Source organism: Ochlerotatus camptorhynchus, unplaced genomic scaffold (genome assembly GCF_037179485.1).
Source record: "Ochlerotatus camptorhynchus isolate MF236.1 unplaced genomic scaffold, CSIRO-AGI_Acam_v1.1 ptg000624l, whole genome shotgun sequence".
In the NCBI taxonomy this organism is placed as follows: Eukaryota; Metazoa; Arthropoda; class Insecta; order Diptera; family Culicidae; genus Ochlerotatus; species Ochlerotatus camptorhynchus.
Genome location: NW_027041103.1, coordinates 237687 through 354700, shown reverse-complemented (window position 1 = coordinate 354700; position 117014 = coordinate 237687). Strand labels below are relative to the sequence as shown.

General features: G+C 37.6%; 2 protein-coding genes across 2 annotated transcripts in view; both read left to right on the top strand.

Annotated features, from left to right (window-relative positions):
- The first annotated feature begins 20137 nt into the window (after positions 1 to 20137).
- Positions 20138 to 90189, top strand: LOC135714160 (uncharacterized). Its single transcript, XM_065237453.1, has 3 exons — positions 20138 to 20512; positions 20591 to 21333; positions 90072 to 90189. The coding sequence occupies exons 1-3, from the start codon at positions 20138 to 20140 to the stop codon at positions 90187 to 90189; spliced, it is 1236 nt and encodes a 411-aa protein (XP_065093525.1).
- A 12053-nt stretch (positions 90190 to 102242) lies between these two features.
- The window catches only part of br (broad-complex core protein), a 155229-nt gene continuing 140457 nt past the window's right edge, over positions 102243 to 117014 (top strand). The window contains exon 1 of the mRNA XM_065237473.1: positions 102243 to 102756. The gene's annotated coding sequence lies outside the window, so the exon portion shown is untranslated. The remainder of the gene's footprint in view (positions 102757 to 117014) is intronic.

Below are 117014 nucleotides of genomic sequence, written 5' to 3'. Positions count from 1 at the left end.
GTGCATCCATTTCCCAAATGCAAAAATGAGGTCCATATGGGGTGTGTTACTTCCTACGATTTACTGAATGTAAATGCTACTGTGCTGGAGGCAATTTAATGGATTTGATAATAATGCACTTCCCTAATAATTTTTTTATGAATCTTTTGTTTAACGTCGTGTTCCAAACCATTTGTGGAATAGTTCTATCATTTGGGATATCGTTCGTTTTTTCATATGTAATGGCAGTTCTTGCAATGAACTGCAGCGTAGAAGCAAGTTTTTCCAGAATGCATATTTTTGTATGAAACCTTCACGTGATGATTTTCTAGGCGAAATGCATTTATGGAAACAAACTTTTATCGAAAAATAAGCTAACGAACTATTTTAAAAACCTTCAGGCGAACAGAGTCTGATCATGTCGTGCAACTTTGCAAATTCTGCATACTTTTCATGCAAATCTGTAATAGAATCTATCATTTCCCGATTGGATTAATGCTTGCATATCATAAAAAGAAACTTTAATTTACATGCATTCTGGCTGTCCGCGTGGTGACGTATCGTATTGCACAGATTTTTGCTTACCTCATCGACAACAGCGGCCGAGCTTTCATTTCAGGATGAACAAAGCGCATCAAAACAATAACATGTATCGAGGATACACATTATTTAAAGCATCGTTTCTCCGTGCGTCCCACATGTTCTATAATAGTTTATATAACCTTTTAGGGGAATATGTTGGGGACGCAATACCATCGCGACCATTACTTTGATATATTGTGGTGTATCCTCTTTCTATTTATGCCTTAACGTAGTGGTAAGTCACTATTGTTTGAGCAACTACCACTACTGTTGTAAGCAATTATCACAACCAGGTAATACATTCCTTATGAAATTTATCACCTGATTGGGGGCAGCAGCCCAGATTTTCCAAGGTCTCATCAGACCCTTATCAAGATATCTACATCGTTTATGAAATAGTGCAAATAGTGTCACACAGCAAATATTCAGAGCTTTTACTCTTTAAGTTACAAAAGCGACATTTATCTTCAGCGGTTGGTGTAGGGGTAAGCGTGGCCTGGGTTCAATCCCAGTTGGCGCCGCCGGGATGTTCTGAGGCATAACATCTCTGATCACGCCTTCGGAAGGGAAGTAAAGCCGTTGGTCCTCGGTTCATGAGTTGATGGGTCGATAGGTAGGGTTCTAGGTGTGGGAGCACAGAAAACAAGATCGACGGAAAAACAAATAAGGATAAAAAAAGAAAGGTTAAGTAATTTTTGTGTATGAAAAGCGTTCGGTTTTATAAAACGTTTAAATTGCCGAGAATTTATGGTACTGGTTCAGTTGTACTGTACCTTTGTTTGTTTTCCCAGTTTTTTAGCTTCATTTTAAAAGCACAAAAAGAAAGTAAAAAAAAAATGGTTCAGGACCAATGAATTTCATGGATGACCCTATTTTTGCCAATTGATGTGCTTTTTTGTTTCCTTCGATTCCACAATGACCAGGAACCCAATAAAGGTTAACCGTATTTCGACAGGACAGTAGCTGTAATAGTTTAGTACATTCACACACCAATTTTGACGTGTATGTTTTTGATTTCAAAGCATTCAGAGCCGCTTGACTATCTGAACTATCCTTTTATGCAAATCATTGCATATATTTCAGCTTGAAATACTGCCGACAATTTTCCCATGAACACCGAAAAGTTAACCCCGGGGCCGGTAATACCAGCATTCATCATATTATCTTGTTTCGAGCCGTCTGTATAAAAAATTAATGATCCAGAACGAATATTCAGTCTTCCTGCATCCCAATGAGCGTGAGTCACACCAGGAACTTGGAAGGATCAGGATCAGGATTATGGTTGAAATAATTTCGCTTTAGCATACAATCTTCGTTCATCAATATTAATGGACTTATCTGAAACTCTTTTAGAATGCTAAAATGTCCAATACGATCTCCATCGAAGATCTTCATGGACCATTTGAGGCTCAGAGCACTTTTCACTGCATCCAATTGAATACATTGTTTTAAAGGAAGGAGATTGAATAAAGCATCTAAATAAGGTTGTAGAGGGAGTACACATTGATCCAGTTATGGAAATAGTAGCAAGCTTAGTAGCTTGCTTAGTTTTCGGCCACCAAGTGACGCGTAGGTATTGCCAATACAGAGAAAAATTAGTATTTGGCGTCAGATGTGACAACCGAAATCGACAATCGTCACTGACAGCCAATTCCAATAAAACTTTGAAGCACTGAACCACGCGAAAAGCATTAGAAATCAACAATAAAGCAAATGAAAGTTCTGATTGAAAATCGAAGGAAAAGGAAGTTTGTGTGTGGATTTATAGCGTTCTTCTTCTTTTCCTTTATTTAACGTCGGTCTCTGTTCCGCAATCTAGTGCCAATCACCGACGGACATCGATTGCCATCCATTGACGGCAACAGAATGTGCAGGAAGGCAGCTTCCACACCTGCGTAGGATATCGCACCCATTCACAACACACATGGGCTGGGACCAACGGCTTTACTTCCCTTCCGAAGGAAGACGTGACCAGAGATTTTTATGCCTCAGAAAAATCCCACCGACCTCGGCTGGGATTGAACCCAGACCCATTGGGGTGTTATAGAAAGCAGTCACGCTTACCACTACACCACCGGCGCCGGCCCGTAGCGTTACAGCTGTGCCATCCCCAATTTGCATCTAAGAAGACAATAAAGAGTTAAAATATTTTAAGTATAGTGATGCAGTCGATAATCGAGCTAACAACCCAGCCGCCGTTCAACCCATCAATCATACCTAAAAATATGCTGGAAGTTCATCCTGCTTTCTAGCCTGCAATTTAGTTAAATTATCAAACCGTATAAGTTTATATAGTGATCCTTGAGCGATCCAGCTATTCTAAATACGTTTGAAGCCGTCATCCAAGCCATCTAGCGGGTTATCGGAAAACAGTTCATTTTGTCCTTAAACGGGCAATAAACGATATTTGTTACTCTCAAACTTCCAAAATATATTTCATGGTAAAATGCTTGACATTCGTGACGAACAGAGTTCTATGATATCCGCAGAACCTCACATAAAAGGTCAGAAAATTAGGTTTTAGAATCAGATATAATTGATCCGGTATTAGTGTCAAATATGCCCGCCAGTGCCAGAACTGGCTTCAGAAAAAAATTGTTTAAAGTAGATCTTTTTTTTTTTTTTCCTTTGGTTTTTTTTTCCGTCGATCTTGTTTTCCGTGCTGAGCACCAATGCTACCGACGTGCCAGGAAGGCAGCTCCCACACCTGGACCCTACCTATCGACCCATCAACTCATGAACCGGGGACCAACGGCTTTACTTCCCATCCGAAGGAAGGCGTGATCAGAGATGTTATGCCTCAGAACATCCCGGCGGCGCCGACTGGGATTGAACCCAGGTCTGCTGGGGTGAGAGGTAATCACGCTTACCACTACACCACCGGCGCCGTTATAAAGTAGATCTGAATTTTATAAAAGTTTTAAGCAGGCTTGCAATAGCCCATTACAGCTAAAATGCTATTTTTCGTAATTATGAAACAATGAGATACTATAATGATAATTTTTATTTGTAAGATGCAAGAAGAGGTGGTAAAGTTTGTGTATGACATATAAAATTTGACAATTTTGCTTTCAGAAGGTCACAATTAGCGATTAGCTGTAACGATGAGCAACGCGATGAGCGAGCAATCAGCGATCATAAAATCGCTAGTTGTAGCCTTCTGAAAGCAAAATTAACAAATTTTATAAGTCATACACAAACTTTACCACCTCTTCTTGCATCTTACAAATAAAAATAATCATCATAGTATCTCATTGTTTCATAATAACGAAAAATAGCATTTTAGCTGTAATGAGCAATTGCAAGCCTGGTTTGAAGTCTACAATTAATTGGAAAATATGTTTTTGTGTCAGTGTTTGGAATGTATGACATGCGGTTGTGTCTTCTTCTTGTTTCTGAAAAATCAATGAATGCTAAGATTTCTGTGAACTGGCAATAATTCTGGGTTTAACTATAGTCGAGTATATCCAGTGTATCATATATGGCTCCAGATCCCATTTTTCCAAATGTTCTTTTGCAGGTCCAAAAAGCATTTGTTGTTTTCCCTATTAGTTTACCAATATGTTTATTCCAACAGAGTTTACTATCTTAAATTACTCCTAAAAACTTTACTTCTAAAGACAGCTTTACGTCACTTTGTTTAAGGGGAAGCTCACCGGCCCAAAAATAAAAAATATTTTCAGTACGTTTTTATTTTTCTAAAAATATTGGGAAAAATTATCAAAAATCCAAGAAAATCAGTTTCTTCCTTAGATTTTTGTCAAAAATTACATGCAAAAAAAAATGTTTCTAGCCCATCAAAAAAAATTGGACTCTCAGAAAAACCGAAAAGTTGATGTTTTGTGGTTTTTTGAGTCCAACTTTATGCCATAATGACTTATAAAACATGTTTTTGCACGTGAATTTTCTTTAAAAAATTAGAAAAAATGTGATTTTTTTAGATTTTTGATACTTTTTTTCAATATTTTTAGAAAAATCAAAACGTAATTATTTTTTTCGAAGCGGTGAACTTCCCCTTAAGGGGAAGTTTACCGGCCCGAAAATAAAAAAAAGTGGAAAAGTCTGTGGCTAGGGGCACAAACGGAAGCTTGACGTAGGACCGCTAGTGGACGGAATAAATGTGAAGAGCATTTAGTTCTTTTAATTGATCAATTATCTATTATCTCAACTCTTTCCGTTTTTGAATTGTAGGCGTACCAAATTTGTAGTAATTTTTTTCAAAGAGAAAGTTGATTAAGAGAATCAATCAAAATCACTTGTACCCCTGCTTCCAAGTTTGGTTACAAGGTTACAACTCTGGAGAGCATTTTGTGTTGTCGTTGGGGGCTTGTGGTTCTGAATATGGACAAACAAGCACAGATAAAATTACTGATGTAAGCTTGATGGCCCTGAAAAGGGCCGTTTAATTTAAGAGGACATCCATGGCCACTAACGCTTGGCGTGTTTAGTGTAGGTGACAGCATCACGGACCTCATTTTCCAGGAACACCTTCAGCACACCTCGTAGATCAGACCGGAGATACGTTTGACACCACCACGGCGAGCCAGACGACCGATGGCGGTTATCTCGAAGAACTTTGCGATGACGCTTGGCGCCTCCTTTACCAGACCTTTTCCTCCTTTGCCACGATCAAATGTTGCTTGTTAGGTGTGAAGGAGTGGACTAGCCACCACCTTCCTACTGCTTCTATTGCTGTTCACCACGAAAGCGAAGCGAAAATGAGCTAATGCCATACAGCAGCGCTCTTTTATCTCTTTTCAGGCTAAAGCAGAATGATGTGCAACCAAGTGGTATAAAAACTACAAAGACTCCTCCCATAGTTTGCTATCAAGTAGCGACACTGGCTCTTTTCCTTTTGCGTACACGGCGAATGGGAACGACCCAAATTTGAGTTTAGTTCACTCATAATTACCAAAAGTGCAGGAACTCAGCGATGAGTAAATTGGTCTCATTGTTTCCTGTGGAAAACCTAAAAAATCTGCCAGAAAATGAGAAAATTGACGAAAATTTTATTCAGTCTCGGAGTAGTACCAATAGACTAAGTGAATCCAATCTTTACTTTTCTCAAATTTGGGAATTTATCCCTGGAAAATCCTGGAAAATCCTGGAAAATCCTGGGAAAACATGAGGCAAATTTACTCATCGCTGAGCTCCTGCACTGTATTTCTTATTTCTGAGATAACTAAACTCAAATCTGGGTCGTTCTCATTCGCCGTGATATCACCTTGAAAGATATCGGCGCAGGTGGTTAGCGTGATTACCTCTCACCCCAGCAGGCCTGGGTTCAATCTCAGTCGGCGCCACCGGCATGTTCTAAGGCATAACATCTCTGATCACGCCTTCCTTCGGGAAGTAAAGCCGTTGGTCCCCGGTTGAGTTGATGAGTCGATTGGTAGGGTCCAGGTGTGGGAGCTGCCTCCCTGGCGTCAGTAGCATTGGAGCTTAGTACGGAAAAAAAATCTCGCGTCACTTTTCAATAGGTCCTATCTACATTGATCGATTCTCTTCATCGACACTCTCTTTTGTAAATAACTTGACTCCACAAATGTTTCCTGCCGTCTTCGTCGAATTAGATACTAGATTGTTGCTTCTTCCATCGAAAATATCCGGCCGTGGCGATTCAAAGTTGATCAAGGTTGATCAAAATAATTTGTACCCCTGCTTCCAGTTTGATTACATGAGCATTTTGTGTGATCGTTGATTCTGAATATGGATAAACAGGCAGATGAATTCTATTCCTACTCTATACTGTAATAGAGTAGGAAGCGCCCTGAAAAAAACGGTTTTGTTGCCAAAGTTGGTGATGATTTAACCTCTGAAACCAAACAAAGTGCGTCTCTGTCACTTCAAAACGTAGATGACATCCATGGCCGCTTACGCTTGGCGTGTTTAGTGTAGGCGACAACATCACGGATCTCATTTTTCAGGAACACCTTCAGCACACCTCGTAAATCAGACCGAAGATACGTCAGACACCACCACGGTGAGCCAGACGACGGATGGTGGTTATCTTGAAGAATTTTCGTTTGGTTCTGAATGAGTGTGCAAAATATTACGCAATTCCATCCTTCCTATTCGCACGCGCCCGAGGATCGGAGGCGAATGCCAATTTGACTTGTTTCGTCTACTTACTACTCTCTGACGCCTGTGTTGGGGAAGCAGCATATGCATGTAGGTAATTGGTGGATTTGTTAGTTAATTCGACGCTTTTGGACAATGCTGGACATTTACCAGTTTTTCAATAGTTTCTAGTTAAAAATCAACATTCGGAAGCATTGTTATCGATGCGTAGCCATATTTCTGATCGATTGGTGATAAAATTATTGAAATTGGACCAGGGACAGCTGAGTTATTAACGTTCAAATTCTTTCTTAATTTGTTACATGTTCCATTTTTGGTTTTCACAAAGTGTACCCCCATATAGAAATCAAAGACGTAGTCCTACGTCAAAAATTGTTTTGGCACGTTTTTATTTTTCTAAAAATAATGGGAAAAATTACCAAAAACCCAAAAAATCAGTTTCTTCCTTAGATTTTTGACAAAAATTACATGTAAACATATTTTTTTCTATATCATCATGAAAAAATTGGACTCTCACCAAAACCAAAAAGTCGATATTTTGTGGTTTTTTGAGTCCAACTTTATGCCATGATGACTTAAAAAGAGTGTTTTTTGCCTGAATTTTCTTTGAAAAATTAGAAAAAATGTGATTTTTTTAGATTTTTGATATCTTTTTCCAAAAATTTTATAAAAATCGAAACGTAATTATTTTTTTCGGAGCGGTAAACTTCCCCTTAAGATCGGTGATAGAGACTTTACGTCGTTTAATAAAAGGTACAATAGTTGTATTCGAAGGATTGACATTCAATCCCTCATGTTTGCAACACGATATTGTGAATTTTAATGATCTTTGCATTTTGTCGAAAACAACATAGAACATTGAATTTCCCACGGGCTATAATGACAATGTCATCCGCAAACCCAATTATTTAAAATCCTTGATGCTTTAATTTTAAAAGAAGGTCATCTACAACTAGAGACCACAGAAGGGAGAAGAACACATCTTTGAAGACAGCCTTTTACAGCTGTTACTTTCACTACTGAATCTACTAGATTAGCTGATATTTCTCTTTTGAATAGCATTTCTACAACCCAGTTGATTATGTTTTTTTTTTATTAAAAACACGATTTCTCATGGCGCTTACCATCGATGTGAAAGATGCATTAATGCACCTTCAATATCAAGAAACGTTGCTAGTAGAATTTCCTTATCCGCAAAGGATTTTTAGTAATAAAAGTATGAAGAGCTGCTATTGTTGACTTGCCTGACTGGTAAGCAAATTGTGTCTGATAAAATGGTTTATTAAGAAGTATTTCTGATTTAACAGTCATCAATGAATTTTTCCATTAATTTAAACAATATTGATGTCTAATTAATTTTGTTATATATGTTGAATTTGTTCGCCTTTGATATATAACCTTTGTTTGACTGGTTATGGTTGTATAGCAGTGTAATAAACATAATTCTATGAATTTGTGTTACTTGGTTCGTAACATTTTTGTGATTAATACTCTTTTCAATCGCTGTATATTAGCCTTCAGTTATCTGGTATCCATTTCATATTACCGGAAATGATCGTACCGAGGCCATTCAGGCTGAACCCGTTACTGACCGTGGAGTGAATCTGCTACTCTACGGGGGTATATGCCAAATGCTGGTATTAGAAACGCTGGAATAATGGAGGTACTAAATGTTGGTTTTGACAATATTTTTACCCTGTTATTGTCAGGGTGTATGGTGTGTCCTTGAGCGTTAAAATGTGGATAATCGATGCTTTAAAACATGATGTATCTTCATGCAAAAAATAAATGTTCCAATACTTCATTTACCCTTTGACGATAATTAACTTTACCTACACACGTGAAAGCTGCCTTTGTAGCAATGCAAGTGAAGCTTGGTGCACCGAATCTTCTAGTTAAAAATGACATCAGTTTTCCTAGTTATGCACTCATGACGGCTGAATTTCTACGCTTTCAAATCGGGTGAGAGGACTACAATCCTTACAAGCTTCAACGGTATATTTAACGTGTAAAACTTCTGTTCAATTAAGATCAAGGCTTCGAAGAGTGAACGATAGAAAGATTACCACGGGGATTTTAGCACTAAAAAAACAAAATTTTTACCAAATGACGATCTGACAAGCTGCAGAAAACAATCGTTAAAAGATAATGTTTAGCTTCTGCATAGAAGATTCACTCTACTGATGAAGACAAACTTGAACCTACAATAAGAAACAGAAAGGTGTTCACTTATGCCGAAGAATAATGTGACTCTCATCTTCAAAACCATAATATGGATCAGATAAACCACATGGATGTAATTAATCAATTCATAATATTAGCAATAATGCAGTCGCGAGATTAATTTTGCTTTCTAGAGGCAAACGTGTGCAAATTTGACATTATTTTGCATCACTGTCGCTGTTTTTCATTGACGCATTTGCACAGCAGCATCCTTTGCTTTCTTTTTGTGCATGGAGAGGGGAGCATGCAAGTGTCGAACACTTGCTATTTTAATGAAATTTTATCATCAACATTATGTAACAATTAATTGGCATGAAAAAAATAATTCATGTTATAATCACAAAGTAAAAAATCGGGCGTGGCGGTTTTATAATTTTTTTTTCATATTTGTTTTATGGAAGATAAAAAAAACTGTACATATGAATAAATTTTCATCATATATAAAATCTCATCCTCTCGCGTGAGTTTTTTTTTTATAAACATGAAATCCTCTAAAATTAATGTTACCCATAACCACCCAACTTTCAAAATCCCAAAAAAAACTCATCCCAAAATTCTATACTTTAGAAAAGCGCATGAAATACATAAAGTATAATATAATGTACGTATGTGTATATAGTCAAAAGTAGCAAAGAATAAAAAATCTATCCAAAACGAGAGCTGGGATGAGGCATCGGTTGTTTTTATACACGGGCGCAGTTTCCCAACTTTTTTCATGACGGAAGTTATGCTGAGAGGAGTGTGATGAAGTGTTGCGCGCCGAGAGTGGAGTGGGTTTAGTTAGTTAAAAACAACACAACTCACATCTTTTGGGCGTAGAAATTATTTGAAAAGCGTTTACAATCCCGGCTCCTACCCCCTTTTTTGGACGGGGATGTGAACCCCATTTTCGCCTGACACACGTACGTATCCGACGATATAGCGCTACCACCATAATTACCAGCGTTGACATGCAGGCAGATGAGCATTTATGCGTTTATTTTTCAATACCGTCAAATTAATGTTAAATCAAATAGAAATACAAATAAAAAAAATTATTTGAATGAAAAGAATTGTAGTTTAAAAAATAGTGATAAAATACACACTAGCATAGTAAAAACAAAAATACGATGACATTACTTTTATAACCCTTTCACGACGGCGAAAAATTTCAGGATTTTCAAACTAGCAATATTTTAGATGTAAGTTAACTATGTCAAGTATCAAAATAGTAGAGTAAGGTGGCGCACAAGTTCGAGTGTGGAGATTTTCGAAGCCTGTTCAAAATAAAACTCATTATTTTGGCACTTGTTTGGATGATCTTTTAGAGTCAGACTTTCCCCCAAAAAATCACCAAAAATTGGTGGTGTTTTTGAAGAATTATAGGCAAAAGTGTGTTTAAAGATGTTAAATTATAACATTTGAACCTACTCTGGGGAATAGGGAAGAGAACAATGAAATAGTGAAGGGGAAATTTTATTTCAGGGCATGATTGAATTTTTCTTGAAGTTGATTTGAGGTGTATCAGACTTTTGATATGACATCAGGAAGCTGAAATTGCCTATTGTGGGGCAAAAGTTTGAGTCAGCGGACCAAAAGTTTGAGTTATCATTACCAAATGTCTAAAACGCATTTATTTACTGTAAACAATCTCCATTTATGATGTAGAATGTGACAAAAACCTCGAAAAAAATATAAACTTATTGCATTTATATCACACACTTAGAAATAACTAATTTTACACGTTACGGAATCCACCTCTGACATAAAGGATGAGACGTAAACAATTATTTCATGTAACATCAAGTGCTCCGAGACTGAAAATTTCGTTACTCGACGAAAAGTACGTTTGATTGAGTTGAATTTCGGGTATATGTCAGTCTCAGAGCACCTAAATTTACATGACTTTTTCTAAGTGTGTGGAAAAACACGATTTTTGATTTTTTTTTTCTTCATTTAGAAGAGAGATTTTTAGCCTAAGGTTAGTTCATCTCTTAAACACGTAAAATACGTTGTTTGCCAAGTTCTGCCAATATCTGGACGCAAACATGTGGGGCCTTATTACGGGTGTCACTACACGGTGATAAGGAAGTGATACTCATAATAAGAGCCGTGATTGCCGTACAAATCAAATGGGAATCACTTCACCGCGACGACAAGTGACAAGTTTTCACCGTGAAGTGACATCCGTAATAAGCCCCGTGGTTTTTTTTTATGACTTTTACACCGTGATAGGGTATTTAAAGATTTGCAGAGGCAAACATTCTCAAAAACTGCCCTTAAATTTACGAACATTTGACCAATTGCTGAACATTCTTCCGAAATAATCTATCCAAATTAATCGTAAATAACGAATGGACTGAAAACTCAGCAAAATTTTGAAAGAGAAAGTTGTAAAAATTTAATGAGGGATCCTGTGTATGAAATTAGTTTGATTCCAAACGCTTGGAATTATGCTGCTTACCTTCTACTTGTTAATTTAAGTTTGAAAAATTTAAACCACGGAAGCTGTTTTGAAGAAGAAAAAAAAACACCAACTAAATTATTAGGCATCAGCACGAAAGGGAATGCTCATAAAACACGAAGACAGTTTTGAAGAGATTGTATTTCCCAATTTCTATCTGTAGATAATATAAATTTTGCATCATACAATTTTTGCTGTCATGCCGCATGAATAAACGTTTTTTTTTATTTACGAAACCATCAATTCGATAATTGTTTTAACGATTTTTCGATACAGGTTACTGTATAAGTTTTATCAAGGAATATTTAGTTAAATAGTTTTACAAATATTTTCAATTTTTCAATGAAGCAGGATTTAGAGGTTTGAATGATAATGCAATGAAGATAAATTACGTTATTTTTAATCCACACTTGATTCATGAACCCAGATAAATATGTTGGAAGCGATTATACTTGTATTTGTATTTGTATTTATTAAATAATTCCAATTTCACGGCCCAGGAACGCTTATTATGTAAGCATGAATATTAGCAAAACAATAAGTAAAATAACATCGAACAAAATTATTATTACATTTTTTTCAGTTAAGTATATCAGGCTTCCGAGTTTGGTTTGGCCAACTGATAAATTCATGGAATTTAACCGCAGTAGACCAAGTTGTTGCACTCATATCTACCCAAGCAGCACAAACGATCTATAACAGTTTGTATAACCTTTGTATGACTGGTTTTTGGTTGTAAAGCAGTATACTCAATATAATTTTATGAGTTTGTGTTAATTGGGTAGTAATTGCCATCTCCATTTCCATACTGCCAATTTAGAGAAACTAGCATATAGTGTCAGATTATCAGCTTTATCAGCTGTGGCTGTCAATTGTCTCGAATTATTTTCCCTGAAACGGCAATACTTCCAGTACTTTGAATGAAATATAGTCGAGTGAAGTACAGTCCATCCGACGGGGAACCAATTTTATCACGCAGTTGGGCACCGAGGTATCCGCAAATCATCACCTTTATATCACTTTCATAGACAGCGTTGTCGATGCTTGTGAGTAACAGAGAAATACTTCGATTCACTTTCTCTCACTCCAAAGGGCCTGGGTTCAATCCCAGTTGACACCGTCGGGATTTTGTGAGGCATAAAATCTCTGATTACGCCTTCCTTCGGGAAGTAAAGCCGTTGGTCCACGGTTCATGAGTTGATGGGTCGAAAGGTAGGGTCCAAGTGTGGGAGCTGCCTCCCTGGCGTTGGCATCATTGGTACTCAGTACGGAAAACAAGATCGAGGGGAAACAGTCCGCATCGGGTTCTCTTACCATGTCCATGACACCTTAGGTCCCAAACACCCTTGACTCCATTTATGTTGCCAGTTGGCGAGTGACTCTTGACGATAAATGAAGAAAAATTCATCGTAGACGATTTGTCGATCGTAAATATCGCCTTCCATAGCGCCCACCTTTGCAAGCGAGTCCGCCTTCTCATTGCCCGGAATCCAGCAATGAGATGGGACCCATGCAAAGGTGATGACAAAATATCTTAAAGATAAAGCACTTAGAAGCTCTCGTATTTTCATGAGAAAATACGAGGCGTGCTTTACCGGCCTCATAGAGCGAATAGCCTCGACAGAACTGAGACTATCCGTAAAAATAAAATAGTGATCTGGGGCAAGTGAGGCGATAGTTTCTAGCGTATAATGTATTGCTGCCAGTTCAGCAACATATACGGAACAAGGAGCATGAAGCATTCGAGAGGCGCTATGAAATTTGTTACGAATACCAAAACCAGCGGACGCCTCTATTAGTGATCTATCTGTGAGGAACGATCTTGCGGAAACAACTTAGCCAAACTTTACAGCAAAAATTGACGGAGCAATCATGGAACGATGATGCTCTGGGATTCCGCGAATCTCTTGCGTCATAGATAAATCAGAATTAACAGAATTGTTGAAGTCGGAGAAGCATACACGATGATGATTATGTTGTGAAGGGCTGACATCCTGTGTTATGTACACGTAGTACAATGACATAAAACGAGATTGAGGGTTTAGCTCAAGAAGCTTCTCAAAGTTTTCGATTACCAGTTGGTTCATAACTTCACAACGGGTGATGGGGACAATTCCGAAAACTGATCAGAGACTGGCAACATACCCGCCAACACTTCAAGACTCATCGTATGAGTCGAGTGCATACATCCTAACCGGATACGAAGACAACGATACTGGATACGTTCCAGTTTGATGATATGTGTTTTAGCCACCGACTGGAAGCAAAAACTACCGTACTCCAAAACCGATAAAATCGTTGTCCGGTACAACGTTAGAAGATCTTGCGGATGAGCACCCGTACACGTTCCGGTAATTCTACGGAGAAAATTGATCCTTTGTTCGGAGTTCCGCTTCATATACTCAATGTGGGATCTCCAGGTCCATTTAGAATCGAAACAGACCCCAAGATATTTGAAGGACATATAATGAGTGATCGGTTTACCCAAAAGTTGAAGCTTTGTTGAAGCGTTGAAGCGAAGTTGAAAAAACGACCAACTCAGTTTTCTCCGTGGAGAATTCAATACCTAGCTGAATAGCCCAAGTAGACAAACTGCCTAAGGAATCCTGTAAGGGTCTAATGATTAATTTATGCACGGGGCAAATTGATCACCGAGGTCACTTCGATAAAAATTCTGTGCGTAATCACGCTTACCACTACACCACCGGCGCCGCTTGTATATGAGCATTTTGAAAATGAAAATTTCAACTGATTCTCATACCAGCAAAAAATAAATTTTAATATTACGTACAAGAGGATGCACTTCAATCATGTTGAAAATCTCATGTAATTTTTATGGCCACAAAATAAAAAAAATATAGTAAAAGCAGCGGAATGTCAGTTCATGCACTGTATTAACGACAATTTTGTCCTATTTGGCAAGTAATATTACACCATATTTTTCGTGTTTGGCCATGCATACAGCGATATTGTGAATTCAGATCGGTAGCTCAAATTAATCTTGCTATTAAGTGGAGCTGCATACAAGACAAGATCTTTGAAGGGATGGTGGCTACCTTACATACTTACATACAGTAATATTACACCATATTTTCGATACGATTGAAGTGCATCCACTTTGATGTGATATTAAAATTAATTTTTTGCTGTGTATATAAACATTCAACCAAAGTACCAATCTGTGTTACGTCAAAAATAGCTGGAACATTCAGAGAGTGGTTATCTCACCTACTGACACCAGTCTGGATGTTGGCCTGTGAAAATATAAATCTTTAATTTTTTTGTGGTAATCTAGTTGATACATTGCATAAGCTGCCTGTATATTATTGCAATATATGACCATAGTGTACATATAAATTCAAGAATGAAGATCACCATAATACTAACTAAATCATGATGCTGTCTTCAGCAAAGTTGTTCCTTATAGCTTAACCTACGTGTGCTGAAATTCTAAGCTTAATCGAGTTTAGTGAACCAGTTTTATGCACGAAAGAGTGAAAGGATGTTATTTCTCCATACATTTCATCCAAAATTCACATATAAACATTAAGCCAAAAGCACCAGCTCGTGTTACATCCGAATGAGCTAAAATTTTCAGAGAGTGATTTTCTCAAAATCTCCCATATAAATGTGGGTCAGTCCACTGTTCTATAGACTCAATGTGGTTTCATACGCAGATTCTCGAAATATGCAACACATCATCCGAGCTTAATAAAGTTTTATGATAACATGTGTATCAAATAATGATAACAATAAGATTTTTAATACTCTCCAAACTACTTGAAGTCCTACAGACAAAATGAAAGTCTTGTACAATGTATTGAAAATCTGTTTGAGTCTATGAAGGTCAAGAGAGCCTCATGGAATGGTATCAACAAGATATTTCACTCTCTAAACTATTTTGAAGTTGAGATCTTAAAGCTCTACAGACTCAATGAAGTCTTTAACAATTTCTTGCAAATCTTTATGAATCCATGAAGTTCAAGAGAGCCTTTTTTTTCAACATGCACACCATTGATTGGTATAAATAAGATTTTTTTATCAGTAACTTTAACACTCTTGTGCAATTCGTGACCTGTGAGGGGTGAACTCACGACTAAGGTGAGAGAGATATGGATGTTAATCATTAAGCCGGTGCCGGGGCCGTCCTCCATAAGATATTTAATGCACTTCGTTCTACATGCTCAATAAAGTCATCAACTATGTCTTGAGAATCATTATTAGTCCTTTGTAGCCTTTTGGCAACAGATACATCATAGCGTAGTATCAATAAATTATAAATTATTGTGCTGTGGTTGTGGGTAGTCGCAGGTAGTCGACGACTACTTAGCTCCAAACCGATAAAAAGTTTTCAAAATAGGTAAAATACAGCAATCCAAACTACACACAAAACACAAAAATTGTATCTTTAAAAATTTTAACATTTCAAATTAAAAGCTTCTCGAATTTGGTAGTTTTAACTACGAATATTTTCAAAATGAATTGTTCTTCTTTGGTTTGAAAGTTTTTCTTTCACTATCGACATGGTATTTTAAAAGTTCATACTTTTAAAACAAAAATTATACAACTGTCAAAATCGCCTCTTGAAAAGCTCATTGTCATGGTCCAAAAATCCAATAGGGCATATAGTACACGCAGAAAAATGGATTTTTGTTTCAGGGCCTAATGTATTTTGTTCTTGATTCAAACATATTGTATCACTATTTCAACAATACATATTTTTGAATCAACAAAATAGTTTGTAGAATCAACAAACAGATTATTAACTCTACAACCGGTTTGTTGATTCAAAAATATTTTTCTTTGAATTAACCGAATAATATATTTGAATCTATGCCAAAAATATATTAGGCCCTGAGCCAAAAATATATCCATTTGAATTTAAGAATCATTTCTCTGCGTGATATGAGAATCAAACCGCAGAAAATTAATCGTGCATCGTGCAGTTCCGGGAACCGATTCCGGTACCGGAGGTAATGAGAAAGAGTAAAGTTTTCGCAGAAGGTAAGATTGCAACAGATATTTCGAGAGTGGTTTTGAAAAACTAAATGATTATTTTCCAGATCGCCAGCATATTGGGACGTTAGAGCACACTGCAGAGATTTTCGGTGGCTATCAATAGAGTTTGCAATGTATCGCTGGAGGGATTACAGATTCCGTTCGTTTCTATAAGATACTGGTAAGATTTAGTCGCACCAGGTTTCGCTGCTTATCGTCGGCCAGCAGTGTAAACAAGATGCACTTTCGTTCGACAAAAGTTCACTGCATGTTGGAGCCCCGCGTCTGGGAGAAAACCTTCACGAAAGCCATCCGCCAAAGAAAACATCCCTGAAATTAACATCCTGATGTGAATGAAAAATAAAATATGTGTATATTAACAAAATATTTAAATAAATATAAATATTGGTTACGTTTCCTTTCATAAAAGCAAATAAATTAAAAATAATTCGTATTTGAGATGAAAACTTATACTAATTACGGTGAAATAGCCTTCTTTTGAAGCAAAACTTTTCCAACGTCAATCTTAAAGTATTCGGTTTTTATTTTGACAGTTCTACAATTCGATTTGAAAGTTTAAACTTTTAAAATTAATAATATGCTAAACTTTTGTTTTGAAAGTTGGCTGACTTCCATTTTGAAAGTTAAATACTTTCTACCAAAAAGAACCAATGCAAACTTTTAATTCTATCAACGGTTTTTTTTTTTAATTTTATCAATGATTATTTTTTGTGTGTAGGGAAAGAAAAATTATGCATACACGTTTAAATAAGAGCAAAATCTCACCAGAAATGTTAGTTGGATACCTTCGAACACTTGCACCCTCAATTGACAAGTTCGACGAAAAGTTGCATTTTTCGCAAAATATTTTACTTTTGGTTTGGTAAACAACGAAAATGAAATGGCATGTACCCCTGGTAAAAATGGACCGATAAAAATTGATCAAAATCGTTAAATTTGAAATTTTCAGGGAAACATTCTGAACGGAAGAAAAATGACAATGTCAGTATAAAAGAAAAAAACTGGTTGCTTTGATGGCGCACATAATGTGTATTTCAGCGCGGCGCAGGACACTATAGACAAGAGCTTTTTTATGGTTTAGTAAAAGCACAAAGCGCAAGCGTGAATGAACCTGTTACGTTTGGGCAGACAGCTGAGATTAGGAAGAAATAGGGAGAGTACAGTCCATTCAAAGGAGTGAATGAGCTCAGTTCGCTCTGTAAAAAAGGTGTCAATAAAACTAAGAATTGTTCAAGGCAAAATCGTGTGTTGTGATTTAGTGATTAATTTCCCTGCACCAAGCTATCGAACTAAACATTTGGTTCAATCGAACCGGATGAGCGGACATTTTGTCCGCCAAACGTAGTGCTTACGGAAATTTAGTTGCTGTCGTGTACCGTGTGCAAAAGTTCGGTCCGGGGCCGAAGGTCAGAAAACGTTATGTCCGTGGCATAGTACGGGTTCTGGCAGTCTTTGCACCGTGTGCAAAAGTGGAATTAGTGAGGCCCATGACCGAAGATTGCGCTTTGAAACAGAACGCAACAGAACGTTCGTGGCGTAATCAATGCAAACTAGAACACCCCGTGTGCGTAGTGTGGTCCGTGGCCAGAATATCGAAAATGATTATGTCCGTGGCATAATCATTGGCAAATCAAGCATATCGTGTGCGTAGTACAGTTCGTGAATGAAAATCGAACGCAAGTTTGGTAGTGATTATGCTTGTAGATGTGGATGTTGGATAATTAAACGCACCGTATGCGTAGTGCCGATAAAACGAACGTTACAATTTGTGATGCACCGTGTGCATATATTGTAACTCAAGGTCAAAGTGAACTAGTAGACGTGCCCGTGGCACATCACTAGTTGAACGATTCCTGAGAAGTGTAGACATGAGTGACTGTGAAACACCACGAGGAGTGTTGCAACAATTAACAAGAAGAAACATTTTGGAAGCGCTAACAGGTTCACGTATTGAACAAGAGAATACCATTCCGTCAATCGCGGAACAGAAGCTTTTAAAGGAAGTGCTCGAGAAACAATGGTATCCAACTTGGAGGTGCTGAAGGATCAGCGTGAACTGATCATAGATAAATTCATCAGGATGAAGGAATCGTTGCAAGGAGAAGTCAAAATTCATTTGCTCAATCTTCACCTTGATACACTGCGGCGGTGTGCGAACGAATTTGACAAAATACATGCCGAAATTTCTGTGCTGCTGCCGAGAAATCAACGAGCTGCTGAACACAAAGAGTATGCGGTCTTCGAAAAAAATCACAACGAACTTTACGTTGACTTGCAGACTATGATCGCCGCAGCGCAAGAAGCAAGTAATGTAAGACCAGGTACGTCAAGTAGTGTCTCTAGTTTTCAACAGCCGATTATTGTGCAAGCGCCAGCACCGCAACTGCATGATCCATTTCCAACGTTTGACCGGACACCGTACAACCTTAAGAGCCGCGGTTCTGCGAGGAGTAAGATCGATCAGGCCGTCGTGAACAACAACGACTACGAAATGGCTTGAAAGATTCTGGAGGACGCATACGAGGATAAACGGCTGATACTGGATACTCACGTTGACGCTATCCTGGATTGCGCAAAGGTCAACAAGGAAAACCGTGGGCAATCGATTTCTCAGCTGGTTGAAACGTGTACGAAGCACGTCGGTTCTTTGAAAGGTCATGGCTATCCTGTTGAAGGCTTGGGGGAATTGATTGTGTCTAACGTTCTCTATAAGAAGCACAAAGATACGCAGGAGTAGTGAGAGCTGAAGCTGACTAAGGGAGAAATTCCTAAATACGATAGATTTTTTGAATTTGTTCGTTAACGAGAACGCGTTCTACAGCGTACGAATCGCTCACAGCAACAAGAGGCAATGGTACAGACCAAACAACGTGCAATGAGTAACCAGAAGGTTCAAGTACAGACATCAAAGTTGTTCATACAGACGGTAAGATAAACGTGTCCGTGCTGTGATGCAGAGCACGTTATTTATAAGTGCGCGAAGTTGCAGAGTATGGAGTTCCCGGAACGCAAATCATTTGCTGCGAAAGCGGGTTTGTGCTACAATTACCTGAAGCAAAAACATCGTGTAATCGACTGTCCATCCGACCAATGGTGCAAGGTCCAAGATTACGGTCGGAAGCATCATAGTCTGTTGCATCCTAGAGATACAGCAGAGAACACGAGCGAAGAAGATAAGTCCCCATCCCCAGGCATGAAGACGCAAGACGCAAGAAAACGCAGGAGAAGCAAGCCGTAGAATGCTCAAGTGCAACGACATTGTGTGCACATATTGGCACAACAAAGCGACAGGTACTGTTGTCAACGGCAGAGATTTTCGTGGTAGGAACAGGAGATTCCACCGTTAAGTGTCGTGCGCTGTTAGATTCAGGATCCGACAGTCACATACTCACAGAGAGGTTGGCAAGTAAGTTGATGTTGAAGATGGATCGCTGATCTCAACGACATTCAGACTCGAGTAAAGTACTTAGTTTCGACGAAAATTCTGTCACGAATCAGTTCGTTCACGACGAGTGAATTAGATTTCTTTGTCGTACCAAGGGTACCATCGAACGTACCCGTCGTGGAGATCGATACTAAATGCTCGAAACTACCTTATGGTGTGCAGTTAGCGGATCCGTTGTTCTACGCTCCAGGAGAAATTGATATGATTATTGGCAACGAAATATTTTTCGACTTGGTGAAGAAGGGACGCTTGAAGACAGAGAACAGTGCTGTAGCCTTAGCTGAAACTGAATTCGGCTGGGTTGTCGGAGGTTTAGTGCACACTAGCGTCAGTTCAGTAAACAAGAAGAGATCCTGAATGAAACTATGGTGAAGTTTTGGGAAATCGAGGACGTTCGTCTGGGTTCAACTTTGTCGGTGGCAGAAGCTGCTGTTGAGCAGCTTCCCGACGAATTGTTGCATCAAAGGCAGCATTTTTTAGAAGAGCTACCGGCAATCAATCAAAAACAAAAGCAACGTTTTGTAGTTCTCAGTAATACGACATGGATTGAATTACATGGATTTTCTGATGCCTCCATGCGGGCATATGGATCTGTGGTGTACATCCGAAGCATAACTGCAGAAGGCACAATCGAAGTTAATCTGGTCGCTAGTAAATCAAGGGTAGCCCCATTGAAACCGGTGACCATTCCCCGTTTAGAGTTTTGCGGTGCTAAATTGTTAGCTGAGTTGGTTCAAATGGTAATTTCATCGATGACAATCAATTTTGATGAGGTCATCTTATGATGTGATTCAAAAATTGTTTTGTGTTGGCTGAAGAAGTCACCTCTGGCGTTGAATCAGTTCGTCGCCAACCGGGTGACAGCGGTGCTGGAACTAAGTCCTGGTTACACTTGGAATTATATCAGGTCGGAAGAAAATCCTGCAGATGCCATCTCGAGAGGTAAAATGCAAATCGACCTGGTGAACAAAAAATTGAGGTGGAATTGCCTATCTATGCTGTGGAAGCAGGCGTTTAAAACAGATGAGCCAGAAGAATTGGAGGAATCAGTCCTGTCTGACATCAGGCAAGCAAGGGTGTTGGCGGCTGTGAGAAGTGAACCGCCAATGCAATTCAACAGAGTGAGTGATTACAGGAAGCTTCAAAGGGCTTGGGCCTACGTGATGAGGTTTATTGACATGAAGAAAGAAAAAGATGTGATTAGTGTTATCAAGAGTGTTACGGCAGAAGAAATGATGAAGGCCGAAAAGGTTATTGTCAGGCTGATTCAGCAAGAAACGTTTAGTGATCATCTGAAGTTGCTACGGTCAAGGTCAGGCAAGCGACACAATCTGTTGAGTTTGGCTCCATTCGTAGGAGAAGATCACCTTATTGGTGTTGGAGGTCGTCTGAAGTATTCTGCAATTCCATACGATGGAAAGCATCAGATGCTACTCCCAGAGAAACATTACGTCGCGGAAATTTTGATTCGGAAATTGCATGAGGAGCATCATCCCGTCGGTCAAGGTGGGCTGCTGGCTTTTGTGCTAGAGCGGTACTGGCCAGTGAAAGCATCAAAAAAGTAATTTCGAAATGCCAAATCTGTGCAAGGTGCTATCCGATAGCACAGAGTCAGTTCATGGGTGACATTCCAGAGTCCCGTGTAAATCAAGCGCCAGTATTTTCAAAGGTTGGAATTGATTATGCTGGCCCGTTTCTACTGAAGCTAGGAGGAGGAGGATACAAAGCATATGTGGTTGTTTTTGTATGCAGGGTACTAAAGGCTCACTTTGAAGTGGCTCCAATCTCACGACGGACAACTTCATTGCTGCACTGCACCGATTTGTGAGCAAGCGTGGTTTGCCAAGTGATATCCATGCAGACAACGGAACTGCATTTGTGGATACCAATCATGAGCTTGCTGCACTCAGGGATTTGTTCAATGGCCAACAACATCAGCGGAAACTGGAAGAGTGAAGGGTATTTGCTGGCATTTTATGCCTCGAAGAAGTCCTCATTACGGTGGCATTTGGGAAGCTGGAGTAAAATCCGTGAATCATCATTTGTCGAGTCGTCGGCGAAACCAAGCTCACTTTTGAGGAATTGATCACATTCTTGGCGCAAACTGAAGCGGTCTTAAATTCCCGACCATTATTTTCAATGTCAGATGATCCAAACGATTTGTCGGTTCTGACTCCTTTCCATTTCTTGATTGGGCGATTGGGTTTGGCAGTACCAGAACCTTCCTACAATGAAGAAAAGATTGGACGATTGAGCAGGTGGCAACACATTCAATTCATGCAACAACATTTCTGGTCACGATGGTCCAGAGAATATTTGCATCACTTGCAAAGTCGGCAAAAGTGGAATAGCAGCGTGAAGAAAATCGATGCTGGAGCGTTGGTTCTGCTTCTTGATGAAATTCTGCCTCCTCAGCAATGGAGACGTGGGCGGATAATCGCATTACATCCTGGCAACGACGACGTGGTCCGTGTAGTGACGGTCAAGACTACGGCTGGCGAGTACAAGAGAGCAATAACCAAGATTGCCTTTCTTCCATGTGTTGAGCTAGAGATCTCAACGCGGGGAGAATGAACGGAAGAAAAATGACAATGTCAGAATAAAAGAGAAAAAAAAAACTGGTTGCTTTGATGGCGCACATAATGTGTATTTCAGCGTGGCGCAGGGCACTATAGACAAGAGCTTTTTTTATGGTTTAGTAAAAGCACAAAGCGCAAACGTGAATGAGATTAGGAAAAAATAGGGAGAGTACAGTCCATTCAAAGGAGTGAATGAGTTCAGTTCGCTCTGTAAAAAAGGTGTTAATAAAACTAAGAATTGTTCAAGGCAAAATCGTGTGTTGTGATTTAGTGACTAATTTCCCTGCACCAAGCTATCGAACTAAACACATTCAAAAGAATGTTAAATTTTATATAAATAGAAGAATGCTACGTTTATTTTTCATTTTTTGAAAACACACTTTCCAGAACATGACAGTTACGTTCATGAATGGAAAGTGTGTTTTCAAAAAATGAAAAATAAACGTTACTTTAATAAAAATAGCATTCTTGCTCGTGAGATTGTATCTAAAAAAAATAATGTATTACTCAAATAAGGGTATTATTCAAGTAGCAGCGGTCATCGACAACTGAATTTTTTATATGTACCTGTCAATCTATCTGATTTCATCGTATTTCTAAGTGCACAACGTTTTGGCTGTATCTCATAGGCAGGCATGGACAATCATTTGCATTCATTTCGTGCATTCATTTACATTCATTTGTCCCTAACTTTTTTCGTCAACAAAATTCCACAAAATGATGTATTGAGTTTTTGTAGGCTTTGTTATTAGCTACAACTTTTGTTAACAACTCAAATCCGTATCTCTTATGCATGACGAACCAGAGCGAACAGAAGCCACTACTGTTTTTTAGTGAATGTATTTTACATTCACTGAAGAACAGTAACAAGTTCTGCCCGTTCTAGTTCTAGTTCTAGTTTCTAGTTCTAGTTCTAGTTCTAGTTCTAGTTCGTGATGCATAAGAGATACAGATGTGAGTTTTGACCAAAACTTGTAGCTAATAACAAAACCTACAAAAGCTCTTTACATCATTTCGCAGAATGCTGTTGATGAAAAAAGTTAGAGGCAAATGAATGTAAATGAATGCATGAAATGAATGTAAATGATTTTCCATGCCTGCTCATAGGAACGTATTTGTCACTTTTAGGACCACAATTAAATTATGCACAGAAGTAAATAAATGAGCTATTTATGATTCAATATAGTGAAAATCCTGCCCAGAACATGAGAAAAATAATTTAAAATTATTATTGTGCTAACTAGGGGAATTTACGTATTCTCGTCAATCTAAGTAGCGTCCGCACTTCTATTAGCATTTTCACAGCGTCACGCACATATATGACGTGTCTGTTTGTTTCAATTCATCTGCTGCTTGCTTTTCTATCCATTCCAATCGACAGAATTCTTCAAAACTGTTTGAAAGCGTTTTTACAACGCTCTAAACTTCTCAGGTGAGTGTGACTATAGTCGGCAGCCTCTTTTTCTTCGGCAACCTTCCCATTAGAACTGCGTGTTAACCAGCTGTTCTATTATCGGCAACTCGAAATCAGCCCCATTTTGTATTACGTATGCTTCATTTGAAGAAAAATCTGGCATAACAGGATTGCTCGGTCCTACAAATATAATCAGATTGAAGCTGAAAGACTAAAGAATCATTTGGATACATTCAGGGAAGTGTGTTGATGGTAAAACATAGTGAAATTAACGTTTAAATTTTGATTGCCGAAAACAGTCAATGGGTGCCGAAGCCGACATTTACCCTATTTGTCCAAATCATTTTCCCTTGGAAACACATCTAGTAGACGAGTTTTCCAAAGTGTGGTGAAAATTTAAGCCCAAAATATTAAGAAATAAAAAATCCCGCCCATGGTGAAAATAGGCAATTTGTTTACAATTTGGATACCTGCCGGTAATTGTTAAAATTTTAGTTTTTCTTCATTTTATTGATTTGAACGGTTCAAGCGAGTTAATTTCACGGATCCGTAAATTATAGTTTTATCATAATTTTAATATTAGCATAAAATAAAATAGTTATTTTAAATTCGCTTTTGTAATGCTAAGGTAAATAGTTTGCTTTGAGTGTAAAGTTAATTTATAAGAAAGTTCTAACAGTTTTTTTGCACTTCGAAACTTGACGGGTCATACCTCTAACATAGTAGCAGTGACAGTGTCGCATGTCCTAACAACAACTGCCTGCGACTAGTGTTCGAGGGGCCGACAGGGCTGAATAAGGGTCAATACTAACAAAACTATTACACTAACATGACCCCGAAACTAACGTTCATCCATATAATAGTTATAATGTAGTTGTACTTTCCTAATAACCCCTCTATAACAGACAAACAGACATAACACTCGCAGGTTGTTCATCGAACACGCATTTGACGGTCAATTTTAGTGTTTTGATTGGTGGTGCCGCCACCTGTGGCGCGCACGGTCGGTTCCCTTGCGTTTGACGTCTGCACACTAGCGCCATCTATTCAGTGTACTATCCATCACATGATACTCAACAGATGACGTTAGTGTTTTAGTGACTATGTTTTGTGGAGAGAAATATTAAATGTGTTATTTCTGTTTGTCTGTGCATCTATGCTTCTTTTTCGTTGTGTGTGTGTGTGTTGGGGGGGGGGGGGGGGGGTTAATGTAACCAATACTAATACCTTTCTCTCTGTTCTTTTATTCGTTTTCTATATCCCTTCACCATCACCCCATATCCCATCATCGACGAGAGATGAGTTACTTGCATGGTGCACGCCCAAGTCGTACTTCAGGATAATATGCCGAGCGTGGTTATATCACAAAAACCACGCAGGAACGGAAATCAATGGAGCTCAAGAGTAATGAGGTAAATTCTACACAGTATTTTAAAGGAGCCAACTCTAAGCAGGTAATAATAGCAATTAATAATCAAACAACTAATAAAAATGTAAGAATGAATTTATTTATTTTAAATACAGTAAGGGTGTCCACGATGAAACCCGATTTTGTCAGACCCTTCGCGCTTCAGACTTTTTTCTTTCAATAATTTCACATACCCATAAATAAATTTTTCTCATTCATCATTAAGAGGGATATTTAAAGTATACTTTGGTGCAATAGGTTCAAGAAGATTACTAAAAAAAAGGCATGGGTTTTGTAGATCATTGGAAAACATTTTCAAAAAAGGGGGCTGACAAAATCGGGACATTATTGTATTCCATTTACATTTACATGATTTATCACATATTTCCGGAGAGCTTCGAGGTTGGAGTATAGTTGCTTTTGTAGATAGGGACGTCATTTGTCGGTTTCTCGCGAATTTGGGCACAGTCTGGAAAAACTAATAACACAAACAGGTAGAGGAATAGTTTCTCTATGATTTGGTATAGTTTGTTTGCAGGATTGTTCTTTTGTTCGCGGGAGACCGGCGATTGGCGTGTTTGTTTGCAGAAGCGATTGCGCCCAGATCTCGGGGTTCTCCGGATTTATGGTCGTAATCTAATACACACAGTTGATCACAATACGAGCCTAAAAGCTGCAGTGACCTAGTGAGCACCATAGCTCGAGTCGTCTGTTAGTATTGTGTATCGCATGGAGAGCCCAAACGAGATGCTAGCCTATTAAGACTGCAGTTGGTCAACTCTCGAAAAAAAAATTGGATACCTGCCGGTAATTAGCCTGTTTACTGTAGTTACTATAACAAAAACATAATGTGAGTACCCTGTTAGTTGTACTGTCTGCAGTAAAAAACCTTTAAATTGACTTTCTAAGATCTCGAATAGCTTGTTGGTTGTGGAGTAATCTCTTCTGAAAGTTGGAATTTTTTAAAATATTGAAAATTCAGGGCTGTAGCCCAGAAGGATGTAGGCATTTTAGAGTAAAATAAAAAAGGCGTTTGTTCAGAATGCCAAAATAACCGTTTGGCCAAGTTTAGCTCAAATCGGTGACATCGGGAATCGGTAAATCTGCAGTAAAAAGCCTTTAAATTGACTTTCTAAGATCACGAATAGCTTGTTGGTTGTGGAGTAATCTCTTCTGAAAGTTGGAATTTTTTAAAATATTGAAATTTCAGGGCTGTAGCCCAGAAGGATGTAGGTATTTTAGAGTAAAATAAAAAAGGCGTTTGTTCTGAATGCCAAAATAACCGTTTGGCCAAGTTTAGCTCAAATCGGTGACATCGACCACAACTTTTTAAAATTCTGTACCCACTTGAGCTGGCGTAACCCATATGTGAAATAAAAATAATGTTAACCTCAGTACATTTAACTGATTTCAACTTTTGATATTTTATTGGAATTGAAACACACAGCAAAAAATAAATTTTAGTATTTCATCCAAGAGGATGCACTTCAGTCATGTCGAAAATCTCATGTAATTTTTAAGGCCACAAAAATAAACAAATGCAGTGAAAACAGCGTAATGCCAGTTAATGCACTGTATTAATGATATTTTTGTCTTTTTAGGCAAGTAATATTACACCATATTTTTGACTCGATTGAAGTTCATCCACTTTGATGTGATATCAAAACTAATTTTTTGCTGTGCAAACACTTTATTATGCTCCATGGAATGGTTTAACGCAATATGGCATGCTTTTAAAAATATTTGTGAACTTTAATAATGAATCAATAGACAGAAAAATCGAGGTTATTTGGACAGTTAACAGTTTTCATGCACTTGTTATCATGCATTACAATGTTTTTGTATTTTCCTGAACGAAGGCTGAAAAAAGTGAACCATTATAATATTATTCTAAAAAATTTCCACCATCGAAGAGCTGAAAATAAACTTAAAGATTTAAGTAAATCCAGTCTAAACGAAGGACTCGCGAACACAATAAGCTCCCTCATCACTCATCTTCCGAATCTGATTAAATAAGTATTTACAAGCAGGCTTGCAATTGCTCATTACAGCTAAAATGCTATTTTTCGGTATTATGAAACAATGGGATACTATAATGATAATTTTTTTCTGTAAGATGCAAGAAGAGGTGGTAAAGTTTGTATATGACGTATAAAATTTGTCAAATTTGCTTTCAGAAGGTCACAACTAGCGATTTTATGATCGCTGATTGCAACGCGATGTTGCTCACCGTTACAGCTAATCGCCGAGTGCCTAGGACTACCCACAACCACAGCAAAGGGTGTGCTTGCTTGAGATATGCTGCGTTTTCTGAAGGGCCGTATACACTTAAAAAAATCAATCGGCGAGGAAAATCATACATCGGCGGCGTTATCCAAAAAAATCCCAGCGGTAGCGCACACCTCTACACGGCCTATAATCGAATATCAGTCCCATATAGATTTACACCAATTTTGAGATAACAACGTTATCCACTATCAATTTGCATCTACTTTCATATTATGTAATAAATCTACGGACTTGGATCTTGATAAATGTGAAAACAACATCAAGTCAGTTTGTCCCATCAAGCAAAGTAATCGCATATCAGTCACATCCTGAAATTCAAGCGTCCAGGGGTCAAGTTACGGTTCTGCTTTTTGAGTTGCCATAACTTGTTATAGTTGATATAACTAAATACTGCTTTTTTAACTTGAAAGTAATGTTAATACATTTACAATGATTTTTCAAATTTTTACATTTCATTGTTATGGTGACTTTAACTCTCTTGGAGCATTCGTGACTTGATCGGGGATGAGATTCAAGCTCGAGACTTTGGCGTGAGACGTATGTATGTTAACCACTACGCCAGGACCATCCCCATAGTGGGACATTTTATGAAGACTATCGTTGTTTTTTTTAAGGCCGTGCATGTCGTAGTTGTTACTATGTTACTGATCAGAACTAGATGCACAGAGCTTGGTACAAGATTTCCCTATTCAATGTACAAGTTCACTGATTCGTTCTATTTACATATTAGTACTGAGGACGTGGCCTTCTGGTTTTCGGGGAAGGGAAGGATGACAATCGTTGACTATCGTTGTTTATGGAGAAATCATGCATTACATTCGAAAAAAGGAATATTTTTATGGAGCTTGCCCATGTTTTACAAAAAGGCTTCATTTTGAATTTTGATCACTATGAGTATTATAGTTATAAAAGATATCTAAATAGATCCATTAAATCTTAAAACATATTTTTTTCCCGCTTGACTTGCGGAAAATACTTGATCTCTCATACCGATGACATGTGAAAAGTTTCAACCATATCGGAGGGCCATGTCTGGAATTGCTCAATCTGATTTTCAATTAAAAGATGGAAATACCTGTAAAGTAATTAATCAACATAAACTATAATTAATGTTGAGTACTTCATCCTGTAGGAATGCTCTAATGTGCCTGTGGCTGGGGGCTCCGTCAGCTTGAGGCCCTCACGGTAAGAAAAAAGTACCCAACGGCCAGTTCACTTTTACCTACTTTTGACTAGTTTGTCTCCTTTTCTCCTTCTAATGTTGTCAAAAACGGAAGAGCAAAACCACCCAACAGGGGTAGTAAAGTGTGGGAACCCAACGTTGAGTATAATCATATTTACCTACTTTTGGGTACAACTAACTTACTTTTTGGTAGACAGCGCGTGGAAAATTCCATACGAATTGCACACAAGTAACTGAAAACTACTTTGACCCGCTTTACCTAATTTTGGGTTCCTGCACTATACTGCCGAGATGAGTGAAAAGAACTTACTTTTGGGTATTTTTTTTCTTACCGTGTAGCTTAAAAGCACTATGACAGTAATGATTGGTAACTACATTTTTAATAATTCAATGTTTTCTAATTATTTCCACTAGGCACAACCTTACACCATTGCGTTTTTACCCTTTTTGATTAAATCAACATCACAGATTAAATATTGTGATGGATTAGTTTCAGATAAACTCAAAATAATTGGGATGCTAATAAAATGATTGCATTTTTTTTTCAATATCTTAGAATCATTATGTTTAAAACAAAATAATGCAGTGTGAATGATTCAGATGTAAGCTTGGCCTTTGTGTTATTAGTTTGATTCATGGGATTGTACTCGTTTCTTGTTGGTTGCCTACACGCTCGCTCTGGCTTGGTTTGCTTTGCCTGTTTGACTGCTTGTTTTATCTATTCCCGGGGATGCTGCAAACGACTTCAAAATACTTTCGCGACGCATTATAGCCAAAAGAAAGAGCGCAAGTAATCTTTTAATATTACATATAATATACATAAAAAGTAAAAGTACGAACATTTTATAGTGAGTATTAAAAAGTTTTATATGTTTTTTCGCCATACTCCTTAGCCCAGGCTCCATGGCAGTAAAGCGATCGATATAAAATGTTTAGATTTCTTTCATTCGCCTCCTCGCGGTATATTATGTGAAAGTGCGTGTTCAGTACATACAGCGCTATTTACCCGCGTAAAATTTCAACTATAAAAGAGAAAACATAAAACACGCATAGATATTCACGTTTTTATAACATTTAATTCTAAAAAGGCAACGCGCGAGGAGAAGTATAATTTTTAATTGACAATAAAACATTTTATACTTTCTGCACGCCGCATATGTTTAGGGTGCGTATCATATAAAATTTATCATTTTAAGCCAAACATAAAATGAAAATTCTGTAACAACTTTCGGCAGAAACATGAAATTTGCAATATCTTTTTTGGTCATACGGTGCGTTTTCACTACACATCTCATCGTTCCGTTTATAGCAGAGCTACTTTTGCCTTTAGTGGTGCCGCGTCCAAAAGCTATCAAAACGGGAGGGAAATGTGCTGCGCGATTTTATTTCAAGATTCCGCGGAAACTGTAACTGCTGGGGAGAAATTGTTTCCATTTTGCACGAACAAGGAAGCCCACGGGTGCGGATACTTAATGAAGAGGAGGAATGTGTTTTTCTAACGTAATAATTTGAATCAGAAGCATGGACAGGTAAAATGAGATGAGTAGATTTTATTTTCTCGTTGAAAAAATAAGTGGTAATAGTGGGGATAAATTTTGCCATGCTTATTCTCAGGATACAATCTAGGCTGTTCTAGACTTGGTGGTATTATTTATGTACCACGTCGTAAGAATTCGCGGTTTGTAAACATATCTTAATATTCGATCAAATTATTTTACGAATTTTTCGGATCTTACAAAGGACCATATAGCGGCTACTTTGAGTTTAGATTACTCTAAATTTCAATTTTTTTTTTCATATTTTCTCACTTGGTACGCTAAAATATTTTAAATTATACACCCCCATAATATGCCTTTTTAATAAAAAAATATTACATCGGTGTGTTTGCTAGAATAACATTAAAACAAAACAATCGGAAGTCCAAAATCTTCACTATTCGAAGAGGGAAACTTTCCCTTCATTTTAAGGTTATTAATGAAATGTTTCATCGGAGGCACTTTTTCATACAAAATATGGGTCGATCTGATTGTTCGTTGCTACCCAAGCAGGAGAAAATAACTAACGAATACCTAATTCTGGCGTGAAACCAAAATTTGGTATTGACTACCAAAAAATAATTCAAACAAATTACATGCAAAATACTTTGTAAATAACAAACATAGATATTTGGATGCCAAAAGAATACCTGTGCAATACCACACAGTATAGCATTACCATAATTTGGTATTGGAATGGTATTGTGGGAACATTTTTTTCGTACTATTTTTTGGTATTTTACCAAAATACTTTGTAAATAACAAAAATTGATATTTGGATACCAAAACAATACCTGTGTGGTGAAAAAAAAAAAAAACAAAACAAACTTTTTCCCCACTGACCGATGGGGCAAAAGTTCGCAAACTGCCATTAAATTTTTGAGAAGTTTTTCTACTATGCTCTGTTAATAATAATGGTGCGAAGGACATAAATAAACCACATGCTTGTGCAATAAGTTCGCAATTTTTTCGAGTAAATAAATGTGATTTAGACATTTGCGAACGATTACATGGGTTTGGGACATGACTCAAACTTTTGCTCCACTATAGGCAATTCCAGCATGACATGTCAAAAGTCTGATACTCTTAAAATCATCTTTAAGGAAAATTAAATCATGCCCTGAAATAAAATATACCCCTCCCCTAATTGAACTTTTGCCTTCCTTATTTACGCCCCAAAGTTGGTACAAATGTTATAATTTATCCAAAACACATTTTTGTCTATAAAGGGTGATACGGTCAAAATTTGGTCAAGGGAAAACGCGTGTAAATCGGTGAAATCGTTTATTTAAAAAATCAAATTAAATTTCTTTTTCAAGTTCAATTAGTATAAAATTCAGGAAAAATATTCAGTTAGGCTTCCGCTTTTCCAAATCCGAATTGCCGGGCCTTACGCTTGATCCCTGCCATCAGATTTTGTACAGCCACCTTGTCCACCTTCTTCGCCGCAGAAAGCCAGTTTGCCTTGAACTGCTGCTCGCCCTTAGCAGTTTTTTTGGTCTTCTTTAGGTTCCGCTTGACAATAGCCCAGTATTTCTCAATTGGGCGGAGCTCTGGCGTGTTGGGAGGGTTCTTGTCCTTGGGAACCACCTGCACGTTGTTGGCGGCGTACCACTCCATGGCCTTTTTACCGTAATGGCAAGATGCCAAATCCGGCCAAAACAGTACGGAACAACCGTGTTTCTTCAGGAAAGGCAGCAGACGTTTATTCAAACACTCTTTCGCGTAAATTTCTTGGTTGGCAGTCCCGGAAGCCATGAAAATGCTGCTTTTCAAGCCACAGGTACAGATGGCTTGCCAAACCAGATATTTCTTTGCGAACTTTGACAGTTTCATGTGCTTGAAAACATCTGCTACCTTTCCCCTTCCTTTTGCCGTATAAAACTCCTGTCCCGGAAGCTGCTTGTAGTCGGCTTTGACGTAGGTTTCGTCGTCCATTACCACGCAGTCAAACTTCGTCAGCATCGTCGTGTACAGCCTCCGGGATCGCGCTTTGGCCGTCGTATTTTGTTTATCATCGTGATTTGGAGTCACTGCCTTCTTGTAAGTCGATAGTCCGGCTCGTTTTTTGGCTCGATGCACGGTTGTAGACGATACACCCAGCTTATTTGCGGCATCTCGGAGAGAGAGGTTAGGGTTTCGCTTGAAACTACCGGCAACTCTCTTTGTCGTCTCAGCGGCTTCCGGTTTTCGATTTCCCCCCGATCCAGACTTCCTGGCTGTCGACAAACGTTCCCCAAACACTTTAATTACATTTGTAACGGTTGATTTGGCAACTTTTAGCGATTTTGCCAACTTTGCGTGCGAGTAGCTCGGATTTTCGCGATGCGCGAGCAAAATTTTGATACGCTGCTCTTCTTGCTTGGACGGCATTTTGACAACTGAAGAGTGAATTCCAAAATCAAAATAGGAGCAACATTCTACACACACACACCTTCAAAATGAGGGGTGTTCAGGTTTTTTAAATGCAAAATTGAAAGAAATACGTCAAGTTGATATTGACCAAATTTTGACCGTATCACCCTTTAATCCTTCGAAAACACCACCAATTTTATATTTTTTAGGGCGAAGGCTGGGTCTTAAAGACCTTCTAGACAAGTGCCAAAACAATGAGTTTTATTTTGCACAAGCGTCGAAATCCTCAAAACGAACTTTTGCCCACTCGTACTTTTCCCCTACCTTATGCCGCGGATAGACTTGTTTGACACACGCCATTTCAAAACTACCCAAATTTGGGTAGAATCAACCCAGATCGGTCAAAACTGAACCTACCCAATAATTGGTAAACTGTGTTGGGAGTTACAAGTTGACAAATGAACAACATCGACATGAATCCGATCGACGTTGTTAATTTGTCAACTTGTCACTTCCAACATAGTTTACCCATTTTTGGGTAGGTTTAGTTTTGACTGATCTGAGTGGATTCTACCCAAATTTGGATAGTTTTGAAATAACGTGCAAACTATGAACATGAGCATTATTTGTATAATAAATTATGAGCACATCCATGGTGGTTGTATAGTGCTCATAATTATTTTTACAAATAATGCTTATGCTCATAGTTTGTCATTCGCGGCATTAAATACTCTACCATCAAACATGTCATACTCATGTACGAATGTCTCTCTCCACGACAGTGTCACGGAAGAACGTTACGTTTTTATTTTTTTCTCATCATTAGAGCTGCTTAAGAGGATACATATATGTAAAATCGAACAAAAAATCGATTTTTCAAAAATGGTCGAATTAGATTCGCATTAGTAAACGCGTGTTAGTATTAGTAAACACGTATTTGTAACTGATGTTCGTAGACTGAATTTTGTTCCACGCGCAAAGTGAACTGTAAAACTTGCAAAGCGTTTTTCTCGAAACACAGAGCTGATTTACGGGTCCCACGATATCACAGGACTGGATGGACCAAATTGTCTGAAATTTGGGGTGAAGACTCACAAGATGTTTCATATTACCGTGTACAACGTCATTTATTATTGATATGCGTCGATTAAGTTGATTTCTTTTGTTTGGAATTGTTTTGCTCAAATTTGCATCATCAAATTTTATAAATGCTCTATGAAAGAGGATTTCAAATTTTTTCCCGTTACTGAAAATGATATGTGTTTAAGGTGATACACAGCAAAAAATTCTGAATTTTAATTTTGATGTAAATATTCATTCACGTAAACTTGTGTTTCATTTCACTTAAACGAGCAACTTGTAAGCAATGTTGTTTACAAAGATGGGCTTTTGTAAACAATATTTGCAACATTTCGTGAAAAGTCTCAGAATTTTACACGGTTTATAATGTAAACTTATATGATATGTGATGCTCCTTTTATGTGCATTATATTGAACAGAAATTAAAACTACTATTTCGAACTGTGTACTCTATGGAAGCTTTAGCGTGAAACTTTAAAGGCACAAATGTCAGCTTCCACAAAACATACAAATTTGAAATTGCTACTCCTTGTTTGCTGTGCTACTACAAACAGAGAGTAGCAATTTCAAATTTGTATGTTTTGTGGAAGCTGACATTTGTGCCTTTGAAGTTTCACGCTAAGGCTTCCTTAGAGTATCACCTTAAAGAAAATATTATCTTGATTATTTTTGCCTAAGAAAAAAATTGGCTAGTTGCTCACTGGGCCGAGATAGTTTCATAATAGTAAAGATAGAATTTTGAGAATTTTAAATTTATTTGAATATTTTCTTGGGCCTCATCAGAACTTACAAACACTGGTGTAGCCGTTGTTCAGCTGTATATAGCCAGAAAGGCGAAATATCGTGCCTATGGTTACTTAGGTTGTTAATGAATGAGTGCACCGATGCACTGATGAAAATTGGATAGGCGAACGGGGCAATGTTAACTAAAAATTAACACTTAATGTTCATGAATAATTAATAATGAACATTCAGTGCTCATGATTAGTTAAGTCTGTCAAATTTTCGTCAGTGCAATTCATCTGTGTTCTCTGTTGTACACGGTAAGAAAAAAAAATCCCATCGGTCAGTTCTCTTTTACCTACTTTTAACCTAACTAGTTTGTTTCCTCTTCAAATGTTGTCCAAAACGGTGGAACAAATCCACCCAACAGGGGTAGTAAAGTGTGGGAACCCAACGTTGCGTATAATCATGTTTACCTACATTTGGGTACAACTAACTTACTTTTGGGTAGAAGTAGCACACAAGTAAATGCAAACTACTTTGAGCCGCTTTACCTACTTTTGGGTTCCTGCATTATAGTGCCGAGATTAGTGAAAAGAACTTACTTTTGGGTACTTTTTTCTTATCGTGTATCCTTCATCTGCACTTTCTTCCTCCATTTTGAGTGAGTCCGAGTTTGTGTGAGTAGTCAAGACATGAAGGATAAAAGAGCAGAAGAAGGATATGACACACTCGTTCATATGACAGTCGATTAATCGTTCTGAATGAATCAGTGAACTGAAGTTCGAATATTTGACATTATTGCTGGAAATAAAATAAGTTTCACCCACCACATGGTGCTTTTGGTTTCCGTGGGTTGCCTACGCTTTGCGTGGGAAGGGCTTACAAATGCTGATGAGCCCTTTTCTATTGTTGCTCCAGAAATTATGATCCGATTTTTGCAGATAAAATAAATTGCAGTTTATTCAATAATGTCAAATACTTGAATTTCAGTTCACTGATTCATTCAAAACGGTTTATGAACTCTCATATGGACCAGAACAGTACTCAGTTGGTGGTGAAGGTGACATTTGCCACCCAAACATTCCTGGAGGGGTGGAAAAGTTGTTTGTTACAGAGTGAGTTCATTTCTTCTACCCGGAGCCTTCGCTATAGGAAAGAGGGAACTTTTAACGTCATTTTGATACCAATATCGAAATTTTTATCGGGCTATCTAGACTAATTTTTTTACTCGATATTTTTAATACTAAAATACTGAGAGAAAAGTTACCCATAGAAACAAATGCTCAAATTAACCCATATTATGTATAAATAAGTACCCTCGATGAAACATTTTAGTAGTAATCCTCAAATAATGAAAAAGTACTGAAGGTTGTGGAAATCCCGATTTTTTTGTTTCAATGTTATTCAAACAAATGCATCGTGTGGCCCATTTCTGTTCGAAAATCTTTTGATCGTTTGTTTGTAATAGGGTAGAGCGCTACTTCGTCTTAATCGCCCATTTACTTTTTTTTTCGATCAGAAAAGATCAATAATATCAATGATTTCACTGTGAACGAATCAATAATAGGATTGTTCAGATGCGTTAGTTCATTAGCTACAACAAACATCCTATTAGAGCGCATTGTATGAATATTTACGCTCATTGTAGGACGTAGGACGAAGAAATTCGAATGGCGTTTCAATGCGTTAGGACGGAATTGAAACTCGTAGAACGAATTTAGAATCAAGAAGCAGTATTAGATTTTAAACAATATCTCAACAATTTGTGACTCTTTATCAAATCCATACCGGAAAGGTGAATAAATTTAGCAGTCATCTGTGACAGAAATGCTGTTCAAACCCGTTCATAAAAGAGAGGTAAAGCGCGGGTTGTGCTTAGTAGGACGGAAATTAGATCAAAACCCTACCTCCTGAAGGGAATACTCTCCAACATAATAATAACTTTGTGAATTTTCGTCACATTTCCAGTAATGGTTGTCACTTGTAAGCTGAGTGGTGTGGAGTCGACCACTTTACATTTTCAAGTAAATTTGCTAGTGGCGTCGATGGTGTAGCGGTAAGCGTGATTACCTCTTACCCTAGCAGGCCTGGGTTCAATCCCAGTCGGCACCACCAGGATATTTCTGAGACATAACATCTCTGATCACGCAAGGGGGGTGGTGGGGGTCAAGCCGTTGGTCCAGGTTCATAAATTTGATGGGTTGATAGGTAGGGTCCAGGTGTGGGAGCTGTCTCCCTTACATCGGTAGCAGTGGTGTTTAGCACGAAAAACAAGATCGACGGAAAACAAATCAAGGAAAAAAAGAAGAAAATTTGCAAGAAACGTATTAATTTTCGTGTATGCTTGTTTGCATCCTTTCAACACCGCCTACAAATTGGCGCCTTTTTTCCTGAGCTGAGAACACGTTTGTAACCTTCTCACTATTTGTTTACAATTGGTTGGTTGAGAAAATATTTGGAAAAGTTCGGAATAAGCATTACAATTTTATCAAGTAAAAACTGATCAATATGTTGTCAAACGGTCGAACATGCTGTTGCTGCTTCCCCTCAGACCCGTTTATTTTGATGTTTAAGTTTTATGTATTGAGGATGTTTACAATCATTAGTAATTATTGCAATGACTTAATCGTACTTTTTCATTGGTATGAATAAATTTGGTCAGCCTTGTTTAAGATACACTTGTTTTTATTGCTTTACAATTTAATTTATGGATACAATTTTGAATGTTGATCCTAATACTTTATTGATATTACTTTCGAATGAATCTGTTTGAGGGACGTAAGCCTTGGTGTTGGTAATGATCATTGGATTTGTTTTTGACAATTATTTTCAGTGACTCCACATCAAGCTGTAAGTGTTAAAATTGATTAAAATTATCTGCATTTATCAATGAACAGGAAAGGTTGACAAATATCGTAATCCTTTTTTGGATTCTTAGATGCTAGGTCATCGGATTTAATAGAGCTGGCCGCATATGATATTTTATTTAATCCCAGTAGAATACATACAAACATGTCCATACAATCTAAATACGTCCATTTTCTTTATGCACAAAAACAAATCTAAGTCTTCTAAGTCGTTTAAGAGTTCAGATAAAATCATAATTAAGATCAACCAATATCTGATATCAGATATCGAATAATATCTGCATGTATCCAGATGTGGCCGTTTGTTTTCGTTGTTCTGACTATTCCCTCGGGTACTCGGAATATGTCTGGGTGTGGCCAAATGTGTATTGTCATGTAATTTTAATGTGTTGCAATATATCTCGTTTAACTGAGGCAGTTAGTTCATGATATTCGGTTTGAAAGTCTGTTTTTCAGTCTGGATATATACTTATAATTGAAGGTAAAAAACATTCAGTTGTTAATACATCCATAGATGAACATCATAATATGAGCGAAAATGTGAGTGGAATGAGTCTAATTAAATATTATTCCGCATCAAAAGATAACTAACCTAACACATGACCCGTTGCCCTTTTTTGGATAGTATTATCATCAACCTGAAACGACTTTTAATGGGTTCATGCTTAATTTCCAATACGGTCATAATTGTTTCATTCTCAGTCTTTCCCACATCACTCCTATTCAATACTCATTCCAATAAACAACAAGGATGTGTCGTCTTGGAGACTACCCTTACGCATATTTCGTCTGGTATGCGGAACAACTAATTAAACCGGGTCTGTCTGTCCGGTTTGCCTACGTCCGGTCAACTGTTGCTTCTTATGTAAACATGATGTGATGATATCAATGATAAAGTTTTAAACTACGGTTAACCACTAGACACTACCCTTCGGTGTTCGCTGAGACACCTTCTTCCGAGTGGAGTGATTATTTATGCGTTTCAGTTGACCCATTTCACACATATTACCCAAACAAATACTTAAATTTGTACGTCCTAGCAGTAGTGCCATGAATGTGGCCTCGATTTTTCCTACAGAACAGGCTACATTTCTCACATATGTCTCGTCTTCCACAAAAATTTTCCCGTATAGACGTACATAATTTGAGAAAGTTTTCCTCCCGCATGTATCATCCACTGGGTTGCCTTTTTTATATACAAGTCCTATATTCAAAGAACGGGGGTACTTTTCGTTCTCCGGTTACTCTCTCGTTCGGATTTTTCACCGTGTGAAAGCTATGTGTACCGCACCAAGATATAAAAAAGACTTTCACTTTCCTTCCATTCTTATCTTCGGCCATTTCTTTAGAAAAGCGTGGCAGCGCTGTCCTGATGTCGGTCGGTTGGTTTTCCGTGTGAAGGTAAATACATAGCTCGAGTGGGGCTTTGCTCTCTACGTGTGTATGTGTGTTTGTACGTGCAGTCCTACATGTAAGTACGACATCACAAATGCCACCGGTTGCTGACGACGACGACGACGACTCCGGGTTAGCTGGTCTGGCCTGCAATGCCCGGGCAAATTTTTGTTGTATACATACACACACGATGAACTTCGCCGTATCACGATTCTTTTGAAGCGGGGATGAAGTTTAGTCCTGGCAAAACAAACTCCCTTGTAGGGTGAAATGATTTAACTATGATATGTTAATAGTTGGTAATCGGATATATAAATAGGTAAATTGAGGCAAAATTCAATAGTAGTTTCACACTTTGATTACTTGCCATGAGTATAATTTAGTATTTTATGATTTTTAAAACATGTATCACATTAAAGCGTGTTGGCATACTTGTTCAACATACAGATGATAAAACTAGCTCATTTATCAGGGTCAAAACTACAGTACTTAGGCATTATTCGCGACTCTAAGTTGTCATTTGTTTTTTTTTTTTACTCTTTGGCAATTCAGTATTTCAAACAGGTTTTTTTTTTTTAAACATGCATTCCAGTATCAATTTAGATCTTAAAATAAAAAACTAACACTAAATCTTATCTAAGTATAATCTATGGAATTATTCATTGAATTAATCATTGCAAATGAGATTGCAACGGTTTTTACCTGAAATTTTTAATTATTTTGTTGGACATTTGTTCTAAAGTCTCAACATTCGAAATTCTATGTACCTCGGTAGTTCTGTACCAGGAAGACAACTTCAAAATCATCTTCAGAACTTTGCTCTGAATCTTTTGAAGTGTTTTTTTTCCTGGTGGTGCAACAACTAGACCATATTGGCACAGCCTAAAGCATGACCGGTCTAAAATCTTGTTTAAATATTAGAAGTTTATTCGTCAGGCAAAGTTTGGATTTCTTGTTTATAAGAGGATACAAACATTTTATATATTTGTTGAATTTTGCTTGAATGTCCTCAATGAGATCTTTAACCCTTAACTGCGTGATTTTTTATTTACTATGATTTTTTTTTTGTGATATACATTGCGCTTACTATTCAAATGTTGTTTCACATTGTTTAAAGACAAACATAGGCATGTTGCCAAATGGCAATACTTTGCATTTAAATTACAAGTTAATTTTTGGTCTAGTACTAATCCAAAATATTTCACTTGGTTTGACCATGAAATTGGAACTTCTTTCATAGTGAATATGTGACTACTACTAGGTTAAAACTAGTCTGTTGGAATTTGTAAACTTTTCTATTGGGGCAATTGATAGAGGTAATACCGTTGAAACCTCATACTCTGTAAGGCCTTTGACAAAGTAGGCATTCCCTTACTTCTTTTTAAATTAAAACGTTAGGTATGACAAGTACACATTTAAAATGGATTGGATCATACTTGACAGAAAGAATACAGATAGTCCACTTTAAAGGAAAAATGTCCTCGCCAGTTAATGTTACCTCGGGAGTTCCACAGGATTTCATTTAGGTCCTTTATTATTTATTTTATTTGTGGATGACGTGAAGCTTGTGTTGAATCGCTTAAATGTGCTCATATATGCTGACGATATGAAACTCTACATGAAAATCTTTATCAATTCTGATTTGCTATACTTTAAAAATGAAATTTTTTTTGCTGGATATCAATGTTAAAAAAAACAATATTATTTTTATTCCAGAAAACACACTACTCTAGATTTTACATGTACTCTAGGAAACCAGCTGGTTGTAAGGTGCTATAAAATTAGGGACTTAGGAGTAATTCTTGACTCGAAGTTGACATTTGTAGATTATGTGAATACTACAATTCACAAAGCAAATAATATGTTGGGATTCATAAAAAGATTTAGTTATCATTTTAAAGACCCATATACCATCAAAACACTTTATATAGCTTACGTGAGATCAATTCTCGAATATTGCAGTGTGGTTTGGGCTCCATACCATGACACTTATATAAATTGTATAGAATCAGTTCAAAAACAGTTTTTGTTATTTGCTCTTAGGAAACTAGGCTGAACCTCTTTTTCCCTTCCTTCTTATGAGTCCCGTTGCATGTTGATAAACATTGAAACACTTAAGAAACGAAGAGAAATTTCCATGATTTCCTTTGTTAATGATATTATCTCACAACGCGTAAATTCAGAAACATATTAGCAAGCTTAAATTTTTACGTACCATCACGCATGTTAAGGACTCGAAATGTATTTCAACTGTCACCTCACAGAACGAATTATGGTAAAAATGGACCAATCAATAGAATGATGAGAGTGTATAATAATTATTGTGAGCGTATAGATCTAACGATGTCTAAAGATACAGTAAGGAGAACACTAACTGCTAGGTTTTCATCTCGTTGAGTTTAAAACAATTTTTATTTCTTAGATATTTGTATATGCAGTCTACATTTATTGACAATTTCAAATAAAACGTATGTTTTAAAATAGCATGTAAGGCAACAGCACTATTGTAGCACTATTGTAGCACTATTGAGTTTTGGAAGCGTTGGGAGAAATCTTCCATTTTTGTAAATAAAAAGAGGAGAGATCTAAAGTTTTCTGCAGTCAGCTGCAAATTACACGAAGACTTCTTCCTTTAGCGGAAATAAAATATAGGCCCAAGAATGCTACCCTACTTAAAAACAAACATAAACTAAATACGTGCCAGTATGCTCCGTAACGTGGGTAGATCAAATTTTTGTGGTACATTACGGGATGTAAGATCTACCACCGAATCCTAGTCCTAACTACTTCAAACTAGGGGAACAGGATTTTTCAGTAAATCAAAGGATCGCATCTTAGTCCTTGTTTCTCTTTATGCCTAGTTGATAGTGACAAGACTTGGCTTTGTCCACCAAAGATGATCTTGAAACAAGGAAAAAATGCGTTAGTTGGTCTTCATCTTTGTGATTCCTAATCTTCTATTTGTTGTTCCCTAGTTTGAAGCGGTTAAGACTAGGGTTCTGGTGCATGGTTATTATCGGTGTCATTCCTTAAATTTGTTGCTAAGGAACCCAATTTTGACGGACAAAGTGGCGCGTCTTAGGAGGGTGTTTCAACACTCCAAAGGGTATAAAGAGCGGGACCTTTCAATTAGAGTCGGATCCTTGCGATAAATGCAAGAATGACAACTGTAAAAAAATCGAATACTTCATCATTTCTCAATAGTGATGGAGTAATACGACATGCACTAAACTAAGGGCATGGGATATACTACAATAGATCAAATTATTGGTCGCAGTGGTGTTAGGTCCCGAACAGAGGAAAAAAAAAATGCAAACATTTTGAATCTGGAAGTGTGTGTATAATACTAATATCCAATTGATAGAGGTAATACATACATGTGGGGCTTATTGTAAGTGAAAATAACCTCGGAATGGACTTGACTCTCCAGACATTATGAAATGGGTTGCTGGATCGACAATAGAGCTATCACCTTCAAACTGCTGGACTAAAGCTGTATACAATTACCATAAATGCGACATTGTAGAGAGAGTTCTTCCATAATAACACTGCTGGCCAGTGGGGGTTAGAGGGAATACACACACACACACACACACACACACACACACACACACACACACACACACACACACACACGCGCGTGCACACACGAAAATGCTGCCCTGAGGAACTCCTGCTTTAACAGGTAGTCGTTAAGATTTGGCATTTTGATAATTTACATGCAGAGTTCTGTCAGTTAAATAATTTTGAACTAATTTCATAATATACAGTGAAAAATTAAACTTTTTTCAATTTAGCAATTGAATGAAGGTTTACATGCCAAACACTATCGAATGCTTTTTTATGTCTATAAGAGCAACTCCAGTTGAGCTGCCTTCAGATTTGTTTGAACGAATTAACTTTGTAACTCTTAAGAGTTGATGAGTAGTTGAACGCCCATGACGAAATCCAAACTGCTCATCTGCAAAAATGGAGTTCATATTGATGTGAAACATCATTCTATTCGAATTATCTTTTCAAAAAGTTTATTATTATTACTTGGACTGGCACAACTCCATGTAATTTTGCCAGTTCATCTTTGATCGGATCCAGGGATTCACCACTGGGCAGTCCTTTCATGACAACCTTGAACACACGTTCAGTTTTGGTGTCGTAAGTAAAAAATTATGCAGCTGCTCAGTAAGATACTTGAGAAGACATTTGAATCCGTCCAAGTTTTCAGCCAATACACGGCATTCAACCCGACAGCCAATTTGCAGTGAAAACTTAAATTACACGAAGTTCAAAAGTTCCGTGCGAAGAGCATAGAAATCGGAAGTGGTTATCACAATAGGCGAAATCTTTTCTTTCTAGGCATTAAGCAGGGAAAGTTTACTAGAATTTTTCCTGGATGATGGACCATTTTCATCATCCGTGAACAAATCAAATTGATTGCTCAAATTAATTTCATCAGAAAGGGAATCAAGAGATTGCTCTTTTTTGCGCTTAGGCGCCATGGCGGCAGTATTTTGTTTTATCCAAATCGACTTCCAAGCAGATTACTATAAGAATCTGAACTTGTGAATAATGCCGGATCCTCCTCTAGTAACTACCTTGGAGGAACGTCGTATCATCGAATCCACAGTTACTCTATCTACTGTTAGCTACAATTTCCGGAAAGCTGATCATAATAGCATTGTTGAGCTGATATCGAACATCGATTGCTAAGCTGTTCTTCATCGTACTGACGTGGATCTTCTTCTTCTTCTTCTTCTTCTTCTTCTTCTTCTTTCCTTTATTTAACGTCGGTCTCTGTTCCGCAATCTAGTGCCAATCACCGACGGACATCGATTGCCATCCATTGACGGCAATCGAATGTGCAGGAAGGCAGCTTCCACACCTGCGTAGGATATCGCACCCATTCAACACACATTGGCCGGGACAAAAGGCTTTACTTCCCTTCCGAAGGAAGACGTGACCAGAGATTTTTATGCCTCAGAAAAATCCCACCGACCGCGGCTGGGATTGAACCCAGACCCATTAGAGTGAGAAAGCAGTCACGCTTACCACTACACCAGCAGCGCCGGCGACGTGGATTTTGCAGCACATGTGCCAACACTGTTCATGGTCATGATGGTCAGCCATGGCAAACGAAGAGTCTTCGCAGGATGAAAACCGTGAAGAGCGCTGTGATAAATAGAAGATATACGAGATTCCGTACTACGCCACTCCGGGATTATTAGTTGAGGTTGAACCTACTGTGTTACTAGACTTATAACGAATATAAGTTGTATACGAGTACCCCGAATACATCATATGACTCGTCTAATTTTGCATAGCATTTACAATGTAAAATTAGACGGTACTCGGGGTACTCGTATACAACGTATATTCGTTTTAAGTCAGGTAACACAGTAGTGCACGGGAAAGCTTTTCTTACTAGCAGCGAAATATTCAACGCAACTTGATGTTCAATCCTAAGAGCTGTTGGAAATTCGTAAACGGGCAACGAAAATAATCTGGTCCTTCTACGAGGGTTAAGCTTAGATGAAATCTACAAGATCTTCGGATCTAAATTCTTTAGCGTGTTTGTTAATTAGAGTATCGTGCCCCAACAAGATTCCCAGCTTCTTCCAATGGGCTTGTATACAGTCAAGTATTGATCGAAGTCCTGGCCAACGAAAGAATCATCGGCAACATCCATGGTATTCCGTCCGTTTTCCTGAAGCAACACTTGATGTGTTTACTGAAACCTCTCCGTCATCTCTTTGATTTGTCTTTAACAACTGGAAACTTTCCAACCTGCTGGAAGAATGAACAAATGTACTCAGCTCATAAAAATTGTGACAGGAAATATGTAGACAACTACCGTGGAATCCCTCCACTGTGCGCCGTGTATAAACTCTTTGAACTAGTTGTTATGGAGCCATTGTTGTAGCACTATAAGCAGTATCTCCATAAAAACCAACATCAAATATATCATATTAACAGTATGATCCATTCATGCCTTTTCCAAATATTGCAATGCTACACGCACCATCTAGCATTGAAAACGGTCAGAAACAATCATTCAATACAATCGAGGGGTGCGAATATAGCACTTATTACAAAAGTAAGACTCGCATTATTTTCATTAATTACATTGTGTATATTACTTTAAAATTTGTCACTGTTGTCATCAAATAAAATAATGTCACTGTTGTCATCAAATAAAATAATATGTTGAAATACATTCGTTTGAAATATTAAACAAATTTTCATTTGGTTTACCCCTCGTGACGATAAACAAACACGTTGGTAGCCTTTTTGGCCACAGAGGTGCTTTCATCGCTAAAAATTTGGTTCGCCAGCTAAGCGAAAGAGTGGATCATATTGTTAATATAATATATTTGCCAACATGGTTTCGTTTCCAATCGATCAAAGGTAGACAACCAACCTTCATTGTTTCCCATCGTACGTTACGAGTAGCCTAGTGGAGCGCTACTAGACCAACGCTATGAACACTGATTTATCAGCAGCATTCGTCAAGATCAATCCCGCCATCGCCATAGCTAATCTAGAATGGCTGGGGATCAACGGACCCTTACTAATCTGGATTCAGTCATATCTCATCGTACTCTCTTCTCTACTTTAGAGTATGGTGCTGCCATTTGGAATCCTTTCTATCAGAACGGTGATTCGAGTCTAATCAATGAAGATTCATTTGTTACACGCTTTGACGATTACCCTGGTGAGACCCTTTTAGACTGACCTCCTACAAGGAACGATGTTTGATGTTTATTTGTTGCTGATGTCCTACAAAATAGACTTGATTATCCAACTATACTGAACAAACGAACATCAGTATGCAGGATAAATGAGGATAAAATCAAGAAAAAAAATTGTATAAAAACAGAATTGAGTGTTGTGTTGTATACAATTTTTGCTACTTTACATGAAATGTGTCAGAACTTTACATGATATATAATGTAAACTTATATGATATGAGACGCTCCATTTATGTGCATCATATTGAACAGAAATTTACACTACTTTTTCAAACTGTGTAGTGCTGATTTATTCTTAAAAAAAAAATCAAATTTTTATCATCTAGGTATTTTATATTGCCGGAAATATTTATCAAATCATCCTAGTGCTGGGTACGAATTTTAAATAGTATCATATTACGTGGTTGATTGCAATACTTTTGCGTATTGGCACAAGAATCGTTGTGTGACGTAATCAATCTAGACGGCTAGCGAGGATACTTTTGATAACACAGAAACCCTACAGAGCGAAAAATCACCGTGTTTGTTTCGACTGCCCGCACATTATGTATGCAGACACATGTATAAGACAGTCTGTCAACAGACTTTGACTGCATGTACAGTGTTTGGATCGTACATAAAGGAATGCGTCTGTTCCTATGTAAAGAATTTGTCCCAATTCTTATGCCCGCTAGTAATTTCATACGCACCCTGCGATGGACGATTCCTTGGCGGACACTTCTTGGTAGCCAAATTGGTTACTAAGTAGGATCCCACCAGCTGTTTATGAAGAAAGTAAGCAACAAGAGAAGCCGGGTGGTTGCACATTTTGGTTCGGTTGTATATAACACCTTGACCTACCCTTAAAACACTTTATCTGCGAAGGTCTTCGAGTTCGGTGCTCTTCTACTTTCTGTGTTCTGTGTAGATGTGCATCTTGGTGTTGTATATATACACATACTGGATTTGGAAAAATCTTTTTGGTAATACAGGAATATTTTTCTTGCGGTGGAAAAGACACATTCATTTCTGAAGCCCTATCAGAGCCCCATGCCTTAACAATCAAAACACAAAACTAGGTCGGAAAATAGCATTACAGCTAACAACCGCAACACGTTAATAAAGCTGTGGTTGATAAATAATATGCTGTCCTGAAATGTATGCACTTTTTCCTAAAATATATTCACAGAGGCTAGAAAAAATTTAACAAATTTTGCATTTTATTCAAAATATTAAAAAATAAAATTTCTAAGCTTATATTAAGGAAATGATGATTTTTTTTTGCAAAATAAACCGCTCAAATACCGTAAATTGAGGGCATTGAGAAATGGTTCTAATGTTGGCCTATGGATCTAAGATTGGGCCCATCGCTAAAAATCTGCTATTTATCAATTTTATTTAGATGAACGCGTCATTGTCCCAGTCCCATCGCGGTAATAATGGATATTTTTGGTCGCTATTGAAAATTTAGTCGATTGCTGAACTTATGTATGTGTCCAAATAAGGGGCATTTAGGCCGACATTACATCCATTTCCCCTATATAACAAAAAAATGCCAATACACCTGAATTGACAACTTTTTGAAGCACTGTGATTTCTGAAATCATGGCTGATGCTTGATCAACTATTTATTGATTTATCGATATAGTTTTGGACTTGATTGGCGGAGCCTGATTGAAGTTTGAGCAATACAAACTGAAAAGAAGTTTTTCGTAGTGGACAGGATTTTAGTAAAATTAGCAGTATATTTCAAAAAGTGTGTTAATTGTATTTCGGGAATATCAATTGTTTCTGAGAAAAAGGTGGTTTCCTAAAATAGCTCCCATCAAAGTGTGTAGTCCAATATTGTTCCAATATTCGATAAATATTTGATGAATCAACATCCAAGAAATCAGAAATCTTTTTAAATTGTGCTAAAACAGCGGTTTTTATAAAATATAAGGACAGCTGTACGGACAATTTATCAATACTATGTGTTAAATATTAGATCATAGGCATCAAGAGAAATCTTGATAGCATTTCATCATAAGACTCCAATGATTGTCTCGTTGAGTATCTTAAAACGAAAAAGTTTAGTTTTAATTTTATTTAACTGACTTACAATATCAGCATTCAAAGAAACAATTATAGGGCTGCTACAATTGTTGATATTGGCTTGAAAGTGGTATTTGTATTACATTTATTCATCATCATTTTGCATTAGAGCCACACGAGACGTAATCCTATTCTTAAAAGAGACGAACTTTAATAATGAAACAAAAAAAAACTATTCTTAAAAAACTAGTCTTCTAATATTATAGTTAAAGTCACACACACATCACACACATCATTGAATAGTCTGCAACATCTCTCGACTGGACTGGAGCCATAAGCAGTGCGGTGCTCGGGAGTCCATATCAGATACGGATTGCGGAGACGGCGGGTTGGAGGGTGGAAATTGATGTCTTGAAGCACACTACTGCAATCAATGTGATTACTAATCATGTCAAAAAAAAAAAACAGTCTTGGCAGGAGGCTCGATAGTGTTTGCAGTCCAATAAGCGCAAACATATTTATTTATTTATTGCCGTCAAGTAGGTGTAGAACGTTTTGTATAATTTGTCCTAATTTTTGTCTTAGCATTTTAGGGTGACCAGAAATGTAGAAAAACTCTTCACAATGGGGGCTGATGAAACGTAAACAAACGATACACGACGTAAGAGTAAAAGGAAACATTGACGAGAGCTTTTTGCAATCTGAAGTGATGTCTCAGAGATTTCCATTTTGACATTTTCATTTGCTCACAAGGTCACTTTCAGATCTTGTGCATCTATTATACATTTTTTTGTAGTTTTTAGAAATATGTGTCCCTATCTGCGCATATCTCCGCTACGCAAGAGAATATAAAAATTGTGAAAAAAAAGGTCATCATGGAGACGCACGGTGCGCAGCAACGAAGGTGTTTGGAGTTAACTTTTGATCTTAAAATAATATAAGTAGCTTTTTTAATACCAATTATGTTTACTTCACCTCATGAGAGGCTGCGGTGAACCATCTAGACATTTTAGAGGAAGGGGGAGGCATATATCTACAGTCCATAAAAATTCAATCAAAAAAGTTATGCACGGCTGTCTACGCAGAGGGGGGTCTAATGCCTTTTAAAGAGATCAACGTAGATTAGAATTTCCCCATGATTATAGTACCGTTGCACTTCTTTAATCTAGTACATCTATTGCGGTACTGGATTAAATAATACAACAGTACTACAATCATGTCTGTTGAAGGTATAAGTCACCTTATCTTCTTATTCATAGCCTCCTAGGGTTCTTCGGACAAGTGACCAATGGGAAGCAATGCTTTATTTATAGTTTTATAGCCAAGGATAAGCAGTATGGTGCTTCATTTTGAATAAAAAGGTATTGAATTTCTAATAGGCCACCCTTCAAACAGACATACAAAGTACACCGTTGTAAAGACCTACATCAATTACATCAAAATTTAATATTTCAGGTAAAAAAAAAATATATTTAAGGTACTAGAATAAAGGAGTACAACGGTTTTTTTTTCTATGTTGGGTATATTCATCACTGCGACCATTACTTTGATCTATTGTGATATTCCCCGTTTTTATATTGCTTTATCAGTTATGTCGTATCACTATTTTGTGAAGCGACCGACATAGACTGACCAAAAGCATTTTCCCAGCCAAGCATTACATTTCGAATGAAATGTACTACTTTACTGGGACCTGCATTCCAAATATCAAAGGGTTCTGCCAGCCCCTTATCCAGAAAAATACGCCTTTTATTGAAGATTGCCGCACAAGAGCATAGCAGGTGTTCAGAGTCTTCCTTTTCTATACCACAGAATCGACACATATCCTCTTGAAGTTTTCCTATTAGCTTCAAATGATATTTACATGGACAATGTCCTGTTATCAAACCAGTATTACCAGACACTGAGATCTTTCTTTGATAATTCAAGAATTTTGCTATTCATTGAAATGTGGTGACCTCCATGACCTCCATCATGATTGCTACGATGTCTCTTTGAGTACAACGGTTACCTCTATGGTACTACGTGTACCATAAAGTACTATAGTAGGTACGGTAGTACGCTGTATGTCTGTCATTAGTATAAGCAAAGAAGAATACTAAGATGAAACAGTTGGAAGAACATCTTTTTATTTTAGTGTCCTCTTTCATGGTCCCTTTCATCCAATGAAAGTATGCACGGTAGTTTTGTGATTTCGCTACCCCCTCGGTAGAGATGAAATTTTATGCTCTTTTTTTATCTAAACAATCACACCAAAATCAGAGATGTCCCATTTTTTTAATTACTCGATTAACAACTAATCGGTTATTTTTTGTTCACTGTGCTGTCATTTTTCCAACAATGAGAGTGTTTGAAACGATGGAGAAGTTAATACTTATATCGGCATGATATAACCAATTACAAATATTTTAATTTTCGGTTCGTTAATCGATTATTCGAATGAAAATTTGAAATGGACCGGAGCTAATCACAAAATCCCCACGGTAACTGAAATAAACACGACTCCTGACCGGTTGGTATAAGGGAGGCTCAATTTGTTTTCATTAAAATATCATTTTATTCTTCTAATCTAATCTAATATAATATAATCTAACACCAACACAGCCAGTTCTTGAAAGCATCCTGGAAAATGATATATATACCTACATCATTTTTCTTGTCTATTTGATATAAGTTTCACATCGAAGATGCGTCACACATATCAAAAGGGCCAGGCCTACTGTGCAGCATTTAAGGGGCAAGATGATTCAGAAAACATCGGGCCTGTTTATATCGAAGATTTAAACACGATGCTTCAGAATCCAATAAGTGGATGAAACGTGGACATCTCGTACCGGAACGTACGGTTTACGGGATTTTGGTAATTACATATATGATTGGTTGGTCGCTGGAAACATCAAAGCTAGAAAGGTTAAGTGATCCTCCATTTTCTTCTGACATGGGCATGAGCACTAACTCTTGTTTCAGGCTTTTTATGACTTATGGCTATAGCGCCATTACTCGCTTTCTGAAAAGAAAGAAGAGGGAAATGAAAAGGAGAAGGACAAAGGGAAATGGATTATGTGAAATCTATGAACATAAACAATATTTTTGATTTGAAGTATACAATATAGAATATGCATAAAGGCGCGGTGGTCACAACCCGACTCTTGTCACTATTATCAAGTCATAAAAAAGTAACAAGGACTAAAATATGATCCTTTGAGTAGGGGAAATGTTGGCTTCGGCAATACCTTAACCTATTATCGTCAGGGGGGTAAAAAAAACGTCCTTGAGAACTCAATTTTGGCATGTGGATACATTATGATTCAGAGCATCGATTGGCCAAATTTGAGTGCTCTAGGACTTTGTTGACCCCCCTGACGATAATAGGTTAAGGTATTGCCGAAGCCAACATTTCCCCTACTGGAAAATCTTAATTCCCTAGTTTGAAGTTGTCACGACTAGGGTTCAGCGGTGGATCTTATACCAGTAACGCACCACAAAAAGATGATTTCCAACGTTACTGGTTTGAAAAGATAAAAATTTACAAAATCACCAAGTTTAGCCAATTGCACCTGAAGGCTGCTTGATATGTGTTGATGTAGAAGTCCAAATTGTAGACGAAGCTTGACGAAGATCAGCATGAACTAGTCCAGTTTATGGTAGTTGCGCGGAATGTCTTTCTTCGATTTCAGATAATGTATGTAGTCGATTTTTGATGTGCATTGACAAGCCTTTTCGTGGTCAATAGTCAGGTTCAACGCAGCGACTCAACGAATGATGAAACTACCCAACAAACAATCGTCTATTGAAGAAACGACTTCTTGGCCGTTTTATTCAACTGCATGCTTAATAGTACTTGTACTATTTTTAATAATAACTTCTGTTCAGGCTTTGTTCACACAAATCTGGAGAATTTATTCAACCACAACATTGAACTACTGGTGTTGTATAAGGTATGTCGAGAAGCTTTTATTCGACTTATATGAGTTGTAACAGAGTTCATAGGATAAATTTTTTGATTATGCAGCGTTTATTAGACATCACTATTTCCTTAAAACAGTTATGCTCTGTATACGCTTGATTCTCATGTGAAGTAACGTTTAATTATACATTATTATACATTTATTAAACGATTATTCAACTGTGGGAAAATTAATCCGAAAATAAGAGGGACGGGGACAGAGAAGGGTGTGTTTCTTAAGTGTAATTGTATTCATTATTTCTGACGTGGCTCGCACCACACAGATATTAGTAAATTTATTAAATACTTATACATGTCGTTGTATGGGATTCGAACCATGTACCAGCCGCTTGCCTTGTCATCTGAGCTATCCTAGAAATCATCATATGGGCAACTTAATAATCAATAAAAGCTCGCTTGAAAGTAAATACCTATCAGCACTCCCGATCGCAACCCTAGCTCCATCAAGGCCCTGTGGGAATGATTAATTCATTCATCGTTGTTAAACATGAGACAATGTTACCTCTTCACCACTCCAATCCCAAGGAAGGAATGCTCGGTTATTTTTTAAACTAGATAAATGCATTCATTATCGTGAGTCATGTGATCGATGATTACTATTTAAATTATAATGAGAGAGAGAAGGATTAGTATTTTCCATTTAATTCCACTACTTTATTTGCTTATCCTTGACAGATACGCGTATTTCGTCTACAATGTGCAGACTTCTTCAGTGTCTTGTACTAATACTCTCATTATACAGGTATTCCACTAAGACGCCCACATTCATCAGGATATTTAAATTAATTAGATGTAGAACACAAATAAAAAAAGGGTTGAGCTTGGGATTGAACTCACGACCTTCTAATTGGAAAGCGGAAACGGTAACCACTACTCTACTGATTTCGGGTTGTTGACAGACTGAATCAGTGTTGTCGTATAAAGTATCTAAAACGTCGTTTATAAAGCATTTACAAATCATGTGAATACAACATGGACGCATAGTGGTATAATAACTATTATTACCTCTATGGTACTACCATAGAGAAATAGATAATAGATAATAATCAGAATTCTTCGAAAGTCTTATTATAGTTTAAACATGTATTTCCAAATATTAACTCCAACTCGTCAATTTAAACTCATTATTTACATCGCTTGAAAACTGTTATTGCTATTCCCCCTCAATTCCTATTCACCGTGGTATCAGGTACTTTTTCTCATGTTTCAGGGTCTGTCAGCTCCTGTCGCAAACGCTGAGAAAACCTCAGTATCACGAGACGAGTGTACGGCAACCTATCCACTCTCTCCCTCTGCAAAAGGAAAAGCGATCATTGAAAAGTACAATTAATCTGACCTCAATCTTCTGTCACGTAAGGACAAGGCAGCAATGTAATTTGAATGTAAATATTGAATAACAATAAAAATTCAATAAAAAAAACAAAACATGAACTTCTCTTTGTGAGAAAAAAAATCCTTACCAAACATTATTATGTTAACAAAATGTGTGTTAATACAACTAACCTACCATTGTCAGTTCAACTAAACATTATAATTGATTTAACAAAAATGATTGTGGACCCAACCAAAAAAAAAATGTTGTATCGACAATCATATCTAGTGGTGGTGATAACTATCACGATTTTAGAATCAATAAACATACCGGGTTGAAATCAACAAAATTGTTTGTTAGCCCTCAGATAACAAACATGTTTGTTGATTTTGACCCAATATTTTGTTGAACGTGCAATCCATTTCTCTGCTTGTTAGCTTTCTAATGCATGTTAAACGCCTACCCTGACGTCATGACATTGTACCACGTTCAGACTGCAGTTGATATTAATAACTTAATAACGTAATTTAATATGATATCAAAAGTGCCTAAATTACGTGATATCTGCTATAGTTTGATTGTACTATTAGCTTGAAGGTGAAGAAAAGAAATCAAGAAGACTGGCAACTTTTCCATTTTCTCATACGAACGCTATGAGACAGGTACAAGCGTGTCATCTGCTGCTCAAAGGTAAATGCTTCGAACGAATTTGATAGCAAAGATTACATCCTCTGAATAAAGGTTTGTGTATTTGCTCATTTTTCTATGCGTTGCTTCCACCTTTACTCAAGCGCAGCGCTATTGTATCTGTCACTTGGATTCTGGCAAAGTTGCCAGTCTGGTTGATATGATGTCTTCTTTAAAGGTGAACCAAACAAATAAAAGAAAATGCAGATTATATTTGCCATCCCTCTTTACATATCACATTGTCAACTGACAGGAAGAAAACTTTCAACACGCTAAGAATCGTAAACCCAAATTTGAGTAATAGATTAACAAATATAGTAAGAAAAAAACGCTCAACATTAAGTTTCAAAAAACTCAAAAACTTAAAAAAACAAAAAAGAATTCGATTTTTAGTTAAAAGTACAAAACCGTTGGGAACTTTTAACTTATTTTTGGATGAAAACCATAGCAACCTGCGCTGCCTTTGATGTCGTCATTTTTGTATGCTGCATTGCCTTCGTTTGTGCTCCATTATTACATTCGATTGATCGTTAGGTAATTTTCACTAAATTGATCAGGAATACTCAAAATTTATTTGTTTTTTTTCCCTTGAATTGTTTTCCGTCGATCTTGTTTTCCGTGCTGAGCACCAATGCTACCGACGTGCCAGGAAGGCAGCTCCCACACCTGGACCCTACCTATCGACCCATCAACTCATGAACCGGGGACCAACGGCTTTACTTCCTTTCCAGATCGTGATCAGAGATGTTATGCCTCAGAACATCCCGGCGGCGCCGACTGGGATTGAACCCAGGCCTACTGGGGTGAGAAGTAATCACGCTTACCACTACACCACCGACACCACTTACTCAAAATTTAGTTTACATTATTAATTTAATTTTACCTAGCCCCAAATTAACTCAATTTTTATACTAACTTACCCAATATATACCCCCCTTTGAATAAATAAAAAAAAAACTCGAAAACGAAATTTTTGAGATTTTTACCCTTCTTACAAAGAAGGGTATAGATATCACCTGAAAAACCGACTATCGATCCGAGGCCCGGAGGGCCGAGTGTCATATACCATTCGACTCAGCTCGACGAGATCGGAACATGTCTGTGTATGTGTGTGTGTGTACGTGTGTATGTGTGTATGTGTGTGTGTGTATGTAACGAAATGAATGCGCTCACGTTTCTCAGCAACCGCTCAACCGATTTGGACAAACTCGGCGCCAAATGATAGGTCTTGGGATCCCATTGAACTCTATTGACCGGTTTTGGAATCGGTGAACCGGTTCCGGAGATATGGCCGGAATAAGATCCGGTGAATATGGGCCTTCACGCTGGATTTAACGGAAAACGTATCAAAACCATCATGCGACACATCAAATTACTACAGAATTCAAAAATAAGATCAATGCAAGTCGTGTTAAGTGTTCCAGACCACATTGGACACACTTGGACATGTTCCGGGTACCCCGGGGAAGTTGCTTGAATATGAATTGAATTAAAACCCATTAAATCACATTAAAATACGATGATAAGGTGATTGGTAGCCTCACCAAATACACTACACCCGGATATATTCCGGGTACCCCCAGGCAGTGGCGTAGCGTCACTGGATGACACGGGGGGGGGGGGGGGGCTTGGTCACTGATAATGACAATAAAATAAATAAACTTGAATAAGTAAGAAGGGTCTGATCACACCATAGGTGGATAAATTAGGGTTTTTTACTTATTAATGGGTACTTTCAAGTTAGCGCCTTGGGTACCTCGTTCCCCAGCAACATGTGCAAAGCCAAACGTTAACAATGCATTTAAACGTCGGTTGTTCCCGAATCGCAACATACACAGAAAAAAAAGTCGTTGAATATTACATCCAAACTACTGCAACCAGGTCAATCCATAGGTTGTGTAATATAACGTTGTACGATGTGCATCGATTTTTCGAACAAATTTACATCCATTGATGTAATATTGTATCTGTTTTTTGCTATTACCTCATTATTTCATACATCAGCTTGAATTACATTGATCGATATTACATTTTTTTTTTGCTGTGTGCCCACTCAAACTAATTATATCATCTGATAGAGCAAATTATCTCTCAGATGCTGGTGTCGGCTTCCCAGATTGAGTCTATATTCAAGAGAAATTAACGTTTAAAGTCATTGTTTACATTTGGTGAATAGGCCTTTTTTACATGTTTCTCTAGTTGCTAGCTTTCACATTTGTGAAAAAACGCTTCTTATATGCCTTAAGCTTGATCGATTTCCGAAGTATTGACAGACGAGTGGTGAAGACACAGGCCTAATAATCGCAACGTTCATGGCTCGAGCTCAGTCTGTTCCTATTTTTATTTTTTTTTTGAACATCATTCATTCCTTCTAAAGTTCTATCAAGTAATTTCTACCTATCTAAGCGCTTTGTACAAGTACTTAAAATTCATTATATGATTTGAGTAGTAGCTATACTGAAGATCCGAGAGATGTCACCCCTTCAATGGTAGGAAAATCATTTTTGCAGTATGGAGAATATCAGAAAATCCATGATTTGTGACTAAACATGCTTTCACAGAAGGAAAAAAAATAACTAGTTTTTACCCTATCACCATAGTACACTCAGGTCTTTTTTTACACGGGGGATACGGTCCGTGTAAAAAAAAACCGTGTAAAAAAAAACCTACGAGATTTTGATTTTTCGCATGCTTAAATGTTTTTAAAAAATCGGATTTTGATGCCATTTGTAATTAAAGCATGATATGGTCCATATAGACATATTTTAAAAATTTCTGTATTTACACCAAAAATTGTGATTTTTTTGAAGTATGCCATTCGATTACAAGTAGCTTGAAACGGATAATGTGATTGGAATCAAGTCGATAGGTTGTATCGTTGTCGAGAAATCGTTAAAAACGTACCGTGTAAATCGTTGAAAACCGTGTAAAAAAAACCGTGTAAAAAAAAACCGCGTAAAAAAAAACCGTGTAAAAAAAGACTTCAGTGTAATTAACTCGTGAAATTTTTGTGCATCTAAAACTGCTCATAAAGACGATAATGAATAAAAACTGAAAATTTTCATGCATTTCCAAATGGTTTCCTACCATTCCCATACATTCGAGAATGACTGGCCCTCTGGATGTGGATGAAGTCAAAAACAACAAAACATGATTAATTGCGTACATAGGACTTTACTTACTTTTCGCTTCCCACACTTTAGTACCTAGTTGGGTGAAATAAACTTTTTTTTCCTGATTTGTTTTCCGTACTGGGTACCAATGCTACCGACGCCAGGAAAGCAGTTCCCACACCCACCCTTCGTGATCAAAGATTTTACACCTATGAAAATCCCGGCGGCGCTTGAGATATACACCTAGTAAAATTCTACTCAAGAGTGAGTTGTTTTTGATAGCCTTGTTACGCTCAATTTACAGTGTACTAGTCACCTTTCTCGTCACTAGAGCCACTAATGTCGGGGAAAATCGTGTCTTGGGGATAATAGAAGAGTGAACCATATTGTTAATTTATAATATTTGCTAAAATCGATTTTAAAAATTGTGGGCCCAATATAAGGGACAACATTCATTATTATTTCTTCTTCTTCTTCGTCGCATTTCAAGCTTAATGCTGATCGTATTTAAGCTTATTGCGTGCTCTCAACTTAATGTTCTAGATGCACTTCCACAGTGGTTAATTGAGAGCTTTCGATGTCTGTACCATTTTTGCACAATTATACGTGAGGCAAGTACAATCATACTCTGTGCCCAGGGAAGGCGAGAAATTTTCCAACCCAGCATGGTCTTGCTTCGTAGTTGCGCCATTACCGACTGAGTTAAGGGAGGCCCCATCATTCATACCGTCTTCAAATACGACCTTTTGCTTTTACACCGTCAAAACTTTTTTACATTCAAATTTAATTTAATTTCAATTTATCAAGATTCGCACTGCTGTATATCAACATGGATGTTCTATTGTACTGCATTGTTATCACTATCGATACCATAGTTCCAGTGATATGATAATATTTTTTGTCAGTTTTCGCCAAAATATTTCATAATCCTTTAGAGAAGCTTAACGACTCCCTAGAGAAATATCAAACCCCACAAATGAGAATCCTTGTCCAGCATGAAATTTATTAGCATACCGTGAAATATGTAATTTGACATCCAAAATGGAATATGTTGGCAATTGCGATTTTTGGGAGGAAACCACATGAAATTATGGCTGATCGAATTTAAGCAGCGCCCATAATTTCGACATCAAAGGATACACGCTCGAAAACCAATTCAACAAAACTTCTTACTCACATCATAGACCGGGTAATAATCTTTTTGTCGCTTCACATTTTCATGAAAACGAACCAGCATGATAAAAAATGTATACTTTTAATTAATTATCTTAAATAAAATTTTAATAGCAGGGCTCGGCGGAAAAAAGAGAGGAAAACACACGCATGCAATCATAGATTATCAGATCCTTCAAATTATTACGCGTAATGTAAAAGCGTTTGTTTGAATTCTTTTTTTAAATAAATCATTTATTTACGAAATAATAAAGAAGAAAAAAGGTTATATATTTTTGGAAACTCCACCTATTTTTCGGCAACTGTGTATTGTCAGATTTGCAGTTGCATTATATAAGTTTGATAAAAATTGCCTAAAACGATATATTATTTTTAATGCGGTGTGCGGCGGCTGTCCTTTTTTCGAGTGCAAGTTGTGAAATAAATAAATTTTGCCACTTTATGATTCTCCCAGTTCGTTGCTGAATGATGCATACATTTTCTATTCTACTTTCCCTCCCATATAAATGGTGCAATGCATTTCATAATCTGTACATCATCGTCATTATCTTATTCTTTGCTGAAAAATAATTGTGATTATATATTCATCATTTTGGCTGGGCTATGAGGGGATTTATTTTCGATACATGGATGCATTTTTGGTGCAGTAGAATTTTTTCCCCATTACTTCTCATTATGTTGGCTTGGCTTTAGAAAGCCTTAATTCGGTAACTTTTTGTCGGCTATTTTCATTATTTACCATCGCAGTAAATTGACAAAAATACGCCTGCTGAATGTTTACACGCATCGCATCTATTGTTGATTGGTTGTTCTCATTTCTGGTATATCCTTTTGTATGTCCTATTGTTTGTTATTATTTTTGGATTTAAATGGTGATTATATTCTTCATCTTTGTTTGTTATTAATATTGAATTTTTGAATCGTGAATTATGGTGGGAATATGATTCAGTCATATTGATCTATTTTAATGAATTTCCAGAATATAAGAGAAATGTTCCATAATATTGGGCCTTGGATTGGAGTCCTAGGGAATGAGTACTTAAGGGGATTAGAGTTTGATAAGTCTTTAGTGGGAATGACACTGATGAAGACTGCACATTGTAGTCGAAATACGTGTCTGTCAAGGATACCAAAATTAATTAAGTGGAATTAAATGGAAGATAACCTTTTTTGCTGTTTTATTGATTTTAGCTTGTTAAATAGTCTCGTTACCACCACTGAACAGTGGTACAGAATGGGGAATTAGCATAAAAGGAGGATGTAGAGCCTGAAATTGCGCCACCGGGATGTTCTGAGGTATAACATCTCTGATCACGCCTTCCTTCGGAAAGGAAGTAAAGCCGATGGTCCCCGGTTCATGAGTTGATGGGTCGATAGGAAGGGTCCAGGTGTGGGAGCTGCCTCCCTGGCGTCGGTAACATTGGTGCTCAGCACGGAAAACAAGATCAACGGAAAACAAATCAAATCAAATTTTAATGTATACCCTTATTCAATTCAGACAAAAACAATGTTTATGCTGCAAAGTTGCTTAGCTTTGCTGAGACACATACCGTCTTCATTTTAAAAAATAAGAAAGTTTTTTAAATACCAAAAGAAGGGATTTTTAAGCCTTTAATCTTCACCGAAGACATTGAAGTATAACAAATTTTTTCATGTGTCTTTAGGGTGACCCTGTGAAAAAAAATCTTTCGCGTGCAACTTTTTTTAATTTAAATTTCTCTTGAAAGTCATATTCGAGAGACTTTTGAAGCAATGATAATATCACTAGAGAACAAGTTTCAATGGATAAACAAATAAAAAAAATCTTTTGTAATTAATATTTAGCGTTAGCGTTGTTATGATGTACTTCGTAGATAGGATACTAGCGACACTAACGACTCTTGTGAAATTCTCAGTCTGACTACATTCAGGAATAAAGTTGGGGAGTAAATATTGATTCCAATCTAAATAACAATACCAGAAGTATGACTGTCGCTATTCCCGGCCACGCCCATTTTATCCACAACTAGGCATAGGGAAGGAGGTGTTGATGTAGTACGAGAGGCCACCGTCTTAGCGACACCCTTATAAGTGCTACGGAGTTGGAGGGTTGGGTAGCGTATTCGGTTAGGATTCGCCTGAAGTTGCTCATTTAATCTCTCGATTGCCGACTATCATTTTGTTTAGTGATCATGCATTTTAAAAGCTGGGATTAAACCCATGATTTTCTGTTCAGTAAGCAAAAACGAGGGTCCTCGAGCATCTCAGAACCAAAAGACTATAATACCTCTTGATATAAAATTCGATCATAAGCAGTGCAACAAAAAGTAACCTCGAACATTTGGCACGTTATTTCGTGACAATCATAACGTATTTATGAAGCTAATGAAAGCACAATCTGCTCTGCGACCGTGTCAAAACTTTAACTATAGTTTATTCTTTTGCATTTTGTATGTTGCCTTAAAATTATTTGCACATGTACAGTACTGGACAACAGTGTTTAACGTTGTGATTTTTTTCTCCCCGAAAAAGTTCAGTAATCTGAAACTTTTTAGGATGCGCATCATATTTTCTCAAGCTATGAATGCTGGTAGATCAACTATTCAAAGTTTATCGGTAAAGTTTTTGGTTTCATTGTATGAGTCTACGTGTAGTTGGAGCAATTCTAGTAAAACGTTTCGAATTTGACTGCCCTTTATAAAACGTTGATTGCTTGAAGTAAAGTGAACCAAATGATTTCAACTACAATTTTGCATATTTTTAGTCAAAACATTGATCTTTGAAATGCCTTTAATTTGATTAAAATTTAAGCACAACAGATACAAGTTGTAGCAGTTTGATTTATTTCACCATTTAAAAAAATATGATCTATTTAAAACATTATTAAAATAGTCTTGTAACTTTTAATGTTAGTTTTTTTTTTCGAAAAAAGTTAGTTCATCCCTTGTTTGATAATGTTTCCCATGATGGTAAACATGTATTATAAGGTTAGGACTTGAGAAAAAAAAACCCTGACTCCTGGACAGAACTTGCACGAGTACTTTGAGAATATGGATCTGTCGCATCGTGCCATCGGAAAAAAAAGTTGGGAATCGTGAATTCCACGGTGTCTGGTATCATGAAACGGTTCGAAGAACGTCTGACTGTTGATCGGAAGTGAAGATCCGGAAAAAAGCCGTCAGGTCAACGAGAACGATCACAAACGCGTGCTTGGGGCCTTTAAACGGAAACCAAACGCCTCAGTTCGAGATGTGGCTAAAAAGTTGCATGTGTGCAAGACTTTCGTGCAGAATACGTACGTTTAAAGTTCAGAAGTCCTCAAACCGTGACGAGGAACAGAATACGGTCGCAAAAAGCCGTGCCCAGAAGTTGTACGACCAGAAGTTACCCAACCAACAATTTGAGCATGGACATGATGCAACCGCCCACGGTTGCTACTCTGTTATTGCCTAACCAGCTGTAATAACACAGAGAACCAATAAAAGATGCTTGGGACTAGCAATCATCCTCAATGTGTAAAAACTGGTGATCTCAAACTAGGCAATACCAGCGCCGGCCGCGCCCGAACACAGGTCAAGAAAGGAAGGGGTAGGAATGTGTTGAAGCCGAGAAATCCTCTGCACTTCCACGAGGAATCACTGGGATATTAGGTAATAGGGTTGGGTTTGCAGCATGGTTCGTTTTGGTAAACGATAAGCTGAATTGATGTCCCAACGGATCATATAACGCGGAGGAGCTTTGGATTGGTCTTCTGCTCAGTAAGCAACAAACGTTAACCATTAGGCAGACGAGCTCCTTTTTAATAATCGAGTTGATGTTATTACCATGTAGTCATGTTAACAAATAAAACGATTGACGAATCTTGAATGAGGATGGGCTTGAGATTAGACTCATGATGTTCTGCTCAGTAAGCAAAAACGGTTGCTTTAAGGCCACCGAGCCCCTCATATTACATTATACCGTTACTCAAGTTGTTAAGTATTCAAACTCGGCACCGACGACAACGAAATTTTTTACAAAATACACGATAAACAAGCTATCTTACCATACATTTTTAATATTAAAGGACCTGGGACCGCGTTTTTCTGCTCAGTAAGCAAGCCACTGCCACCGAGAATCTTTCAAATCCTAAAACTAAAAGCTACCGAAACTACCCAACAAACAATTTGAGTTGATTAACAGCTGAATAAGCCATTTTTTCAGCTGAAGAAGCTTATTTTTGTCTGAATACGCTCTTATTGTACATTCAATGTTTGTTGGGTAAAGAAACCACACTACTGCGTAATTTATGACAAGACATATGTGAAGGCGGACTTCAACCAGATTCCAGGAAACCTGTATGTGACTGTCAAGGATAAGTGGGACGTTCTCGATAGCCTCCGGACACAGAAGATGTCGAAGTTCGCCAAGAAGTTCTTAATTTGGAAAGCGATTTGTACTTGCGAAAGTGGAGTACACCTTTCGTTACCGCAAGCACCATGAATGGAGAAGAGTGTCTCCAAAAGCGGCTTCTCCCTCTCCTGAAGGCTCACGACGGTCCGACGATCTTCTGGCCGGATTTGGCATCATGCCACTACACAAAGGACGTGCTAGAGTGGTATAAGGCGAATGATGTCGATTTTGTGCCGAAGTATCTGAACCCCCCAAACACTCCAGAACTGCGCAAAATAGAAAAATACTTTTCCATTATTCAGGAGCACCTTCTAAAACGACCTAAAGTGGTGAAAAATGTAGAAGAAATTAAGAAAGCATGGGTTAATATGCAAAAAAAAAATTAATTCTGCTGTCTTGCAGAACCTTATGGCTGAGGTTAAGGTTCACGCATTCGCATATAAAGGTGAAATAAATTAAATGAATGATGCCAAAACTAACTTTAATTATTTCTTTATACTCCCCAAGATAATCGGATAAAAACTCGAATTATGAGAATGAATTTAGTGTTCGCAGATTTTAAACAGGACACCCTTTAGACATTCAACTGCTTTTAAGATTGGGATCGCGCACGTGTAGCTTGCTTTAAATATGATTTTCAAAGCACTAAACCCGTAGATGGTCCGTTCCGCCGTCATCCTGAAACGGTCTAGTCATTTTCTCCTCCTTGCCAAAACATAATTGGTTGATTTTCATCGATTTGGTTCTGAGTATCGTCAAACAAATCGTCCTGTACTCCAATCGCTTTTGAAACAAAAGCTTACAGTAGTGATCCAAAAAGGTGACATCCAATTAAGCGGCCTTATCCTCCACAGCCACTACCGTCACAATGCTATTCGTTCGACCACAACTTTCCTCCCCCTTATTCGCCCCTCACCCATCAGCTCCAGCATCGGAACCCAATCCGTTTTGTCTTCCTCGTGCAACTATGACGGTCATCCGCAGTACCAGATCACAGTCGATGTGTTTGAATTTGATGGGCACAAATGATCGCTACAGACTGTTATTCACCTAATTAATCATTTAGAATGTTTTAACCTAAATGTCATATTGATTGAACTATGCTTTCAATTTGAAGGCCTTGTTCATTTGATCAACTTTACGGAAAACATTAACGGCAACTAGACATACTTGATCTTTGGGATCACTTTTTCGGGTAAGTCACCATAAAGTTTCGTCTAGACGGAAGGTAATCTTATAGGTGACGTTTGAGTCATTTTTGAGTTTTTTTACCCTATACTTTTTTTAGCCAGCTTAATGTTTGATATTTTTGATAACAGCTAAAAGCTATGAATAAGTAAAATGAATCTTTATCATTAAATTGGTGATTTTTTTTATCTTAATGAAGCTATGTTTGGGAAGACTTGATCTTAAACAAGTTTCACACATTTGATCATGGGATGTGTGTAAAAATTAATATTAAAATAATATTAAAATATTGAAAATAAGTAGTAACCTAATTTTTTTCTGCCAAATCCATAAAATCTTATTTTTAAATTGGAAAGTTTTTCGATTATGTATGGCATGTCATTCTTTAAAAGTTAAAAATTATATACAAACATACAACAATTACTTAAGAGACTGGTATAAGGTCTGCATCCACATTAATCCAACACCTTCAAATCACTGTAACTTTAGAAATCTTGCACGTAGGAGTGGATAATTTCGCCGAGGTATAGCTGGGAGTCATTGATAAAACAAAAACTATTGTTGGCGTTTACATTCCATGTTTAGTGTTCAAGTAATGCAAATCCTGACTTGTCAATACTGTAACTTGCAAAAAATTTGATTTACCTAAATTAACTATTCACGGTGTGCTCAAATCATCTTGGGAATGTCAAAAGGAAACCGAGAAGTGATACACACATAGGACGTGCTGACCCTGTCATGGACCGACCCGAATCTCGGTGGCTCGTAAAATAGGAATGTCACCTGGTTTTGTCCAAAAATCAAAACAGCGTTTGGAGTTGAAGTCATATAAAGAAAAAAACAGTTCCAAATCGCGACGACAAACATAATTTGACAGCAAAATCACGGGCTCGACGTTTGTACTGCAAATATTTGACGAAGTTTTCATACGTTGTTATGGACGATGACACTTATTGTCTGGAGTATTTCAAGCAGCTTCCAGGGCTGGCTTTCTATTCTGCTATGACCGAAAAGGCTACAGCTGAGCATTTCATGACGAAGAAGAAATCAAAATTTCCCAAAAAATACCTTATATGGCAAGCAATTTGTATATCTTTCGTCACTACAGGAACAATCAACAAGGAGATTTACCAGAATGAGTGCTTGCAGAAGTGATTGCTACCCTTCATCAAAAGCCACAAAGAAAACCTTTTGTTCTGGCCCTATTTGGCATCATGTCATTATGCTATAACTGTGATGCAGTGGTACGAAGCAAATCAAGTGAATATTGTACCAAAAACCGCAAATCCGCCAAATTGTCCAGAGTTACGTCCAATCGAGAGATATTGGGTTCTGATGAAGCGGAAGCTTTCTGAAAAGAAACAAGGAAACAAAGATTTCAAACACTTCCAACAAATTCGGAAAAAGACGGCCGCCACGGTATCTGAGGAGGCTGTACAAACCGCAATGGATGGAGTTAAGCGCAAAGCTCGATAATGTTATGCAAATACTGAATAACTATGTTTTGATTTCGTGAATTTTCAAATCATATCCCATGAATCGGAAATAAATAACTACAATTGAAATATATTGTAAAATTTGTGTTCTACTTAAGTTTTGATGTGTCCGGATTATTGTGGATACAGACCTTAAACGTCAATTAAGATCCTCTTATGTGATTTCAGAGAGTGCATTTTCATGTTTTGGAACAGCTCGTTCCAGTATATATATATATATATTTTGACTATTTCAAGGTTTTAGCAATCTTAATATCTATTTGAAAATACTCTTTACAAATGCCATTCAACATCAGTAATCTACATTCGGAAGGTTGTAATTTCGAAAAAGTTGAATTTGGTCAATCTCGGTAAAAAGCTGGATTTCTAATTTTTTTTTCAGCAATTAAAAAAGAAATGCGCGTAATAAAAAATGCACGTCGGAGTGGAGCTATCTGTCCCGGAGAACCAGATCAGTGCATTCCGCATAATAAGCGTGATCGACGCATACGGTGAAATCCGGGAAATCGGCACCTATCTATCATATCCAGGTATCGGGAGAAGCCAAATCCACGTAATCGACACGAACGGCGCTAACGGTAAGAAAGGATCGAAAATCTAATCGAACCCCGAAGGACGAATCCAAGTATCCGACCAGGCACGGAGACCTCGAGCCATCCGTGACAGAACCAGTCATCTAGCGTTCATCGACGGGCTCGACACTGACACCGCACACAAATTGAAACCGTGAGTAGTTAGGATTGTTAGGAACTGACAAATCATTTGTCTTATTATTTCGCAAAGCTCGGCGCGAAGGAGCTGACTCAGAATGTGGTAAGGGCTACGTAATCTCGTATGGCAAAAGAGTAGTTTAAAATCTCCAGTGAGTTTGAGGAGTTTCATCAAGCCTGTCCATATCTTCGACAAAAACGTACTCATACCCAAGTAACACACATGTTCTATAACAGTTTATAAAACTTTTGTATTACTAGTTTTGGTTGTATCGGAGTTTACTCAACATAATTCAATGAAATTGTGTTACTTGGGTACGGCCACGAGACATGGTGTTTTTGAACGGAAGGTGTTGGGTACCGTATACGGTAGAGTTCAGATGAACGACGGAACGTGGAGGAGGAATGATCCGCGAATTGCACCAGCTGCTGGGATATCCATCCATCGTCCACACCGCACACATCAGGCGACTACGGTGGGTTACGCACGTCGTAAGAATATCGGATGACAGCCCGGTAAAAATGGTTACCATAACGATCCGCCTGGGGGGCCTCCCTTAGCTCATTTTTTTTAAAGCTTTATTAAAGAGATTTTTAGCCTTAGGCTAGTTCATCTCTCTCCCTTAGCTCAGTCGGCGCAGCTACAAAGCAAGACAATGCTGGAGGTGGCTGGGTTCAATTCCCGGTCCGGTCTAGGAATTTTTCGGGTTGGAAAATTTCTCGACTTCCCTGGGCATAGAAGTATGATTGGACTTGCCACACAATTATACCAATGCAAAAATGGTACAGGCATCGAAAGCTCTCAATTAATAACTGTGGAAGTGCATCTGGAACACTAAGTTGAGAGCACGCAATAAGCTAATATGCGATATAAAATAAGCTTGAAAAGCGAAGAAGAAGAAGAACGATCCGACAGGAACAAGATGAAGAGGCACGCAGGAAGCACGATTTTTTTAGCTCTTTATTTGTTCCAAATTCAACATAAATTACATTTCATTTTAACCAGCTGCTACAGTACCTTACCTGCCTTAATTGTTATAATATATCTTAGTGTTTTTACATTGTTCCTGCCTTGGCAGTTCAGTATTTTAAACAGGTTTTATAAACCTGCATGTCAGTATAACAATTGACATCTTAAAACTAAAAACTGAAACTAAAGCTTATCTAAGAGTAAACGGAATTAATCGTTGCAATTGAGGATTGCAAAGATTTCTGCAATTATTTTGATGGATATTTGTTTCTAAAGTCTCAACATTTGAAATTATATTCTTCCATTTGGAAAGCGATCTGCAGAGTCTTCTCAGACTGCGAGGCTAGTGACGTTCGGTCATAGATCAAGTGGAATGGAGACGACTTCTGCAAAGGACACCTAGGTCTAGGTCTTAGCCTGACTGGTAATGTATGTTGTGTATAAAGCTGATAAATCGAATATAAAATTTTAACATTTCTTTTCCTTGATTTATTTTCCGTACTGAGTACCAATGCTAACGCTGCCAGGGAGGCAGCTCCCAGGACCCAAGCAGGACCCTACATATCGACCCATCAACTCATAGACCGGGGACCAACGGCTTTACTTCCCTAGGCGTGATCAGAGATTTTTTGCTGCAGATGATCCCGACTTTTCCGACAAGGATTGAAACCAGGCCCATTGGAGTGAGAGGCAGTCACGCTTAACGCTATTTATACCACCGGCGCTGCTATTTAAAAATGTCTTTTCATTTGGCGCTTATAATTTGTATGTAAACTGACGCTTATAATTTATATGTGAACTTAATCTAAAATAATCTATATAATTAGTTATCCTGTTCAATTAATTCTTATATGTACATCCATGCATGGACACTGACAACACTTTTAATTTTCTTGACTTAAATTAATCAGTTAAAGTATTCGTTGCACAAACATTATTCAGCACATAAAGCTCAATTATTTACGTATATTATATTTTGAAAATACTTAAATAATTTCGTAAAATATTCAAAAAGCATATTTCCAATATTTATAGTTGTAGCATGTAAACGACATTATGAAATCACTGTATTCACTGCTGCAGCAGAATCGCTTCTTAAGGTATGGCGACGCAGGCGTTGGCATACACGGCTGCTCCTGCACTACCATGTGCCCGAAAATTGGCGACAATGGATTGGGGGAATGGTGGATCTGGTGGATGTTTCTTCAGTCACGAAGCCAGGCGTTTCTGGTTCGTTTGGCTGACAAGCGTTTTCCTTCGTTGGCAAAATCAACACGGTCCAAGACGATACCGGTACGACCGTGCAGAGAAAGGACTCTCCTTAACGATTAAGACCACCGGGGAAGTCCGTTATTGAACAGAAAGCTTCATTTACAATTATCGGTCTATACACACGGACACCTGTATATGTGCTTTTCTCCTATGTTCGTTTATAAGATGGCCGCGATAGTTTTGTCAATCGTTCTGTTCATTGTCGCTCATCAATTTTGGTACGAGTTTTGGTACAAAGGTCCAGGATTTTCCTCTCTTCAGCATTGCACTCTTTTGCAGCGGTGCTAACCTACTCAATCGTCTTTGTGCGTTCTGACTTAATTCTAAAAATTTGAATTTTCTAATAATTTTGGGACAGTTATAAAGAAAATCACAAAAGAATATCTTTGAGAATCTGATGTTTATTTTAGAGGAATTATAAAAAAAAGGTTTATAAAGGGGAATGATTCAAAGCAAATTCGTGTGAACATGGCAAAGAAGCTCTGTGAAGAGTTCTGATTGGGAGTTTTATCTGGTATTTTTGTTACTATTTGTATTTACGCTATAAAATCAAATATGAAAAACTTTAAACATTCATATGTGACTTAAAGTGAGTGAGTGGCAATACAACTTAAATATATTTGAAAATATTGAAATATGTCTAATCCACGAATTTTTTTTTGGTATTTTCAAAATCTAAAACATGTGAAGATGGAGCTTTTTGTGTTGACCACTGATACTTTTGTATTGACTACTGATACTTTTGTTTTTAAATTTAAGATGTATGTTACGGCTTACCAGCCAGCTTATAGCTGGCCCAATTTAACCCGGCGGGATGGTCTCGAGCAGGGTACTCTCCCCAAAGATGTTGTAATTTGGATGGATTGATTGTAAAATAAAGAATGATGTTATTTTAGATGGCTATTAACTAATCTGACCTTTCCCTTTTTCTCCTCGCTGTCCTCAGTATCACACAGTGAGGTGCTTCGATGACGTCTGTGCCGAGCGTCTCTTTTCCTTCTTCAGTTTTTGGCTGCCGAGTAGCGGTCCTTAGCGTTAAGCGGAGGGGATGAGTGAGGCTCCTGTGTCGGAACTCCCCCGGTGACGATGGTGGCGAATCACCAAACCAACTACTCGCCGTTGATAGTCCAGTATTCACCGCAGTGAGCTACCCAGGCGAACATTCCTTTGGTTCAATCTGCCTACTCCTTCCTTGGCGCTTACATACGGTGGTGAGACTGGCTGTAGAGCCCCCGCAGTTAGGTCGGCGGGTGTTTTGTGGAATCCTTGGGGGTTAGTCCGGGAAGCAAAAGACTCCTTTTTACTTAGCTTCCCCAATGGCGGTGATCCGACACCCTTCACTTGTGCCACAGTTCACGAACCTCGGACCGGCTTCTTGGGGAAAACTGGTTTCACTCCTCGACCAGCTGACACGCGCCACGAAAAACACCACTGAAACTTATAGTTTTCACTAAAACGGATGGGACAAAAACGCGTCAAGGTTCAACCGTGGTTCGTAACTTTCTTTTTCTACTGGAAATAACGGAAAATAATAAAAAACGCCATTGTTCTACTGCAACCGCGCTCGGCTATTATACTGCTAATGTTTTCATCTTATTTTGCAGCGGGAGGAGAAACGGGACCTAACTTTATTACGTGCGTGCGACAGAATCAAATTACTAATCATAACAAACAAAGCACACGCTCATGGTAAATACGTTAAAAAGGTGGGTTATAATTGTTGTCACCCTTGACGAGGATCAAGGATCAAGTCAAGAAAATTAAGGACGTGGCGAGAACGGCTTTGTTTAGAAAATGTTATTGAGCTCAGTTGAGCTGACAAATATGAGCCGTGATCTGCATCTTTTAAACGGCTTCAAGGTAGGGGAATTTACGTATTCTCGTCAATCTAAGCAGCGTCTGCACTTCTACTAGCATTTTCTCAGCGTCACGCACATATATGATGTGTCTGTTTGTTTACATTCATCTGCTGCTTGCTTTTCTATCCATTCCAATCGACAGAATTTTTCAAAACGTTTTGAAAGCATTTTTACAACGCTCCAAACTTCTCAGGTGAGTGTGACTATTGTCGGCAGCCTCTTTTTCTTCGGCAACCTTCCCATTAGAACTGCGTGTTAACCAGCTGTTCTATTATCGGCAACTCGAAATCAACCCCATTTTGTAGTGCGTATGCTTTATTTGAAGAAAAATGTAGCATTACTGGATTGCTCGATCGTTCAAATATAATCAGATTGAAGCTGAAAGGCTAAACAATCGTTTGGACACATTCAGGGAAGTGCGTTGATGGGAAAACATAGGGAAATTAACGTTTAAATTTTGGTTGCCGAAAACAGTCAATGGGTGCCGAAGCCAACATTTACCCTAGTTAAAATATTAAAAAAACCCGAATTTATCCACCTATAGTGTGATCAGACCCTTCTTACTTATTCAAGTTTATTTATTTTATTGTCATTATCAGTGACCAAGCCCCCCCCCCGTGTCATCCAGTGACGCTACGCCACTGCCTGGGGGTACCCGGAATATATCCGGGTGTAGTCTATTTGGTGAGGCTACCAATCACCTTATCATCGTATTTTAATGTGATTTAATGGGTTTTAATTCAATTCATATTCAAGCAACTTCCCCGGGGTACCCGGAACATGTCCAAGTGGGTCCAATGTGGTCTGGAACACTTAACACGACTTGCATTGAACTTATTTTTGAATTCTGTAGTAATTTGATGTGTCGCATGATTTGATACGTTTTCCGTTAAATCCAGCGTGAAGGCCCATATTCACCGGATCTTATTCCGGCCATATCTCCGGAACCGGTTCACCGATTCCAAAACCGTTCAATAGCGTTCAATAAGACCCCAAGACCTATCATTTGGTGCCGAGTTTGTCCAAATCGGTTGAGCGGTTGTATATATATACAGCAATTCCATAGAAAAAAGTTATAGTGGGTCTCAGAATTTCATGAAAATTGGTACAGTTCTTCCTTATCAAAAAATATTAGACTCGTTTTTTTTTATTGCGCCATTAGGGTGACCATTTCCGTGTTAGGGTGGTCCAAAAAATCATTTGTTTTCAAAAATGTCTTTTTTCAAAAAATTATAACTTCTGAACCTCTTGACCGATTTTTTACCTTCAAATGAAAGATGTTTTAATGTCGTTTTAAGAAAAATTATGAAACACTCAGAGATATTTGATTTTGCAGGAAAAAAATATGTTACAAATGCTTTTTCTTGATTTTCACTGCGAGGGTCTTCAACAACTTCTTATTTTAGTATTTTTAATTGAAAGATCATTTAATTTTACATTTTTTGTTAAGAAAGAACTATACTAATTTTCATGAAATTCTGAGACCCACTATAACTTTTTTCTATGGAATTGCTGTATATATATATATATATAATATGGTAATTTTTAATTTCGCTAACAATCCATATACAAAATGTTTATTGCCTCGAAAAATTACCCTATGCTAAATTTGAGCTCAATCGGACATGATTTAGGGGTAGCGCAAACGCGTCAAAGTTTGACTTTTTTCACTCTCGAAAATCTGAAATTTCGGAAATCAAAATTTTTTTTATACCAAATGTCTTAAAAATGCATGAAACGTCGAGATTTGGTGTGATCTCGAAAAAATTTTTTTTTTCAAAAATCGACTTTCTGGGATTTAGAATTGTTTTTCATGAGTTCTATATGGAATATAGAAGATTGATAAGTCGGCTTTTAAAACTGTTCACAATTGTCTCCAACCTGCTTATATATCGAATTAAACCACCATTTAGGATCTAATACGAAATAATTCACTAGGGTGGTCCAATTATTCTTCATTAGGGTGGTCCAAAAATTCAAAAATATATGAAAAACCACATCTTTTCATCAGAAATTCCTAAAATCAATTGTAAAAATATCTTGAATTGCGTTAATCTGTTTTTTTTAAAATCATGAGTTTTACACAAGAGGAACATTTGCCTGAAAAGATGAAAAAATACTTGTTTTATACTTTGCCATATATTTCCTTTTTAGCTACACCAAATCAGATTTCCTGATACTCTTATAATTTTTTCGATGATCTTCAACTAATTGTAAAATGCACTGCTTTTGATCTTCATCCGTTGATAGTTTTGAATTGTATGTTTTAATCAATGCTATACCACGCTCTGCATTATCATTAACCCGTCTTTTGGCATTTTTAAACTCGATGGAACTACTCCACTGCTCCATATCGACATTCAGCAACGACTTCGGAATTTGGAGAGCTTTGAATAAGTTTTCAATACCACTGCTGCCTTGTACAAACGAGTGTAGTTCCATCGTTGAAATATCGTTGGATTCAACAATGGATCTGGCTGTAATGTTTTTATGAGTATCTGTAAAAAAAAATCATTAGAAAATTAAATGAAAATGTATCAATTAAAGCATTTACCTGATAGAAGTAGGGCTTCGATGACTTTTTTCTTAACCGGGAGGTCTACATTTTCGTCGAACAGACATAGTCTGATAAGGCTGTTGTCCAAATATTGCAAGTGAGTTAAAATTCCTTTATGTACTGCTTTCGCAACGTCTTCATCAACAGTTTCATATTCCTTCAATATTTTTAACAGGTTCAGATCGTTGTTGGGTGCCATCACAGCACACGGAGAAAGAAACCATCTTTTCAAATAATTTTTTACAATGAACACACAAAATCGAGCTAGTTGATTTTAAGTTTTATCTGGTAAAGCAAATTCATGCCGAAGAATAAACATTTTCAAAGAATAAATGATTTTGGCCATCCACCTTGCATTGTGGAACGCACCAGGAGCTCTTATTTGTAATTTTTCATCGATTTTTCCACCCAAATATAAAATGGCAAGCTGTAGAACCTCTCGGTAATCACCACGGTGGTGTTGCTGTCTAATTTGTTTTTCATAAAACTCCAATAACTTCAATCTTTCTATTTCCGAAATAGCTATTTAAAAAAAATCATTATCCATACCTGAATGGTATGAAGTCTTTTCCAAAATGTGCCATTTTGATTGGAATTCCTTTAAAATCTCAACATTTGGAGACTTTGACGTTTCAAATTTCAGAATTTTAAAAGCTTTGCCAAGTAGCAGTTCATGTATGTGGTGTCTACAAGGGAGGCCTATAAGCTGCCTCTTAAACAATTTGTCCAGGTACTGACACGCACCTTTTTTTCTACCGGTGTTTGATGCAGTAGTATCAAAAGATGTAAACATAATTCTGAAAACAAACGATAAAATAGTCAGAATTCTGAGGTGAACAAACAATATTTAAGATCATACCTGTCCGCAAGCCCCCATTCGACGACTGCATTGTTCACCGCTTCTGCTTGTTGTGCCCCCGTAGAGTTTTCGATGGGTGGAACAGCCAATAATTTGCTAATGCCTTCGCCTGATACAACTATGGCCAAGCGCTCGGTTTTTGGTAGAGCTTTGGATGGTAATATGTTAGGTAGCAGCTTAGAATCCCAATGTACTGTTAAATTTATATCTGGCTTAAACGACGCTTTTAAATCATGTAGCATTTGTAAGCGAATTCCTGCTCTGGCGATTCTGACAGATTCCTTGTTCAACAATAATGATGAAACATCGTGCCCTAAAGCTTTAGCGATCGATGATATTAGAAACACAGCATTTCGATCACTCACTTTACAGCGGTCCAATGCAGTAGTTACCTCAACTGTAACAACTCGTATCAGTTGCGATTTACGTGTCAAAGCTGGTTTTGGAGAACCTAGAACGTTCAAAATATATTAATATGGATGGTAATAGGTGTATAATCTAAAAGAAAAAAAAAAACATTAGTAAAACATCACAACGTACCTGTTTTTGGAGAAGCTCTTTCGGATGTACTAGGCGAGTACACTGACCAGCCTGGCTGTCGTTTTGTGATGATGTTTCAATTGAGGTTGCACTACAAATTTGATCCGGTCTTTGGCTTGACCCTTCTTCCTCAAAATCGCTACACGAAATGGTTTCATTGGTAGGGAGAACCTCAGTTTCTTCTTTAAGATGAGCTTGTTCCCGCTGTTTTTGCAAATATTGCATCGCCTGCTTTTCTTCACGGGTTTTTGCCTTAAAATTCTTCCCGATATCAAACAAACTCCGCAATGATCCATGAAATGTGTTCCTTTTTTCGACGTCTTTCTTAGCCATTCTAAGTTTGCATTTTAATAAGGCTTTCCAGGTATTGAAAAATAGCAACGGTTTTTTCTTTATGCTTATGTCATTTTTTAGTTTTTTTCTTCCAAGCATCCTTTAATTCCTTTATTGTTAGGAAGGCACTAAGCTTACAACTTTTTTTTCAGCACGCAAATGAAACATATATTTACGAAAAACTTCACTATACGTCGGCAAGTTAACAGAATGGCCGAACGACGGCAGATATTCTCCAACTAGCCAAATTTCAACCATTTTTAACAAACTGTCGTACTATTCTCTATCAGTTCTCTGCTTGTTGTCTTCTTCAAACGCACTACTGATTGATCATACATCCTCAGATCGCATCCTTTTTACGCTTCTTACAAAGAAGGGTATAGATATCACTTGAAAAACCGACTATCGATCCGAGGCCGAGTGTCATATACCATTCGACTCAGCTCGACGAGATCGGAACATGTCTGTGTGTGTGTGTGTGTGTACGTGTGTATGTGTGTATGTGTGTGTGTATGTAACGAAATGAATGCGCTCACGTTTCTCAGCAACCGCTCAACCGATTTGGACAAACTTGGCGCCAAATGATAGGTCTTGGGGTCCCATTGAACACTATTGAACGGTTTTTGAATCGGTGAACCGGTTCCGGAGATATGGCCGGAATAAGATCCGGTGAATATGGGCCTTCACGCTGGATTTAACGGAAAACGTATCAAAACCATCATGCGACACATCAAATTACTACAGAATTCAAAAATAAGTTCAATGCAAGTTGTGTTAAGTGTTCCAGACCACATTGGACACACTTGGACATGTTCCGGGTACCCCGGGGAAGTTGCTTGAATATGAATTGAATTAAAACCCATTAAATCACATTAAAATACGATGATAAGGTGATTGGTAGCCTCACCAAATAGACTACACCCGGATATATTCCGGGTACCCCCAGGCAGTGGCGTAGCGTCACTGGATGACACGGGGGTGGGGGCTTGGTCACTGATAATGACAATAAAATAAATAAACTTGAATAAGTAAGAAGGGTCTGATCACACCATAGGTGGATAAATTCGGGTTTTTATACTAAAGCATAGGTAGAAAAAGCAAAGGTAGAAAATTTTACGTAGAAATAAGTACTTGAGACCGTTGCTTGCCTGTAGGAGAACACTGTTAGTGTGTGTTTCTAATTAATACCCAAAAGGAAGCCAGATAAACAATATGCTTTATGCGGGTACTTTTTTGGCACCTCTATAGGGTAGGAATTTAAAAGAAACACATATAAAGGGTTGTCCCGTATTAGGTGGATATGTTAAAAAGTCATTGTACTTTCGTCAGATTGTACTGTAAACTAAACAGCACTAACGGTTGTCCTGTACAATTTTCGGAATTATTCTACGGTTTATGTCTGTCTATGCTTCTATTTTACGTGGTCTTAGGTACTAAAAAGTAATTTCATCAAATGTTTTGAAGTTTGGATTCTTAAAAATTCCAAAACACAACATGATGATATTTTCAGATACATGCGTTTGGTAAAAAGTAATGGTTTTTACATATCTATTTTGATTTTTGGACCACCCTAATGAAGAATAATTGGACCACCCTAGTGAATTATTTCGTATTAGATCCTAAATGGTGGTTTAATTCGATATATAAGCAGGTTGGAGACAATTTTGAACAGTTTTAGAAGCCGACTCATCAATCTTCTATATTCCATATAGAACTCATGAAAAAAAATTCTAGCGTTAGCGTTGTTATGATATACTTCGGAGATTGGATACTAGCGACACTCACGTCTCTTCTGAAATTCTCAGTTAGACTACTTTCAGGAATAATGCTGAGGAGTAAACATTGGTTCCAATCTAAACAAGAGTAACAGAAGCATGACTGTCGCTATTCCCGGCCACGCCCATCTTTACCATAACTAGGGATAGGGAAGGAAATGTTGATGTAGTACTTACTTAACGAGAGGCCACCGACTTAGCGACACCCTCATAAGTGCTACGGAGTTGGAGGGTTGGGTAGGGTATTCGGTTAGGATTCACCTCAAGTTGGCGATGCAACCAAAAGTATGTATTGTTTATTTGTTGTTTATTTAATCTCTCGATAGCCGGCCATCGAAAGAACATATTAATTTTGTTTAGTGATAATGAATTTTAAGAGTCATGATGGAGAGCTTGGGATTAAACCCATGATTTTCTGCTCAGTAAACAAAAACGATCCCTCCAGGGTCATCGAGCATCTCAGAACCATAACGCTTCGCGACAATACAGGACTACGTTTTCGCTTGATATGCAAATAGTTTCCGAGGTTAATGTTCAATATCAAATATACAAATGATGGTGGCGATTTATTGTGCTGTGGAAGAGCTTGGGGTTAAATCCATGATTTTCTGCTCAGTAAGCAAAATCGATCCCTCGAGGGTCCTCGAGCATCTTATAATCCACAGCGCTTTGAGTAACTATTATTTACGATAATTACATGAAATAAATAAAATATAAACTACAAACAAAACGTGACTGCTAAAATCTCAAAAAGATATTCTCACAAATATATTTCACGCCACCAGGAATCTCAAAACCATTAGACGTTATAATGATACTCTGCACATATTAGACAAGAAGAAAAGGCCAAAAAGCAAGCGTCCGACACACAAAACCCGTCAAATCCACTTGCAGTCACAATCAACGATTCTACGAATCGCGAGCGCTCACGAATCATAAAACCGCTGACTGCGACACTCTGAAAGCGAAATTGACAGGCTCTATGCGTCAAACACCCGCCCTCCAATCTCCATACGCATCCAACAGCACAAATCTCCATTACAACATCTAACGAATTCAAAACTCCGAAAATCACTCATCTATAGCAAGTGAGTGGAAGCAACCCTGCATGCAACCATTCTTAATGATACACTTGTTCTGCCTATCTTTCTATTAGGCCTGTGGACATGCGTTAGCTTCGAAACTTCTAACCAAACTGGGTAAATTTTCAGATCACAAAAAAAAAAACTTTCAAAGGTAATTACAAGTAAGATAAATATTGATTATTTTACGCGAAAACGAGCAAGTAATATTAAATCTCTTGTACCATATGCTAATGCAAATTGACTGTAACAAAAATAATATGCTTAAATAAAATAAAATATTAATAAAATTATATGCAAAATTTACAAGAAGATCATTACTTTATTGGTGAGAAGTTTTTAATAAGCCCTCCCAGTTCCTCTGTATACAGAACAAATCTGATACTATAATCAGAATTGCTCAGTCTGCATAATGCAGCCGATTGCATCAAGGCAGTTCTATTAACAACCAAGAATTAATCGTTTGAGGTCAGGGGTTGAAACAGTTGACGTTTTTTACTACACTCGCTTCGTTGTCGTGCGCGACAGCCTGTTTGTATTCGAACACTCATGCTCTACCGTCGTCTTTCTCACACAACACGAGCGGTAGAATAACATTCGAGCTAAAAGAAAATTATCCATATAGCTATCATATGACATGTGTGATTTCGTTGTAATTCCTAAATTTGGTGTAAATCAAACCATTTCTGATCAGAAATATTATTACTAGGACATCATTGCTTGCTATTTTCAGAATTCACACAAGCACACCATCAGCAGCTCTTATTATGAGAAAATCTAAAATACATACATTCGTGACGGTCTTCGGCGACAGTGTCGTATGACAGAGCCTTTCATATGACATTTTAGTTTGGTACTGTACTATGATAGCTTGTTTTGCAAGTGTCGGAGGCAAAGGCAGTCAATTATCACAGAAAATGTGTCGACTACCGTGACCGCTTACAAGACTGTTTGAGGTATACTGAAGCATTAAGAAGGTGATATGTGTCACTATAGGAAATCATCATCGTTACAAATATAAAGAAATTAAACATAACCCTTTGCTTCAGTACCGTCAACCTCCATGTCCATGGGGAGGGAGAACTCATGAAAAAAAAGTCCCAGAAAGTCGATTTTTGAAAAAAAAATTTTTTTCGAGATAACACCAAATCTCGACGTTTCATGCATTTTTAAGACATTTGGCACCAACATTTTTTTTTTGATTTCCGAAATTTCAGATTTTCGAGAGTGAAAAAAGTCAAACTTTGACGCGTTTGCGCCACCCCTAAATCATGTGCGATTGAGCTCAAATTTTGCATAGGGTCATTTTTCGAGGCAATAAACATTTTGCATATGGTTTGTTAGCGAAATTTGATGGTCAAATTTTTCCCATACATTCATTGGCAGTCTAATATATATATACTAACCACAAAAGTTTGGCTGTAGCTCACTATAATTACGAAATGCGAAAATTAATAATGTCTTATTGGACGTTTCGAAGAATCATTCTGGAAAGAATAGAATATTTCAACCCATTCGAGAAATTTGTATGGGTCCCCTAACATTGCTCATTCCCAGGCAATGAAAAGGCAGACTCTCTCGTAAAGGTGTGCGCACAACAAAACGAGATTTATGATAGATGAATTTCACATGATGAATTTTTCCCATTAGTACGTCAGAGTTCTTTTAAGTTGGCAAAACGATTGGAGAAGTAATTCTCTTGGGCGGTGGTTACATTCCATTATTCCAAATGTTTCTTCGAGAGCGTGGTTCAAAGGTCTGGATGTAAGTCCGGGATTCATTCGAGTGATGCCAAGACTTATGTCCAACCACTACTCGCTAGACGCACATCTCTATAGAATACACCTCGTTGACAACAATATATGTAGGTGCAGAACCGGTTATGATGACATCGATCACGCAGTTTGGTATTGCCCGGGTAATGACGCCTTCAGAGTACGACTGTTGGATACCCTTGTGGCCCGAGGTAGACAACCCTTCCGTGAAGTAAGAGATGTATTGGGAACCCGTGATCTTCCCTACATGCAGGCTATCTACGAATTCCTCCTTTCCAAACAAATTTCCAGCCATTGTGTCCCAGTATTATAATCCTCCTGTTTCTGTGCTACTTGCCCCTGCCCAGCCAGGATTTGGTCAACCGTCCGAGAATAGTATCTGAAGGAGGCTTCAGAAACCAGCTCCTTCCAATCGAAATTGTTACCCATTAACCTCGAGCCCGCCACGAGTAATTGGTACCCAATATTAACTTGCTGTTTAAAATTTTTGGCTCCGCAAAGTGTCACACACGACTGAGCTTCATAAATGAACGAACTAGTTGAATATATATATAGGGGAAATGTATGTAATGTCGGTCTAAGTGTCTCTAATTTGGGCCCATACATAAATTCAGAAATCGACTAAATTTTCAATAGCAACCAAAAATATCCATTAGTACCGTCCCAATGACGCGTCCATCAAGATAAAATTGATAAAAAGCAGATTTTTAGCGTTGGGACCAATGTTAGATCCATAGGCCAACATTAGAGCCATTTCCCCTATATAATAGAAATAATAGAATATTTTAACCCATTCGAGACACCATTGTACAATTATATTATAAAATAAAGGTTCAAAAACAAATGTAAACGATATTATTATCATACTTATTGATCAGTTTCAAAATTGTACGTAGGTACAAAGCTAACGATTAAAGGGCAAAGCAACGAAAAAGAAATAGTCGAAGATACTGGTATTACTGGAATAAAAGTGGTACATGGACGCTAACAGCATGGATCGCTCTTATGTACCTACGTGTAACTGTTGCATTACCAGGCATATTTGCGACCCCAAACGTGGTGCATAAGCTTTTGCACGACCACCAAATAGGCCCACGGACAGATGAATGTCTAAAACCAGAAAGAGAAATCCTTGAGAAGAGGTAAACGACCTCTTTTTAGTTGATGGTCTTTCATTTGTTCAATGCATTTTTGGATCAATACATTCGCGAATACACTTCTCCAGATATAATTCAAGTGAAATTATTTTTTTTATTTTTTCCTCGTATCTGTGTTGCAGAGATGGAAGAATGGCTGCAGAAAGGATGATTGATGTATAAACGAGAAGAAACTGCACATATCCCTTTAAACATAGACCTTACCGTCTGCACTAAGTTTACTTGCCCTAGAAAGCAATGAGCGAAATGTTGCATTTGAGTTTCAATATGAAAAGGCTCGACGAAATAAGCTGATGGTGTTCACATAATTAAGGAAAGGAAAATATCCTCAAATTTAACATTTAGTGTTACGATACGACTACGTTTTGATGTTAAAAATTTGTTTTCATCGTCCATAATATTTGTTACCCTAGCAGTAGTAGATCTTGAACATTCCGAAAGTTTGTGCACAAGTCCGTAAATAGACATGTGCATGACGAAAAACTTTTTTTTATTGTGTACAACCAACAAACCAAAATTAAAGCCACAAATAAGCATATGTATCAAATAAATGCTGTATAACAGTGTACATTCCTGATCAAAGTGGGATTGAATTGTGTGCTGAAAAAAAGCTCATTGTGATCGATAGATACGCCTATGTATCGCTGTTTGCTCTGATCTGAGTAAACTACTTATTAAAAGCATTATAAACGCATTTAATTTTGGCTCCTATTTTGACCTTTACTAAGGAATACAAACTTAGACTTGATGGAACAAGCCCTTAAATTTATGTATCGAGAATACTCAATGCAGTAAGCCCCCTGATTTACAGCCCGTCATCTTCAAACTTGAGGTTCAACCATACATACATTCAAAAATATTTACAATACCATTTAATTTTTCGAAAAATATTTTGTCAATGTTAGGAAAATTAAGCCTAAATGGGGATTAAATTGAAAACTTATTTCATGCAGTAATTTGTTTAAGGAGCCCAAATTTGATTGAAAATCGACAGACGAAACATTTAAAATATTTTGTGATGGGATGAGATCAAATATCATGTGTATTTTTAAACTAACATTTTAGTTTCATTTTCAATTGTGGTTGACAGCTACTACTTGAATAATACACTTATTTGAGTAATTTTTTTTTTTTAGATACAATCTCACGAGCAAGAATGCTTTTTATATTATAGAAAGAAAAATGAACCTTTATTTTCATTTTTTGAAAATACAATTGGTGGAAAATACAAACCATTCATGAACGTAACTATCATGTTCTTCTTATACGCATTTGAAACTTATTGCTCATCGCATATTAGCTTATTGGGTGCTCTCAACTTAGTGTTCTAGATGCACTTCCACAGTTATTAATTGATAGCTTTCGATGAATGAGTTAACTTCTGAAAGATTAAATTTTTAAAAGTATTGAAAATCCAGGGATGTAGCCCAGAAGGATATAGACACTCTAGATCAAAATCAAAAAAGGCGTTTGTTCAGAATGCCAATAAGCTTTTTGGCCATGTTTGGCTCAAATAGGTGACATCGACCACAACTTTTTTTAAATTCTGCACCCAGCTGGAATGACCCATATGTGAAGCAATCTTGTCAGTTGACCTCAAAATAAAAACTTTGTTCGAGATCCTATTTTCCCAAAATAAATAAAAATAAAATATTTCCTAGTCTCATTACTTTTTGAAGTCAAGCGGCGTTATTGGCGAGTGTACCGATGAATTCACATTTATGCACTGTATAAAATAACGAATTCCAAAAATTTACCAATAGTTGTGTTCTACAATTTTTGTAAACTCTCAAGTATCCAAGGTTTTAAAAATTTATAAAGTTTGCATTTTTCATAAGATTTAAAAAAATATAAAAAATGGACGAGGGCATTTTGAGGTATGTAAGTTTTAAGCACTTCATTGTATTTTGTTTGCTCACAATTACAAAAAAGTACCGGCTATATTTATTTTCTAGAAAGACTTGATTTTTCTCTACAAGACGTCATATTTAATTATTTATTATTTTTATAGTCCATCTGACTTGGTAGTCTCAACGAAACACTTAAATATAAATGTAGTCAATCATTAAAAATTAAAAATAGGCCGACAGCAAACGATGACGTAATTAGGAGGCATTGATGTCAAAGTCAAATAGGTCAGATATTTCGTTGAATTGATGAACCATGGTGACAAAGGAATTGTTTGCAGCATAGTTGGTTGCATGTACAACTTCTTGTAGCAAGGCTCTCGGACGGAATGTTCGGGCAGGAGCATACAGATAAATTTTGACCAGTAACTCAGGAACATCATGTTCTGCGAGCAAGACTTTAGCAACGAAGACGGCCTGCGATACGTTTCGTCGCTCAGCAAGAGTTTCCAAACCTAGCAGACGACAGCGGTCAGCATACGGTGATAAATTCAGCGGCCCCTCTCCAAGGAAGATAACACAGTGCGTATCTGACGAATTTGCGTTGAACAGCTTCGAATCGTGCTTCCATACTGTTTGGTAGGGATTCCAGACAAAACACGCGAGTTCCAGTAGTGAGCGTACCAATGAACAGTAAAGGGCTTTGAAACACAGAGGATCACGGAATTCCTTAGAGATCTTGAACATGAATCCAAGCTGACGATTTGCTTTGTCGATCGTGGTTGAGAAGTGTTTATGTGAGTTTTTTTTTAATCTAGTTCGTTTATTTGTACGGCTCAATCGCGTTAGCTTTACGGAGCCGATATCCCCAGCAACGTTATAATCAAGAAAAACGGCAGTCATAGTTCGACGGAAACTTATTACGCAGCACTTTGAGACGCACAGGACCATAAAATTACGTTCACACCAATCATTAAAGATTTCCAGAAGGTTTTGTAGTTATAAACAGTCAGCATAGCCTTGAACGACTAAGTAAACCTTCAAATCATCGGCGAAGAACAATTTACCTCCACGTAGTAGAATAAACATTACATCGTTCAAAAATAAATAGAAGAGCAGTTGTCCCAAAGTGCTACCCTGTGGAACACCTGATCTGTTCGAGAAACAGTACCATGAGTAGTATCCAATGCATACAGTAGCTTCACGTTGTCCGAGGTACGATCTAAGCCAGCTGCAGAAGGAAGCAGAACATCCAATTTTTCAAGCTTTGCTAGCAGAACGTTGTGCACAACTCTATCAATCCACTTGAAGTTTCTTGCATACATTTTCCATTAAGAACGACGTAAAGCTGACGAGATTCGTTTCCATGAAGCGGCCAGGAAAGAAGTCATGTTGACATGTACTTATGTAATGCTTGAAGGAAGCAAACAATTTCTCATTTATCAGCGACTCAAAAACCTTAAATCAACCCCGAGCGAGGTAATCCCACGGTAGTTTTCCACATTGCGTTTGTCTCCTTTCTTGAAATCAGGGAACATAGTAGAGCGTTTCCATAGCGCGGTAAATTTCTGCTGACGAAGCGACAGGTTGAAGAGCAAGGACAGCGGAGGAGCCATGATTTTTTTTTTTTTTCCTTTGGTTTGTTTTTTCTGTCGATCTTGTTTTCCGTGCTGAGCACCAATGCTACCGACGTACCAGGAAGGCAGCTCCCACACCTGGACCCTACCTATCGACCCATCAACTCATGGGACCAACGACTTTACTTCCCATCCGAAGGAAGGCGTGATCAGAGATGTTATGCCTCAGAACATCCCGGCGGCGCCGACTGGGATTGAACCCAGGCCTGCTGGGGTGAGAGGTAATCACGCTTACCACTACACCACCGGCGCCGTTAAGGAGGAGCTATGATATCGAAGCATTTTTTCAGGACATGGAATAACGCTCAGACATGGTGAAAATGATGGTTTCGTTTTACTTATCACAGAGAGAACCATTTGTACATCCACGGCAAAAACATCCATGTCTACGACGTCGGTTGGCACATCACGGACGACTCGCTCAATTTCAAGTTCAAGTTTCAAATTTACGAGATCCAAAATGGCCGAATTTTAGCTAAAATATGAATGATTGCCCTTAACAAACTATTATTATGCATATCGGAGTACCGTATGCGTGATAATGTTTGCACCATCGTACAAATAAGGTTCCCATTTCACATGTGCATACAATGCCTTGGTTTTCTTTGCATGCACTCATACCGTAGTAGGCTGTGTATAAAAGAAAATGATTTACTTAGTTTGACAGTTGCACCATGACGAAGTGGCAGCGTATTCGTGATTTGTCCCACGCGCAAATGTCGCAAAAAGACGTTTCAATCGCCGTGGCTGTGTCCCGGTGGACCGTCAAAAGGGTTTTACACCGAGAAAAGAAAGGACAACTATCCACGAAGGTGGTCACCAAGGTTGCAAATACTCATTTCAGCTAAATAATGTTTTTCGGAATAATAAAACCAAAAGATGGTATGATGACATGTTTTACTTGTAACTTACAAGAAGAGGTTACAAAGTATGCGTTTGAAAAATATAACCTGTAAATTTTGCTTTCTATGTGTCACAATCAGCGATTTGCTGATCGCTGAGTGAGTGAGTGAGTGAGTGAGTGAGTGAGTGAGTGAGTGAGTGAGTGAGTGTGTGAAAAATCGCTGATTGTGACTTGCATGAAGTGAAATAAACAGGTTTAATTTGTCAAACACATTCTTTGCAACCTCTTCTTGTATCTTAACAATTCAAAATATGATCATAGCATCTAATTATTTCATAATTGAAAAAAAACATTGTTTTAACTGAAATTGCAACCTTGGTGGTCACAGGTCGTCCGAGGTCAGCTCGGGCTCCGAGGGCTATCGCTGCTATCAAAAGGAAGATTCTGGTGAATCCAGTGCGTTCAATAAGGAAAATGGCAATGGAACACGGGATCAGTGACTGTGCCGTAAAGTAGAAGGCTAAAGGAAGATTGTGGGGCGAAGTCGAGGGCACGGAAAAAAAAACTCTCATGATTACCAACCGCATCCGGGAGCTACGAGTCGAACGATGCATGAACATCTTGAACTTCCTTTAGCGAAAAAATCCGGTAATCCTGTTCACCGACGAGAGCATGTTTACCGTCGATCCCGTATCAAATTCCAGAACCGACCGGTATATTAGTTCTCTTCCGGTAAAAGACGTGGCCGACGAGCACAAGAACGTGTATCTGACCAAGCATCTTGCTAGCGTTATGGTGTTTGGATTGGTGGCTTTCGATGGCAAAAAAATGGACCCGGTGTTCATTCCAGAAGGCGACAAGGTCAACACGGAGGTCTACATCGGGATTTTAAGTAAGTATGTTCTTCCGTGGATCAAAGAACAGTACGGTCCGAAGCCAAATGTTTTATTTCAACAAGATGGGGCTCCGTGTCACACCTTGAACCGCACTCAGAAGTGTTTGCTGGAACATCTTCCGTTCTGGGCGAAGGATATGTGGCCGCCATCCAGCCCCGATCTTAATCCGCTGGATTTCTCAATATGGCGCGTCATGAAGGCCAAAGCCTGTTCTAAACGCCACCTGAGTACAGCAAGCCCCAGACAAACATTGACCCGTACCTGGAGAGAAATGGATCCAGACTATATTATTAGAACCTGCCGTGCATTCCGGAAGCGTGTGGAGGCCGTAATTGTAGCAAGTGGAAACTCGATCGATGATTAACATAGTTTAAGACTCTGAGAAACATCCCCCCTTTGAATAAATAAAAAAGCTCGAAAACGAAATTTTTGAGAATTTTTTTAATTTTGACATTGCTCAATGATGCAAACATTATCACGCATACGGTAGGTCGAGTCAAAAATATTTTTTTGCTATTTGGCTTGAAACTGCTGTGTAAAGAAAGAGAGAAGGATTAGTAATTTAATATCTATCTATCTGTCTATCAAAGATAAGCAATTAAGGTATTGGAATTAAATGAAAATTAATAATCCTTCTATATTTCTTATTTGAGTTATCTGGGTAAATTGACTTCTGTGCATGCGCTGGTGTTAGCGTAGTATCTTGTGGTAATATAAGTGTTTGTTTTATTTCTCATGGAAAGTTGTTTTGAACTGCCTAAAATTATCGAATTAAACAGAATTTTTTTTGCTTATAATCAATCATAGGCTAATTGATGTTCAATAGTTACTCAGTAGAATCCTCAAGAATACATATGAACTAGAAGGATGAACGCACGGAAAAGCTTTAATAAATACTGACTATTTAATAGTAGATTTACAAACATAAGATGAACCAAAAAGATGTGGATCACCTTTGCTACCATGGGAATTTCAATGAATTTATCAAGCTCTTAAAGCATTCTTCAAGTCTAAATAACGGACTATAATACCCTCAGAAAAACAAAATTTTTATTTGGAAGGGGAGAACCCTTCGCTTGGGAGAACCCAAAATATATTGTTAATATGTAATAATGTCGATCTTAATGGATTCCTATAGTAAATCACAACATAATAAACATACAAATTTGAGCTTTAGATACTTAAGAGAACCTAAAGATGTGTAGAAAATACAATTTATATCACATATGATCTGATAAGCTTTCACAAAGCTCCTCGGATTCGTATAATATTTCAGGACATTATAAAAGACTCTGTTTACCCTTGTAGAACTTCAAGATCAATCTTCCAGCACGATTTGGAGAGTTTATTATGTCTTCTATATCTTATTTTGTACATTAAACCATATTGAGCATTTTTCTTGACGTATCATTCTAAAACATATCCACTGTTGAAAATGTTAATATGAGGATCAGAACTTCAAATTAACTTGGACATCCAAGACGCATTATGGCAGGGAATCGTGCCTACTTTGAACTCCGGAGGACGCTCCGGTCGAATAAAATTCGCCGCCGCACGAAGTTGACTATCTACAAGACGCTGACTAGACCGGTGGTCCTCTATGACTATGAGACCTGGACTATGCTCGTGGAGGACCAACTTGGTGTTTTCGAACGGAAGGTGTTGCGTACCATCTACGGTGGAGTTCAGATGGATGACGGAACGTGGAGGAGGCAAATGAACCACGAATTGCACTAGCTACTGGGAGAACTATTCATCGTCAACATTGCAAAAATTGGACGACACGCCGTAAGAATGCCGCATGACGAAAGGGTCGAAAGCGACCCAACAGGAACAAGAAGAAGAGGCGCGCAGCAGGCAAGGTGGATCGACCAAGTAGAAGACGACCTGCGGACCCTTCGCAGACTACGAGACTGGCGAAGTGTGGCCATGAGGGGAGACGACTTCTTCAGGCAGCAGAGGACAACAAGGCCTTAGTCTGATTGGTAAGGTAAGTAAGTTCAGCGGTTCTAAGATTCTATCAAAAAGTGTAAAAAATTCCTGAGGTAAGAAAATAATGTAACCACATAAGTTGCGGTCAAATGAGCAACACTTTTAATAAACATTTTAATTTTATAATATTATAAATATTAAAACAACCTTTAAAAAATTTCTTATCGATTGGAACCTGTTTCATAAAATGCGAGCTGTATCAAGTTTTTTTTATAGAAAAAGGTCGGGCACATAAAGGTTAAAGACAGGATCATTGAGCAATTATAGCATGCGATAAAAATGCTTTGCATTGTAGTTTGGTGTGATCAACTAATACTATATAGATGACTAATTCGTCAGTGGAAGTGTTTTTGTATAAGACCTACTTCTTCGAATTGTTTGTAATTCCCGGTAATCAACCTTTACGATACTTGACTGCAATATCCTTGGATAGACACGGTACCCTCGCAGTAATGAAACGATTTTATATATTAGATCTTAATGAGTTCCATTGCTTTACTCAGAAATACGCGTTTATTTATTATTTCTATGCTGCTTTCAATGTGATTATGACAACGGGAGAACAGTGATATCGACGAAGATTCGTACAATTTGAATCGGAACGTAATAAACATTAAACATGAATGATGTAGGTATTATTTATTGACAAAATCGAAAAATATTTAAAGTACATAACCGATTCAGTCAAGGGTCGTTTGGGGGTGGTCTGGTTTTGATCCCGAGTAATTTTGTTAGTCACTAGAAATAACCCAGGTTGCTTGGTTATCCATTTGTATGCCTCTTTTCACACCTACTCGATAACAGTACCGTGGTTTCACAAAATCGTCATTTCAAATTCTGAAAAGTGACAAGTTTCAATGCAAGTATTTCGGTTAAGGGTCAAGTGGGGGCGGTCTGGTTCCTTTACCATTTCATTGCAATTTCTTGTACTTTCAATTGCTCAAAGAATGGCCCGCTCGTTTTTGCCCGTTAAGAAGTTATTGGTATTGGAAATTGTGACAAATGTGACTAACTTTTCAAATATTAATGATAGCAATTTGCAGTCTTCTGAAATGATATGTAGTTTTCTATTTCTAACACCTTTGTACAACATGCCAAACATGAAGAAATACTATAGAAAAAGTTACAGATACAAAACTGATTTTAACGATGTCTCCACAATATAACCTTTATATCTCAGCAGTTATAAGAGCTAGAAAGTCATATTATTGAGCAAAGTTGTTCACAGTAAACTTTTCTGCAGCTTTGCCCAGCACAATTATTTTGTATCTTATCAAATTGAAAAAATAAATTTTGCATCTCACTTTTAGGAGGATTAATCTTTAATTTCGTTTAACCATAAGAAGGAGTGTTGTAACCCGAGAAACTTCTCAGAAAACATCTAGTACCTTTACTCAACCATTTCAGTTAAATAAAAAAGAGCGTATTTTGATACCCTCGGCACCACTGTGCGACGCCAGGAAGGCAGCTCCTACCTATCGACCCATCATCTCATGAGCCGGGGACCAACGGCTTTACTTCCCTGGCGTGATCAGAGATGATATGTCTCAGAACATCCCGGTGGTGCCGACTGGGATTGAACCCAGGCCTGGCTGGGGTGAGAAGTAATCACGCTTACCACTGCACCACCGGCACCGCTATTTTAATCTTTATCCCCTTCAAAAATTATAGCTCATTATTGCTTCCAAAAATGCTGATACTGCTTAACCATTTAACAGTTTCAATGGGAGAAACAAACCGTTTTACATTTATATTCTCATTGTTAAAAATATACTAAAAGTTTTGTAAGATTTTTGATTTTCTTCCTATTTATTTTTTTTGAGTGCTTGAAATAACTACGTAGACACTCAAGGTAGGAAGGGGGAGGTTGAGGCTTGTTTGCGATGTCTAAGAAGGGAGGGGGAGAGGTTTAAAAATTAGAAGAAAAAAAAACTATCTACGTAGTTTATGGAGAGCAATAAAGACTATGTTCAGGAGACTATCAATAGTCATAAGTATGGGATCTGTCAAAAGGGTGCACAAATAGTTGCCCATGCATCAACTGCACCTCCGAGATGTATAGTTCCTCTGTTGCATCGTCACTGCACCGCGAGATGCAAGAGCTGGACTCAATCTAGCGTGCAATAATCTGAACTTTCGCCGGCATTAACCACATCAACATGTGGTTTTTCCCCCACAATTCGCTGCCGCTGCCTCCAGAAAGTCAAATTGAATGCAAAGGCAAAGCACAATAAAAAGGAAACAAAGAAAAATCCTTTTCGTGAAACTAGTTTTCGAAATTGCCAAAGTTGCCATAAGGAGTCATCGGCACGAAAAAGCAACCTAAATTGAACCGTTCAGTGCAGTGAATTTGTTTCGACCGTGTAAATTTATCGTGTAGTTTTTCTCTGCAGTCAGAAAGTTAGAATATTATTAGACAATGTTGAAAACATAAACTATCACTAGATCCTCTAGTTATCCTCGTCAAAGGCTTATGCGGAAAGCTCGATTTCAAATAATGTTCACCTAGTTAATCAACAGCTGTCTTGTGATGTCTCCCCTCCGTACGGTATGTGGAAAACCTATGTACAATAGCCAGAGGTCTGTATTGTTTGGCGTACATTTCAAATTTTCAAAAAATAATGTTTAACCCACACACCTTAACACAACATGACGCGAATAATCTCCCCAAAAAAAGTTATGTGTTGGATCTCATTTTTCTCTTTTCCCTCCAATGCACATATATACAACTTATTCATTTCAATGGCATAATGGAAAATACATTGCCAATGTGTGACTGTATGTCGATGATACTTAGCGTGATTATTTAAAAATATAAAAAAAGTTCTGAACCTCAACACCAACTTTTTTTTAGCTACTGCCCCTGATGTAGCTGGTGGTGCTGAATTGCAGACTCCACCACCAACGGCGTGTGTAAGTGCATAAACTGTTTTTTGCCCGTTATTATTTTTAGACAGCCGATATTTTTAATGTGTTAGTTACGCTTTATGTAATGTGGGGGCTTCGATGCAGGACAGAGAGCAGGATGTACACAAACAAAGGGCTCCAAAAATCTACGGGCGCTCACTCTTTAAGAGCGACGGACACATGACCGACTAGCTTAAGCCACCTACCGTGCCAAGCTACCAAGAAAACAGCTCTTTATCCTGTGAGCATTGTTAGCGATGTGTCAGAGAGAATTTGAGTTCAAGATGCATGCTTTACTTTGTCGAAGTGGAGTGTGGGTTGTAGTGGTAGTTGAGCCACGTATTAATTCTTGGCGATCCTCTTTCGACCCTTTCATATCTATACCAACAGCACTGTCATCGTCATCATCGCCATCACCGTCATCAACGTGATTATCGTCCATCGGGTTCATGTCCTTTCGCAGCATGCACTAGGAACGAAAGCGGTATGCAGCAACAACTGGGAGTGAACCAAAAATCCCATGTGAGCCATGCAACTTTACGTTTCATTGTTGCCAGCACTGGTAATTTTGTCGGTGCATCAATGTTATTGCAAGCAATCGTTCATAATATATAATTTTTAATTGAAAATTTATTTAGAAAGTTGGTAGAATATTTAAAAATAAATAAAAAAATATTAATATTATTTTTGAAAAAAGTAATTTTTGGAAAAAAAATCGAATTTTTGGGCCACACTTACATGGTCACCCTAATGACAAAATAAAAATATACGGGTCTAATATTTTGCAATAATGAATAAAACTACATTTTTTACAAAATTCTGAGAACCACTATATTGTTTTGCTATGGAATGGCTGTATAAGTGTGGATATGTACACAGGTTCTAGCACTTATATTTTGATTAAACTTCAATGATCAGCATTAATACTTGGGCATTCAAAGAGGTCAATGACATAACGTCAAAATCGAAAAAAAGGTCGAATAGCCTACTGTCGAAAGAGACAACAGGCCGAAATGCACAAAACGTTGAATGGACATAAGGTCGAATGGACAAAAGTTTCGAAAGGGACAAAAAAGTATAATGGACGAAAGGTCCAGATTGTTGATGAGAAAAGCAACCAACATATTGTTCGTTTTATTTACTCAAAAGTAGTACCTCAAGTAACACATAAAACATCTTTTTGAAAAATAATTAGAACGGCTTGTTGTATAAATTTATTTTAAGTGATGCAGAAAACATCCCACGTTTTATATGAGGATTATAAATATTTTCTACATACATCCTAGATTTCAACATTTTCCATAATAGTTTTCTTTTGCTTTTATCTTAAAATGTTATTTAAACGTACATCTTGTTTTAATACCACTATAATATATTAAAACATCATATCATATACAAAAAAACGACCCAACTGGAACTGAAAATGATACGGAAATATCACATTCCCAGCACACTCACAAAAAAAGACAGAGAACCACGAAAGAACTATTATTAAAACGAAGATGTTCAGGAAAAAGATCCTTATGTTTTGATCCAGAGTTTTCCTACGAAGTTGAAATTTCAGAAGATAACTTTGAAGTTCCCGCCAAGATACGAACGCATCTCGAGTACTTCAAGATGTTTTTTTTTTCGATAATATATTTGAATATATCGTTGTTCCAATGCTTACTCGGTCCAAGTGAAAGGTTCATGCGTTAATCAGTTGAGTTGCTAATAGGAATCTGTCAGCTTCCGGCTTATGCCGATTACTGGAGCACAACAATCGGTTACGATAAGGTCAAAAACATCATGCCCCTGAAAAAGTATAAATAATACGAAAATATCTACATTTTGCAGACAACACAAAGCAACATGATGATCCGGGTTTCAAATTTTGTCCAATTTTGGACAAACTACAGACGAATTTTAGAAAAATACCGAATGAAAAAGGTGGTCTTGATGAATGATGGTGCCCTACAAAGAAAAAATGGCTGGCAATTAACCACTTTATTCGAGCACTTAAAATGACGTTTACTACCACTCGAACTTTGAAATAAAACATTGTTTTGAGATTTTTTCTTCTAGAACCTCGAGAAAAGTAGCCAACATTTGTGCGTTTCATAAAAAAAATGAAATTAGTTGGTCCAGTTTTGTGAAATCACTGGTAGAAAGTCACGCCAAAACTGCTTGACAAAGTGGTCAATCGGCGACAATATTTGAAGAATAAGCCTAAGAAATGAGGTTACAAGATTTTCGTGAGAGCTAGGGCAAGCTATCTATGATTTCGTCATCTATGGAGGCTCCAAAACTTTCGGGGATTACTTATTTCCAGAAGTTGAGGATAATCTTGGTGTAGGCGCAAAGACGTTTTATTATTATGTCATACGACTCATCACCCAACTAACAATTTTCACAATGTAAACGCTTTACTCATTTCATTTATACAGCCTCAAGCTGTAGGGTAAAGCGCTACTTCGTCGTAATCGCCCATTTCCGTTCTATCGATCAGAAAAGATCAATAATATCAATGATTTCACCGTGTACAAATCAATAACTGGTTTGTTCCGATGCGTTAGTTCATCCTGTTAGAGCGCATTGTATGAATATTTACGCTCATTGTTCTCAAAACAAAAGAAGCGCTCCTAGCGAATCCCCTTTTTCTACGTTTATCCGTAGGACGAAGAAAATCTAATGGTGTTTCAATGCGTTAGGACGGAATTGAAACTCGTAGAATGAATTTAGACTCAAGAAGCAGTATTATATTTTAAACAACATCTTAACAATTCGTGCCTCTTTATCAAATCTAACGGTACGTATAGAAAAGGGAATAAATTTGGTAGTCATCTTAGACAGAAATATTCTATTTTTTGTTTAAACTCATTCAGAAAAGAGAGGTAAAGCGCGGGTTGTGCTTAGTAGAACGGAAATTAGATCAAAAACCCTATTCAAACGTTATACGATATGAGGTAACCTTTACTCAACCTATATACAAGCAAAGCTGGCGAACTTAGTCAGCTACTTATGGCTGTTGGGACGTTTGGGACAAGCTCTTATTGTATGTCCATTTACGCCTCTATACAGCGGTTATCCTGCTATTTAGTTGTGTGTGAATTTGAAAGGCACTTATTCAACCTTTTCCCGGTTATCCAATAAACACTACACAGCTTTCTCTTGAAGCCGGGTTGAATATTTTTAACAGTTTTTTTTTATTTTTTTTTTGAGGAATTTATTGAGTTTATTTTGCTGTGAATCAAATTAATCAAAATTAGTTATAAATGAGCACATCACTTCACTAAATTTTTTACCCTGCCGGAATCTGGAATTGAACTCGTGACGACCACATTAGCAAACCTTGACACTACCAACTTCGCTACGACAACACTTTGAACTGACGTAAACACATCTACATGACTTTTTACAACAAGATCACTGAGTAGCGGCTTTATAATAGTGCTCATGTATCACTTTTCTCGACTAGTTACTTCAGCTTTGCAAAGGAGCGGAGTAAAAGGTGTAAAACTGCACGCGTCTAAAAATAAACCTAGATGACTGTAAAAATGCTTCCAAAGTAGCTCTAACACAGTTGATTTGTTGACTACAGGTTGCTTAGTTGTTGAAAGAGCACTTTTGATGTTTATGTTATTCAGCAAGAGTGGTTGGTTGTGTAGAACCCATTAGATGAGTTATGTATTCACTTCATTAGCTTTGTTTTGCAGCTACAAGTTGAAAGTTGATTAATAGTTGCATAGAAGTGACATTAGCGTTTATTGGCTGATGTTATTCAGTGCGACTGACAAATTGAATAATGGTTGTGAAAAAGTTGAGTTAACGCTCTCCAAAACTATTTTGCTAGCTAACACTACTGCGACCAGTAATTTGATCTATTATAGTATATCCCGTGTCCTTAGTTTAGTGCATGTCATATTACTTCGTCACTGTTGAGAAATTGTTTGTACAGTTGTCATTCTTGCATTTATCGCAAGGATCCGATTCTAATTGAAAGGTCCCGCTATTTATACCCTTCGGGGTGTTGAAACACCCTCCAAAGGCGTGCCCCTAGTCTTAGGGAGGAGTTACTGTATAAATAAATAAAAAGGAATGATCTCACCTCAAATAACCAAGTGGAGCTGCACCAACAGCAACCGGCCTCCTCATAGACTTTCTTGGACCCATCGCAGGTATCTCCTTCAAACACAAACGTCAAAATTCCGGATCCTCGTCGATTTATAATTAATAAAATATAACAAAATACAAACAACCTCGATCTTCGTCACTCAATTTCTTTAAACTCATGCTATATATGAATATTTTAATTGCAAGGTATGATTGAACTCAACTTTGCCTATTTAATGGATCTACTATTTAAGTAAAGAATCAATTTGCTAAATAATCGAGGTTATTTGAGCATACAAGAGTTATAAAAACAAGTATCCACGAATAATTTTTCAAATAACAAAACTCTGCAAAGGTAAAACAATTTAAGAACATCGACCCAATGTATGATGGTATAGAATTGATTCTCTGGGTAATCCAAATTCTGAAAACCATAGATCATATTATATTATAATAAAATAAAAGGTATGATATGCTATTTGATACACCTTCTGGTCCATCAGGATCTGCAGGACAACTATTTTCTATAAATGTTACAGATTTAAACATGTGAAATAAAAGTAATTTACTAGTCATGCAGTATATAAAATATGAATAATGTAAAATAAACAAGTGGTACAAAATACAAATAAGCTCGATTTTAGTTAACCTCAATACATTCAACTGATTTAAACTTTTGATATTTTATAGGAATTGCAACAAATACATTATTATGAACCTAAGAGATGAACTAGCCTCAGGCTAAAAATCTCTAAAATAAAGATTAAAAAAAAAAAAAAAAAATTATTATGAACCATGGAATGGCTTAACGCAATATGGAATGCTTTTAAGAATGTTGGCAAACTTTAATAATGAATTAATAGACAAAAAATCGAGGTTATTTGGACATTTAACAGTTTTCATGCAATTGTAAGCATGCACTACAATGTTTTTGTATTTTCCTGAACGTGAATTATTATAATATTAATCTAAAAAAGTTCCATCATCGAAGAGCTGAAAATAAACTTAAAGATTTCAATCATTGAATTCAGCCTAAAGGGAGCATTGGCGAACACAGTAAGCTCACTCATCACTCATATTCCGAATCTGATTACGTAAGAATTTACAAGTATACAAATAAATATATCAACAAGTAATGTATGCATTAGAGAAAATCAAATGATGTTACGCTGCTTCTTCCAGTTGTGTTTGGATCCGGTTTTAAATATTTATCATTGAATATATAATAATAATATAATAGGATCTGAGATTTATTTAAACTCAAACTCCACGGATAAGCCTCTACTACCGATGATCTTTTAACAATCCACAGCGCTTCGTAAGATTAAGTTCTCTTTTAGTATGTAGCTAACGATTAAGATACGCGATAATTCATGTATTTCGTTCAGTCGATGGTTAATTTAAAATATGCGAATAGTACTGCCAACGACGACGATAATAGCGAATTTGGAGCTTACTTTTTGCCTAGGATAAATACACCAGGACACCTCCACTGGATCCTCATGTGCATCTAGTTCCAATTCTTGTTCTTTGTTTTGCGCTAAAAGTCCTTGCCGTACAATCAGTTCGTAATCTTCCTCTGAGTTGGCTTTGTCATCTGTGGTGGACGCTTGGGTTGGCGAAGTATTTCCTCTAACGCCGTGGTTCGGTTATCATGCCAGTGTTTGCGCCGCACCTCCATTGCTATTGTCGGATTGACAACATTGCCCATTGGGATTTTTTCAAAACATCAAATAAAATCTCATTGTCCTTAAATTAAGAAAAAATGTGCACTGTCCTCCATTTAGCATAGCATAGTGTATGCGAATAATCGCACTTCTTTTCCAGTCAAATCTAGCAATATTTTAAGCCTAATTTCAACAGTGCGAAGCATTTAATTACTTTTACTTTTCTGCGCACTCCTTGCACACTGTGTGCATTGTCCTCCATTTTCACCAAAACTCAAGTAAAACTTCCTCCTTTTAAATATTTTAATATGGTAACCCCTGAATACTCTGGAGTTAACCGATTTTATTTTGCAAGCAATGGAAAATTGCTTGAAAATTTTCTCAAGTGTAAAATTGATTTTGCTATTTCTCGGTTGATTCCCACCTAAAGATCTGAGCCAGGAATGCTCGAGCCCCCATGTTTACGTTACGTTTCGCCAACGTATGTTTTATTGTGATTAAAAGCTGGGCTGTGTCATAAAAAAAATGTGCTGGTATATATGCTCTCGTTGCTTAGTCTGTTGGTTTCTGCTGTTTAGCTTACAAATAAAAATATTTTACGAAAAACAACGGTTGATTTCTATGAGATAACAATATTTGGTAATGAATAAGAAGAGTAACTAATTATGTGGCTTCTGAATGTTTGTATAGTTGACAAGCACATTGAGTGAGCCCGCAGTAACGAGGGTAACCCTAGTCTCAGGTAACGTCGATTGTCCAACTCTGCTACCACTTTAACGTTCCTGCTCGAAGACTTCGTCATCAACAAATTTATTGGATATCAAGGCATCGTACGAACTTTGGTCAAAATAACCCATTAGCTCACTATTATAACAAATTTAGTTCTCTACGATCCCAGTAAATAAAAACTTTAAAGGATATAATCGTCAATTCGTGGCATGTTGTAATTTGAAAGTTATGTTATTTCGATATTTTCTATAAAAAATAAATACCAAGTCTCCCCGACATAACGATATTAGTTTATTGAGGACGTTTCTCACATCAGGCCTCAGTGTGTAAAGTTCTATGTTTTTATTAATTTATGATCGAAGTGAAATCATGTCCTGGGAGGATTAAATTTTCTAATATTTTATGTCCTGTGGAAGAAGCTTGACTGGAGCCCTTGCTATAACATATAACTCAGCATCAAGAAAGAATTTTTAATAGAAGCTAGTGAATAGTAGTGAATAGGAGAACGTCAAAAATGGTGTTGGTGCCGCGGGGATTTTTTTTTTGTAAATTTATTTATTTGTACAGGCTCAATCGAATAAACTTTACAGAACCAAATAATATTTTGCATTATACATTATTAATGTCTTACATCTAAAGTTAAAATCTACAGTTGAAGGAATTGAACCGAGTACTCGCGGTCGTATCAAGGTTAGTGGAGATTTACAGTTTCATGGATGGGGAGAGGGAGAAGGAGGCTTGAAATATGATTTATGATACAAATATTTCATTATTCCTAAAACATGAACTTATTCCTATTCAACTTGATGACAGCAGTGGAGTTCTACTATTAGTAAAAAACCCACCAGCACACAAAATATAAACTAAACACAAGGTTAATCAAACTTACAATCTGAGGTCAATATTCTTAAAGAAATCATAAAATCCATATCGCGTCCAAGCAAAACATCCCGAACTGGAACATTAGGTTGTCTACCTGGATCTCGGAGGGAATCATGTAGCTCAGATCTGACTCCACGATGCTCATCACAAGACCAAATAATGTGATCTGCGTCCTGGTAAACTTGTCCACATTGACAGAGATTGCTGTCCCCCAGCCCAACACGGATCAAGTGAGCGTTTAACGAATATTGATTGGACATGAGGTGAGACATCACACGAATGAAGTCTCGATCCACCTCCAAAATTTTGAACCAAGGAATCTTCGACACCTTAGCGATGATCGAAGCTTTGAGTTACGTATCAGATCATATGAAGACTACTCGCATCATATTTTCGGTATCCCAGGCATTTGATGTGGTTGGCGTTAAAAACGGTGAAGCATTCTCTGATTGGCCGCACCGATTCTCCCACGAACTCCAAGATTTCAACTATGGTAATATCCGCATCATGATTTTCAGCAACTGGAACACATTCACTTTAAAGATATTTTTCAATCTTTTTAGATTCGTATCGCTTGCGTATTGCTACGTTCAGTACGCATAGGTTTTAACCTCAATCAAAATAACAAGTATTTTTCAGTAAATTCATTCAATAAAATAAATCTATCGTCACGTTTTTAGTTATTGAACCCGATCGTAGCTGTCACCACAGTACATTTTGTTTTGCTTTTAATCTCCTATACACGCCTGCCATATGTGTTATGGAAGCCCCTAATTCATCCATCACAGTCGAGTTATTCCTGCCAGCGACCTCCAGCCGTCCCTGTCCTGTGTTTGGATTTGATGAAGGGGTCTTCCAAAACCCTATCTCAGGCAAGTACGACCTTATTTCGAACAATCCACTTCCTGAAATGTATTATGCCTACAGCCGATCATTTCCGATAAAAGCACAACCTGCTTTATTCAACTCGACACTCGGACGCACACTTGCAACTAGCCTTGTGGAAGCCCCTGATCCTATCATCGCAGTCGAGCCTATGCTGCCAGCGTTCAACAGTCGTCCCAGCCCTGCGTTTGAGTTAGGAGAGGGGGTCTTCCAAACTCCAACTGTAGGCAAGTATAATCAGCAAGCAACAACTGCTCTGTCTGAACAATTCTTGGTTTCCAGAGTGCCATTGTATACGTCTGCTCCTCGACAATTGTGGTCTGAAGATAACATTAACAGTATACCAGCCCCACCATACCAGAAGCCGAGACGCTCCACAGAAAATTCACCGGAAGAAGCATTCAGATCCTCTGATCTAGTCCTGCCGAAGATTGACGACTTACACCATTATGATGAATCAACTTCTGTTTGTTTACTGGGACGCACTGCCGTTGGCATCATGGAAGCCCCCGAGCCCCCCGCCACAGTCGAGCCATTCCCGCCAGCGACCTGCAGCCGTCCCGGCCCTGTGTGTGGGCCTGGTGAAGGGGTCTTCCAACCACTCGTTTACGGCAAGTATGAACTCGTCCATGTGAATTCAACTGTTGATCCGCCACTTCGTTTCAGTTCATCGTCGCTTATGGCCACCACTTCGAGCCTTTCTACGTCAGGTGATCTTTCGCTGCCTGATAGTTCACCGTTCTCTCGTGCGGATCCTGGACATGTTATCATTGACACGGCTCGCACCGAACCCTCTAGCGGTTTACGTGTCTACTATCAGAACACCAGGGGGCTCATGACTAAATTGGACGATGTTTATCTGGCTGCGCTTGACGGGGAATATGAAGTTTATGTATTCACGGAAACTTGGCTCGATGGGAGGATCAATTCAGTGCAACTGTTTGGTGACTCTTTTACTGTCTACAGATTAGACCGTAATTCATCCAACAGCATTCGTACTCGCGGTGGTGGTGTGCTCATCGCTGTTTCCAACGAATTCGCCTCCTGCGTAATCTCCAACGAACTATTTACTACAATTGAAGCGGTTTGGGTTAAGGTCAACCTCACTTCGCGGGACATCCTCATTGGAGCGGTGTATATTCCCCCTGAACGTCGACATGACTGCACCACAATGCAGCTTCATCTGGATGCTACAGAATTTGCATCGTCTATGGCTGATATAACGGATGTGCTTCTTCTGCTTGGTGATTTTAATCAGCCTGGGCTTAGCTGGTCACCCTCAGGCCAGGGTTATGCGTTTCCAGATCCGATTGCATCTTCAACTACTCCTGCCAGCCGCTTGCTTGTTGACGGCACGGCTTTTCATGGACTGAGCCAGATAAACCTTGTTCCCAATTTCCAGTCTCGTTTTCTTGACTTGGTTTTTGTTAGCGAAAGTGCACTTCTGGACTGTGTCGTCGTTGAAGCGCCTGATGTCATCGTTCCTCTTGACAATTTCCACCCTGCTTTGGATATATCTATCGCGAACGGATCTCAAATTCGTTTTGATGAAACCATGACTGCCACTCGGCTCAATTTCCGGAAGACCGATATCCGTTTGCTGAGACGTTCATTGTCCCGGATCAACTGGAACGTGTTGAATGACCTTGATATCGATACAGCAGCCGCTCGATATAATAGCCTTTTGCGCGACTGTGTTTGTGTTTCAGTACCGAAGTGCCAACCTCCAAGAAAACCGCCTTGGTTTAACGCTACTCTCCGCAACCTGAAACGAGTGCGATCTAGAGCTCTCCGTGCTCTCACTCATCGACGATGTACCCTTACCAAGCGAAATTTTTCAATTGCCAGCAATGATTATCGCCACTACAACAAGCTTCTTTACAAGAGGTATGTAATTCGTACTCAACATAATCTGCAATGCCACCCCAAGGGATTCTGGTCGTTTGTGAATACTAAGAGGAAGGAAACTGGACTGCCGTCAAAAATGTTTCTCGGCAATGACGTAGCAGTGACAACTGAGGACAAATGCAGCCTACATGTCAACATGGTTTCTTTCCTGGCCGCTCCGTGGAAACTAATCTCGTCAGCTTTACGTCGTTCTGTATGGAAAATGTATGCAAGAAACTTCAAGTGGATGCCATCTACACTGATCTTAAAGCTGCGTTTGATAGAGTTGTGCATGACGTTCTGCTAGCAAAGCTTGAAAAAATTGGATGTTCTGTTTCCTTCTGCAGCTGGCTTAGATCGTACCTCGTGCAACGTGAAGTTACTGTATGCATTGGAAACTACTCATCGTACTGTTTCTCGAACAGATCAGTTGATAGCGTTGTTATCTCAAAAAACTCTGACGAAAATTCATATGGGACTGATATGCGATTATAGGCAGTATACTCTGTTGACAAATCAAAGTTGGCCCCCGTGGAGAATAGAAGAACTATGAAAGTGATGATGATTTCAAAATAATTATTAAGTATAACACTGTAATCTTAAAATGCATTTCTTTTGCAATCAAACTAGTTTCATAAAATCATGGTTGGTGCTACATTAGTAGAAAGCTCAAGCGCTACTCAATAGCCATATAATGAAAACAATTTAATTTCTATTCAGATTTTTAGTTTTGTACATACACACTTGTTTTTTTTTTCGCAATAATTGCAATAAAAATAAAGTGTGTAGATTTCAACTTTTCTATCATCGTAGCAGCAACCGAATTGGGGGGTGGGGTTAATTAACTTCGAAAAATATACTGATTTATATGGAGTATAGAGCTTTGTTTTCTGAGCACAGTGATATTTTTATCGATCCCGTAGATATATTAAAGTAAAGATTTAAATTTTTGATCGCTGACACTAAATCTATTCATAGACTGCTCGTTCCCATACAAAGTCCCGCCGAGGGGTGCTAAAATGGTGATTTTTTCTAATGTAATCGTACTTATTTAAAATAGTTCTAGTGTACCAAAATTGATGAAATTTTGGATTTCGGTTCCATTTTTAAAGCAGACAACGAATATGTATTCACCTCAATACCTCTAAAAACAACCCAATTAATTTAAATTCTCCATTTGAAAAATAAGAGCATTTTAAGGTTGCACTCGAATACATTCCCGTGTAAAAATGAAAATGATTTAATCATCATCACGTTCATAGTTCTTCTGTTTTCCACGGGGGATAACTTTGATTTGCCAATAGACAGCGCAGCGCAGTGAATAGCAATGATATATAGTAATTCGAGAGGTATACGTCTGAATCCCTAACAACAATGACCGGTTTCAATGACGAAGTGTCACAAGATCTGTTTTCACGCCAGAAAGTGCCGAATCCCAGCAGCGCAGTTCAAACCACAGATAAACTGGCAACTTCAGGCTGCCGAATACATCCACTTAATGAAACAGAGTGACTGTTTAGCCTCTACATATTAATCATTTATCAAGAAAAAAAGTTGTTTGTATTATCATGGGGCCTCTCCACAAGCACACAACTGCAGTTCGCTCGTTCTCGCTCATACCTTGGTACACATGCAGGAAACCGCGTCCAAATTTGCAGCGACACACATGCAGACGTTCTTTTCGGCGAATTTTTATAATAAATTGAATTGGTGGATGATGACGATGATGACGACGACGACCACGACCACGTTATTCTCGTCCGTGCATAGACTGAGTGCATTTTTTGCGTTATTTTTTGGAAGTTTTGGTTGTGTATGTTTTATTTTTATTTCGCCTGCTCTTTTTTTTTTTGACAATTTTTATTTTTGTGTGGATTTTGTGTTTAAATTATAATGATAATTTAATTAAATATGTATATGTGCAAAATTGCAATGCTCAACGTGGTATTACAGAATACCATCACCCATCTCTTCGAATCGCCTACTTGCGGGCTCGCAGGTTTTAGTTTTTAATGTATGTACCACATATGCATGTACTGCGTTTTTTTGGCAGTCCGTTAAGCATGTATTGGTTGCAAAAAATGCATAGTGTTACAAACAAAAATATAGGACCGCCGATTAATGTAAAGAGAAAGATAGGAAAGGAGGTGCAATTGAAAATTTTTTGAACCAACAAATTTTTATAATGTTGTTTTTTAGAGAGGACCAATACGAGGACTAGACGAGAGGGGTCAATTTATATAATAATATATAATATCCAAAATATTATATGAGACGAGAGCGAGAAAAAAAAGACTCAGCGAAACATAACAATGAAATAAAACGAATTGCATTATACGCGCGAGCTCTTGTCTGACAGCGTTTTTTTTTTCTTGTATTATTTTCGGGGTTTTTATGTGTTGCCTGTTTGCATTAGTGCAACGTTTAAACATTCGAATAATATTGCCAAAATATTTGATAGTGTTTTAGACCAAAAGAAGAAAGCGTTTGGACAGGTCGTGTTCATAGTTCGGACTCTCTTGTTGCATTCGCCTGCTGCGTTTTCGCTCATCTGTGTGGCATCTCAGTGAAGTGGTGGGCTCCTAGTGGTGTTCGAATTGGATCTTAGTAGACCTAGGCGGACTATAGTGCAGTGATATAGATAATATGCAGTAACTTCACGTGATACTTAGGGTGGAAAAGAAAGTTGTGTATTGGCGCAAATGAAAAATAAATGCAGTTTCGAATGCTGAAAATGTGCAATCTTTTGTAAACAGAGCCGAACCGGAACTAATTTGTTGCATTGAAAAGTGGAATTTTAGACGGAACTGTCCTATCCTGTAGCGGATGAAAATAGAAGATAAGTTCTAGCATGAACAAACTCAAGACTGTCTGGTAATGATGTGGTGAACGAACAGTGAGTGTCTAAATTTTCCTTCACGAGAACGATAAGGGTAAGTCAAAAAAAAAAAAGTTTTCATATCAAATGCTTCAATCGGACAAAGTGTCCAACTATAAAAATTGGTGGGCTCTAAATAAGCATGTCAGCAATTTTGTTGCTAGAAACCACCTGTTGAACGTTAGTGCCGTAGTACCCGCTCAATAGAACTGCAAATAAAACAAAACGACAGAAAATGTTCGCACATGCAAAAATTCTTCCTTTTGGTTTACTCACAACATCGGCACTGGGGCAAATGTGCAAGTACGGTACGGTCACATAGAGCAGACGGTGCGCATCGGGAAAAAGACCTATGACGCCTGCTTCGGCTTCTCTATGATGGAAAACGGTTCGAATGAGTTTTACCGCTCTTTCCTCACAAACCAACCTATGGTACGTCGACGAGTTGTGCCATCCCATCCATCGCATGTGGTATGTCTTGTTTGCAGTGAATTTTCCACCCGGCTCGTACGATACGATGCCACTCAAAAGCAAGTGCACGCTGTGTAACCTAGGACCGTTACCGGCGCTTACACTACTATGCAATAGAGCAAGGGCCAATGCCGTCGTAAATCGGTTTCATGAATGAAAATGTTTACTAGTTTTCTTTTCATGTTTACGAACAGTTTTCATTGAATACTAGATCAGACGGGCCTCCTTTTTCTTACTGTCGTGAGGGATAGTAGGCCGTTTTGCCACCCATGGCGGCCAATAGCGGAAATCTCGTTGAGAGAGTCATGTACGGCTAGCTCGTATTTTACTGCTGCAAACTATCCACACAAAAAACACGTCTAGACTTCTATTACGATCGTTCCCCGGAACATTATATTCTTCGTTTTTCTTCGTTATTCGGATTATATTACCGAGCCATGGCGATCGAGTAGTCGCTCTATTCGCTCACACACATCCTCATTGTGTGCAGGACCGACGCGAAAAGTTCTGCTAGATCCAAGTGCCAAATCGAAGCAGAATGACGATGCAAAGAAGCGCACAAATAAAGGAGCCTTCAGAAACCATGCATCACTTTACCAACACCAAACACAAATTTTGTTCATCAGATGCAATCACAGTGTGAATTAATTCCAATGAACTGGGATTTTCTGTTGTACCTGTAGAAGCGGCATTTAGGGACGATACCCAACCACCGTCTGTAGGAAATCGCAGTCCATACTTCTAGATTCTTGTACGACTCTATCATCGCCGATCTGTGCTTCACATGCGCTGCTTGTGGTGGGTTCTTTTTGTTGTTCCCGTACTCTGCTTCTCGTGTCTGGCAAAATGTATATTTAGGTCACGTTGCATCGCTTTGTCCGATATTTGCTGGAGAAAAATAGCGCCGACAACAGCAGCAGCGGTAGTCCAAATGCAAAAAAAATGCGATCCTTAAAAAATGAGCGTTGACTGCAGATTCAGACAACCTTGAAACTAGTTTAGATGTGTTTTAGTCACTAATTCGCTGACGATTTTTTAAGCGCGTTGCCATTCATCTACGAGCCGCTGCATTTCGGATCCATCATGCATTGTTCACCGGAATGGATGCCCTTTCCAGGAAGATCAAACCCATGATTTATATCGTGGTCATTCATTTAGATTTGGGTTAGTTTTATGCACATTTTGCATCAGGCAATATTTTTTTTTACGGTTGGAGGGTGGATCTATTTCTAAATAATTTTTGAATTTATTATTGTATGCTGCAATTTAAGCTTGACTGCTCAAAAGCGCCAAATCACTAATAAAAGTGCGCTTTGTCGTGTATCGTATTGGTGGCTTTTGCGCACTTACTTATTATGAACCGATGAATAGTAATAATATGTACCCCGAAGACACCAAAACGATTTAACGTTAAAGCGTACTTTTATTAGCGCTCGGTACTTATAATCGCACTTATAATGTGCATAATACGCAATACGATTATATGCACATTTTAGTTTCTGGAACGTGCATAAAATCGTAGCATGATTTTTCATAATTTATTTTTATTTTTAATAATTCATATAAATAATTTAAATTATGAAGAATATGTAAATTAACAATAATGAACTAGATCTGGACTATGCCTTCCAGAATATCCGGAACATACGTGAAATTGGCAACTTCAAGAAACATATATTGCAGTGATTGTTATATTTATTCAATAAGAATCAAAGTAAATGCGTGAATTTAAGATTCTTAAACTAAAATGGTCATAAATAGATCTCCGGTAATCTGTAAATTCCTGAAAATCCATTGAAATAGTTATTTTACGAGGCAGTATTATAACGCAAAAAATTATAATGTAGTATAATTTATAAAGTTAAAAAAAAATCTAGGTGCACGCGCTAACCTTCATCTCCAACGTAGGCAACAGCTGTAATTAAATTTACTCCATTAATAACAGCTATAATTACTTTAATTACATCGTTAGTGACTTTCTGAGTCCTACAATTACAGTTGTAATTTCGTAATTAAATCCGATAGCTACATTTTCAATAAAATTAATTACATTATGCGTACTGTTAACTATAATAAGTTTGGCCAAATCATTTTCATTACTTTCATTACTTTAAAGTTACATTAAATAGTTGTGCTTGCCTTTTACCTACTTGAGTATTGCTGGTCTTGGGTTTTGCATGTCCCTCGTTAATAATTGTGAGCTAAATCTGGCCACAAACAGTTATTTTTGAAAATCCAGAACACCATCATGTTTTATAAAACAAATGTGCATAGATGGTAATAGATAGTGATAATAAAGCAACATTATGAACCGAAGCCGTTGAGATGGTCAAAGCTCACGATCACGGTACAGGTCTATTACGCCTATCATGATCTCGTCAATTACGATGAGAAACGGTAGTGGTGATAAAATTCATCCTTGACTCACACCAGCGACGACCCAGATATTTTTTATTTGTTTATTATGCAGGACACTGCACGTGAAATCCTCGTACTGCGCTTCGATGAGGTTGACGATTTTATCCAGGACTCCAGGAATGGTTAAAATGGTTACTAAGAACTTTTTTTTTTCTTGATTTGTTTTTCAAAGAAAACATCAGAGAAATAATGATAAAAAGAGATTTCAACTTCTATTTCTTTATTCGAATCCGTGTTTTTATGAAAAAAAAATATTCTCATTTAAATCGACCAAATTAACTATTCAATTCAGTAAAGAATAAAACATTTCAAATGCCTGATAATAACTTTCTCAAGATTGGATTCAATCTTATATTTTCTCGAACACATTTGATCTTATCTCACGCAACGAAAATTGAAGTGGCCAGGCATATCTGATCATAACGTCAATTGCGTTTAGAGCAGATTCATCAGAAACTGGTTGAAAGTCATCTTCAGCATCAGCAGGACCCGAAATATTCATGCTGTCATCTTCCGGTAGACTGGCATCCATTGTGTTATAGATTATTTTCTCATCCACTGTTCGAAATTCTCTTGTAGTCTGAACAAGGCATTACCCTGTTTTATTGTATAATACACGTCATCACCATTTTTTTCATACACTAGCTTAGCGATTGTTCTGACTGATATGTATTTCATAATCAATCCATTCGTCAAATGTATTTTAAGTGCATCTCAATGTGCATCTGACTCATTTTTGACAGCCAAGTGATCTTAAATTTAAATTTGTTTTAGTCAACCGACATTCAATTAAAAGCTATTTCAGTTAAAGGTATTCCACCCTGCGGAGTTATTTGCTTTTAAATGAAAGACATAAAGTCTGTTCTATTAAGAATTTGGTCGCACAAAATGTGTCATTTCTCCAAGAGGAAATACAATCCAAAAACGCTAAGGGTATAATTCTGTAGGTTTTTTATTTAGTTTTAACGTGAATCGCTGTGACATCCTTATTCTCGACACCACTTCAAAATTTTAAGTGCACAAATATCAGCATCTACGACACGTGCAATATTCAAATTGTTACTCCACGTTTGCTGCACTGCAGCATACATGAAGTAGCAATTTCAGGTGAAATGGGGCATTGATTTCCGAGATTTGTGTAATTGAAAAACCGCAGTGGAAGTGCATGTATAGAATACATACACACTTAGAAATACCTAATCTTACACGTGACGGAATCCATCTTTGACATAAAGGATGAGACGTAAACAAACATGTCATGTAAAATGAAGTGCTCTGAGAATAAAATTTTTCGAAAGTACGTTTGATTGATCTTAATTTCACGTCTATTATGACTCAATTTTATGTCAACATTGACGCTCGTATATGTCAGTCTCAGAGCACCTAAATTTACATTCATTTTTCTAAGTGTGTAGCGGCCATTTGTGGACTCTACAAGGAATCACCTTAAAGGAAAAAAATTGTCAGGTTTTCGGATAAATTTTAAAACCTTTCGCTAAAAACCTCTCATCTTGCACAGTAGTACACTGAAGTCTTTTTTTTACACGGTTTTTTTACGCGGTTTTTTTTTACACGGTTTTTCGCGATTTACACGGTACGTTTTCAACGATTTCTCGACAACGATACAACCTATCGACTTGATTCCAATCACATTATCCGTTTCAAGCTATAGGTAATCGAATGGCATACTTTAAAAAATCACAATTTTTGGTGTACAGAAATTTTTAAAATATGTATATGGACCAAAGAGCATGCTATAATTACAAACCTGGGTTCAATCCCAGTCGGCGCCGCCGGGATGTTCTGAGGCATAACATCTCTGATCACAGGGAAGTAAAGCCGTTGGTCCCCGGTTCATGAGTTGATGGGTCGATAGTTAGGGTCCAGGTGTGGGAGCTGCCTCCCTGGCGTCAGTAGCATTGATGCTCAGCACGGAAAACAAGATAGACGGAAATAAAATTAAGAAAAAAAAAAACGAAATTATTCTGCTTATTCCAATCAATAACATCCCTGCTGTAATAGCAGCTGGCTAAGTCGGTCAGAACTTTACGGAACCTTCTTTCTTTTGGAACTGAATTAATTACAAAATTCCCTTCTGTAGACATTCCTCCTTGTAAAGTTGTCCAGTGGTGAAAACCTTTGTTTTCTTTCCACAACTGCAGATGCCTTACCAAATCATCAGCTTGTGAGCGATTTTGTCTAGAAAGACAAATTTGAACTTACCCGGCGCTCCTCATTACGTTTGGCAAGGTAAAATTTTTGACCCGGAATTTGTCCAAAGTTCATTTTTATCGTAAGTTTTCAACGTGAGTGTGCAGAATTTTTTCACATCTCTCGCGTTCTATCTTGGATAATTTTTAAACGTGTTTTCACCACTGAATAAACAATCCTTTCAAATCAAAACATTGACAACAATATCTTGCTACGACAACTAGAGACGCTACAGTACTTAAAAAGAAGCGGCTGAATACTAACTGGAACAAATTTTATGTACCTTGTGAAGGAAATTAAGTTGAATGCTTTAAATTTGGATATGCAAAAAAAAATAGATGAAAATAATGATGTCATCTCTCTTTTGGAAGTGTTTTTTTTTCAAAATTCATCAGTATTAATTAAACATAGCTGAACATTTGACCTTTTGAACCTATCTGCTTTGACCGATTCTCTTCACCGGTTTTCTCTTTCGTTAATAACTCAGCTACAAAAACATTAACAACTATGTTAAAACTAATTTACATTATGTAATCTATATGTTCAGTCAGATGTAAAACAGGGTAGAAAGTTTATTAAATTCGAGAAAAGTTATACGATAGAAATACAATCGAAGATGAAGGGTAAGGAGTTAGGATAGCAATGATAGTTCTAGCAACGTACTTATTCATACGAACGTACTTGCTACACTTATATTTTTTTTATGTCTTTATTTTCCCCAAAAATTTTAAACAAGTTTTGTATATACTTTTCGTTCCTTAAGTTCTCATTCAAATTGGCCAAAAAGTAATCAAAGTTTGACCAAAAAAAGTAATCAATTTTTTTGTGGGCCAATGAAAAAACATAGAAGGACGCGGTTTTGAAATTCAAAAAGCTTAGAGCTTCGTCTTTATTCCGAAATTTTTACAGGGCGTAAAAAACAAAATGACGCCCGTAGTCACGTTTTGAGTAAGGTAGTGTACGCCTGGAATTGTCAAACTGCGTACAGCCTGTTACCTCAGGATCGATCTGAAACACAACACGATTAATGAGGCTTTAAAGTGAACTAAATTTATTGGAGGAATGACCTAAGAATGGGTAAAAAACTTCAAATTTGACAAAATGGTGCGATCTCAAACTTTTTGGTCGATTTTTCACCACCTTTTTTTTCCTCTTTAAGGCTTCAGAAAAAATAGTGACAACTGACCCCCCCCCCCCTAAACTCAGAATACAAAGGCTTTCGGTGAAATGGCATTCGGCCAAATTTCCATAGAATTTTTTTTTCGCCCCTCCCTAGCTCGAAACCTGGCTACGTCGTTGGTAAGCGGTCAAGGTATTCGACACATTTTCTGTGATAATCGACTGCCTTTGCCTCCGAAATTTGCAAAACAAGCTATCATAGTACAGTACCAAACTAACATGTCATATGACAGGCTCTGTCATACGACACTGCCGCCGAAGATTGTCACGAATGTATGTATTTTAGATTTTCTCATAATAAGAGCTGCTGAAGTTGTGCTTGTGTGAATTCTGAAAATAGCAAGCAATGATGTCCTAGTAATAACATTTCTGATCAGAAATAGTTTAATTTCCACCAAATTGAGAAGTTAGAACCAAATCACACATGTCATATGATAGTTTATTGATAATTTTCTTTTTGCTCGAATGTTATTCTACCTTTTGTGTTTTGTGAGAGAGATGACGGTAGGACATGAGTGAACGAATACAAACAGTCTGTCGCGCATGACAACACGAAGCGAGAGTAGTAAAAAACGTCAACTGTTTCAACCACTGGCTCTAACACGTCACGTTTTGGAATTGAGCATTCGCTACCCACATGAATGTGTGGCATTGTGAAAGGAACATTTGTAGAAAACTCAAGGAACATAAAATGTAAATTTTTGATTACAACATATGAAAACGTTATCTAGATGGTTTTTACACATGAACTGTATGAGAATTTATTTTTATAGGCACCGTATCATAAGAATAAGTCGAAGAATTAATCTATGACAAAAGGTCGAAAGACAAAAGATTCAAGGACGAAAGGTCGAATGAAATTTAAAGGGACAAAAGGTCGAATGGTTAAAGGTTTGAATGGATAAACCTTCGAATGGACAGAATTTCGATTCAATGAATGAAAGTGTCAAAAGGTCGAAGGGACAAAATATCCAATGGTATGTAAACCAACCGTCAGAAACGAATAAGAACGGCTTGAATATTTTTTTTTCTGCTAAATTTCCTAATTGCAGCATAGTGCAATGTCATCTGTAGCATTTTTTAAATCTTTATTAGGGAGATTTTTAGCCTTCGGCTAGTTAGTCTCCATCTGTAGAATTGATGGGGCTAAAGGGGAATAGTATGTGCAAACAACTATACACACAAAGTTTAGATTAACAATGTTGGCAGTTTTCATTAATCAATCAATCCGTTATGATTTTAACTGAATACTCCGTAAATCGCTCAATTCATAAACTGTCAAAACTTACCATTTTAGTCAGTATACTTGCAATTCCATTTAAAATCGAAGCGAATGTATAAGAACTTTTAGTTTCACATTGTCATACCTCACTTCCTTGACATATGCAAATTCTGCATTAGTTTTACGTGATTCGATGAGGAACATCCGGATCATCTATATTAGTCAACCGGTTCTGTACCATTAATCTAAGTGATACATTTTGCTCATATCTAGTTTGCAACATCGTTCAAATCTAAAAATCTTATAACAGATCAACAGAGGTGTGAATCTCAGTAAGTATGTCTTTACCTGTATCTCAAAATTAGGTCATTCAGCAAGACGTGGAGCTATGTCACACCTCGTGTCTACTGAAGCATCTGCCACAAAACATGAGGTCACCATGCAATCCCTATCTTAATCTATTTGCATTATTCGATGCCATGCATTTTGTAGGACAAACCCTTTTCAAATACCAACCGATCACAAGTATCACCTAAACTTTGGTTTTACTAGTTTCAATGCAGTGAAAATTTAATATGATGGCAATGATCAACAGGCCTGTTTTTGTTATGGTCAGTTTGGAAGTACAGGAATCCTCAGAATAGCGTGGTGGGTGGTGTCGTCTACCCACTGCAACTTCTCGGCTGTCGTTTATCTAATTGATTTTTTGTATGTGGTTAGGGTCAACCATAAACTTGTTGCCTACAGAACATCAGCCGCAACAACAGCAACAGGCTTGCTTACTATAGTCATGACAACAACAAATTAATTTTTTGAAATCTGGACAACTCGATTTTCGGGTGATATTGTGATATTTGTAAAATTTAAAAATCTCCCGATACACCAAAATCTATACAAACTTGAAATCTGCCTAAATCAATACGCAACTAAATATTGGTAACACGTGATTTAAAATATATTTTATGTTGGTTTACTCTTGTTCAAATATCTCTGGATCACTGTATAGCCAACAAAAAAGCGGCCTAAAATACTTGTTACTCATTATCAAGTGAGCGCAGAAAATGCATCAATACTGCTCAGGACAACCATAAAGTAGTCCTTACCGAATAAAGTTAATCGATTTTTAAAAATAGGAACTAAGATAGAACCTATTCAAAACATGAACAAGATCTCATTTTAGGGGGTTTGACTGCTGCCGTGAAACAGGAGGGAAGGTGGGTGGTTAGAGTTCAAACCCCCTCCGAGTGAAACATGTTGAAATTCTGCTTTGTATAGGTGCAATTGATCTTCCACTGGTACAAAAAAGCACATCATCAGATCATTTCTTTGTCTAAGTCCTAAGGATCAGAGAATGTGAACAACGAATAATGTAACCAACTGTAGTGCAGCTCAAATAAGTTTTAAAATATGGCTGACTTGTTTGCAAAACGTCACTCCTGCTTTGGAGGCAGTAGATACGTTCAATGTTCAGTTTTTTTTTGTTCCTTCGCGACCTTAATACATTATAGACAATACAAGAGGGTTCATTATCTCGAATTTTGGGGAGAAGAAGCAGCAAAAATGCAGTTTTGTGTTTATAGCAGTCGGGTCGGTTGGCAGCTAAAGGGCTGAGAAGCAGAGCGGGCGGATGGTGGTTGGAGAACGAGAAAGAGAGACAGAATGCGCAAAATATCACTCAAGGAACACATACAAAATTTGCTATTCTACTACAAATCCGACTCCTCTCCAACCGATGTGTGTGAGTTTTTCTTCCTTTCCTTTCCTGATCGAATCATTTTTCGCAACTTAAGAGGTCTGCGCTGGCCACTTTATATGTACACATAACTCACGCACATAGATCGCCTCTTTTTTCGGGGGGATTTTTCGTTTTAGTGTTAGTTCTTAGCGCAACCTAAAAAATTTGGACCGGGAGTTAAATAACCGCATCTCTTGTCATTCTCCGTCTCTTTCTCACTATTGCCCTGTGTGCATCGGCGCGAGCCGCATACACATGCACTTTTGCGCTGCACAGAACGACATGCCGTTGCACATGGCTTGCAAAATTCTCTTAAGATTTTCGTGAACAACAAGAAATGGCCGGATGAGGTCAATGTCCTTAAAGTGGAATTAAAAAACAGACGAAAATGCAACGCAAAACTCAATTTTAGAACTAGGAACGTTCAACTGGAGTCAAAGTTATGATTTCATCTGCAAAGAATTGCATGACGACACGCAAAAGTATCGGTGCAGCAGAGAAGATTTTTCGATTTGATTTGATGTTTTGATGATTGCATTTTTATTAGTCAACATGGGATGTATTCTGAACATGTTGCGTTGTTTCCTCATGTTGACTATTGCTTCTCACATTGATGCCTTACCTGTTAGAAGTTAGGGCAAGTTTAGAAAAACTAGATTTCCTAAAAAAAAAATACATTTTCTTGAATTATAATGAGCCAAACATATTGAAATTTTGCTAATCTGTAGTCATCATAAAGATTTTAAAAATGCCGCTAATTTTAATAAAATCCGGACAAAAAAAAGTTGAAAATCTACCGTTTTACTGAAATTACTCAAACTTCATACATACTCTGCCAATAAAGTCTAAATCTATACTGATAAATCAATAAATAGTTATTCAAGATTTCAAAAATCTATCTACTCACACTCTTTCAAAAAATTGCCCATTCAGGTATACGCTCAATTTTGAGATACACTGTATGTATTAAAACAAAATTCCATCATATGCATGTTCAATTTTTCAACCCCTCTACGCGTCAGGTTTTTCTCATTTACATTTTTTGTTTAGCTACATAGTCTTTGTATTCTTTCGATACACATGTTGGCCGTTTTACAAATAAAATTATTGTAAGATTTTCAGTATAAACAAGGCTGATGTTTCAAAATTATTTTACATTTTTCAAATTTTTTTATAGGCATTATTAAAGTCTAATACCATAAAACAGACCAGAAAGTCAACATGGATGGAACCTCCATGGGGAAGGGATAGGAGACAGAATATCAAGTCTAAAGGTGCTTCGCAGGCGGAGGGATGTTTAGTTCCAGGTCTGGTATTTTCGGTTAGAGGATACCTCGATATCACACAACACACATAATCATTCAATTCTAGGTATAAAAAGCGTTATATACATGTGCAGAAACCCCATTCAAAGCAATTTGCTCTTAAATAAGTACTATAAAATTCAATTTTTGGACTTGAAAACACAAACAAACAAATACACCTTATATTGTATGCAAATGTCCTCCTTAAGTCTTTAATTTAGATTAATTAAATATCACATTCAACTTTGCAATCGTCAACTTCACGCATAAAGCAATAAAATCTGATTAATAAATTTAATAGTACAATGTGTGTGCACAATTTTTAAACTGCACCCAACCGGGAAATGTAAAATTCTATTACATATTTGCATGAAAGTATGCAGAATTATCGATGCTTCGCCACATGAACAGATTCTGTTATGTGGTCGCCGAAAGGTTTTTAAATTAATTATGTTCCCTTTTTTTACAAATTTTTATTTAAAAAAATATGCTTTCTTAAAAAAAAAACTTCCTAGAACGCTACAGTCCATTGCAAGAACTGCCATTACATTTGTTGTATGAAACATATGCAGAGGATGTCATAAATCCAACCTAACCTTGCATTAAGAGATATTTGTTTTGTTTGATATACTAACCAGTTCAGCTTGGCGAGATCGGAACAGGTCTGTAACGAAATAAAGAGCGTCGTGATTCGTGGCAATCACTGTACCAAATTGAACAACCATCAAATTATAGTCTTATGGATATAGTCGAAATATGTTCCAGTGAATACGGATCTTGAGACTAGAAACGTCCTGAAACCTGCTAAGCCCATAATTCTTCAATTTCTTCTTAAGCTGGCTTTGACGCTCTTATAAGCTATATATGCCAAACAATGCTGCATGAATTTGTATGTGATACTCTATGTGTACAATGATACTCTATGCCCAGAGAAATCGAGAACATTTCCAAACCCGGAAGAAGGTTCAGAAAGACCAGAACAAGAATATTACCCGCCGCCAGCTTTGTAATACCGTGCCTTAACTGACTAGACTATCTGATGTCCCTGCTAAACCCATCATGCAACACCTCAAATCACATGAGGATAAGAAAACAAAAATCAATTCTTAACTAGTGGTTAACACCACATCTCTCACGCCAAATGTTCATTTCTCATCTCGGACAAGTCACGAATTACCTAAGGATTTTCTTCACGAATGACATAAGAGAGAGACGAACATGTTACGGGTACCCCGGAGAAGTGACCGGTTGGCCTAAATCCATCATACGAGACCTCACATGAGATTTTATCAACAAGTTCAATAGTAGTCATATCAAGTGCCAAGGACCACATTGGCCACAACTAGATAAGTTCCAAACCCGTCATATGAGAATTAAAAACTAAGGTCGAGAGTTTTTACGTCAATTTAATAAGTTTTTATGATCAGTTTAGAATCAGCTGGCTGGTGATGGTGGTGTGAACATCACAAATCACATAAGGATTCCAAATTAAGATCATTGTTAGCCTATTTATCACACCTGGGTAATTTTCTGGTGCCCCTGGAAACTGGTCTGTTTCTGACTTGGACCAATACCAATAATGTGGTACATCAATTAACATGAGAATGCAACAGTAAGCAAGATTATTGGTGGTCATATGTGAGTCATATATGAGTACCGTAAATCGGGGTATTGATAATGCGGGTAACTTTGGTAGTAGAATATAATGATTAAATTTATTCTCTGCACACTCCCAATTGGAAGCATTGGTTCCATTTTGTAGCTTACAGTATTATCTTTGATATCGTCTAGAGTTTTATATAGTATGTTTTAATGTTTTCCAAATATCTAAAAAAAACAATTGATTGAAAAGGCACTTACTTATTAAATGTATTTTCGAAATAGCCATCACAAATTCAATGTTGTCTTCTTATTGCTTATAATGTTTTTGATTATATACCCATTCAAAGGGTAATATTTCTTGAATTAAATTGTTTGAGATTCACAAAAAAAAAAACTGATGTTCGGCTACAAGACAAAAAAAAAATACAAATGCAATAATTTCCGTTTAACATTTTTCTAACAAATCGATCTAGGGTCCTCAGTACTTCTTTTACACACTTAGTATTTTCTACCGAGCTCGGCTGTGCGTATTACGGCAAAAAAGATTTACTAAGATCTCAGCAAACATTTCATTTTACTTTTGAGATTCAGATAAGCATTATCCGAGACTCAGCAATCAAATGTCACTTTTAATGAGATCTCAGTGAAACGAAGTTTTGCCGAGATTTGCACAGCCGAACTCGGTAGAAAAAACTAAGTGCGTAGAAAACTAATATTTTAAAAACATTAATTGTTGTAAAACATATTTAGGATATACTTTAAAAAAAACTATCAAAGTTCCTCGTTTTACGGAACCTAGGATCTAATCACGTTTCAAATCACATAGTATTCAAAAATAGCATCATTGGAATTCATATTGACATGTTCTGGGCAAGAAGCTATCATAATAAACAAATACCTTAACAGAACAGTAAACCAAATGACAGAACTATTCCATAAATTGTTTGGATGATGGTCTAAACAACCTGTTAAGCACTTTTCTTAATGGGCTATCCATAAACTTCATAGACAGTTTAGGGAGTAGTTATCGCACAGCTTCTGAGACGTGCATACGTTTTTCTCGATTGCGCTTATCACTAGTGAAGTATTTACGTTTTAGATACCCTTCTAAATACCCTGAGAGCAACGAATGTGAAGGCGTACCGCTCGGCATATGGTCTGCTCGTATGCTAGTGAAGCGAAACATTGACTCGTGGGTCACCGTTGATGGAGAGCAAGCGTTCGTTGTTTACAAGGGACAGCTGCAATCCTGCCGCAACTGCAAAGAGCAAGCGCACACTGGCATATTATGTGTATAGAACAAAAAGCTACTGTACCAGAAAAGCTACGCGAACGTCACGAAGCAAACTGGACAGGCCAATAGGTCAACAACCGGTCAGCAACCCAAAAAAGCTGGTGCGAAACCACCAAGCACGAAATTAGTCAAACGGTGCTCAAACGGTAAAAAATCCCCTACTCCGCCATCGTTAGAGTTAGACGTTTTCCCCGAACTGCCGAAGATCCAAGTGAATTCTCAGGCTCGAAAACACACACACGCAGCCTGCATGCAGCAGGTTCTGTGCAAATACAACGAGCGCACAATCCGTCAAGTTCGTTCCTAACACCACCACAAGCTGTCGTGGTTTTGGATGACGCTTTCAAAAAGCCAGAAAATGCCCTGCGATCGCAGAGCAGAAGCAGCAACGGGAACTAAACCGATGAATCCTCCGTCTTCACGAGTAGTAGACGAAACCGAGGAAAAACAGTCGGTAAAAAAACCCCGCCGGGATGACGACGACGACGAGAAGGACGAGGACAATAGCTTATAAATGGCTCTCACGTCGTACAACATCTCGTCCATCAACATCGGCACCATCATGAACTCCACGATGCGCGTTCACTCCGAAGCTTCATAAACAGCCATAGCCTCGATATTGTGTGTCTGCAAGAAGTAGAGAACGAGCAGCTCTCCTTGCCTGGTAACGTTGTTTTCTTCAATGTGGACCATACGAAAAGGGGAACAGCTATTGCCCTGAAGGAACACATCCAGGCCACTCACATCGAGAGAAGCTTGGACGGCCGACTACTTGCGCTGAGAGTGCAACACACAACGATCTGTAACGTTTACGCTCCCTCCGGCTCTTCGCTACGTGCAGCGCGGGAGAACTTCTTCAATGGGACGCTTGCCTACT

What these genes read in the sequence shown, in the direction of transcription:
- LOC135714160 (XM_065237453.1), top strand. Translation starts at nt 20,138, where the DNA reads ATGGTGAAGTTTTGGGAAATCGAGGACGTTCGTCTGGGTTCAACTTTG. An exon ending in TAGCTGAGTTGGTTCAAATG is followed by an intron (nt 20,513 to 20,590) that starts GTAATTTCATCG and finishes TGTTGGCTGAAG; the next exon opens with AAGTCACCTCTGGCGTTGAA. An exon ending in CCAGTGAAAGCATCAAAAAA is followed by an intron (nt 21,334 to 90,071) that starts GTAATTTCGAAA and finishes CTATACCAACAG; the next exon opens with CACTGTCATCGTCATCATCG.